Source organism: Pagrus major, chromosome 7 (genome assembly GCF_040436345.1).
Source record: "Pagrus major chromosome 7, Pma_NU_1.0".
NCBI lineage: Eukaryota > Metazoa > Chordata > Actinopteri > Spariformes > Sparidae > Pagrus > Pagrus major.
This window is the reverse complement of record NC_133221.1, coordinates 17,923,306-18,058,442: the sequence shown is the minus strand read 5'-3', so window position 1 is coordinate 18,058,442 and position 135,137 is coordinate 17,923,306. Positions and strand designations below refer to the sequence as shown.

Below are 135,137 nucleotides of genomic sequence, written 5' to 3'. Positions count from 1 at the left end.
ACCACGGACTTTTGCTGCATAGTGACCAAGTTCATTAAAATGAGGAACAAATGCAAAATGAAAAACAGTGACTCACTGTGTGCTGGCCAATGACACACATTTCTTTGGGGATCAACTGCCAAGGCACAGAACTCTCTGCTAGATGATCGGAGAATTGCAAAATCCCTGCCACCACCGAGTGTGGACCCCCGCAGCAGCGCTCTGTTGCTGCAGGACTGGATCATACAGATCCCACTACTAGAACTGTATCAGCAGTCTAAAGGAGGGTCTGTGACACCGCGTTTACCATCGCTATCAACAACAAAAACAATAATCAACCAAGCAAGTTTAGCTAGGAAGGAAACACTAGCGAGGGAGGGGGAAACCCAGAACCGTAGACAAAGATTTTTTTTGTTTGTTTGTGCGGAGTATACTTGCATCTTTACATTATTTGAGCAGCAAAAAAAGATAACATTTAGCCCATGTCACTAGTCTTTTCATCTCCTCTTTGTTATACTGACATTGAAAAAGACATTTTCTACATGGGCTTTCACACTGACCGGTTGGGGTCATTAGTCATTGTTTTGACTTGGGCTGAAGGAGACTTGCTCAGACCGAGTTCCAGATAAATAATAATTATTGTGCTCGTTCAATGCATAGAAATGACTTGCATGAAGGCATGTTTTGATCAGGAATCATGCATGAGTAATCATAGTCCACAAGACACTAATTCTCAGACCACTGCAGTGGCTTGACTATAGTTTGAGGCTGTCCACTGGGGAAATTACGAGAGGAATGATAGTCGTTTGATCCTGCCCTTCACTAGTTTTACTTTTCAACTGACAGATCTTTTAATTAAGCCCTTCATTTAAAAGTTCAGGTGAATGAAGGATGTAAGCACTCAGAGGCAAAGTCTCAGTCGGACGACACAAACTAGAAAATGTTTTTTTTGCTGCTCTGAATGTTAGTAGTATAGAAAGAGTGTGGAGTGTATGAGTATTAGGAAGCAGAATATCCTCACGTTGAGGATGCACAGATTTGAAGGGCCATGCCGGTGTTCCCGAACCAAATCTGGGGCTTACATCTCTTTGTTTACTTACATCCGTCATACAGTCACTTCCCTTACTTACCTGTGGTCCCTGGTACGGCCTGTTACGAGAGCAGGTGATGTTTCACGCCAAGGAATCAATTTCTGGCATCAATAAGGGTCTGGTTTGCTCGAGTGTCAATAGGTATTCCCTCTACTGCTGTAGTTCCTGGAGAAGGGACCAAAATTTGGTTTTGTTTTGTTTTGATATTTTTGTTTTGGGCTAGTGGAAGAACTGACAACAACTTTTAGGTAGATACATTAGACAGTACTCTTACCAATTAATTGATTTCAACGTCCTCTTTTGTACTCTGTCAGAGCCACATCAGAATTTCCCCCTGGTGAGTGATGTCGTAGGTAGTGCTTTTCGGACAATTTGAGTTGCCAGCTTTAGAGAAAAAAAAAGCCTTGAAGTCCTTCTCTGATGTCCTTGTGATGCAATCATTCTCAGAAAAGGCGGCTTTGATCAGTGAGAATGACACTGACCATCTGAAAGAGCAGAGTTAGCAGAGAATTATCACAAGGACATGCCTTGTCGTGCCTAGCATGTATGGAAGGTGGATGGTCATGAAGAGCTTGTGGTTTGGACTGTTAGAATCAAATGGATTTTGTCTGGTATTTCAGGGAGGTGGATGGGTGAGAAATAACTCAGTATAAACGTGGACCAATAAACAGGTAGAGCCCCTACCTTCAGGGTTTTAGACTGACTGCCATGAGAACAAGAGAGAAATGGAAGAGTGGAAGAAGAAGAGAGATTCGTGCTTTGGTCTTGAGTCGGAGTGCTGAAAGTCCCATGTTTGTCAGTGTATCATTGTGCTTTTGTGGGACCTCTTAAAACACTGTGTGGTGTTGGACCCAGGCTCGCACCATCTTTTCACATACTTGCAGGCTTTCAAATACTGTCACCCGCTTCAAAAATAATTAGCCAGAGATGGAGGTAGAAGCACTTGACGAGATAAAACATCAGCAGGCCTCACATTGACGCAGCTATGTTGTATAATAAGCTTTGTGGGTGTTTTTCGTATTCAAAAAAAAAACAAAAAACTTGAGGCTTTGTCAAGTGGTAGACAAGACACATCTGCCTCCTTAGGTGTTCCTGCCATTTTTTATCTACACAGGAGTGATGGTCCTATTTATAAGTGGATGACTGGACATAAATCTGGCATCCATCGTCGCACCACTAATGCCATTTGGTGTGTTTAACACTGCCTGTACCAGAACCCCCTGTCTGTAACAATAACTGAGGTCTGTTTACAATATGAGGTCTCCGAAATCAGTTTGGCTGCTGCACACTGAAACCAAATACATTCCCAATGAGAACCACAGGAGGAGTGAGTAATGTCATCAAATTTACCCATGTTCATCTTGGATGTAATGTTTTAGAATGATACATTCACACATGAAAAAAAAATGAAGAAAAAAAACAAGCAAAAAAACAAAAAAAGAAAACACAAAAACATATATATGTACAGTGCAGGCTATGATGTAAATGGCACAATCGCTGAAAAAGAACGAACTTTTTGAGAGAAACTATAAATATTGTATTATATTCTTTTATTTTATCGGCATGCTTTGTTGTGTTTTTTGTAAATACGGAATTTTAAAAATGTTACTACTAATAATCAAAAAATGAATAATAACAATAATATAGAATGGCTTCCAGCTATGCCCTTTGTCACATTTGTTACCTTTTGGATTTTTTGAGACACTTTTCACTTTGTTGACGGAAATTGAATGAAATATAGATATTATATAATACAAAAGATAAATACATGTATACATATATGTCTATATGTATATACATAAAACAGAAGAACACTGTTTGTCACATTTGATTTATGTGCAACACGTTCAGTGGATGTCTAAAACTGGTTGTTTCCAGCACCCTTCTATGTCGGGGAATAGCTCATGTGCGATGTTACTGGAGCTGCTTGCCATGGATTGTAGCCTGATCATGATGAAAGGATAATGTTACCAGCACATTTCTCACTTACTGTCATATCTCTCACCTTCACTGAGTATACAGGACGCACCCACAGTCACGGACACAAACACACACAGGTGACTCTCCTCACTGCCCTGCCAATGTTACCAGTGATCTCTTCCCCCGAGGACGTCAGCTGGTGTGACTGACTGCCTCTTACAACCCGAGACGGTACCTACCCCTGGACCTTTTTCTCCCCATACATACCCACACATCAGTGCCATTACAGCTCAACATGCATACAATCATGTACTTGCTTCTCATCCTCACATTTCTTTTGTTGAATGGTTTGTTTCTAGTGTTCCACTCAATGGCATGTGCCTTTTTTCTGCTTTTTCTGCGAATTTGGATGTCGATGCCACACTGAAAAAACAACAAAAAAACAAAACAAAAAAAGAAAGAAACAAAAAAAAAAACATGTTTCCAAACTGTGGAGGGTGGGGGTTTGGGGGTGAGCACAACATTAATCAGGGATGTCGAGTCAGAAATACTGCCAGAGGATCATCCAGACACCCCACTTCATCGTAATATTCAACAGTGTGTGATGTTAACAGAAAAACAGCTAACTCAAAAATGTCCTGTTCTTAGTGCTATGTGTGTCACCCACTTGGCTTGTGAAAAAGCAGCTTGCCTTCTATATTTCCGTTTTATTTCTTCAATGTTTCTGTTTTCCATCTGAAATTTATTTTTGTATCAATATTTGATTATAGGACTCATTCTTTTTTAGCATGGTTTGTTATGGGCGTTTTTTCTTTTTCGCTGAAAAATTAAAAAAGTGCTTTTCAAACTGTTGTTATCATTTGACACCGTGATAAAAAGAGGATATACATTACAATATGATGGTGTGTTGCACAACCACTTGGACTCTTGGTAAGAATATATGAAAGATTGTCTTCATTTGAGCACGAACCTTTTTATTACCAATAAAGCAGCCTTCCAGTTACAACGTGTGTGATGTTGTTTTTGTTTGTTTTTTTAAATCAAATGTTTAGTTTTGCCTGTTTGAAAGATTTTAGAGGTGCACGATGTAGTTTTGGGGAAGAATTTTTTAATCAGAAGAGAAAGATTTTCATTGACTGTTGACAAACTCAACAAACTGACCTTAAAGGACAAGACAATTTCATACTGTTGTTTATATTTGGCGTACCCCGCCACCTTTCTAGCTTCAAACAGTGTTATTTTCCTCTGAGATCATCTTGTTTATTCAGTTATGGAAAAAATATATTTCTGAGATTGTATTATTGCCTCATTAACATTGTAAATATTACAATTTTGAGTTTGAATTTCCTCTCCCAAACTACAGAGTGGCCCTATAAAGGGGCTCTGTGGAACTTCTGTGTTGTGGTGGAAGTCGGTCATTAGTTTGTTAACATCTCTATTTCCAGCGTTAGCTGCTGTTGCTCTCTGTTAGCAGGGCGGAGAGGGGCACTGAGACGAGACACTTGAGAACGTGCATAAAATCACATCCTTCGGACTGCAGTGGAAAATCCAGTCAAGCAGCATTAAACACCTTAAACACATCGTCCACATGCTTGTATAAACAAATCGAGAGAGACGGGGACGGGCTAATTTTTCACATCACTTTACAATCCACTCACCTATGGCCAAAAAAAATTAAAAATTGTTATGTAATACATAGATAGAGCCCCTTTAAGTGCAGACTGACATCTAGATTTCCTCCCATACTTTCCTCTAGGCTCATTCCACATTGACCACTTTAAGTATTGGTCACCATTTTGTACCGATTACTTGACTTTTGTGGTGCTGTATGTGGATTACAAAACATCCTGTGAAATGGAGCTGAGTGGTGCTGTGGTAACCGGGTCGTGAAAGGCAGCCTTTCAAATGTAATGGACTTATTGAATTTGTTAAGAGTGGCGCGTTAACGTCCCTCTCACAGGCAGAAGATGGACTATAGCCCCATTATCATGCAGTCCATCTGTACTGTGATGCTCCTGTTTGTGGTGCACCATAAAGTAAATAGCCTGGAGGTATGATATTACAGTCACCAGCCCCATAACCTCGCAACCTCAGGAGCACCGAGCTGAAATAGCAATGTGCGGAGGGGGGCGGGGTGGGGTATTGATCTGTTTGTGCTTCTCTAGGGGGGAGGAGGGTGAGGAAGCCTTTCTGGAGAGTGGGTTGAATTGTATGTAAATGATGCATGGAGTTTTCCTCAGACAGTGAATAGATGAAATTCTCCATGGAGCACCCTCCCTTCCTTTGCTTTTTTTTTGTCACATTACAGGATTCAGTCTCTCTGGCTCCTTCCCCTCCCTCCAGACTCTCTTTTTTTGACTCACCCTCCTCCCCCGCCCTCCCTCCCCCATTTTTGTAGGATATTGTCACATCTCTGCTATCCATCTTCTACACATGTAGGCAATGGGAGCCTGCTCCTTATTGACTATCGACCCTCCTTCTCCCTCCAACTCTGGCTGTGTGAGAGTGCAGTGAGCTTGAGAGGAGAGAGAGAGAGAGAGGGAAAGGGAGGGGGAGGGGGAGGGGGAGGGAGGGAGCTGAGGAAGGGAGAAGGGGAGGGGAGGTGGTGGAGCACTGCAGTGCAGATAAATTAATGCAGCAGTCGAGGCTGAGTCAGCAGCACACTCCCAGTTTGGCCAGGTGCCTCCATCAGCTTGTGCCCATGCACGGCTGCCTAGGAGACCGGCTCCCACGCTCAGCGAAAAAAAACAACACCACCAAAAATAAGAGGACATTTCATCCTAAAATTAGGCTTGTTAACGACATCTGAGAGCGGCAGAAAGCGCCGATGGCAGCCGGTGAGGAGCTGTCCTCGGTGCTGGAGGAGGAGGAGGAGGAGGAGGAGGTGCCGCGGCGGACCGACATCCTCTGCCCGGCTCTGAGGCTCCAATATTGGGGTGGGGTTGCATGGAAAGAGGACAGCGCTGGCTGGTTGTCGTGGGTCTAAAACCGAGCCATAAAAAATGTGTTTAGTGTGCGGAGGAGCGCGACCTAATTCATAGACAGCCACACCTACACACCCCTCCTCCTCCTCCTCCTCCTCTCCCTCCTCTGCTCGCTTTCCTCTCATCCCACCTCCCTTCCTCTGAAGTATGTTGCCCCATAGCATGTGCTTTCTCTGTGGGTGGACCTGAACGTTGCTAAATATAACGATTAGACGTGTCACAGTGTTTCCTTCATCATGATCAGCTTTTTCAGGAGAGGCTTTTGGCTTTTCATACCTGTGACAGTAACACTGAACATTGTCATTTAACTGTGCATCATTTAAAAGGGACTCTTCATACATTGCTATAAAAAGCTTGTATTGTGTTGCTCATCTGTTCCCTCCTTCTGTCCCATTTTGCTGCAGTCCTGCTGCTGAATGTCAGACAGTCAGGCAGTAAGTGCGAATAGCCGGCAGTAAAAGGGGGTATTCCTACTATCTGATCCCATTTCAACCCTTGACTGAGATCAGAGGCTTGTGTTTGTGCTCTGCTGCTGGTGTTCCCTCCCTCCCCCCTTCTCCCCTCCTACCCCTGGTCTCCCCCCCCCCCCCCCCCCCCCCAAGAGTCAGAATGAGGTGGGAGGACCGAGCCCAAAGAGGGAGCTCTCCATCATGGCTATGGCCAGGAGCCAAGAGCCCCCACCACAGCTGCACCCTCATACAACTCACATTTCTCAATGAGAAACGAGGCAGGCACAGCACTACCCCTCCACACCTCCCCTACACCCAACACTTATAGCCTACCTAAAATCCACCAGCCCCTCCTCTCCACTAAATGTTAAATCCATTACTTACTGTAATGTCTGCCTACCTCATTGCATAACCTTATTGTGCAACAATGTAAATGTGTGTGAACAAAGTGCATGCTATATACAGTCTTAACTGCCAAAGGAAACTAAACAGATGCCTTCACACCCACGCATTGCCTTTTTAAAAAGATTTTCCAAATCATCCTGTGCTGAGCTTGAGCTGCTCCTGATTTGCTGAACAACAGCACCAGCCTGTGGTCAGCCCCGTGTATGTCTGAAATGTGTCAACAGCACCCACCATCAATCCCCAACATCATCAGAAACATTGAGATTTTATTCTAAGATCAGAAGTAATTTGAAAATACCTTTGTGTGCACATCAAGCCCTCAGAGGTAAACAGGTCAGTGCACAGCGCATTTGGAATAAAGGCACTAAATTGATAAATTGATCCAATTTATTGATTTTGCATGTTAGTTTATTCATACTGCAGAGGAAATCAACATAGGCACACAAAAATAGATCAAGCCTGCATCCTCTGTAAGGAGTGGGTATCTGAGCGTTACATGATTTCTTCTGAAATAAAAAAATTAACACTTAGAGAAGGAAATTATTCTACTCTACAAAATAACAAGTAAGATGAGATAAGAAGTTGAAGATCTTTATTATTTTCTTCACATTTCTGAACAGCAAAGTGCAAAATGTTAAGAAAGTTTAAGAAAACTTTGGAATAAATAAATAAACTGATCAATGTTTTCTTTTGCACAGGATTCATCTGCTGGATGACATAAAGCGGTCTCACGCATACAGTGCATGCACTCCGGGCGGTCTTAAACATGTGCTGCCATCTGGAGCAGGTCTTGATGACATCTGCAAGTAAAATAATATAATACATAGGAAGAGGCTGAAGTCAAACAAAACCAAGATACATCCAATCTAAAACACAGACACAAGATTCAAACCGTTTTTACTTGAAGAGATCTGTCTACGACACTGTTTTTTTTTTTTTTCATTTATTTTTCATTATACAAACTTTTATTAGGTAAAATATTGTAGGGCAGACCAATCCACATATATGCACATCCCCTGACACATCCACTTATTCTCTATCTTCTCTCTTGCATTTAGAACCAAAATCAATATAAAGCAGATTAAAATATCAATGGTACCTCTAAAGATGCACACACACAGAAAAGTTACAGCATTACAACTCATTTTCCCCTGTGGGATTTACCACTACTTTAATTCCTTAAGTATCCCGTGTCTTCCTACTGGAGAAGCTCTCTTATAGCTCCACTTCTCTAGGTAGGAAGAGTTTATGAGCAAATCTCTCCTAATTCTATTTTTTAAAATGTCTTCTGTTGACAACATGGGCTGACTCATGACACTGACCATAGACTGTCTAAAATGAGGTCAGTCCCCAGCAAACCTTGCACTAATGCCCGAGATTGGTAAACCTTTCCTACAATCGCAAAGCGTCAGTATTTGACGAGTTGGTAATGACACTCAAAAATCAGCTTCTCTTACAAACAGGATCTTTAATGTGGGCTTTGTTTTTTTTTGCAGGTATTGGAATAAAATCTTCCTTGGGATATTACGTATTCAAGAGTTTCTGTAAAAGTCACTAGAGCCTCTTTCTTATACAGGTCAGATATTTTACGTTATCCTGTCTTTGCCCATGGCTGGAATCTGGCATCCTGCTTGCCTGCTTTAAATAAAACATTGCCCTGAATTGGGCTAAATTGTGGAAAAGAGTTGGATACATTCATACATTTCTTTACCCCTCACACCATGTGTTAACCACATTGCAATCTGCAGTGACACACATACTGTAACTTCTGTATTGCCCTCTTACAGCTTTGATATAAATGTTGCTTTTCAGCTCACCCTTCTCGTTTGCTGGCCAGCCACTCCACAAAATCTTTAGCCTTGATCTTATCAAGATAGTGGGTGAAGTCGCTGGTGAATGTCCCATCTGAATGCCTTTTGAGGTTTCGGATGAGGTTTTGTCCGTTTTCCATCTGATTTGAATGCCTTCTAAGAAAAGCAGTGTAGATGAATGAGTTTTAAACTTACAGGCAGGTTCAGCACCAAACATCATGTGCATTTCATTTCATAACAGACTTAACAGTAAAATTGGGTACACTACATTTATAATGAAAACAGAAAAAAGCTGTCACGCTAATACTGAATCTCTCTATTTTGTTCAATCACACAAAATGTAAAAGTGCTGCTGAACATCCAATCAAGCCAGTATCCAATTACACAGACAGAGAACTAATACATACCTCGCCGGTCTGGTTTTATCCACCACAACCATCTCTTTACTGCACGAACAGAGAAAAAGGACCAACATACACCACAGGTGTGGGCTCATCCTGGGGTCACCTAGCCAACACATAACCAAGAACACAAGTGAACTGTTTATCCTAATTTAGATAAGTAAACACTTCATTTCTCAAGACAGGTTTAGATCTGAATGAAAACTCTGAAACTCACCTTGGGGAACTTCGACACGTATCCAGTGAGGTTCTGCTCTTGCTTGTCTGGTGTACATGCAGTGTGATATTGATGAAGTCCCTCTACACCTTGAAGGTACACTGGGAATAAGCTGCAAGAAGCGATCATCTGCGCCCCTTTAAAAAGACAGCAGGTGTTCCATGATGACATAGTTCACCTCTCCCAGATCTTGACCCTCTTCCTCATTACGGTCCTTCGGATCATATCTTATCTGAACTAGACTGGCCTGTGCTCTCCAAACAGCTCAGAGGTCAGAGCCAACTCTCACTAACGCAGACAGTAGCAGGTGGGAAGACACGTTGGTCTGGTGTCTGACGTAAAGAAAACAACTCATGAACTGCGTTGTTCTCTTCCTTAATGTCAGACATAAAGGACATTGAGTATGTTCAGCTGTGACCGAAACCATCTGAGATGGCTGACGCTCCACTCCCATCTTATCTTCTCCCACGGCACCACCTCACCTGTACATATATCCATTCGACAGTCAGGTTTTCTTTTACTCATGAGACAAGAAGGTAGATTTTTTCCCAGACCAGTTGAGTCATCTGTGATGTCTGAGATAATTCAGAAATAATTCAAGAGTGCACAATCTCGACTGAACACAAACAGAAGCCAGGACAGCGAGGTTGTAGGTAAGAGGTGGAGCCCAGTGGCACATGTTTGATGTGTGCAAGCAAATTATTACATTCACGAAGGCAAATTATTTTCTGTTGGAGCTTGTTAGTCGTCCCACAAATATTTTATATCTGACGTATCCATTTTCAGTGATGGAATATAACTAAGTACTTTTACTCAAGTAAAGCGCTTAAGTAGAATTTTCAGGTACTACTTTACTTGAGTTTTCTGCCATTTTCTGCTACTTTATACTTCCACTACACAGTCGCCACTACCCTAACCCTTTTACCTGTATTTTTGATACTTAAGTAAATTCAATATCAGATACTTTAAGACTTTTAGGCCTACTCCAGTACTATTCGTGTCGGTTACTCACCTTTACAAAAGCAACATTTCAACACGATTACTCAATATGACTTTTGAGATTTATTTTATTTTTTAATTTATTTATTTTACAACACTGTCAATTTGAATGAGTGGCAAGACCGCCAACCTCCAGGAAGACACATGTAAACTAACGTTAACTCACATCCTGATTAGCATTTTATGTAATTTCTGATTCCAGTTCACTTTACTTACTTTACTTTCATTACTTTACTTACCTTACGTAAGAGAAAAACGCAACAGTTGATTTAAGGTATGTAAATGTAATATTGTGGCTCTATCTAAATGCAAAACATATATCCTAATATGCAACTAATGCTACAGACAACCAGCTAGCACATGCTATAGCTGGCTAACATTAGTAGCTAACTTTAGCTAGCTTTAATTATGTTTGCTAGCTAACTAAACTAGATGTTTATTAAGCTAGGCTACATGTGTGGCGTCTACTATGTGAGCATTGACACTTACCATCAGACCTTGAGAGCGAGGACATTATGGCAAGCTGCCCGACATTTGACCCTAACTTTTAAACCAACTATAGGTAGCAAAAACGTACAGCGAGCAGATGTTATTATAGGTAACAATGCCTATTCAGTTAACATTGTGAGTATATACTGTTTAGTCTAATGTGGAGATGCAGAGGCAATTGAAATGACCTTATTGACCCTATTAGGCAAGTGATTTGTGGTTGCTCAAGTGGGCAACTTGTTTTTCAAACATTTGTCTCTTTTCAATAAAGTTTTTGTTAGTTTTGATGTTTTCAAATGACCTCTCTGGCTTGTGACTTCTCTCTTCACAACAGACTGAAACTTAAGCAGTAGCCATAATGACAGAAGATGCCACAACAGATTTTTGAGTCACTTCAAGTGGAGTAAAAGATTTTATCTTATTTAATGTTGACAGTGGAACAGGGGTGAGTCTGTGAGGGCAGGAGCTACACCTGCGCCTCATCCTGAAGACCAAACCTTTTCCATATCAAAGTAAGATTTTATTAAGTCCACAACACCTCAAATCTTCAACTTTGTCGAGGCGCATGTTCATTGCTGTCTGGTGAACAACAAGCAACACCAGGAGTTGGTAGAAATAGGTTGCAAGCCATAAATAATGGCCAAGCTGAAGATAATTCCCTTTTTATTTCACTGATGGACATGACTTGATAAATCTTGCTTTAAATGTTTGCCAGTGTCTGTATGTAACGTACTTCTAGACTTTGACCACTGGGTGTCAGACTTGACCACAGCAGTGTGGTGAGGTCTCCTGCGCCCTCATGTTGAGGAGCCCCTCACTGAAACCTCCGCTGTGGAGTCTCTCAACCTTTTCTGGACCAAGACCTTGTTTTTTGGCCACAAATTCTTAAGTTTGGCAATTATAATCTATTTTAAGAGCGTACACGGAGCTGCGGTTGGATTACACCATACACATATAGATTTAATTTATTATAATAAACAAAAGAAAACAAACAAATATCCACTGAGGAGGACATTTGAGACAGGCGCAACCAATTTGGTTTCCAAACTAGACGCATGAGAAACTCTGCTCTTGTATCTGCAACCTAAAAGGTTTAAATTCATGACATAATAAGATAAAGGAAATGATAAAAAAACGAAAACATTTGATTTGCTTGGTCTGTTAGAGCAGCTGCAATAGCATGTTTGTGATGGTGCAGTAATATAGCATTCATAAGGGATGTGCTGGAAAAAATACACATGCACTCACAACTCATACTCACTATTCTCCTCCAGCAATCTCCTTGGGGAGGAGCGGTATAAAGGTTTGAGTCTATATTCGATATATGTTATCACTAAGAGAAGATGGGGAGTTCAGTGTGGGGGATAGTATAGCTGGGGGTCATTCACAGGAGCTGCAGTCCTGTTCTTTCTGCTGTCGCTGCTGCTTGATAACTTGGTGCTGATTGATACATTAATATTGCATTGATCTGCACCTTTTCTCACACACAGGACCACTCTTTTACATTGCATCAGGTAAAAGCTACATGAGGGGGAGATCTTTGTAATGTTTGAGTTTCCCAATGAGATTATTGTTATTTTGATTCTGTACAGAAATGCAGTAATTAAAGACCCTGCATTTCCTCATTGTTTTTTAAACTTAAGGCGACTAACCACATCTGAATGAAAAGACAAAACGGTTCCTAGCAGCAGGGTGGTTGTTACATAAGATGTAAGATTAGTTTACATTGAGGAGAGGCTCCCACACGGTGCTCTTATATTGATCGTGCCTCACTCGGGCAAAGTCTGTGAATCACAGTGAACGCAACACATTAGACAATTTGTCTGCAACAACAAACACCATCTCTGGTGAGGCATAACAGGCCTTTGAAACGTCATGGGAGACAAAACAATGAGGCTATCACCTTTAAACATCACGACTGAGGGCAGCGGTTTAGCCTGAGATTTCTCCTTCAATTTATTTGGGCTGTTAATGACAGGCTATCAGATTCCTATCTGCCTTTTCCTGCTCTCTGCTCCCTGCCGTAGCCTGGAGGACTGTTTTTGGCGAGCATCTGGAGGCAGGCTGTTGAATAGGCTCCATTCTTGCAGGGTCCTGTGCTCCAGCGAGCGCACTCGGGGCATGGAGGCTCAGCCACGGTCCAGAGAAGAGGCAGGGCTGGTTGTGGGGGTGGGGAGTAGAGAGAGGTGAAAGGGAGCCTGCAAGAACACAGCAGCTTATGTTAGTTGTGAATTTTCTCTCAGTGCATTATTTGCATCAATGCACTGCGTCCCTACTGAATGTTGTTGCTACTGCCTCCCATTTTCCTAACCCTCGCCTTCCTCCATCTCTCGTCTTCTGTCCTTCATTTTGCTGCAGATGGAAATGGAAAAGTGTCCTGGTGGTCCTGCGCCATGTGAGACCAGAAAAAAATGATTTAGGGCTATATATCAATATTACATCGTTATCGTGATGTGATATGACACTATATATCTTCTTAGATTTTGGATATCTGTATATCATGATAAGTGTTGTCTTATCCTGTCTTTAAAGGGCTGCATTATAGTAAAGTGAACTTACCAAAAAATCTCTTTTTGTTGATATTTTGTGAAGAACCAGTAGTCCTCCCTACAATATTGTCACAGGTTGAGAATGTACTTGTGGTGGTAATGTGTGCTGTGTGACTGCGTGGCCAGAAATGTTCATGAATCACTTGCCTTTTCTGATTTGTCTGAAAATGTTTATTCTTTCAAAATATATAGAAGCAATGTATCATCATCATGTTTTAAATAACCTTTACAGAAAATGAATTTCTGAATAAAGTGAAACTACATTTCTGTTTTTAACTTAACATTGTACAAGCTTTTAAATTAAACAAAACAGCTGTGGACTCGTACTGTTACACGGGTCCATTCATACTACAATGAGCCCATGTAGAGCCTATTTATGGAAAACACTGGGCATAACTTTGCCTGCTAGCAACAATCACTTTTAAGGTGGACTGTTACTTATTGTATGAGTTGAGAACTTTAATAGACAACTTTGACCATGACCAAGCCAATGTATAGGAAACACTAGAGGTGTTTGGTCAAAAATATAGTGTTTCTCGAGATGTGTATTGTGATATAGCCTAGAAAAATTTTAATATTATTTTAAAGCCATATTTCTATGTCCTAGTTTGATTACTTCCTGTCTACAAGATCTTAAAGGGGAAGTCTGGTATTTAAACCTGGGTCTTACATGTGTTGTTGTGTAAATGTTTCGTAGCATTTGCAGCAAATGGCCACAACTTGATCCTCACCGCCAGTTACGTTCGCTAAAAGTGCTTGTTTTTGCCACTGACAAAGCCGAGGTTTTGTGTCAGGGTCTGATAATTTTATGGAAATAATTCCTATGGAGGTAAAAACCTTTTTGTTATGTAATAAGATCCTTTTCGTAACCTGAAACACAAGTCCTGCTCAAGCATAAGTCTTACTCTAGTAGTAGTTTTGAAAGATGCTTGTGGCCTCAAACCTCAGCCACCTTTCATCGCCTTGTGTCACCTCCTTTAAGGAGTTAAGAGAGAGCAGGAGGGAGTATTTCTTTATAATGCTCACAGTGAATTAAAAAGTATTCATCCATTGATTCAAACTTCATAATCTGAGGATTCTGAAAACATCTCATGACAAGAGTTTGGAGAGATTGAGTTTGAAATAGTTTATTCTGTGTCATTCATTCTCGTATGTCACCACTTATTTCTGTCTGTGTATGGCACTCAATCCTAACTAAAATCCTCTTGATGACAGAATTTGACTTGTCCTTTTTGCTTTGAAGGCGTCCGGCCTTCCCTCTCTATTGATCGTGTGGCTGTGTATCTGCGACTTCTTGTGTCTTGCCCTTGCTGTTTGCTGGTTCAGATATTGAATCAATGTGTTTGTGTCTGCCAAGGGAGGAGGCTCTGGCTCGGGCCGGAGCTGATCTGCAGAAGGTAATGGGATTGTAAGTGTCTGGCAGAGAGGAAGAGCGGTAATGAAATGAGGGGCCAGGGCTGTCAGAGCGAGAGATTTTAACTGACAGCCACCCACATCAGAGGACACACGCCATCCAGCGTGGCGTTTGTGTATGTTTCTTCACACGTGTGGGAATGTGTGCATATGCTTATGCCTCTGTGGACCTGTGCTTTCACAGACTCACTGCTCCTGCTGATAGTCAGACAGGATCACATGAGTTAGTGTTTGCTAACTGTCATTAGCTCTGTGTGTTTGTTGCTCCGTCGCAGCGACAGACTGAAACCTCAGGATGACACTATAACTGCAGCATGTTACAGCAGAGAAGGCGTGACCAGCTCCTGCATTTCCAACTCTGCTGATAGTTCTTATCTCAGACAGCAGAGAAATAGGGTAATGCTCTCCCTGCAGCTGTCAAAACAGTCATTTTCTGTCTGTTTACTTGATGCATGTTCCCCAGAGATAGAGCTCAGCTAAGCTCTAAGAAAGAGGTTATGGATTGCCATAGTACAATTTGTACTGGACTCTTGTATTAGACGGTTAACATTTGGGTTATCCAAACTGAACCAAAAAAAGCATTTCATCTTGTTGTTGTTATATCATTTTCCTGGCAAATCCTTGCAAATACTTCCCTTGCCATTCTGTGAATCTCCCTCCTTCTGTCCATCTTCTGGACTCATCATATCAGTGCATAAGCCCTATATGTATCCCATTGTGATTTGATTTGGAGAGCAAAAATGGCAGATTAGTCTTAAATCCGCCCAAGTAGATTATCCACTCATCTCTAAAGCTCATGCATTGAGGGTTCCTCGTAATTGCCGCTTGTGGTTGAGGGGGCAGGAGTGCCCAGCTTACCCGCGGTCGGGAGAACAGGGCCGATCTGCTTCCACAATGCCATCCTGCTTATTAAAAGTGCAGTTGACCCCGGTTTTCCCCCATGCGCCTCTTCCCATTGTGTTGTATCTGATTGATGTTGACTGGGGTCACCTAAGCTCATGCAGGGGATCACGGCACAGTGCGCAGGGGGCTAAATGTTTACATGCATTCATTTGATTTTACCCAGGGGTCTGCTGGCCCAGTCCAGGGTCGGTCTGTGGACGTGCAGACCAGGCCATATGTCATGCTTTTTTCCACCACTGGATTGAAGGTCAGACCCACTAGGTTACGGAGGCTAGTTAGGAAGAATAAGTACTCTTTGTGGGAGGGTCTTCACCTTGTGTTTTGGCTCTGAGCTTTCACTTTTGGCACCAGGCATGACTCTTGACATGAGGAACATATATGGCACTAATGTTGCTCCTCTGTTGACATCAACCTGACAGACCTGACACTATATTATGTATGGTGTCTCAGTCATGCTCTTGTCTGGAGCCAAATGGGACAGTGAAGCAAGGAGATGAACGTGTGCTAAATAGTTGAGCTTGAAAAGAGAGAACACAAAGAGCTCCAGGGAAATGATTTGCTTGACTTGTTTGACCAAGTCAGAAATTGTGGTTATCATTGTTTACATATGGGGTTTGAAGGCACACTGTTTTAGAGAATTTCTTCTGGCAGCAATGTCGAACTCACAATGGACAATAGACAATGAAAAATATTGAGATATTGTCTTGTACATTTATACGTTCTTCTTCTTTGTCAAAACCTGCCACCTGCATTACACACAATACAACTCAACCACTAACAGTTTGGAGAGGCAGAGATGAAGTGCAGGCTATAGAGTAGGGCTGGGCGATATGGCTTTAAAATAATGCCGGTATATTATTAGGCTGTATTGCAATACACAATATATATCTCTGATATTTTGGAATCTCCTCAAAAGGATTTCATAAATGCTACGAGTGGGCGACAAAATCAAGCAACCAACCGAATAACCTTGCATATAATATATTAACATGATGAGATTTTTGATAACTTATCTTCGGTAATATGGATATAAAGACTAACTGGGTGAAGCTAAGTATTAGATCACTTTACTGTAATGCAGCCTTTAATGGTCCAATTTGTAAGAAAGTTGCTTAAATACTTACGCTGTGGGTTGGTTGCTTGGGCTGGCCACCAACCCAAAGTGTCAGCAGTTGACAGAAATGAGACTCAAACATCAACTTTCCCACAAATTGGACCCTTAAAACCAGGAAAAGATAATACATCTGCCATATCATGATAATGATTATGATATAATATGATTATATTGCCTAGCCCGGAGTCTGGTAAGGTCACTTCTTTAAAATGTTAGGCCAAACTTTACATCTAGAGCCACAAAAGGCATCATACCACTATGTCACAGTAGAGTAGATCAACTCTCCAACACCTGTAAACAGTCCTCATAAAGCAGATGGCAGTGTGTCAAATGTTTTGCCTAAACCTTAAAGTTGCAGTGTTAGTTCATTCAGACAACACTGCAGAGAGTTCCCGGGAGCAGCTCAGCGCTGTTGTAATTCACCAAATGATTTATCAGCCAGCCATTGATCCACCTGGTAAACATTCATTGCTTTCAAACAGATTTTCCACTCTGTTTAAACATCTCTCTCTCTCTCTCTCTGTCACTCTCTCATGCTTGTGCAGTGGAATGCGAGTGTGTGTGTGGTGTGTGTTTTTTAAATGAATGTTAACAGGCGGGCGGGGGTGGGGTAACTGATTGGAGTTGAGTGAGCGAGTGTTGGTCGAATGTGGTTGGAACTATGAGAAGAATGGGACAGAGAACAGACAGTGTGGTAGTAAGGCATAGAAATGAAGGGCTGTCTGCTTTTTCTCTCACCCATTAACCCGACCAGGGCCATTGTTGCGCTCACTTCCCACTGGCACACTGTTGCTGTGACTGACAGCCCGACAAGCCGCCTCTGTAGGTCTGCCACATGGTGAGTTGCTGAATGGAGAATTCAAAACGTCACTGCTTTGTGAAAACAGCTTACCTCAACTCTTTATGTTGCAAAAAGCTTTCACCTGCACTTCACTTAACACTTTAGTAATGGCTTCCGCTTCACAGCCCGGAGGCTAAAATCAAATGTGAGTGCTGTTTTTTTGAAGCTATTCTGATGATTACAAATGCAATTGATCTTATTTTTATTGATTGACTAAGGTGGAGAATGTCAGATTTCATGTAGTGGTCTCGGTACCAGTGATTTTCTTTTTTGTGCATACATACAGCTGCTCTCTGTCTTGTAGTGATTATATGTTTATACACTCACATGCAAACGTCTTGTTAAGTACAGTACCGTGAATGACAGGCCACTGGGAACAGGGAAAACTTCCAGCACATCTCTCGTCCCCCACCTTGAGAGTCTCTGTATACACCCACTACGCATGGCCATGGTGGCGGCTGGGAACGCTAGGCGAGAGACGAGGCACGCTGAACGACTCTCACACACGGAGGCCGTCTCATGGAATTCCAGAGCTGGAGCAGGAGGCAGAGAGGAGGCTTCTGGGGAAACAATGGCCAGGGACATCTGTCATGCATGACTGCACTCCCCTTCGCTTACAATGGGTCCGGGGGACCAGCCAGTGGTGGCTTTCTTTTCTCTCCCCTCCTTTCCGGGGACACTTCTGTCCCTTACAATGGGCCTTTTGTCCCCTCCCCGCTTTTTGCCAACGTTTAACCCTTCGAGTCTGCTCCTTTTTTTGCCTCCTTTTTCTGTCTCCACAAAAAAACAAAACATGGTTGAAACCACGACTATTCATTCGCCTCCCTCTGCTTCTGTTTTTCATTATGACTTTTGGCTCCGTCTCTAGCTGTGCACTGTGCTCTTTGCATGAATGTGTTGAGATGTTCTTTATGCGACAGACAGAGGATGGAAATGATTCCTGCACTCCTCATCCTGGTCTGCAAATGAGAATAAGAAAAAAGCATCACAGTCCAGCGCTCTCTTGCTACGTCCACAGATCTGATTACGCCACACGACTCAAAAACATCTTGGGAGTAGCCTCTGGCACCTGAGACATCATCCCGGTTCAATATATTCCTTAACCTCAATGGTGTCCTCTTCCCACGAGCACCATTGTCTTGCAGTCAGGTAGCCATGTTTCCAGGAAGCCAAGTAACTAAGAGGTTGTCATCACACACTTACTGCCCGTTGATGCGACACAAATCACTTCCCCTGTGTGTTACCTGGCAGTGTGCTGAGCAGTCTGCACACATGAATGACAGAAGTTTAGGTACTGTGACTTCCACTCAGTACCATTGATTATCAAACCCGTGATGATGTTAGGGCCACAGCTCTGCACTGGCTGGGATGTAATTATACTTGGGTCCTTGGAGCTGTCTTTTTCTCAGTGTTTTCAACACTCATCAGCCAGATGTAAATTGCAAATTGATTTTTTCCCCAGCCTCTCATTCTTAAGGACTTAAGGGGTTCAAGCTGGTCTACAATTGATTGGTCAGATTGCAATTTATTATTGCTGTCAGCAACAAGACTTTTCAAGGGGAAACTTGGCAGTCCGCTGGGTAAAGTGAACTCATCACCTCTGCCGTGCCAACTTGACAAAGCTTAAACCAGCTGTGTCTGAAGACTAATATCTTAACCGAGGTACACAAAATCCCTGTAGCATACATTTGGGCTGACTAATCATGTGTGTTGCCCTGCTTAGGATACAAGCCTTGAAAGGTTTTCCAGTTAGGGGTTCACGATCTGGGTGAAGAGATTCCACAGCATCAATCACAGATTTAATTTACAGCCCCCAGGCGCTTGTGATACCACTCCCATGCATCACCCGGCCCTGCACCATAATGGACTGACTGGCAAGCTAGTCTGCTATGTCCTGTCCTGGCAGCTAATTGCTGCCAGCTGCCGGGGGTCGGGGAACAAAGGGCTGTTTGAAAAAAGGTGATCTGTTGATTGGAGAAGCTGTCCACCCTCCCTTAATGGGATGTGCTTCACATGAAATGTGGCATCTGTGTACAGTGCTGCCTCATTCTCGCGCACATGTCCCCCGGGGGGGCCCAGCACAGCACACTGTAACACCAGCCCATCTGTGTTTTGTGAGCGGAGAGTCAAATGAACTCAAAGAGTGAAGAACAGGACAGAGTGTGCATGAATGGGGTGAAGGTGGTGCAGGCCATTTCATGAGGTCGGAGAGCTGAGAGGTTTGTTTTACAATTTTATTAGCATCATGATTCCTGCCTTGACATTTTTGCAGTTATTTTATCACATAGGTGGATTATATGAATACAGCAACACCAGATGAAAGCAGCTGCATATATGTGAGGCCGTCTTATCTGGGCTCTCAATCTTTACACTGGTGCACATACCTTTTTAACTAGTTCTAAGAGAAGGTGGAGGGGGTTTAGGAAGCAAATGTTTCATGTGAGTGGCTGAGTCAGAGCATGTGTTGATATGGAAGCACGCCTTGTTGAAGATAACATTCTTGTCTTTTCCCTGTCAGCATAAATATTTAAGTAAACCTGTCAGTGGTGCTCCCTCCCTCACTCCCACTGCTCTCTAGTAGGACGGAGAAAACCAGAGAGAAAAGAGGGGAAAAGGACGCACAAAGAGAAAGATAAAGGCCCCTGACTGATGTCTGTCTGTCAGCAGGGCCTGAGTCTGTGGCTATAACCAGGACCACTCACATGCAGACAGGTCCTGTGTGTGTGTCTAACACCTCTCAGAGCTGTCTGTCTGATCGAACGACCCTGTAGGCGTCCTGTTATGACAGCTCTCTCCACGCCTTGAGAGACCTCATCTGGGGCGTGTTCTGACAGGGCGGCCACTCGGAATAGCTCTGATGAGAGGCAAGCACAGACCTCTATCATTCTGCTGCTGCTCCCTGTCACTCTTGCTTTCTGTCTTTGTTTCTGTGTGTGCATGCTTTGCTGCTGTCGGTTTGTCTTTGTGTGAATGGGAGACAATCTGGAAAATTGCTTTGGTATCGCTATAACAATAAAAACACTTTTACCTTATAGCAGTAATGTTTACATGCACTGACCGCAGATTTCATAATGTAGTAATTAGAATATAAATCATATGAAACAACTGAGGCAAATCATAGTAGATGTACTGCACTTATGTCGTGTGATTGTATCAGAGAATAGGATGTACCATTATATGAGGGATTATGACTGTGACCTTCACTACATTTCTGCAGTGCCAACTAGAATGCAAAAATGCTATATTAAAACATATTTTTTAAAATATATGTACTCAGGACTCTGAGAGAACTGAGTGGATTATCCTGGTGAGCTAAACTATCACCATTTTCACACACACATTCCTGTGGTATGTAATGTGATTTAAATCACTCAAACAGTTTTCAGTGATGTGTCTCTATATTCTCATTGCTACTCTAATCGATTCAGAGGAAGAATTAGTAGGTTTGTACGAGGGATGCCAACAGTTAACCGGTTGACCACGGAGAACATGTCTGACAGGTCACGCATGTTGGTTCATAGACTATTTGAATACACGCAAACACACTTTGAAATGGCTTTGCAAACTAGCAGTCTGAGCGGGAAAAAGAAGCATGCTAAATGAAGCTCTGTGTGGGAACATATGCCCAAGAAAGGCAACAAAGTAATGCAAATTGGGTGAGACTACTTTTAGTTCAGTAGTAGTACCATCACTATGCTCCACCAATTTAAAAACAAGCAAAGAGCCAAAGATTACATTGCTGCTAGTCAAGGGAACAAAGTGTGATGCGATTACTTCATCAGTGCTGACCGTGAGCAGTCCGGTGTGCTCTTCACTCAGAGCTTCTCCATCCGGCTCGCCTGGTCTGAGCCGGACACACATCAGAAAAACTCACAGAGAGGCTCATCGAGTCAGTAGAATGCTTGTATTACACATAATTTTGTGTTTTTTCCTTAAAAATGTTTTAACCGAAACTGACATCCCTCATTTTTACAAAAAGATGGTGGTGTTTGATTAGAGTTAATTAGAGTATTAAAGATATATCATAAGAGTCAGAAGAATCAGGTGATTGTACACACATGTTTTTTTTGTACAAAAGTGTGGCTGTCCTATAATAATTGTGGTTGAGCAAGATGCTGTTTTCCACTAGAGTTGATAATCAGCCATTTCATAATCCATATATTTATGCTGTTACCATGAGACTGCTCAGCTCCGAAAAAAATACAGAAAAGGGGATGAACTACACATAAAGTCATACATCTGCAGGACTAGTTCTGATTGACATTGCGAGGGTTAGATAAGGAGATCATAGCCGTAAAAATGTCCTTGACAGAGCGCTGGCCTGACCATAGTTAACAGATCAACCAGCACCATCTGTGACAACCCCAGAAGCAATTATTCCCTATCACATCCTCACTGACCATCTATATTGAAACCTGCTCACAACACCTGAGATTAACCCACACTTGCAGCTCTCCTGCCATAATCTTGCCTGTCCACCAAGCCCTCGACGTTGCTGAGCCAATGGAGTGGGGGCTGGTTCAGGGTCAGCCCGCACCTTGTTCTATGGATTCAACCAGGCTGCTGCTGCCACAGGCCTGGTCTGCAATCATAGCTATGGCTGTCATAAAATGTCCTATAGCTGAAAATGACTATAAGCCATGCTATTACAAGCAGAGGTAAAGGGAGGAAGGGGGGTTTGGCTGTAAAAGTAGCATCATGAACTCGTCCCTCAAACGGCACGTGAAGGTCAGTGGCCGGCCATAGTGACCCAGCTGTGCTCCAAACCTCTAAACACAATCCACTGACTGCTTTGCTTTACCCCTTTATGTTTGATTAATCCACATGTTTACATGCTTTGTAATGTCAAACAAATTGTATAAGGCAAATACACTTCTTTCAACCTAATTCTCTACTGCTCTCCGTCTACTTTGAGGGGATTTTCTCAGCTATTTAAATGTATTTTACACATCATAGTGGTTGGACTTTAATTTTCCTCGACCCTGGCACCAGTTGATTCATATTGTATCGTATCACATAGTATCGTATGATGTTGTTTCCAGTTATTCAGTAAAAGTACTTTTATGAAGTACTGCTATGAAGTCAATGGCCAGAGGTCAGCGAAGGTTGAGCTGCTTGCCCTTGCTCTTTGCCTAGCAGGTCTTCTACCCTAGTACCAATCCCCTTTGGAGCAGGTTTCCTTGTTTCTCTTTGGTCCTTTGAGGTCCTGATGACCAAATTATATTAGTCTTACTGAATCGCCATTTGTCAAGCCCCTTTGAAGTTGACCGAGGAGGTTTGGGAAGATGCTACCCAGATGCATCCCATTGAAGGTGTTCAAGGCATGATTGTCTGGCAGGAGGCCCAGGACATGCTGGAAGGACTACATCACCCAGTTATACCTCAAAGAAACGGATGAGCTGCTCTTCACCCCAAGTTGTCTCATGGATAATCATCTAGAATTTCCCAAAGCATTCACTCAGAAAACCAATTGTAAATCTGTCCATTATTAGATGGTAAGATAGAAAACTAGCAGAACTGTGGTGTTTGAGGTCCAGGATTGCGAGCCACTGGTCTAGAAAATAATTGGATGCGTCAGTGGGCAAAGGTAAAGAGCAATACATTTTAGATGTTTTGTTGAAATACATCAATCTATCATTAATTTATCTTTGGAACTTCTCACGTTTTCACTCGTTACAGCTGGAGAGATTTTCATTCCTTTCCAAGGACAGAAAAAATACTTAGTGTTAGATGGAAAGATCAGAATGTACATGGCCGCACTCTGTGTGCTGTGCTTTCAGCCTAGAAAATGAACAGACCTTCAAAGTGCACAGGGCCACAAAGACGGCGCGCACACTTGTGATGATGTCAAAGTGAAAGGTAGTGAAATGGCACTGACAAAGAGCAGAGCAGCTGTGGCTCAGTGAGAATTAGAGGTGAATAGGGAGCTGGAATTGAGTCCAAGCTCATGCGCATGGCTTTATTGTGTGAAATGTTTTTCGCTCTCTTTGCTGGACAATGCTCAGGGCTGCTGTCTCCTTGTGAGCTGTCCTTGTGTTCCTAGCTGCTGCCTGTGAAGGGTACATCCATGCCTGGTGAATGGTATGACTTTTATGGAAAGGGAGTCAACATACGTTCCCTCCACAAACAACATGCTTTTCTACATTGTGTCATTGTGACAAGCAAAGCCCACACAACATCTTGAAGCTTAGCCTGAATGACTTGAATATGGGGGAAGCTCCCTGTCTCTCAGTGCATGTTCTCCTCTTTGCGGGGGCCATTAAGCTATCAAAGATGTGGCCTGTGAAGAAATGAAACATTGTCCAGAGCAGGAGAATTCCTCTGAGCTGGGGGAGGATAGGGAGAGAGAGTGGTGTGTGTACGGGGTGTGGATTAGAGGAGGTTTGGAGGTGGAGGAGAGGGGAGACGATGATGATGGACAGACACGTGGGAGCCCCCCCAGTATCAAAGCAGCAGGAATGTAGAGCGGGCTGGTAGGACCTGGAGCGCTTTCCTAACCCTCTGATCTGATGTGATGTGTGAAGTGGAGGGGTGAGTCAGAGTTTAGCCCTGCACACAGCAGCCGAGATACAGACCAGGGCCACATAAAGCTGGTTAACAGCCTTGAACCAGCATTACGTGAGAAGTCGAAGATGGAGCCGGGTCCAAAAACAAGGGTTTCTGTCACTTGCCCGGCTGGGAATGTGGGTCGAGAATCTACCGGCTTGAACAAAATTTCTACCGGCCCTGATTTACTCAAATACTGTACATAACTACACATTTGAAGTTTTTTGCTTGAGTGTTTCCATGTTGTACAACATTATACTACATCTTAGAGGCAAATCTTGTAGTGATACTTAAAATGGAAAAATAATTGTCACAAAGCTGAGGGGCTGTTTTTCTCTGAGCATATGGACATGGGTCTTAAAGATTATGATACATTGCCGTGGATTAAACTACCCAAATTGAAATAAGCTCAGCCAGAAAGCAGTTAAATGCAACATACAGTAGACATTGATAGAGCAGGGACTGACACGGACCATTTTTCTACATAATGAGCCCTTAAAGTAAATGATGATGATAATACTTACATACTTTTCCTTGAGTATGGTCTTTTTACTGAAACTGTCAATAGACAACTTTTTTGCCTAAACTTATCATTTAGAAGTTGATACTGATTGCACAGTGTAATGAGAAAAATGACACCATCTGCGTATATAAACATTGCTTTCACTGTTCTATTCGGCCTGCCACTGCTCTCGATTTTTCCCACAAAAAACAAAAGATGAATTACTGCACAAAGGACACGCATCTGCCATTGCGCAACCAAAAGAGGAGAAGGCATTGTTTTCCCTGGTCGCTATCCCAAGGTAATGGGAATGAATGTGAAAACAAGAGTCATTCACTCAACAGAGAGCGCGGGTCCTGTGTCAAAGCCTGTTCTGTCGCTGATATCTGTTTCCCTTTACCACTGGGACTCATGTCGGTTCAAAACCAGAATTCTTTCTACTGGATCAGTAAGTAACAAAACCGGCCAACTTATGAATACCACAGACTGCTCTGCTCTGCCTTTTCATCGTACTGAGATTGGGATTTTTAGGTCAAATTGGGATTCTTACTGTTGGTTTTTGCTTTGGACAATGGCCAGGCTGTTAGCAGTAGCCATGTTGCTAATGCTGTCTGTTCAACAGATGCATCAATATAATAATTTCTATATATACTATTGTGTTTACCTACCCAATGTTACTTTTTAATGACCCTGGGCTATTGGGAAACCCTTAAAAAACCCATAAAATCATGGTCTCCTGGAGAGCAATCATTAGTGTTTTTCTCTCCGGATGTGTTTTGTTATATGAGCATTTATTATGTTTTGATGAATGTCCCCTTTCTTGAGTTTTTGCAAAAAAGCACAATACGCCTCAGAACATCAATAAATCTTTTAACCTTGTGATACCTCTTGCAAAATCCAAATCCCATATCTATTTAGCCAGAAGAAAAACCCTGTTGGTCAATGATATTTTCTATTTAACCTGGTGTGATGATCCATAGGCACCACCTTCTGTGTCTCACTGGTGTTTTGTGGTTAATATGTATGGAGGAATCAGAGCTCCTCTGCTTAATTGACCGGGGCAGCTCTCCATCGCATCAGGTCATGGGCTGGCTGGAGACTCAGTGCCTCCACACCATTTTAATTCCCGTTAATAGACAAAGCCCAGCTCTTCCTCCAAGCGTTCAGTCACACTGAGAGACGTATACATGAAGTGTGTGTATCTCTTTGACCTGACTCATATCCCTGTGTGTTCATGGACAGAGACAGACAAAGTGGGGGAGTACAGTGCTGTCTGTGGTTAGCCATTACAGAGATGCCTTGAGCTTTTACAGTATCAGTCCAATTACGGCTATACAGCCGCATCTGCGTAAGTCCATTTGCTTTTACTTAATGTCCCAACTATTCCCTGATGCTTTTTTCTTTACTCTAAATACAAATCTCTCCATCCATCTATTCTCTCTCTCCCCTTCGTCTCCAGGCTTAGTGGCTCCTTGCCCTTTCTGTCCACCTCCCCACTGAACATTTAAGCTGCTTCTCACCATTGGCTGCAGGGTCATTAGCCCACCGGAAATTTTGGCTTTGTGTCTCTTGCTTTTTTTTTTTTTCACCTTAGCCTGGAACAAAAGGGAGAAACATTCAATAGTTATTGATTTGGAGACATACAACTTTTACTGGAGATCCCATTTAATCACAAAAGCTGATTTATTGTAGGCCTTCTGACAATCCCATTAAACTGCTGTCTAGCTAATCAAGTCCATTCTTTCTCCTCGAGGACTAATCTTTTACTGGGCCAGCAGAACAAATCCCAGCAGTAACAGGATTGGCGGGGAAATGGGAGGTTCAGGGCTGCTGCACCTAAACCGTAAATAAAAAAAATCTCACAAAATTACATATGAAGAATTTCTCCCTGAGTTTGGTACTGATTTGGATCTACTGGTAAAACAAACTGATGATCAGTTTTAGTTGAAGGTTCTCTTCAAGTGATTCTGTTGAGAAATTATTATTATTATTATTTAAGCAGTGCAAAGTGTACCACCTATAAACTTTGTCATCCCTTAAACATGTTTATTTAATGCCAATTGGAAGATAAACTTGATGTTTGACAATTTTGTGCACTCTACAGCTACAACAAACAATTATTTTCATTATCGTCTAATCTGCAGAGTATTTTCACGATTATCATTTAGTCTACAAAAGTTCATAAAAATTGTGAAAAATCCAAACACTCTTTATTTTCTATCAAAAATGACAAAGAAAAGCAGAAAAGCTCACATTTAGGAAGCTTAGACCAGCAAATATTTGATATTTTTGCTCTCAAAATGACAAACAATTAATTATCAAGATAGTCCGAAACTAATGTTCTGTTATAGCTCTAATAAGCTCCCACATGGTTGATTTTTGCTGTCTTTATTTTAGACCTTAGGATAATCCCACTGCTGTTCTTCATTGCATTTTTTTTTTGCATCTTTATTTACTGCATTTTGGAAAATTCTGTATTTTATCCACAAGTGTTGTTGTACTCATGTATTTTTATGTACGTATGTCTCATGTGCAGCTTCTCTTCAGATTTGAATGAGGTAATCCAAGACACAGCAGGCCCTGAAGCCTCCCATAATTAGATTGTTCTAGTAAACCTTTATGCTTTCCCCCCTTCATGATGTCTGTGTACATCCTTTCTTTATGAGTCACTCACTCATTGGGCTACAGCCCATCCACTAAATGAAGTGGAAACCCAAAAGAAATGATGATGGAAACCTGGAGACACATGACTGAATTTTATGACGCGCTGATAAAATTTCACTAGCTCTTGTCTTATTGGATAACTCCAGGAAAGATACAACTGAAGGTGTTATTGCTTTATTTTTTTCATTTCATTTTGAGACATCCAACCCCCATTTGTTGTTTTTACATCAATCTTTAAACTTTACGTATTTCACCTTTGCATTTATTCAGCATGACTCTAAGTGCAGTACTTTTCTCTTTGTGTTGCAAACCATATTACTATGTTTTCATTTTCCCGGTGAAGGAAAATGTCAGTTGTAACATTTCCATTAGAACAAAATGATGTTATTTCAAATTATATGTGATAGAAAGCTGTAATTGCTTGCTGTTGCAGTACCTTTAGGAATTCAATACTGTCAATAGAGTGCAATTTTGTGTCATTTCCTATTAGTTCACTGGACATGTTCTTTTGATTGTCATCTGATGTGAAACTCTAACTGGGCTGCAGGGTATCAAACTGCTTTGTGTTTGTAGTTATGCTGCTGTCCCTTCAATATGATGAATATCTGTGTCGCCCCATCCTTGTGTGTAGGAACAAAACAACAGAGACATTTACTCCAGTCTGCTTCCCTCAGCCATTTATCGATACAAAGGTTAGAAGGACAGTGTGGCTCCTTTGCACAAATAATGCTATAGCCGCTCTCCTATTTGAGCCTTTGGATACTGTTACTGTTACTAGGATCAGGTGTTTTCATACATGGGAGCTAATTGTCACAGAAGACCCTTGGTCCTAATAATAAGATACCCCGTGCAGATCTACTCTAGGCATGACACACCTAAGACACACACAGGACAGAGTGCTGCCTCTGCATGCCGCTCCAGAAGTCCAGCTCAGCACCTCTGGACCTCAGTGGAGCGACCATTGATTTGATCTCCTCACTTATTCCTCCATTGACATAGATACACTGTGTCAGACCTCCTTGACAGAATGAATCTAAGTCTGTCTGAACAGGCTTATTGTCAGCAGACATTTTAAGGTTTTTCCTTTGGTGTTTATGGAGATTTTCAGCTCCCAATTCAATAGGAGCACTGCTTAGCTTTAGATGGCGATTGCATTTCTCCCCTTTCATTTGCATACTAAGGGTGGGTTCCCACTGGAAAGATCAAGGCAATCTATGTGTGGCCAATGCTGGGCCGCTGCCAGGAAGACTCTGTCGATTCCATTAAAGGTGGGGCCAGATGTTTGTCATTACCTTTATTGATAACCACAGGGTCAATACTGTGATTTATTCTGCTGGGATAGGACTAAGCTTTAGTCACAAGTTTCACCAGGACCTGATCAATAGTACACAATGGACAAGTACAACATGACCACACATGAACTGAGAGCATCAGCAAAGCTGTAAATCTATCACGAAGTTCCTTGGTCAGGTGCACACGCTAACTGCAGAGGAACTATAAAAACTGTTGGGTGTGTTTCATTTCTATTTCAAAGTCCACAGCCCTGACTTGTAGCACAGTTACATTTCATTGTGAAATGATTATACACAGTGTGCAAGGAGGACTGTTTACATGTGCACCCGCGTTTGTTTTGACATATGGGTCCTCCCAGTGTTTCATATCATCACTGGATACTCTTTCAGTGCTGGCGCTGTTCCACAAAAAGACCTTTAAAATAAAGTAAACACTCAGCCTTCTCACCACTACATCACTGTCTGTCACGAGGTACTGTAGATCTGTTGCACAACTTGTTGCTATTTGTTACAGAGAAGCTGCCCTGAAGGCTTGTGTGGCACTCCCAGCCTGATTGTCAGAAAGTGATACAATGCTGAAACCACTTGACTGGCTGCATTCACGTTGAATTTTGACAGGGAATAGTGATGGATTTACACATACTACAAGTAGTATTGTCTCAATTTAATACTGATGCCTCTCTATGACCTATATGAGCAAATTAAACCATCACTGAGAAGAATTGTCCCTTTCTATGAAGTTTTTCTTAAAGCCTGCTACCAGGTCCAATTCCCTGCAAAATCCTAACATTACAAGGGAATGTTGATAATTTAGCTTTCTCACCTAAATTAATATTACAACCAGTCTGTTAGCTGCAGGCACATGTAGGCTAAGTTAGGTTTATGAATGGCAATAAAAAATTGTTGTCATATTATATTTATGATTATTACATAGCCACAAATAGATACATTACCTCATCACCATGCATGCATGTTGTGTCTTTCATACACTTGCTTCCATAACAAATGCAAGTGCTAGCCAGAGCTAGATCTTTATAACATAGGCGTTGATGCTCATATCGTTTTGTCTACAGGGGCCGCCAGAATCAACAAAAAAATGAAAGTTTCATATGCTCCTTAAAGGGTCCGTATCCACAAAACATTTTTTCTGAGCCCAGCATCTTTATTTCAATTGTTCCCAATGAGGAGAGAGCGTCTACGGCAGCATGCATTCACCTAGAGAACAAGCGCTGCTCCCAGTGTCCATTTTTAGAGCACTCTGCTTTTTTTGTGCAGCTGTCGGAGTGCTTCGAGTTGAAAATCTCTCAACTTTTGTGCTTGTCTGCCAGAAAAACATGCTATGTTGACAAGTCTGGTTGACTGTAATGTAATTGATAGACCTTGGAGGTTATTATTTTCTATATTTCCACCTCCTTAATTACCTGAAGTAACATGTAACATGCACCTGATTTTTAAATTGAAATATAACAGAGTCAGTGTGTTAAAAAAAAAGAAGTTCTGATAAAGGGAAGGTTGCTGATAAATGTTTTTAGTTTAAACATGAAAGTTGACTTCTGTAGCCTGTTAAGTGCAGTGGTGCAGTCAGTGGAGCTGTTTTGTCCACAGCAGTGTGCTCAGAGCTGGACATTCCTCTGGTGGCTGTGGTCTATAGGAGGAGGGCACTGACAGCACCTTCTGAATAGAAGCTGAGTCGCCGGACTGGACCAAAATGTAATTACCTCTCCCTCACAATGTCACACTGCAGGCCTGAGCCTGACAGCAGCCTCAAAATGGAAGGTGCTGGGATTGAATTAACCTCCAGCTGGGAACAGTGTTGTTGTGTGTGTTGGTGTGCGGTGTGAACCACATCTGTGCCTTTTCCGTGCCTACAATCCACAGAATTTTCTTGAACATGCTGTCACACTCTTAAGCAGCACAGAATCACTTTTCTGAAATTGCTTGGGCAAGCAGCGCTGGTTTGTGGCATTTCCTGACTTTTGGCCCAACCAGCCACCCACAGGAATCGGTTCAGACCACTGACTAGTGTAATACACCCTCACACTGACTAACTTGGCTTTTTGGTTGTGAAATCTGATAGCAGTAACATTGAGGATATTCCCCTTCCCTGAGCTTCATAGACTTATTTCAGTGACGAGCCAACAGCTTCAATAGCTCCAGAGCTATTAGAGTCAGTCTATCCCTGTGAGTGACAGTAATTTGCTGCTCTGAGTATAAACCTTTGTCATAGTCTTTAACATCAAACAGATTATGTACAGTCACTTATTGAGATTGATTCATATTTTCATGATGTGATTTATTTGCTGGGGAGTGTACAGTGTGCGCTGGCTGAATGGGCTAATGTAATGTAATGGGGACTTAAATGAGCCATTAATCTGGCAGACCCAAGGGTAAAGGGACAACACAACAGGGATCCTGGGAGCGTGATGTAACTAAGATGTGGGGAGCTGCGGATCATCAGAAATTATTTGTGATTTCATAGTTTAAAGATCATAACCGACATTTAAACTGTATTGAGAAATGTTTTTATTAGACTAAATATTCCTTCAAAGCATTGCATCTGTAAAAAGTCTGATTACACGTATGCGTCACTTCTCGACAGAGGTTTTTTTCTCAAAATGTTCCATCTAAAGCACTTTATTCATAACACAGTGCAAAGGCGTACTGACGCTTTAAGAGGGGGGTACCAGGTGCTCCAAGATCGGAAATTGAAAATGGAGATAACACTGTGGAGGTGGTGATACACAATTATCCATGGGAGGCTTTAGGTATTATAAATGACCCTGTGAGACCAGAGAGGGAGGTGGTAACCAGTGAGCTGTCGGGGGCTTCCTGGCTGTATAATTGAAAATCATTCAGACAGCTGTACAGTTTAACCTTGGAGGACCATGGTCTTAGTCACTAATTGATAGGTTGGCATGCACCGGCAATTGAAAAGTGAGGAGTATGTAGGTAGACTTCGAACCTGTGTGTATCTTTCAAGAAAGCCTTACAAAACACTGTAGGAGAGGCTTCAGTATCTCTCTGATGTCGCTTTTTCCTTGAATCTTTTCTGTCATCTAACCACACAAAACAGTGCGGATGAATCATTGAATTATGATGTTTCGTGGGCTGATTTCTGAATTTGTCCGGAACAACAATGTTTTCAGCTCTGCAAACCACCCACCATCATGATACCGTCTGATATAACACAATAATCCCAATTTTGTAGAAGCTTGTGTTTGTGAGTGATATAAGCCAGAGAGTCTAGTGAATGATCTCCAGGAAGTAATAGATCTCTCTGTCCAGTCGGAGCAGAATCCTGTCTCCTTCCTCCATGCAGAGGGCCGGAGCAGTGGTCGTCTCTTCCCTCATGGAACCAGATGCATTATTGATGGATGGCTGATTGGGAACTCAATTACACAGAGATTACTGGGCTGGCAGACACTGGGACACCGCTACCCTGTCAGAACGATTGAATTAGAGCAAAGGAGAGAAGGGAAAGTGTCCTTCAGAGACGCCTCTCCTCTCTCTGCAGACCTCCTGGGGATGCCAAACGGCCACAGCCTAGTTCAGTCTGTGACAGATGACCTTCCCAATAACTGTAGCTGTAGCTGGGCAGCCAGCTGGCTGGATAGTGCGACACAGACCGGAGGGGAGAAGCTTGTTACGGGCGAACCAGTGTCTGAACAGTGTGGTGTAGTTGTACATTTTGTGGTGGAGGTGGTTTGTGGCGGATTTCCATGTGCATGCACGTGCACCTGTTTGTGTATTCCTCACTATAATTTGATGTTTCAAATGACAGCTGCTCTTTCTTTAGTACCGAAGTAGATGCAATGATGAGAGAGGCTCTGAATGTGAATGTATGTGCATAAATATTGGCATTTCACCAAATCTCATTCATATAACATGGCCCACCTGAATGAGAATCGTGCCTTGCAGGGTCGTATGCTATTACAAGTTTAATGTGAAATCTGGATTGAAGGAGATGAGAGAAGGGGGCCTCGGCATCTGAAATGGAAGCATTCATCTTCCTTTTCTGTTGGTCAGCAAATGCGCTCAAAGGAAAGGAAAAAGCACGGCGAGAAAAGCTGATCTAGAAGAAGAGGAATCATTTTATACCAGACCACACGATGAAGCCTATTTCACCCTTTGGTCTGGTACAAGTGGCAATTCTGGGCTTCTGTTTATTGCAATCATCAGTGAAGATATGGAAGACTGATCTTATGTGCCTGTGGCTTCACATGTCTGCTCCCAGAGCTCTTTCTCTGAGGAAAACTCTATTTATTTTTGACAGTCATTTACAGATGCACTTTTCTTCCTGTGTCATTTGTGAAGAAAGCACATGTGTGATCATGGACAAGGTTTTCCATTGCTTAAGTGTCTTCTTCCATTGTTGCCATGTCAGTGTGTCAGTGAAGAAAATGACTCTTGAAAGAGACCATTGTTCGGATTCGCGTTGTCAATGGAGACGGGGCCATAGCTCGGATTAGGTGGACAACAGGCAGCTTTCACCAGGCTCCTTGCTTTGTCCAGGTCTTCTCCAACAGGCTGGACATTTTAGAAAAGACACCCCGGTGAGCCGTGCCCCGCTCTGTTGCCCCTGTTTCCCTGAACACTGGGCACGAACGAGTTAGACCCTGGAGAAAAGGTTTAATAAGGAGTGGAGAATAGCCATTAGCTCCCTACCAACCTCTGTTGATGGAGGAGAAAATAGAGGGACCAATAGACCAACAAGAGCTATTGGAGTCTGTGACAATCACGTAAGCGGAAACCAATTATTTTTCCTGAGGTGAAGCCTGACTTGTTCATCAGTTCTGAGCATGTTCAGTCATTACAAAGTTCAAGAAACCAGAGTTGAAAGAAAATGTGAGTGGTTACATGATTAACCACCACAGTTCTTCACTTATCCAGAGCTGTGTGTATGCATGTGTTGGCTTCTTGATATTATTCCTTTGCTTATATCTGCCAGGCTCTGAGTGGTCTGGGTTGAGCTCCTTTCTTTTTATTACACTCAAACATACGTACACATGCGTACACGTACGTGTGCACACGAATGGCTGCACGCACGCAAATAACTCATATTTCCTATATTTCCTCCCAGTGAAGTCATGGTGTTACTGGATGCACTTGCTCACACTCTTCTATTTTGCATGTAGATGGCAAGCATTGATTTCTCCCAATGCCTGCCCTACATATATGAATTGTCTTTTCAAAATTAAATCAATGTTCAATCAATTTTCCAGAAATCTTTTCTGCCACAAACACATCTATCAATAGCCGCTGCATCGAGAGGATGGTGATTGAGCCATAATTAAGTGGGATTTTGTTCACACATACCTGTACCACTAGAGATAATTTGATCAATATCCTATGAATTATTTTAAAGGAATCAAGCCAGAGGTTTATCTCAGTTAAGGGTAAGATGTTCTTGTGATAATTGACACAAAACTGCACCAGACTGTGGAGACATTTGTAGGAAGAGCGAGGTGACAAAGTATTCAGTTTTTATTATTAGTGTTAGCTTTCTATTGCATGCCTGCTGTTTGCAACACTTGTGCGACTGTGAAAAGTCCAAGGATAAAGTTTCTTTCAACCAGCTGAATAGGCTGAAAGTGCACAGTGTGCTGTGTGAGTCATTGTTCAGCCTTGTGCCAAATGAGCGAATCCATTGGAAGATATTCGAAATAATGAATACATTCATGCAATTTGCAACTGACCTATTCACAGTGAATAAATGCATGCCATTATTTAAGGAAATCATCTTCATCAAGTAAGCATTTTTGCAAATTAATGTCAGTGACTGAGCATCAAGTTACAACTTGCCACAGTAAGCAAGGTTCTGTTTTGCATCAGTTATCATTTTTGATCAACCTGCCCTCATTTGTAGGACATGAGGAGAAGTCGCCCCTGCAGTAGTACATATCATTAGATGCATCAATGATTTTTTTTCATTTTTTTTATTTGATGAAAAGCATGCCTGGTTGGATTCAAGGGGGAAATGGCAGTTATGCATTACACAAGTGTGTTCAGTGGTTGGAGCTGGAATGAGGCAAGGTTAAATCACTTTTAGTGTCTTACTGACAGTAACTAGTGTTCAGTCCTGCAGCTAGATGATTAGCTAACTGTCTTTAATTACAGCTTAAAGTTGGCACGCTGAAAGGATGCGCACACACACACACACACACACACACACACACACACACACACACACACACACACACACACACACACACACACACACACACACACACATTTAAAGGGCTAATATGAAAGAATTTTAGTTGAAAAAGTTCATGAAATTGACAAAAATTATCAACAGAATGTGAATAAATACCAGTTTTGACGTTATGATGTCTGCTTGTTGTGTTGCAGAGATATCTACTCAAGTTACCATGCTAACCAGCTAGCCCTGGTCTGTTCCGGTCCAAAGCTCATGTGCTAGCGGTAAAAACACCAACACTCAAGCTCTCAGTCCGAACTGCTAGCTGCATGGCTAACTCAGCTAACCAGCTAAGAGCAGCTACAGTTAGCAGCAGTGAGTGGTTACTCTGGTGATATGTGACCCCCTGTTTGTCTTAAATATGAATTTGACAGGTGGCCAAATCTTACATATTTCACCTTTTAAAAGGTTTTAATCTACAATTAACACAAAGGAATATTCTTGCGAGCAGCACACAGTGTCCACCGTCAAAAAAACCCATGAAATGTATTTTTGCTAATTGGATCCAAACTAAATTTGGAGGTGATTTGAAATGCGATTCCAATCAGATTTCTACAGATGACACAGTGCCGATGTGAAGATCTCCACATCTGGAGTCAATGTTCGACTGCATCAGGTTTGAAACCCTCTCTCCTTTATCTCTCCTAGTTTGTCTACATGTTAGCCTCCCTACTTCCTCAGCACAGAAAACAAACCTGAGAAAGTAAAACAACAAAAAAATCCCCACACAGGTTGTAATTTGAAACATCTAGAAGCCCATTTAAAATCTAAATTCAACCCGTCGACCTCCATATGTCCATGGACCTGTTTCCATTGCACTCAGACTGCGTGCCTGCATGGCGTGGAAAGTTCAGGTTTCCCAGTTCCCAGTGTCACATGTCTCTCTCCAGATTAGCAACATGCATGGACGTGACAAGAGACCATCTGACACTACAGGCACATGCCAGCAGTGTATGTAACAGAGAAAGTCCATGATTGCAAAGGGTGTATTGAGAGATGGATAGCTGGATGGATCCAACAACATGTTTCAAGAGATCGTTTGGCTCACAGATCATGATCAGCAGCATAAAGGCAAAGCGAAAAGAGTTTCTCTGTGAATGCTAGTTTTCTTTTGAGCCTTTGCAGAAACATTTTCCCAGCATGAAAGAGTAAACTCAATAGAATTTCGACCAAACCTCAGTCTTTTAGCATCTAACTAACACAGCCTTATGTTTTTCAAACGCTCGGCCGTGTCTGAAGTGTGAAGCTATTCATCGACCTGTGAAGTCCGTGAGTGTCTTATCACTTCAGAGCGGTAAATCTGATGTGTCTGTTAAGTTTTGTGAATGACCTCTGTGGTGTGTGTGTGTGTATGTGCTGCGTCAGTATCTGTGAGCTCTGTCAGTGTGAGGAGCCATGCCACAGGGTTTAACCCCTCTGCATTGATCCCCAGGTTGCTCAGGGCGGCCGCCTAATTCTCCAATTTTCAGCTGTTAGAGATAGAATTGGAATAATAAACAGCTGAACCTCCCACTAATAATCCTGCTGACCCCCTCCTCAGTGCCTCCCTTTCTTACACACACACATACACACTTTGTCCCTTCCTCCACTGCTTGGCCAGCCTTCTTCAGGGCAACTGGGGCTGGGGTAGAGTTTCCTACTCTGCCCTAATCTGGGCCAAAGCCCCGGCACTCGCTCCCCTTCTCTAATGAAATGATATCGGCCAACCTTGGGAGCCTGGAATTGATTATCACCGCCAACACACACACACACACATTTGTGGATTGTTTGTGGCTATGTAAAAGCACATAGGTAGAACACTGGTGTGGTGTGCTTCATTGAGCTCTGAGATGCTGTCACAGAACGGGTAATACAGGAAATGTTTGTTTTGAAAAACAAAATGTACAAAATTTGTCTGGCATCTTTTTCTGGTTTCAGGCCTACGTGTTTGAATTTGGATGTTTAGTTTCCCTTTAAGCAGTGTTTTGGTCTGGCCAGTCCACACAGTCCTGGAAACAGTTAGCCTCCTGAGGTCAGACCTTAAGTCTCATACCAAAGGTCTGTTCCTCTCAGTTCTTATAGCTGCTCACAGATCCCCAAACCTCCAACCTCAATGCTTATCTACAATTTCAGTTACAATGTCCATGGACTTTTAAGTAACATAGGTGCATGTTTGCTAGAAAAAAATTTGCCATTCAGCTCATTCATTATTAATCTTGTTCTGTCTGGACATCTGCTTACATTTTTGAGAATTTTGTATTGGATTTTTGCAGATTTGTCCCTCTGCAACAAGTATTATACATTTCAACATTGACAGGAAACAACCTGCTCTAAAATTCCTTGTATAGTTAGGCTGCTTGATTTTTTACAAAATTAAGAAAAGTGTTTTCATGTAAGATGCTATGAACGCAGCAGCGTCACAGATTATAGCATTCACAAACATTCTTTGGGGCATTTATTTCCCATTTTTCAAGAGAAATGTAATTTGATTGGCTTAAAATATATTAAACACCACCCCCTTCCTATTTGTATGTATAATAGACTTCATTCAACCACACCGTGCACGTGACAGCTGGGGTACATCATAACTGTCCTCACACACATGTAGAGCTGGAATGATTAGTCGATAAGTCAATCAAAAGAAAGTTAATTGCTGACTATTTTGATAATGGATTAATCGTCTGTCATTTTTCAAGCGAAAATGTCAAACATTTGCTTCTTCCAGCTTCTTGGATGTAAGGATTTTGTTCTTTTCTTTGTATTTGGATTTAACATTGTTGATTGGCCAAAGACAAAGTTCTGAGACATCAGTACGGGCTTTGGGAAATTATGATTAGCATTTTTCACAATTTTTGAAATTTGTAGAAGAAACAATTAATCTATCAATCGTGAAAATAATCAGCAGATTAATTGCTGATAAATATAATCGTTACATGCAGCCCTACACACATGAGCCAAGCACTTTGCCATCAGGATTTTGTGGTACCAAGTAGGTTTGAAACGGTATGAAATTTTCATGCTATGATTATCATATAAAAAAAATCACATTTTCTTGGTATCACAGTATACGGTATGACATAATTATCACTATTATCAGTTACAATAACCTTTGATAGGATAAAAATAGAAGGGTTTTCTTTGGTTTAACAAATGCTTTAACTTTCACATATGCCCTGACAGACATGAAACTTGATAATAACTTGAATAATTATTTTCTAAATAATACTAATACAAATTTAATACCATAGATAACCAAATGTACATGGTTTATGTTCAGACATTGTCAATTTTTATACAACCGTATACCTTGAAAACAATATACTGTTGCAACCCTCATACCAAGTAGCTGCCACAGTACCAAGACAGTTTTCTTTTATTTTTCATTATCCTGGCTGAAGATAGACAAGGATTAGTGGAGAGAGGGGATGAAATGCAGCAAAGGGCCATGGGGTGGAATCAAACCCATGGCCACTGCTAAGGACTCAGCCTTAGTACAACTTTGATCTACTCCCCCTCAGATGAGAAATTATGTCCATACAGCCATTAAGCATTATATTTTGCTTAGCTAATCACCCTGTGGGGCTGTGCTGCATGCAGATTTTCATTTAACCCAATTAAACATAAGCCTGATTCATCAGTTTGGCTCAATGAAACCAGCTGACCCTTTAACACAGTTCATCGTTGGGCGAGCAACCTGCTGAACGGAGGTGTTGAGTTGACATGCCCTGGAGTACGAGGTCAAAGACTAGCGTGTTGACTTGCACCCTCTGTCCATTCAGGAGTCATTTTCAGCCTGCAATGGCTCTGTTGTCTGCCTCTCATATCTCTCCATTAACCTCCAACCACCAGGCACCTCCCAACCCTGACAGTAAACCATGTCCCCCCCGTTTCCACTGGACTGAATGTCCTCTGAACGTTTGGGGAGCCTGAGCTGTCACAAGTGTGCAGAAATATCTTAATGCATCAGAGAAGGAGGTGGGATCTTTTTTGACACCTGTCAAAGTCACTCATGTGACACAAGAACCTTTCTGTGCAGGCATACCTGCTCTGTCTCACTGAAACTCTCTTTCAGTCGTATTTTTCTCTGTTTTTGGCTCGTCTCATGTCCTGGGGCCCTGAAGTCTTTGTGCTTCAGTAGTGCTGGGCTCAGCAGGCTGCCTGTGTCCACACACTGCTGCCTCAGCACTAATAAGGCAATAGAGTGATAGAGAGAGCGCCAGAGTTGTCTGCTTTCAACATCCCTACTCAACCGTACCCTCACCTAAACCCCCACAGAGACACCATTAGCAAATCTATTGAGGATCCCATATTAGGGAAAACATTAAGCAGTCTAATTGTGGTTCTGAACTGGGACTCACTGGGTGTGTTAAGTTTTGTAACCACTCTAATGAGTTGCTGCGTTTCCTCCAATGGGTTTATTGCCCTACATTCCAATTTGAGCCATGTCACTGACCACTGGGGCATCTCCTCAAATAGCTCAGCCCACAAGTCCAACAAGAGAGCTTTCAGAGGCCATGTATTAAAAGAATAATTAAGGTTTATTACAACTTGGATTTTAATTTGGCTGTCATCAATTCCAACTGTGATAACATTGTACTCATCAACGTAATCGCTGAGAGTCAGGAATACGCTGACATTGATACATGACAAATCTGAGAGGGCAAGAAAGACGAGCAGTCAGGCGATCAGATACGTTGAAAACAAGCCAACATTGAACAGGAAACTGTACGTCAAGGTACGTAGAACCGTGAAGTCGGTCAGTAAATTGATGGATGTTTAGTAACGGACATTTTGGGTGATAATTTCACAATTTGACGCCCTTTATCTTCCATATGAGTTTATTTAAAAAAGTTTTCCCTACCTGATTTATTTTTTAAATGTGGCCACGTTTCTTAAACTCACCAATTAACTTTGTGAATAAAGATATTAATATTACCAATGGGAATGATAGCCCAAACTATGAAAATACCAAACTAAAACTTAAATTACCAAAATGACAACATGAGCTAGCATGGCTACAGTAGAGGATGATTCATCTCATTTCAACAGGCCTTCAGGCCAGCCTTATACCGTCACATGTTGAAGTGCACAGGATGCTCCGGCCGCTGAACATATGATCACAATGTCCCTCTCTATTTTCAGCTGGTCCGCTCATTCTGTGCTCACTTCTATATGAATGTTATGTGTGTGTGGGTGGTATCCTCTAGCCTGTGCGGCAGCACAACAGGGAAGCTTGACTAGAGTAGCGGCTCCGCGTAACAAGAGGAGATGACTGGGCCCTCGGTGTGGTGCTAAAAACAGCCTGACAGCTGTGTGTGAGGAGTGAGTAAATGAAACTGGAACAGCACCTGATCATGGGATAGATGGAGCTCTGAAACATTTCTGAGCGACATGAGTGTTGCATCATAAACATAATCATTTAACACTATTTAGTATGGTGTTAGTAGAACTGTTGTGTTTGCTCTCTTTGAAACATTTTACTGTGAATGCCAGAAACCTCATCACCTAAAAAGAAGTGTGTGTAAGATATCACAACATGAAATTAACAGTTACTAATCCCAGAAATGCTTTTGTAGAGTTGGCCTGTTTGTTGTTTTTTGAGGGGTTTGCATGATTAGTCTTCTCATTTAACTTGCTAGCCATTGGTAAGTTTTGTATCTGGTCATCTCTGACAGAAGTTTGGAAAATAAACTGATGGAAAGTGTCTGTAACTCCAAACTCAAAGTACTTTTACCTCCAAACTGTACTCAGCTGAAGAACTTTAGTACATGTATTTAATGTAAACTGTTCGCTTCTCTGAACAGAAAGTCTCAGTCCCACTGTGTGTTTAGCTCCACTGTAATTTATTAGCTCTGTTAGCTCCCAAAGACATTACAAGACTCAGCTAATAGCTAACAAGCTCGTCTCCTTACAATTTCAGTAAGGATTTGCAGTGTCATCTTGGTTTAACCAGCACAACATATTTGCAAGTCTCTGAGTTGCAATCCTGTAATGGTAATGATAGTAACAGTACAGCATACTCTGTTCACCTCAAACACACGTTCTGTTGTCCCCGGGCAGGGTACGATGGGTTAGGGTTACCCTGCGGCAATTTAGCTGCACGTAGAGAAACTTGCACGTTTATCTGATTGGCTCTTTTGATCAGCCGTTACAGAGACCGCTGATCATAATATTTAGAATGAGTATTGGCCAATAATGATCCGTGGCAAATTAATACTTATTAGATAAGGGTCTCTTCTATGAAAGTCAATACCAATCATTTAAAATAATTAAATAGTGTATATTACGTCCTTCCTGGCGAACTAGGAACACCCTGGACTGAGATATGTTGTCTGATGATCCTGGATCGGGGTTATGTGACTCACACGTCAGCCCAGTGCATCAGCCATCTTTAAACTAATGACGTGCTCCTCTTGACTCGATGACATTTTAAAGCAGCACCCTCTTTGGTGCTGTGTACTGGTGTCCTGGTTGTTCATGGGCAGCTACTTATCATGATCGATTTTCAGGCTGTTGTTACGATTTTGATTGGCATCTACCTGTTGTTGATGAAAAATGGAGACAGGATGTAGAAATAAATCTGGAAGTGTAAGCTACCACTTTCCCCTGAATGATGACAAAGCCCTCCTGACGTCACTGCTACCCACTTGGAGGGAGGAGGACCCGACTCCTGAGATGGTCGACCTCAGGTGCGTCTTGGCACAACTCGAGGTGTTTAAACTGGTAATGGAAACAACAAAGACTAACGGTGCATGGTTTGACTCAGCATGGGATGTAAATATCAGTAGGCTGGCACTTAGCTCAACCTTATTGTCTTGTTTTCTATTTCTGTACGTGTTACACACAGAAGATGTGACATGTTGGGGCGTCGTTGGAATTTGTTGGAAGGCATCAGTGAAGGAGCTGAGCTATGAAATGAAAAAGTATGTACGTTTTTCTGCCGTTAAGCAATTTGGTTCCTCTTTTATGAGTAATTGATTGAATATTTCTAGCAACTTCTAGAAGAATCAGTAGATTGTTCCACAGCCAAAATCTGTCCACTGTTCCTTCAGCTCTTCCTTGATCCTCCTCGGGCAAACCAAATTTACCCTGATCACTTCCCTCCAACCAAAAACTCTCTCTTACTCCACTGTCTTCTGTGTCCCAGCTCCTGTATGATCGCCCTCTCTCTCCTTCAGAGCTGGATTGGTCAGTCCCCCACCCTCCCTTCTGCCCTCCCCTCATTCTCTCCCTCTCTCTCTCTCTCTCTCTCCCTACTTAAATACTTTTAGCATAAAGAGAGAGAAGGAGGGGAGGGAGCGGGGGATGGGAAATTCATGGGGGAGGGGAGCTGAGTGCTCACTCTGTTGTCACTGGCCAGAGAGAGCGAGAGAGAGAGAGGGAGAGGTAGAGGGAGGGAGGGAGGGAGAGAGAGAGAGAGAGAGAGAGAGAGAGAGAGAGTGGACTGGTGTCCCATATGTGGAAAAAAAGCATAGCAGTGCACACACGAGTCTGGTCTGCTCCAGGGATTATCGTGGCGCTTTCAGATCTGATGGAGGACACGCAGGCATGAATAGGTAAGGCTGTCTGTCTTCTCTGCATCTCCGTGTTGATCTGCTGTCACAGCTCGCTGTTTGACTTGGCACCGCTGGCCGAAGTTGGAGCTGAGCGTGTTGTAGCAGCTCTCCTCTCTGACCATGAGACATTTCTCCTGAGCAAACCAAACCTCCTAACTCTGCCTTCACCTTTCAGCCTCTCTCTCTCTCTGAACTGCACAAGGACAGGGCTGTGTTTGTTTTAAGGGGAAGCTGTGGTTTTGCTGGAGCGTAGTTAGTTATTCTGGGCTGAGTGTTAAAAGTTGACTGTCAGTTTGAGCAGAGGGGGTCATAGTGTTGTATGTGAAGCCTGTTGGTGTCCAGGGACAGCCGTGTGCTCATTGCGTAATTTCCTCTCTGAATGGTACATGAGTGAATGTAAATTGGTTACTGATTGTTTGTTTGTATACATACTGAGACAGAGAGAATGACAACTGCAGTAGTGTGCAAAACCAGTCAGTGTCATAATGATGCATTACTGCTGTAAAGTAGTTATGTTATTTTCTATATTTCCATCATGTTTGTTTTTATACAGTGCCTTGTAAGAGATTGATGTATATTTACGGGCACATTTACACTTTTATTTGTGGAATAAAATGTTTAAAACTCTTTTACGATTTCAGTCACCTCTCTATTGTTTTTGCACTGTATTTTCTGAAGCAGCTGAGCACCAGCGTGGATAGGACTCGGGCTTCAGTGTCCACTGAATTGAGAAAATAACACAAATGGCTGTTGCCTAAAAACAGAAATTCCAACAGTCGTTGTAATCTCGTGGGTTTGCTCAGAGAAGTGCCTCATTTCAAAACAAAACAATAGAAAGTGGAGGATTAAACTGTTTTTAATCTGTGCATGATTAAAAAACGGGACATTGACAACCCAAACCAGCACACAGACAGACTTTATTTAATTTGGCCTTACCTTTGAAAATAGAAAAACATAGTCCGCTGAATTAATAAGTGTATTAAAAGATGTGCTTAAAATTTTTAGCACACTTGAAAGAGAGGTATATTAATTTAGATAACTAGATAAGAAAAGCGAACTTTGTCATTGCAGAACACATTTTTTTCTTCCTGCATTTTGCTCCAAATGTGTTTGGTCTCCTAAGAATGCAGTCTTTATTGCCCCAGTGCACGGAGCAATGGTATGCATGAGTCTTTTTGTGAGGCAGATTTAGAAAGCCCTCTTTAGAGGCCGAATGCTGCTTCACAATCAGCTTAATGCCTGCCTATAATGAATACCCTTGTGTGCGTCAATTTGGCAGACTCTCTCTCTCTCTGTGTGAGTGTGTGTGCAGACTGTGTTTTTGTTACACTGATAGGGTTCTCAGGTTGGTCAGTAATTCTATCGTACTGTGGGTGAATTCTGCTCTGTGTGTTTGTGTGTGTGAGCTTGTGTGAAAGGGTTAGTTGACATGTGAGTGTTTGTCCAGACATTGTGCAGCAGCCTGTAACTGCCTCACCTCTCTTTCTCTCTCCCTCTCTCTCAGGGCTGTTGTGTGGTCAGTGCGAGCTCCTGCTAGTGATGGACTACAGCCGGACGGACGCTAACCTTAGCTGGCATTCACAAAACAGCATTCCTCCTTACTGAGACCAGCTCCACAGAATGCTGAGTCCTATTGTCCCCTATAGTGAGTACACAGCTACACACTTCTTTCTCTCTACTTGACTCATTTGGACTTTGCCTGAATCAATGAGCCCCCGCTCCAAAAATAAGCAAGAGTGGACGCTGTGTTCTTTAGTTTGCAAACAGAAAATGTGCAAGCCTCTCAGTGCAGAAACCTGACTTTTTCCTTGACGTGCACACTGTGGAAATGCTAAACCTTGGCCACTGGCCTTGTCTGAATGTTTCATCACCGGGCGGAAGACACAGTTGGGGGAAGGAAGAGGGACAGAGGGAGGTTGGAGCGCTGATGGTTTAAGCAGCAGAAACCCCTTTGGTTCTGCCAGTGTCATTTTACCAATACAGCTTCCAACCACACACGCTGCCTCCTGCTCTCCCTCCTTTTCCTCCCCCCTCCTCTCTCTCTCTCTCTTTTCTCCCTTCAATGCTGACCTAATAACTGACATGTCCAGTTTTGCCCCCCCCCCCCACGCACCCTCCCACCAGGTTTCATTTGAGTCCAGTGCTCCGGCTCTCCAAAAACAGCATTGTTTGCCGGCCAGCATGGGGCTGCCTCCGTGGCCTCGGCCTCAAGAGCCCCTTTTTCCCAGCTCTTTACCTCCCCTCAAAGGAGCATTATCAGCCTGACAGTTACAAGAAAAGAGGGAGAAATCAAACAGAATGGTTAATTTAAAAAGTATTACTACATAATAGATGGTAAAAAACTTTGGATTTGTTTTCCTAGCCGTCAAAAATGGATTGCAGAGGCTGTGTAACGCAAGTGTGTGGGTGTGAGAATTCGAACTGGGCGAAACAGCCTGATTAAAGCATCATGAGCGGATGTTTGACTGTAACCATGACACTTTATTTGCTTTTTGTAAATTTCACCCTTGAAATAGCCAATGTTATTATCTGACCACTCATCAGATGAATGGAATTTTGAATAGCTGCCAGAAGAATAAGTACTTGACTTGTGTGTTGTTATGAAACTGTCCTCTCAGTGTGGCTCTTGGTTTATTTAATGCTCCCAGAACATGTTTTTTCCTTTCTAGCTAAAAATCCAATTAGCCTGAGTTAAACATGCATGCGTGCTTGCGCTGCTTCCCATCAAGGTCTGTTTAAGTAGTCCTTCCATCCGCTCCCTGCACCCTGTTAGTCCACATTGACTGAACACCGTCTCCATGCTGCTAATGTGGACGGCACGTCCAAGAATGTCACAAACGGCTGGTGGAATAGTTAGCATGCCTTCAGAGCCGGCACACTGCTGCTCCTTCATGAGAATCTTCCAGTACACTGCGTGCTAGCTTTTGTGTGTGATTTCGCTTTTATGATCAGGATGCACAATGCTGGTTTTCATCCGCTCTGCCCAGTAGCTTGATGGTTTTTCATTCACAGAGTGGCTCTGTTCTGCAGAGCTTTTGCGGGTCGTGATCGTTTCAGAACAGTCTACCAGTGTGCACGTATGTAGACATAGGGGACGTATGAGCGCACACAGCAGTGTTAGGTAGTCACGTTGTTTACTCTCAGACCAGTGACACACAAACACACCCCTGTGCTCACTGGTGACACTGCAGCTCACTGTCTTTTAGTTAAAGACTGTAGTCATGATTCTACTGAGTAAAACGCAGGACTTTGCATATGTGCAGGACATGCGAAGACTCTCACCTCCATGTTGGAATCCCCTTTGTGGGAATGTGGAGCATTCCCGCTTCCCAACGCCGAGTCCTGCTGCAGGCATTTCTGCCCCTGCACAAAGATGAGTTCTACTAAATAATTGCACACATGGGCAGGACAGGTACACCCACCAACACACTTAAATCTTTGTTATCAGGGCTGCTCTCTCAAATCAAGTCTCAATGATTTAGTTTGAGCCAGCCAGTATGTGTGTGCGTCTCATTCTTCTCCGGCGTGTCCGGCCTTGGTCCTCGTCTCCGGCCAGTCCAGAGGACTTCAAGCTGGGGCGAGCAGCCACGGCCGGACCTGACAAGAAACCTGAGAGAGATTCCAGGGGCCATGGATACTCCTGGAGGGATTTGGTGCAAAGAATCTGTAATCTGCACTTCAAACACACTCTTAAATCAGTCCCAGGCCGCCAACCCAGGAGTGCCCTAACTCTTGTTGCTGGGGGCCCCCGCTGGTGTAGCGATACCTTTTCTTTTAAAACAGCGCACACATACACACACACACATACACACACAGAGCAACTACACACAGGACTCCAGATCTGGCAGTTTTTATAGCTCTCCTCTGACTGACCCCTCTCCCTCTCCTTTCTCTCTCAAGCTCTGTTTTTATGTTTTGTGCGAGTGTCTTTGTGAATGACTCGGCTAAGTCATGGAGTAGTTTGTATAGAAAAAAGAAGGAGTAGATCTCATCCTGGCCCCTGAAGGAGCAGGTTGGAGGGCCGCGCTGGCGTCTATCTCTATTGTGGGCAGAGTGGTATGAGTGGTGCAGTGGAGGGGCCTGGGAGGCCCTTTAGTAAACACACAGTCTGCTAAAGTGTGTGTGAATAAGAGCTGGGATCATTAGTGTAGGGTGTGAATGGGCTCTAATTAGCCCCCAGTGTGTGTGTGGTTGTGTGTGTATGTGTGTGTATGTTTGCATGCCTCTGTGTCCACAAGAAAAGAAGGTTAGGGACCCAGGGCCCCGTGAGTCCACTGGCCCTGCGCTCTGTCTCTCTGAGGGTTCATCAGCTCATTAAGGAGACCTCAGCTCCCGTTAAGGGCCCAATTAAGAAGCAAGGTGGTGAGGCTCATTTGGATGGCAACACTTCACTCGGATTCCTGAGGCAGCAGGATTCAGAGCCCGACAATGAGACACAACGTCTTTCACAGCAGCACGGCTAATTAGTAAATGACCACCGCTTGAGAAATAACACACTTTAATCGTTATGCCATTAGGTGTTTGATGAGCACTGATCATAAAATGCATCGCCACAGAGGGAAGTGTGGCTGTTGAATATATCGAGCTTCCTCTAATTTGTGTGTGTGTGTACTAACAGAAAACAAATCCCAGAGCTGTCCATGTGATGAGAGAATAAGCTGGGAGCACAGAGGGGCCAGGGGATTTGGACAGAGAGGAGGGAATGCAACATGCTCACTGGGAATGGGAGGGAGAATCAGGGAGGTGGAAAAGCGGAGAAACAGAGAAAGAAGGAGATTGCAAGGAATAGATAGAGCTGAAGAGGGGGAGATAGAGCAGAGATTGGGTGAGTGAGACAGATGGAAGGGGTGATTGGTCATCACAGAGCCTTAGGACAGCTGTTCTTTGATATATTAGTGGACACAATGACCTAAAGCCAGCCTGCAGTCACAGAAAATAGGGACCCTGTTTTTCTTGAAGGGGAGGGAGGCGGGGGGGGCTCTGCCATTTGTGGACATGCGTTAGAAGGCAACGGGGGATGGGGGAGTTGTTTCTAAAATTACGAGCATGAAGTGACGCATCCAGCAATTATTCCGCAGGCTTTCTAGTTTGGGAGAGTGCTGAGGAAAGGGCTGTAAAATGAGCACGCTCTCAGATGGGAGTTTGCTTTTGCTGCACTATCATTAGCAATTCTAAACACGTTTGTCAATTAATCAATGTTTAACAAATGTCATCAAGTAGTTTGGCTACAGCCTCCTCTCTGTCCACTCTGCAAAACAACAACTTTTAATGACAACCTGAATATCCTTTACCGCTTATAAATTGTTGAATCACCACATAGAAGCTTTTGTTGTTTAACAATAATTGTCATTTATCCTAACTATATTTCATTACAGACAAGGGCGCTATGATTTCATTACTCTTTTATCTGCATAAATACTCAATACAAGGCTGTCAGATTGTCCTTCCCCTCTAATAAAACCATATTAGCTGCACATGCTGACAAAAACTATTCTGACAGCTGGCCTGAAACAGCCCCAAAGGGGGATGAAACAAAAAATAGTGCAAGTCAAACTGTCACTCTGATACATGAGTACAGAAAGCTCTGTCCACAGTAAGAGAGACACACACACAGAGGACATCCCTCAATGCCACTGCAGGAGATGGGCTCCTTCCTCCTGGGATCTGACTGGTGAGGCGTGTTTGAAAAGAGCTGCGTCTGCTCGCGCTCTGGGCAGCAGGTGTGAAAACTCCCCACCAGAACTCCCGCACTCTTCTGTTATTACATCTTTTTAGGGCCGTGAAAGAGGGAGCAGATGAGCCAGAGGGAGCAAGAGGCAGAGCGGGAGTGTGGGATTGTGTTTCCTTTGATTGATAGCAGCCCCGTGACTAACGCATAGATTTATAATAATTTTCCTTAGCAATGCCCAATTATGCATGTCTGATAAATTACGATCCCTGTTGTCTGGTGTGCACATTATCCTCGTCTTAAGGCGGTTTGGGAAGGGTCTCAAGGATTGACCTCGCACTTCCTTTAACAGTTTTTTGACAATACCCCACGCAATAACACAGGCCATTCAGCATCTCTGGGGTAATATTGTACGGGATAACTTAGTTAGGGCTGCAACTGAAGATTATTTTCATGATTAATTGATTAATTAATTAGTTTATAAAATGTCAATAACTTAGGAAAAAATAGTGTTTCTTCTGTGCTGAGCCCAAAGTGCTTCTTTTATCCAACCAGCAGTTCAAAACCCTAATAATTTTCATTAGGGCTGCAACTAATGCTTATTTTAATTTGTTGATTAATCTGTCAATTATTTTCCTGATTGATCATTGGTTGTTTTGTCTATAAAATGTCAAAAAAATGTGAAAAATGTCGATCAGTGTCTCTCAAAGCCCAAGATGACGTCATCAATCGTCTTGCTAGGCCTACAGGCCTTAATTTTCAAAATAGTTGCCATTTAATTTAATAGCTTACAGCAAATCAATTAATCGATTAATTATTGCAGCTCTATTCTTCATTTCCATACTAGGATTCATTCCTTCATTTTCATCGTCAATGGCAAAGAAAAGCAGCAGATCCTTACATTTAAGAAGCTTGAACCAGCAAATGTTTGATGTTAATGCTAAAAACAGCTAATCAATAAATTGGGTGATTGTTGCAGCTCTAAACTTGATATAAGCACAGTGATATTGTACAACATACATAATCCACAATATATGTGAGGAATTCATCAAAATGTTTCATGACTTTGATACACAGTGCAGGAGCTGATAAAATGTGTATTTCATTCCAAAGTGAGAGAACATCCCGAGACAATTTTCCTCTGTCTCCACCTGCCACGCTGTGAAATGTGGCCGGCCTCTCAGATTGGTGTTTTTATGACAGACCAGGTAGTACGCAGCGGCAGGACGGCCACAGCCGAGTGAGAATGACCTGCTTGATATTAGTGTCATAAATCACAGTGAACTTGAGAACAGAGGACTTAAAGAGGGCTTCAGGAGTGGACGACAAATCAAGATAACAAACTCTGATAAATAACAGATCCTGAGAGCAAATTCCTCTCCCTTTACACACAAAACACAGTCGTGGATTGTTCCAAACAGTTTATTGGGTATGTTTGTCTCGAATGCAGTGTTTAAAGATTCCTGAAGACAGGCTTAATTTCTTCTACATATTTATGTCCAGCAAGCAGGAGTTTCGTGCAATAACTCATTGATCAGCTTGCGCTTGCTGAATGCATAACAACTGATGCAGTCATCAGAGCATCAAGTTTGTGATTTATCAGCACAAATATGGTGTCTGTCACACTCTACCCTACCCTCTTCACTTTCTCTGTCACTCCCCTCCAGCGTCCTCTGTGTGCCTTTTATTCTAACTGCATTCATGTCAAGCTTTTCTCCTTAAAGTGTCTGAGATGTCGATTAAATTGAATGCCTGACATACTGACACAACAGCCGGAGCAGCATTCTCAAAACAGCCTGCCATCTCTTTAACTTTTTATTTGGAAGTATTGAAAGAATTTTGTTTTTGGTGTGAAGTGAATTCACGCCCCATAATTTCTTACCTCCTTGTAGAACAGACAGACTGACCCTTTCACTTTCACTTGGCTGCACAATTTCTCCACAGAAAGTATAGATGACTTTCAGGATATCTTTTGAACGCGGCATTAAAGCCTTACCCTTTTTTCTTGGTGTAATACCTTTGTAATGGTGAATTTGACCAGCTAAGTAACAATTTGCATGTCTGTTTTTAAGACAGAAGGGATGACAAGATATAAAGATCTAAGTACAAGCACATTGCAATCTCTATTCTGTGCCTCTGTGTGGAGATGCACGATGGAGCGGAGGTGTTTTCTCTGGTCTGTGGGTGGGGGTAGAGCTCAGCCCTGAATACAGCCCTGATTGGATTGATCCACGGCGCTCTTGTTTACAAGCGGCCTCTTCACAATCCGCACAGTTTAATAGCATGCTGTCCCAGAAGGGTTGTTGCATCCGTGTCCGTTTTGTTCCTAGGGGCAGGGAAAACAAAAGTGCCGGGAAGGGAGAAGGGGAAAGCAACCTCAGGGGAGCTGTGAAACAGCACTGGAGCCCTCTACCTCCGGGCTTCCTGCCAAGATAACGTTTCACCTCACCCACTGATACTTCTTTTATAGGAAACCACAACACAGTCTGGAGTACTACTTTGGAGTCTTTATAGGCCGTGAGCTTCTTCGGTTTCACCTAGTCAACATGAGATTCAGTGACTTTATAGATGGCAGTGATTGAGGCCAGAAATAAAAAAAATGAACCTAACACACTTCCCCTGAGCCGTAAGTGGTCTAATTTTAATTTCAGGGCCTCCTCAAAGCAAAGCTGGTTTGTGCTGAAGAGAGCCATGCCACTGTCTTCATCACGCACGCCTACAATAGGATGCAGCTCACACAGGTCCCTCAATAAATCCCAGGCTGACACAAAAGCTGTCAGTGGACTGCTGCTGAATAGATTAATAAGATTTCCATAATTAGACAGGCCCCTGACAATAGGATCCTTCAGGCTTTGTCTCAGAGCCAACTGGATCGTCCGAGCTGCGCACGTCTGCTGGACGGGCCGTCCGCCACAATGGCCGCACAGACAGTAAGGCGGTCAGCAGGAGAACATCTGTCTCTCCTGGGGCCGAGAACACACACACATGCAGTGGGAAGTTTCATGTGCATACACACAAGGTTCTTATCAGTCCTCGCAGCCACATAAGGCCATCAGAGAAGCAGTCTCATCACATATTTATGTGTACTTAACTCAGTCATCACATCCGATTTCTGTTCAATTCAGCGGTGCAACTGATAAATGATAAAATATATTAAACCCCAGAGCAGCTTTACTTATATTGACAGAAGCTTCCAAAATAATTGAATGAGGACAGGATTCCCGTATTCAAACAAATAAATGTGTTTTTGATCCGTAATCCTCTAATATGAGTAAGAGCTGATGGGGTGAGGCAGGAAATAGAAATGTTACAGCAGTGGAGCTGAAAAACGTGTCATGATTCAAGTCAACGTTGCAAAATGACTGCTTGCATCTTGATTATGAAATTTACAAGTTGTGTAAGCAGTGTGTTGTCTTCTTTTCAACATGTAAACGATGAGAATCACAACACATACTGAAGTTAATCTAATGATTGCACAGCTACCCACAGTATGCCCACATTGTCCTGATTTCCTACTTCTAATCTTAGCTTTCTTCCTGCCCCTCCAGTGAATTAATCTACGTGATGGCTCTGATTTAAGCAGAAGTGTAGATTAGAGCGTTTATTGTGGAGCGCTACTGCTCTAAAAACCGCAATCCCGCAGAAGCTCTAATTACATGGAAACTGCTAAACTGCACCTCAACCCTGCTATGTCATCAGGGGGGATGAATGACTGCTTATCACTCATCAAACTCACTGTGTACATACACAAAAAAAGACTTATTGATAGTAATTAAGAGTGAATTGGTTCTTCAGGTATGAGCAGCTGGTCATCACGTTGGTCAAGGGGGTAGCGCGAGTCCATTCTGTATAAGTGCAACTCTAATGATGGAGTGGACAGCAGTTAGCCCGCCTCACTGAGTCCTCTAATGTCCGCTCCAGTCCGCTTAGAGAGGACGAAACGCCTGCTGTCCACTCTTTTCCCTCCCTCCATCCCTCCCTCTTCCATCCCTCCCTCCCTGCTGCAGGTTTTATGAGCTCCCCTGGGCTCTCATCCATCTCTGTCACACACAGGCCCCATTATTGGGGCTGTTCACAAACTGGTTGGGCTGCAGATGGGAAGGGCCTGCAGGACATATATGGTTTCTGAAGCCTGGACAAAGACCTGCGAATCAGACCACAAAAATATGCGGTCATCTGGGTGTGGACAGGACAATGTCTTCAGCATGTTTGTGAAAATACAAGAGTGTGAGAATGTTTCTTCACATCTCGCTGCGGTGGGTGTGTGGGTTGGCGGGAGCTTAGGGAAGTACTTGAACTGGTTTGGCCATTGGGAACTTAAGGCAGTGGATTTGAATATGAAGGACATGATAATCCAATGGCCATCTGGTCTGCTGGTCTCATCTGACTGAATAAATAACGGGCGTAATCTGAAAACACACATGGGGAGGTTTGCAAAGCGGGTAAAGAAAGAGGCCAAAGTTTAGGAGTGAGCGGGAGAGCAGCAGCAGAATTGCAGGTTGTGATATTGAAATTTGATTTAAATGGCAATAAGAAGCCTGGCTCCACACACACAGACAGCCATGAATAATGAATCATCAGGCGTCCACTGAAGGAAAAGGCAGACAGGGCCAGTAATGACAGCTTTTGCCATATTCCTTTTTTACCTGCCTGTTACTGGCTGGAGTAGTCCTCACCTCAGGGTAAATTGTGACAGTTCAATAATGCCAAGCTATGTGTGGAATGTCAAACTAATGCCTCAGCAAGAGTTAGCGCTAGCCTTTCATGAAATAGACGATTCTTTAACTATCATATGGCGATGTATTGGGTAAACACACACATGAAAATACACTCTGCAACACTGAAAATCAGCAGATGCATTTTACATTTGGGTGAAGGAGCCTATGCATGTTCCACACCTTTTTGGATGCAATGCCAGTCAAATATTCTAGTGGAAAATAAGTCCTTTGCATGTGGGAAGCATGGGACAAAATTTCCTTTTCGACTGCCCTCTCCCCTGTTAGCTCTGTGATGTGCTCAGTCCGTAGCAGCCACGATCAATCAGGCCTCCGCCGGTGCTGAAGTCAGCCAGAGGAACAGACATTCCACTTTCCCAATGTTCCATGGGAGACTGTGCTGATGAATAGCACACTATGCTGCAATTCCAGACCCAACCCCCCTCTTTCTTTCTTTTTCTTTCTTTCTCACTCTCTCCACACCACTGTCCACACACACACACACACACACACACACACACACACACACACACACACACACACACACACACACACCCTCCCTCCCTCCCTCCCTCTGTCCAGCCGGCCACTGGGCCTTTGGAGCTCTGATGTACTGTGGGTGGGTGGTAGGTGGGGTGCAGGGCGGAGAGAGCAGGCATTCAGAGCAACATGCACAGGGAGATAACAATAGCTCCTCTGGGAGACCTGCAGATGTTAGCAGTACAGGGAATAGTAGTGGGATCTTATCGCTCATCCAATATAAGGCTGGGAAACTGCAAAACAACACATCCAACCCACCGATCTGCTTTCACTCTCTTTCTTTCTGTAGCTTTCTCTTTCTGCCTCCATCTCCCCTTCACCTTCCTCTCCCCTCTCTGGGAAATTCGAGCCTCCTTCTGCTCACAGGCATGATGGTAACACTGAAAAGGTTGCTTTCCAAACAGAAGAAAAAGGCCTTTTCTTGTCACTGGGGGCGCAGACCATGTGTCACTGTGCACAGGATAGTGAGAAAAAGGAGTTCTTGGTTTTTGTTTAGTCTTTGGTCTTGTCAACTCTTGAGGAGACTGTGTCAAATACCAAAATCAACATTAATATAGTTGCATTGAAAGAGCAATCTCATTTTAACAAAGCATGAGTAACAAGACGATTTTATATATTTGGAACCTGGGATGTTGGTTGCATTGATGTAAATGCAAGTTTGATTTTGAGAATTATTTCACTTATCAAGCACATGGAGGGAGGAAGAAAACAGTTCAATTGCCAAATAGTCAAGTCCAAATTTATTCATATGACCACAAAGATGTACAATTCATTAAACTGGCAATAGACAAGTTTTCTGCTTCAAAGTATCATTATGAAATAAATGTTGATTGCAAGTTGTAATGGATATAGAATAATAAAACCTGTGTTTCTTTTGCCAGGCCTGTTAAAGATGCACTGGAACCCAGAGCATGCCCAGCCTCTCAGCCAGTGGCCTGAGCAGCACCTGGATGTCTCCTCCACCACCTCCTCTCCGGCCCACAAGGCGGAGTTCTACGCTGGCCGCGGCCGCAGCTCCAGCAACTACGCCTGGGCCAATGATGACATCTCAGCTCTCACAGCCTCCAACCTGTTGAAGCGCTATGCTGAGAAGTACTCCGGTGTGCTGGACTCACCGTATGACCGGCCACCTACTGTGGGCGCCTACCCAGAGCCGGGGGCCTTCGGGGGTCTCAACGGCCAGAAGACTGAGCTGGAGCCCTGGCCATTGACACACAGCACTGATGCCTCCTACTCCCTGGTGCCCCCTGGAGGCCATGACAGCCTCTCAGGTGCCAAGGCTGTAGCCACATCTGCGGGCCCTCCAGGGGTTGGCAGCGTGTCAGTGGTGAACAGTAACCTTTCGGACTCTGGCTACAGTGGCAGCAGCTCCTGCAGTGGCTCCAGCGAGTACCCCTCCACCTACAATGGCACCTATCTTTCCTCAGGGTACTGTCCCCAACCCGGTGCAGCACTTCCCCCTGCCTCCCTCCACACTCTTCAATCCACCCCCACTCTGGTGGCCAGCTACAGCCCCACCACACCTGTCTATAACTACCCCCCTAGCACATACCCTCCCCAGAATAGCCTTGCTCCCACCTACAGCCACCCCTCTGCAACTTACCTGCCCTCAGGTCTACCAGCCCCTACTCCCATTCCCTCCAGGCCCACAGTGGTAGGAGGCAGCTACAGTTACCAGAGCACCAACCTTGGGACATCTGAGTCTGGAGGAACATTAAAACGAAAAGCATTCGAGATGAGCGTAGAAGATGATGAGAGCGGGGATGGGTCTCGTTACAGGAAATACAGCTATGACCACTTGAAGACTGGGGGAAACTCACCCTACAGTGTGAATGACAAAACAGAGTGCCGGGGAAACGGCTTCAGCAGTTCAGGCAGCACAGACCCTCAAGCCTTCAAGCCCACTAAGCCCTCCTCCCAGCCCCTAGTGTCTCCTCAGTATGGGGCATCAGGGGAGTACAGCCCTCCAGCGGGCATGACAGGGGAGAATGGCGTGGCAGAGCAGGGCTTTATCCAACAGCAGCAGAACCGCTCCCAAGCCCACAAGCGCCCTTCATTGTGTGCGCCGGCTGTTGAGACTATGAAGAGCCCAGACCCCCGAATGTTGGACCTTGTCAATGGGGAGTTATTGGACTGCAGTCCGGCGCTAGGCTGGGGCGAGCTGGCTGGGCTCACTCACGTCAAGACTGCCCTGGAAGAGGACCTTCTGTGGCCCGTGTTGAGGCCCAGTCCAGTCATGCGGCCACCAAGAACCGTCCTGCTGTTTGGCCCCCGGGGAGGGGGAAAGACCACGTTGTCTCGCTCTTTGGCTTCACAGCTGGGGGCTTCCTTCTACAGGCTGAGCGGAGCCATGCTGGCCTCTAAAGGGAAGGTGGAGGCAGAGCACATTCTTGGGTCTCTTTTGCAAGTGGCCGGGGCACGGCAGCCCTCAGTGGTGCTACTCAGCCAGGTGGAGGCCATGGAGGAGGAGGGGCTGAGGCAGACACTGCTGACCACCCTGGAGAAAGCCCAGGTGGGGACCACAGGCCTGGTGATTCTTGTATGTGCCACTGGCAGGCCAGATCTGCTGCAAGATGCAGTTCATCGGAGCTTTGCCAAGCGGTATCACGTTGGCCTGCCAGATGTGGGTATGCGTAGGCAGGTGCTGCTGCAGGCGCTGTCCCCGCAAGGCTGCAGCCTGAGCGAGAGGGAGCTGAGCGCTGTGCTGCAGCGCACAGAGGGCTTCTCAGTGTTGGAGCTGTTGCAGCTCAGCCAGCAGGCACTCTCCTCAGCATCCTCCCCCACTGGGGCCATGCACGGCCTCTCCACATCCTCCAAACCCCCAGCCTTCACAGACTTTGAGAATGCCTTCTGCAAGGTGCGCCCACACACCACCACAAAAGAACCGGACACTTGTATAGAGTGGAGCAAGATGTATAACCACTGAGAAAGCAGCCAGTCACTGTACTCGGACTGCATTACAACCCTGTCTTTGCTTTGACATGACTTGGGAATGTTTTGTTGTTGTTTTGTAATTACAGATTATGCAGCCAAAAGAGCAAGAGAAGCTCAACGATACGAGAGAGCTGACAAAGTTGTTTTACTGGCAGAAGCATGCCATGGTGTGCTTTTTTGTTTTCTTATGAATATCCGCAATATTTTAATTTTTCCCAAAGAGAAGAAAGATGAATAGGCCTTGTTGACTGGGGTAGTGTATTAGTCTTTTGGCCAATGGGAAAATCAGATTAAAAACTATTTGGATACTATCAGAGATCCTGATTAGCTTTGGTCCAGGACAAAATCAATAATTTGTTGCTAGGTGACGTGGTCCAAGATTATGGATAATCAGGGTTTGGAAAATCCCCCCTTTGACTGCTACTCTCAGGATCCTATTTATTGCCAGTCCACTTCCATGTTATCCTAATGTTGATTTAGCCATTGGATTGTCACTAATTATCCAGTAAGAAGGGCTCGGGATCAGCAACATCTCAGCTAACAGTTTTTGACCAAAAACACGTCAAACCAAATGCATAATCAGCAGCGTTGTCCTCAAAAATCACAATAAATGAATCCTTCTCGACAGCTTCTCACCAAATCAAAACAGTTGGTCCTTACTATTCCAAAAAGAGAAAATCAGAAGACTTCTATTAAATCCAAACATGCTGCTGTCCTTCCCAGGAGTCCTGTCGATCAAGTCAAACCTTGCAGTTACACTCGACATGTTTGGTTGTAGAAGTTGTAGTTAACTCATCAACAGTATTATACTCACTGTTAAAATGCTACAATTCATGGACAACTTATTTTATATTTCCTGGGTTGTTGTCCTTTACTTCCACATACATTTGTTCTCACATTCCTCATCATCGTCCGCAGTTTTCCTGAGAATCCCACTTCCAGAACAAAACCCACCTGCACACCCAGCGTCTCTGTTTTCTATTTCACTTACTCCTTTTGTTTCTTAGTATGTAGTCTTGTTTGAAATGCTCAGGAAAAAATTTCTTTACCTCAGAAATATGAAATTAAAGAATGTATGTAATCTTAGGGTCTTAGTAGAGAGTGGCGCGGAGCGAGATAGAGGAGCGAGGAGAAACCTGACAGTCTTGTAACACCCACTACAGCTGGGCTTTTACCTCGGGAGAGAAACTTGAATATGCTACAAAGAGTAACATTGAATGTAATTCAGGTATTTCAAAGGATATTTGATGCCATAAATCCATGTATTATTATATATGAATATATAAATACGTTTTTCTTTTCTGTTCCTTTACCCTTTATTTTTATTGTAGTTTATGGTGGAGTGATGATTGTCAAGAAATGCTATGTAGAATACAGAAAATATTCCTTCTTTTGTTGGACAAACTGCTTGCAAACATTCGTGTTATTTAGTGTTTACATATCCTGCATAAGCATGTCTGCGAAATATCATTTGAAAATGTAAATATAATGCACACAATCACACACGTGCACTCACAGTGAACATCTGAGCACAAAATAACTTCCAAAAAGACAACAAACAGATGCAAAAAAAGTTTAAAGTTGTTAAATGTAGCTTTCAGCAGATCCCAAAGTCTAAAGATTCACAGTTAATGTGTACATATTGTGGATGAACCCAACATGTAGACAATCCAGACCAGCCTCTCCTTTTCCACCAGTCCTACAGTTGTTTGGCTGGAAAAACCCCGTCACTGGACTGCAGGTACAGAGGTCGTTCATATTAGTCTGTTGCCATGGTCCTAAGGAGGTACACACAGAATGATGTAATATTTCCTACCGCTGCCTCCTCCCTCCCGCCGTCCCTTCATCATTATTTTTCCCTCTTTCTCTCTCCCCAGTGCAATCTCATTAGATTGGATTGCCCCCTGGCCACGCGCCCCAGTGGCCATGTGGCGTTGTATCCTCTCCCCAGCCCCCCCACCCTTCCCCTTCCCCTTACACCGATTCCTCCGGAGTGGAGGTGGTCTGATTGATGTCCAGCAACCCTATATCACAGTGCAGCCGTCCCTCTCCAGCTGGTGGCTTCAGTCATGCCATACAGCCAGATCAATCAGAGTGACCCCCGCTGTGCATACTGATCACTGTCTCCAGAACCTGAAAACACATTTACAAATTACAGAGAGGCTCCTGCCTCCAGCGGCACAGTCTAGATAATGCTAGCGATTATTCACAGGTAATTACAGAAATGAGATAATACAGATGACTTAGAGGTACAATATTTTGATTTGTTGTTCCCGTTACTCCCGACAGTTTGTCCAACAAAACAAGCTTTTATCTTTTACATGTTTTGATCTGTTATCGCGGTAACTTTGTTCTTGGTTATTGTACATTTTCTGTAACCATTTCTACCTCATTTTTGCGGCATATTGTACATGAAAGTATTTATTTCATGTCTTTTTTGATGTCTGTTTTGAAAATGATAATGTTCTTGAACTGTAATGGTCTACCTCAGAAAAGACTGTATTTTAAGAGAAGAGTATCACACAATATTAAACAGAATTTGTCAATATTGCAATGTGGTTAGTTCTTTCTTTTTTTCACTGATTTAAGCACTCCAAGGGACGGCAATTGACCAGAGTGCAGAAATTACACCATGGTGGTGCTTTGGATCCGTGGCCTGGATTGACCCCAATGTTAAGGTCAACAGTGTCACTTAAACTGATTGCTAATTTGTTTAACGTAGAAATGCACAAGACTAAATCAGGAGGTTTTGGATTTTTTTCCCCCACATTAGCTTGAATTGCCTGTATCGTCAGCAGGTTGATGAGAGAAAGAAACACAGCAGGTTTACCTGAAAGTGCACAGAGAAGATGGAGACAGCCATCATTAATAAATGCTAAATTTATAGTTAATTAAACTTTAGTTAATAGTTATTTCTCAGTTAACAAACAACAAAATGTTTTGTAAACCATTTATTAAGCAAATGTCTATTGTTCAGTTGCACCTGATGCTTATATGACTTTCTAAATGGTTAATAAATACTGTGTAGTTCATCTATAAACATCACTTGGATGGCCATTATAAAGCTACAGCTGATGCTTATAAATATTGCAATGCTTATATTGCTTAACCCTCTGAACTCCCAGCTGTTTCCTGGCGATTTTTTGCTCCTGACACGTTTTTACTCACTGTGGATGCGTTTTTCACCAAAATATATAAGTCCTGCGTCTCGATGGAAACAGCACAATCATGGCTAGAAGGAAAAAAAACCTCAAAACTGTCTTGTTGTGCAGTATAACACAGCTTTGATGGCATAAATCGTTGCAAATAGAAGAAACCATGAATTGAAATTCTGTGATAATGTATTTTAAAATGGTTTATAAACCATTTCATAGTTTATTAACAGTGAAATAACTAAGAAATAAAGTTTAATTAACTATAGATTTACCATTTTTTAAAGCCACTACAATGAACTTTGATCATTTGTTGATTTTGGAGGCCCTTGTGGACAAAAGTGGTAGTGTTTCCACTGTCAAAATCACAAAATATGTCAAAAATAAAATTAGGTAACACAATAATTCCATAAAATTTAATAAAAATAACAATTAGTAATAAAATTAAATAAAATTAAAATGATTTAATAAAAGCACATAATAATAATATAAAGTGCTAAAACTAAATAAAATCAAAATAACATTAAGTAATAAAATGTAATACAATAAAATTAAATGATACATTTGTACAGAAATTCTCCTGCTTCTTTGTAACGTACTATTCACTGTATCTTTGTCTGGGAAAATGTAAACACAGTTTCTTCCAGTCTGCACGGCAGGCGTTGAGAAAAACTATACAGAAATAGTTGATCTTCTCACTGATGGTCCTGTTTGCTTACGTGGATCTTATAGAGGCATCAGTAATAAATTGAGACTGTTTAATAACCAGTTAGAAACTCCTTGTAGTAGTTTTAAAAATGGTTGTTATAAAGTGTTTTGTGTGTCTGTGTGCACATCAGTTTGCCAGCCTGCATGTGTGTGTGTTTCCATGTGTGTGTTGCAGCGTCCAGAGCAGCAACAGAAGCAGCACTAGCACACCCCCGAGGGTTCAGGCCCAGCACCAGAGCACAGAGGTCCTTCATATCTGTCACTGTCTGTAAACAACAGCTCGTCCCAGCGGCTTGCCCTGTGCTATTTCTGGACCTTTCCTGACATCTTTCAAAGCCTCAAAACTAACTGAGAGAAGAAGTAAATCTGAGCAACTCTGTGCGAACAAGTGAAAGTTTTTAGTCGGAGCCTAAATCTGAATCTATCGCTCTGCAGTTATGGATAGTCGTGTCAAAACTGAGTTCGAAACATCTGTGACTGAATCCCAGCAGAACAGTGGTGCTGGTGGTGTTGATGACAGAGTAATTAATTGTATAATAATGATGCATAGCTCTGTTATAAGCACAACCTTGTGCAGCGGCTGCCCTTCATCCTCTGATGAAGGATAATCGTTTCTGCAGCTGTTTAGAAATTATTTCCTATCTTTTCTTGTCACAAACTCAATAACATAATGCAAATTTCAACCTTGCAAAGGTAAAATAGACCATGTGGAAATGTGACATTGGTATAGGAGGAGAGGCTTACGTATATTTTATTAATTTCACACTACTTCTTCATGTTTTTGTAAATAGTAAGGGATTTACCTCCACAGTCCAACTACATATATTTCCACACTCTGACTTCCCATGAGTCACTTTCCATCCAGCAGGCGACTGAAAACCAGTTCGTCCTTCTTGTCCTGAGTGACTCCTGTCCTCCAGGAAGTCAATCATTTTCTTCTCCCTGCTGATTGGAGGTAATTAGGCGAGCAGCATTTGTAATTGGATAATAAAAGATGCTAATGAGCTGCTGTCCTATTTACTCATGCTTAGGCAGTGAATAGCAGGACACAGCCGCACTGTCCTTACTGCAATACAGCTCTAATAAAAAGTTATATTGAGATTCAATTTCACAATAATTAAAAGGCATACATGTTAATTATCAGAATAATTAGTAATATATAGTTGGGTTTATAAATAGTTAGGGTTAGGGTATAGAAATAATGAGCCTTTTATATAATTTGAGGATGTGGGTAATTATAATCGAAACAAAGCCTTTTTATTGCACCGATGAAGGCATTCAAGACTTTTTTGTCCTGTTGTGCACTCATGTCTCTTGTAAGAGGTGATTCAAGACCATTTTTTTTAGCTTACACTCAACTGAAATATCAGATTTTTACTGATAATAGTACATTCTTCATTCAGAGGTGCCTAGACAAAAACTTGAAAGTTATTTATGGTTACAACCTTCATTAAAAAAAAGAGGTCATTCTCTGAATTTCATTTCACTCGGACACTGTCGTCCTCTCCACCTTCCACTGTCCGGGCCTTGATACTGACAAGGTTGACATCAGAGGAGAGCTCTGACACTGGGTGAGTTAGGACTGCCAGCTGTTAGCAATCAAGTCTATTTTGAAGTCAGGGACACATGGACCCCCAGGGCCAAAGCAGCAACTAGCCCAACCCTTCACAGCCCCCACCCAACCCAGCCTACAACCTCCAAGCCCCCTGGTACCACAGATACCCAGCACAGCTGTATTGGTTCCAGATGTTGCAAAGCTGCAGTATAAAGGCCCTTTACCTAAGAGGACCCCGAAAATGATGCCCAACCTGCACAGAGAGCAGTAATGCAGAAAGGGTGCCTACAGGTCCTCAAAAAGTCTTAAATTTGAATTTGTGAGGTTTTAATGGTCACAAACATTTTATCTAATTTACTTTATTCAGCTTTTACTTTATTTTTGTCCAAATGAGTCAAGCTCTTCTGTGTGAAAGTCCACATTTCAGATGTTACTAATCTTTAAACCTTCTTTTTATGACTTCTTTTTGTTACTTACCTTGTGGCAAAATATAGATTAACCTTACTTACCCTATTAACCATATTCCTAGATAAAACCTACCTCTGCGACGCCACAAACACTTATAATACTTACTTTTATACTTACCAGCAATGCTTGTATAAGAAAAAGATGATTTGTCCAAAAGTAAGCCTTAAAATTGGTTTAAAATACTCTGTAAAAGGTCCTAAAAAGCATTAAATTTAAGTGTCTGATACTTGGAGACACACTGAACACAACAATAACAAACACTGAACTGAAGGATGTGTTTCAACAACAAACTTGCAACCAACAGACAGCTAGAAAGCTTAAAGAAGTTGCTTCTTAATAGTCATTATGTTTCTTACATTGAAAGGTTCGATGTAATATTCTCAAATGTGTGTCCTTGACAGAGGAGAAGACAGATAAAGCACTAAGAGTGCACCGGATCAATGTCGTTTAACATTAGATATCGCATCTTTCCTGGATGGCGAAGCTGTCACCACAACTATGTCCTGAATACTAAAGAGTCTAATCTTTATGGTAACTGGCACTCAGTGTCAGCTCTGCAATATCTGGTAGTTTTGAACAGAGTGGTGAGACCTAAAGAGAGAACACAGGAGAAATGAATCAAGATGAAGCCTGCAGCTTCAAGCCAAATAAATAAGATAATCTGAAGTGAGGAAACAAAGGCACAATGGAAACTCTTCAGGTCCTTTGAAAGGAAATGATCAAATCTTTGCAGCTGCATTGTTTCTGTGTTGGACAGGTCAATCAAAACTCTCAGGAAATTGGCTTTGACAAGGGGAATGTCCTGGTAAAATGTCTTCCCCTGCCCCCTCTCACATGACTCAGATGTGATCACTGAATAAATAAACATGAAATAAGTTTATAAGTGAAAAACAGATCGCTGTTTAAGAAGAATTTAACAGAAGTGTCACAGGCAGCAGAATCTGGTACTGAGAGATACAGTTTAAGGAGTTAATGTGCAACTATTTGATTCTTAGCTTAACTTCATGTTGGGTAGTCTGCAGATGATCATGTGAGGTCTTGCTATGATGGCACCTAATTTCAAACAGACCAGTGAACACACAGAAGCCCGACGAGTCTTGTACAGGTTCATACCTCCCCCCTGTGGCCAGTTCAAGAAATTGCAAACCCAGATGGATGACCAGATTGTGCCAGCAATCCATTCAGATTAGACAGATAAGGATACAATCAACTCACATTTCTGAGGTATTTATTGTGGTAAAACCCATAATCTGAACTCAGCCTGGAGGCACTGCTCACAAAGAGGAAACAGCATTAAATCCAGATGAGAGGACTTTAAAATGACCAAGTGCAATATGTAACTGATGTATATATCAAGCAGACACAGCAACTATATATCAAACATATATACAGACATTTACAAAATCATACAATACATAACGCTTCACAAATAGGTCAATATTACAACCTCCAAACCTCAGACAGCAAAGCAGTACCAGAACTAAAACATATAAACACAGTAGCGACCCCTGGTGGCTCCACATGGTAACGTTTTATTCACCTCTGTTCCAGAAGTAATAATACAAATGATAAAATATTAAATTTTCACCAAAGTATGTGAACATAAGGAACAAACCTACAGCACGTGATCATTAGTATGTTAACATATGACATATATAAGTATTTTTGTGTTTTGTACATATCTGGAATAAAAGCAGTTATTCTTACACAGTATACCATGGGCAAACTAATCCAATATATTATAAATGATTAAATATATGACCATTTATTTATACACAAGCAATAGCATATAGTTGATTGTGAATGTTTCTATGAATACTATGTCCATATACAGTACTTCCATATACTCTTATTTCATCCTAAATTTCAACATATTGTAACATATTAAATCTATTGTATGTTCAAATAGTAAAAGGTGTCACAGCTGATGTGCCAACATAATGTATGCAAACATATATGTTCTCATTAATTATTTGGTACGAGGGATTAAAAACCATAAAAGATAAAGATCTTGTTTTTCAGTCAAGGGGTGGGGTTACCAAAAGGTTAACATTTCAGGCACATTTAAAAAATGCAAAATTAGCTGGGGGGCTCGCCCACAGGCCACAGTTGGATTCAATTTGGCCCTCAAAATTTTTCTAGCAAAAAACGTTTAGATTTAATGAATATTAGAATTTAAATCGTTGTTTATGTTGTTGTTTTTTGTGAGGTGAAAATTCTATTTAAATATAAACAGTCCCTTATTATTTAATGATCGTGCATGGTGAGCAGGGTTGCTCAGGGTTGCATGAAGTCAGTCAGTTGAGGGATCCTGTTACCATTTTTCATTTTAACAAAACAATACAACAGGTGTTGGTTATTGGCCAGTGCCTCACCATTATTTTTCACCCTGGCCCTCCCGGGGAAAAAGTTAAGGAATCATGGAAAAAGAGTAAAATAAAGTGGATGAGGTTGTTTTAACTACTTGATATTGTGCAGGGTGATATAATCTTCAGCAATACATCAGTTTATAGTAGTATTTTATTAGGTAAACATAAAAAGTAATCTGAATACAGTATCAATATGCTGCTCATATATTGCATCATCCAGTCATAGCCTCTGAATATTTTATCTGCATTATATAATTTGTAATGCAGCAAACCTACAGGGACATACAGCAGTAATGACTGCATGAGCACATATTATATTATATCATTAATAATGCATGTGCATAAATGTTTTGTGAGTTCATGGACAATGGTGCATCATAGCTAAACAAAGCTGCCTACAAGCACATGAACACGTGTCACTACTAACAGCTGTAGAAGCAAAACACGTAAGCAGCAATACAACGTCATGTAATTGCTCCATTACAAGTTAATGTCCTGCAATCAAAGTGTCGATAAACAACAGAATATTATTAACAAAATGGACTTCATGTCAAGAGTGAAATTGTGCATCAGAGAATCTCCTGTCAGTGTCATCATATACTGTGTTACTGGCTATGATAATATGATGCAATGTAAGAGCAGTATTTCGATATTGTAGCTGGGCAAGGTGGAGTCAATTTTAAGCACTTAAAGGATAAGTTCAGCCAAAAATTAAAATTCAGTTAGTATCTACTCAGCCTGATGCTGATGGGAAGTCAGGTGAAGTCTCGTAGTCCACAAAACATTTCTAGAGCTTCACAGCAAAACACCATTCTCCCCAACAATGTAAGTAGACGGGGACTTGTTTTAAAACGCACAAAAACAACTGAAAGAAAAACATAAAATGGCTCTATACAGCTCGACCAGTGTAATCCAAGTCTGCCGGTATGGGGTTCCACTTGTGCCAAAAATATGTCGCCATGCGCACTGTCTATGTCTACTGAACATGTGAGAAGACATTTGTCTATGTCTATTAAACGTTGAACTGTCCTTGTGTCATTTGACTTTGTCATTACATCGTGTCGTCATGATGTGTCATTTGACAAAGTGTTGTTATGATGTGTGTTATGGTGTGTTGTCTCGTAGTTTGGCAATGTCGTTTTAACGTGTTGTTTGACAGTGTCTTTACGTCGTTACTATGTGTCGTTACTATGTATCGTTACTATGTGTCGTTACTATGTGTCGTTACTATGTGTCATTACTTCGTGTCGTCTTGATGCGTCGTCTGACAACGTCGTTATGCCTGGCTACTCAGTAAACTTTGAAGTTCAGTGGACACTCCTTAATGCAACAAGCCACAAACTGTGTTTATTGCCAGAATTGGGACTTTTCTTGGATGGCATTGTTGCAATGGACATTGGTGACAGTTGGCCCTGTGTTTCCAGTGTAATTTTGTGTGAAACTTCTATATTTTTTTATTCAGATTGTTCTTGTTAGTAGGCTATGATGCATGAAAAATAAATTAGTGTTAGGGGACAATACTGAAGTGGTACAGCTCTGCTGGGAGGTTCCCTCCGCCGACCACGAAGGGTAAGCTGGGAAAGGGGCGCCCGGTGCCACCGCGGTAGCCAGGCATAACGAGGTTGTCAGACGAAGCATAGCAACGATGTTGTCAAACGACACATCGAGACGACACGTAGTAACGACATATAGTAACGACGCATAGCAACGACACATCAAGACAACATGCCATAACACACATCATAATGACACTGTCAAACAACACATCACAACACACATCATAACAACACTTTGTCAAATGACACATCATGACGACACGATGTAATGACAAAGTCAAATGACACAAGGACAGTTCAACGTTTAATAGACATAGACAAATGTCTTCTCACATGTTCAGTAGACATAGACAGTGCGCATGGCGACATATTTTTGGCACAAATGGAACCCCATAGCCGGAGCCCAGAGTTCCCAAACTGATTTAACATGACGTTATTTACACCCTCAACATGCGATTGAGCTTGTGCATCCAACTCAGACGGGGTGATTGCTAACGCTTTTAGCTAAGAAGCTACGGTGAAGATTTCAGCTTCAAGAATCCACAGAGACTTGGATTAAGTCTCCCACCTGTGTAGAGCCATTTGATTTCCCTCCCCATCTACTTCAACGCTCCAGAAATGTTTTGTGGACTGCGAAACCTCATCCGACTTTCCATTGACATGAGTGTGAGGTTTTGTGAACTTATCCTTTAATATTTTGTGGGAAAGTTCACCCTCTGAATTGTAGGCTGTTCTGAGGTCATCATAGGTTTTTGTAGGCAAAGTAAAACCCCAATTTGCATCTGTTAAAGTCTCCGTAGCTGCAAAATGTTTTGACATTACACGTATTGTAAGTTTGTATTGTGTATCGCATGTCTGTATATTGTTATTTGTGATGTTATTGTGTCTGTTACCTGCCTGGGGACTTTCCATGTAGATTATCATTCTTGCTAAATCTGACATGTTTACATCTTTTGCAGTATTTTATACTGATGTTCATTAACTTGAAAAGTAAACACATGTAGTGGAAGTAAAAAGTTCAAAATTAGTCTGAAATTAAGTCGAGTAGAAGAATAAAGAACTCAAACACTGAATTTAGTACCTCAAGATTATTCTTAAGAACTTGAATAGAAGTTCTCATTTGCCTTTCACAACTGGATCAAGATGAACTGTGGAGTCACACTGTGATCATCATGAGGTGCTGGAGGCTTTTTGGGGAAAAACAAAACACTTCTATTTTTGTAATGAGCCTCAATTTAGAGGGCAAATACAGGCCAGTAAAACCCAAAACAAAGAGGATTTTCTTCGTAGTCACACAGAGAGGTGATTTCCTGTCAGTGGGTGCCGTTGGGAAGAAGTCCGACTTGAAGGCACTGCCATCTGCAGATATGGTATCATGTGTCTCAGCAGAGACTTACTGGAAGTTACAGCATCTGGTGAAATGACTCAACACGACTCCGCCTACAGCTCGTTCATTGGAAGTGTACCAAGCCCCACTAGGCTTGGTTGTAGTTTCTGTTTGAAAGGCGGTCATTAAACCCCACAATCTTTGTCCCAATTACGCTTATAGATCAAGTCACGAGACGTTGAAGGAAGCAGAGCGCGTGCTTTAACCCTACGTAACCCTTAATCACAAGTACAGTCTGGAAAACGTCAACATCTGGTGCACATGTGGATGAAAACAGACAGCAGCTCGCCTTGCTGTGCAGAGAGGAACACGGTCTCTGTACCCAGTCATATTACTGAACAGCAGTCTTGAAGCCTCGCACGTCTCGCTCATGTGTGAACTTGAACGTGAGGGCAGGAAATACAGCGCGCTCCTCCGGTACTGGCACATCGTGCGTAACAGGGAAGTGAGCCTAACCTACTTTCTGCGTTGTTACAAGTTGTCTGCGTTCTGCTCGGCACTCAAAGTGACTTTTTCTGCTCGGTTCAAACCACAGGACTCATCCAGCTTTCCCCAGGGGCAACGTTGGCGTTTAATTGACTGATGGATGCAGGAAGAGTTGAGTAGGATATTCAGACTGGCGGAGGACTTATGAGACAGAGGAGGAGGAAGAGGCGACGGACCACAGCGTCTTTTCAATGCTTTGAAATATATATTTGATTGAAGGTAAGAGTTTTATTTATGTTTTTTTTTACTGTTTGGGTATCACTGTGTTGAAGCCTGGGCCCTGCAGCAGGGGAGGCCTCGGCAAAACACTGCGTAATAAATGAGGTCGTCTGTGTCTCTGTCATGTTTTTGGTCATGAAAAAAAAAAAAAGAGAACAGTTTGTTGCAGGATGTATGTCGGCCTGGCACACAGCCACATGTCCTTCTACAGTCATTTGACTAAATGTGTCACGTTGTTTTAAAAAGAAGCTCCATCTGGGCTTTTAATCATGTTCTTGTGTTTCACATAATGTGGAGGGGAATTATGCAATAATCGTAAGTCAGCAAGAATATTTTTCTTTATCAGCCATGTAGTCCCTCCCTCCTCTGTCTGTGCCCCAATAGGCACGTCAGTCGCTGCTCTGTTCCTAGAAACCCTGTTCAGCTCACTGCTGTTTATGTGGCATTAACCCGCCATATTGATTGTTGATCAGATTTGAACATTGCATGTATCAGCTCCACAACTTTATTTATGTGGGTAACATTCATCCTGGTGAGCCTGGTGTTTGTACCAGTAACACAAGGGCAAGTTAAAGGATTAAAGTTCCCCCTCAAAATGAAAATTCAGTCACTATCTTCTCTCACTCCTGCTGCTGGAGAGTCAGGTGAAGTTTTTATACTTCTCAAAACATTTCTGGAGCGTCACTGCCAAGCAGCGTTCTCCAAAACAACTGAAGTAGATGCCATCTAATTCAGTATTGAATATGAGCGTATGAACACATGCCACTGTGTGCTGTCACCACAAGCAGCAATACAACATTATACAATTACTCCATTACAAGTAAATGTCCCACAACAGTAAGAGAGCAGAATATCAGCACAATGGACTTCAATGTCAACAGTAAACATTATGTATCCTGTGTTACAGGCTGTAATTGTATGATGCATTTGATGTCGGAGCAGGGCGAGGTGGAGTTCATTTTGACCACTTTAAGGATAAGTTCGCCCAAAAATGAAATCCAGTCACTATGTTTTCGCCCCTGTGCCGATGGAAGGTCGGGGGAAGTCTACGAAACATTTCTGGAGACAGAAAACAGAATTGCAGCATTCTCCTAAACAACTCAAGTGGATGAGGACAAACAAACAACCGAATCAAATTATTTATTGGTTACATACAGCTCACCTGCGAAATCCAAGTCTACGGAAGTCCTGAGATCCCAAATTGATTTGAAAAAAGACGTTATTTACACCCTTGATGCAGGGTCAAGCTTGTGTCAGGCAGGTGCACGCTAATGCTTTTAGCTTAGTAGCTTCAGTAAAGATTTCTGGCTTTAAAAAGGGTTTAAATATTGTCTGTTTAATTCAGTTTGGGAGCTCTGGGCTCCTGAAGACATGGATTACAAGCTGTATGGAGCCACCTCCCTCCTCTCTACGTCACCACACTGGCACCACTCCTTACTTTGTTTCAAGGCAGCGCTCTTTGCCACTTAATTTTCTTTGCGCGTTTTTCATCACTTGGTCTGTTTGTAGTATAAGCCGTCAACGCGAGCGCTGGAATTGGTAGCTTTTCCTGTTCAACTCCTGCTGGTAAACAGGAGGTTGTTGCTACCGGCATGTTAACGAGCAGACAGGACCGCCTCTTTATGGAGTTCTCTGTCCTGATTGGATAAAGTGGTCAGGGATACCAGAATATTTATTTTCTCCCTTTTACTGCATGAGCAGGAGGAGGAGAGACATGGGTTACTGACCAGACACTCTATAACACTGATTATTAGCAGCTTTAAAGCAAAACCTCATCCACTTCACTTGTTAGTGAACTTTTCCCTAAGTTCAGCTGTGATGTCTCCTGTGTGTGTCATTTTAATTCTACTGAATCTGACTTATGAAATCCAGATGTCACAGAGCCAACATCAGGGAGACAACAGGCACATGTTTCCTGGCAGTGGATAGCTATTACTATCACCAAGGTGAGGAGAAGCGTGACCCACCTCAGTGAGAGCAGCTGCTGCTTCTGCAGCATGACGTGACAAAACCTAAAAACATAAAGAAAAATATGATCGCTACGAAATCAGTAGGACCACAGAGAGAACTCTGGAGGCAGATGACCAGACTCTGACATGAAATGGCCCAAAAGCTTGTACTTGGCAGAGTGCTTCCTGATCACGTAGCTCATGTTGAGGAGCCACAGCTGTTTTCCCAGGCGGCTCATAGTTCTTAGAGAGAGCCATTATCTGTCCTCTCCATTACAGGCCTGTAGCTCCCACACATGATTTTAAAGAGAGTGCAAAGTCTCTCACTTTCACTTCCAAAAGTCAGCTTGTGATGTTGAGCCTAAAAAAAGACAGATGATTGAATTTGATGAAGAAAGACAGAGAGATAAGGTATACATTATTTAGACAGAAAACAAGGAAACATTCATCTTGATAATTTTGTCCTCAGAAGTTTTCCCATTTATTTCCCTCCTCTCCCTCTCAGTGTTCCCATGTTAGAGGCAAATCAGAGGTTACAGTAGGTAAATCCCTGTGTGGCACATTTTTGACTTTGCCTCGGCGTGTGACACGTTCACACATTTTAACTGCCAATGGAGCAGTTTTGGTGATCTCATGCAGCATTTAGGGAAGTTTAGTTTCACATATCTGATAAAGGAGGTTTGGGCATTCCACTTTTAAAACTTTGGTCTGCTATCGGTCTGTAAACTGGTGCTGAAGAAAAGTAAGAGCACAGTCTCTCGTCCGTTGGTAACCAGCTTTCAAAGGTCTGGTTGTGTTCACTTTCAAGGTATTGGATCTCAATGTGAGCTGTAGAGGTAAGAGAATATGCTAAATCCAGAAAACAACTGTGTTTGTGTTGTGTGTCGGTGCTCCTTGATGCTCTCAATAACCTTAGAGGGTTGTAAATGTCTGTTTCTGAGTGGTGATTATGAGGAACTGACTTGGCAGCGTGTGTTTTCCTGTGTTCCCTTGAAGCAGTTTTACAAAGTAGGAATTCAGGACTTTAACTCAGTGTTTTTCTCATTTAAAAATCTGTATTGTATAAACAGATGAGTTACCACTCCTCACAGGCTTATGTTTCAGTACCCGCTCACCTGAATAATAATGATGCCAACAGCTCAAAATCAGCACTAACTGACCTTAGCGCTGAAACTAACAACTATTTACATTATCGAGTTATCTGAGCTTTGTTTTAACTATTATTTTCTATTTAATTTATTATTAATCAAAACACATAGTGGCAACAACTAGTAACTGCTAACTGTTGCCACCTAGCTGCCGTTAGCTAGTTAGCTCAGTTAGCCATGCAGCTTTAGATCGTGACGGGCCGGGACTAGCAGCTTAGCATGCTAACTCCAGTATATGTCTTTGCAACACAATACATAGACGTCATAATGTCAGAACTGTTATTCACATTCTGTTGATGATTTATATTTTTTAATGTTTTCAACTAAGATTCTTACATTTTGCACCTTTGATTTATTAATCTTGAAGTCTATAAAATGTCTGGTATACAGAAAGTTTTTTCATTTACTGTCATAAGACAAAGAAAAGCAGCACATGCTCACATTTAATAATCGATTAGAAGTATTGTTGCCAACACAACTTGTTTGATAGTTGAGTAATCAACTGATTGTTTGAGTAATTTATCACTTTGTCTAACGATTTTTATTTGAAGACGTCACATTTTGCTCTGGGATACTGTGACGAGCGTATATCTCTATTTTCTGATATTTTATAGAATAAACGATTGAATGAAGAAAAATAATTGGCAGATTAATCAATAATTACAATAATGGTCAGTTTCAGCCACATTTCTGATGATTGTCAGTGAAGAAAGTTTATACTGTGACAGGTAATCTAAGAGTGAATATACTCGAAGAGACTTGCAGGAAATTAATTCTCTTCAATGCAACACAATCAGATTTATTGTTTATCCCTTATTGGTGTGGTCATATAATAAAGCTTTCTAACCTCCAAAACAAGCCAATTTAGTTTTTTAGTTGAGAATTCAATCATCAAATTCCCCTGTATTGATTTCTGAGAATGCCAGTGGAAACTGACCAGTAACTGATTTGACGCCCCACTGTGCAGTGACATTAGCTGAAATGTGATTTTCCATACCTTAACAGATGCTATCATATGCAGTGATATAAACAGAGTGTCTTCTGAACATGAGGGGTTTCCATATCACTCGTATCTTCAATCAGAAATTTAGCCACAGCTGTGAGTACGTCTGTTTATTTCCACTTTATTCTGAGTATTTAGAGTCTGATGAAGATGTGAGTTTTTTTTTTAAAATATAACCTTCAGATAGATATTTTTGAGTTTGGGGCTTCACAAATAAAACTGACTTGACACTGTACCACATCTGGATACAAACAACTAGATGCAAGAAATTGAGTTTTTCACTCACCAGTTGCTGAACGGTCCTACCTGTGTTGTAGCTGCATAAAATATCTCTCTCTGTAAGAAAGTCCACGTCAAAACTTTCACAACCTCTACATCGATTATGTGGTTTAACTTTGTTCCATACTGACAGACAGATGTGTAGATTTCTCAAATCAAAACCCTGATCTTATTTCTTCAAACGGAAACTGTCCTGATCTGCCTCTAAATCCTAAAAACATTTCACTTCACATTTTAGACATTGTAAAAACAGATGGGACAGATGAGGAAGGACTTGATTTAATCCTCAGCCTAGCAACATATTTATACACAAAGACAACCGACTGGGGTCCCTGGGAACACCAAGAACAAACATCTGGAAGAAACAACCGTCATAGCAAAATGTTAACTACTTTTTTTCCCAAAACGTTATTAGTTATGTAACTAATGTCATCAGTTAAAAGGCCAAAAATATATATACCTGTTTGTAAAAATACTAATCTTTAATACAAATTGTGGCTTTTATCCCAAGTAAAATCTGCATTGCTTTAAAGCTTCTTCTTTTTTAACCATCCTTTGATTCTATTTGTGTTATATTAAGATGGTGAAACGAACCAACATTACTTTTAACCCTACTATAATATAACTGAAATAAACTCACAGTCACTCAAACTTTGTCACTTCCGTGTCTGCTGCATCTATCTACTTCAAAATGACTGACAACGTGCCCCTACTCTCATGATAGTGTATGACACTTTCAATTAGGACCCAGGGCAAACATGAACTCAATAAATAGTCCCATCTTTTAAAACTTCACAGGCGGAATTGGGTGCTTTTGGAAAACACTAATAAAAACAGAAATGGGAAACGGTGATTTAATGTCATTAGCAAGTGGAGATAGAGGAAACTGACGGGACTTGTGATGTCCGGCAAAAGCAAAAAGCATTTAAGGCTTTTTTGTACCACAGGGAGATGAGAATATGTCCTTGAATTGTAATATATGATAAGCAGAACAATAGGCTTTCAGGAGCGGTGAGTTTCCTGCCAGCGGGAAATTCCTTCAGATCCAATCAGAGACTGTGCGTCCAGACTTGCTGTTAATATGCCTCTCAGTCTGATGCTTATAAGCAATCTTGTGAAGTCTAAGTGGGACTCCTGACACAATGTTCAGGTGCTGCTGTTGATGGGATGCTGCAAAGTTTATTTAAATTTCTAATGCCTTCCTAATTACCTGTCCTCATCGCCACCCATAGAATTGTCAAGGAAAGAGCTGATGTGATGCTGTGAAACAAAAGACAACTGCCTGATGGAGAGAGTCCATGTTAGGGTATTACACACAATACACAATTGCGGTTGCAGTCAGCTCCTCCCAACCAAGACTTCAGTGAACTTCCCCCAGAAAACAGCATCCCTCCCCTCGAGTGAGAAAATCAGACAGCGTCCTGTTGACTGATGGTGATTATGTAATTATGTAATTTAGAGCGAAAAACGTAACTTTGTCACTTTCCAGGATGCATGGTGGATCAGGATTTCAATCACAACACATTATAACTGCATCCATATGATTATAAACAGTCAGCGGTACATGTTTAGATTAACAGGTGGACACTGGAGGACACGCATTGAAAAAAACACACAGACGTCAACATCATGACGTGTACATGCCTCTTTTGGAGCCGCAGTGCCGGCATCCTGTATGAATTGACACACTGGTGTGGCTTTACGCCGGAGCTGCTTGGTTCTGTGTGAACAAACAAAGGCGGAGAATTGGCGAACCTCTGCTGCGGAGATGATACGGCGTCTCTGTGTGAAAAGGGCTACTGTGAGACACTAGCAGCTCTGGTTAGCTTATTTTTTGGGCAGCTTTTGTGTTGCCAACTAACCTATCGATGTATCCTGCAGAGTATCTTGCTCAGGCAGTGGTGCAGTTTCCCTGACGAGAGAAGCAAACAGCTCTGCAGCTTAATGTCACCAAATGTTTGCCTCTAAGAGATGAGGGATTGAACACAAATAAACAACCGGAGCAAGAGGAGAAATTCCACAGCCTGGAATGTAGACATGTTGAATGTCTACAAATTAAGATGAACCTCTTCCTGTTGTTTTGTTAGGACTAGCTTCAGAACAACAAGTAACAGCATGTGGATACACTGCTGATAAGAATAAACTAGATGATCGGTCCTCCTTTTTCCAAACTGCTGGATAGCTACAGTTGGACAGTCACACAGGGGTGTTTGGGGAGCTGCGCCAAATTTATATTCATCAGTTTATAACCATGAGTAGCGCTCTTGATCTCTCTGCTCTCGCTCCTGTTTGGATTTCCATCCTTGCTCCTTTAGTTGCTAGGTCACATTATAGTGAATATTCCTGGACTGTTGGCTGACTACCTTGTCTTTCTGCATGACTGACTCCTCACTACCAGCTTGTGCTGAGTGGTAAGTTGTCAAGATTTGTAATGTTGGATACCGTCAATAAAGTTTAAACTCAGAGGGACTAAACTGCAATAAAACCAAGACATCAAATCACAGTAGGATGTTAGATTCTTCAGTCACCTCTGTGGACAAAGTTGAACTAAGTAGAAGAGAAATGTGATATCAGCAATGGGATGTTTGCCTGGATGTTTATACTGTTTAATAACCAGGTTAACTTTGTACATTTTGTGCAGATTAAACAAACGTGGGCCAGATGTTTATGCCAAGCTAAGCTAACCTTTTCCTGGCTCTGGCTTCATATTTGGTATAAAGACAGACTCAGAGTGGTTTTGAAATTCTCATCCAAACCTCTGCAAGAAAACAAGTAATATAAGTGTAAAAGCAACATTTTGAGTTATTATTGAGAGCTCCCTCAAAGAGCAAAGTCTTTTTCCCCCAAAGTTTTTCCTTTGTTTCGCCATTGTCATATTAATCTTACAATGCAAAAAATAGATATGTTACCTCATAGACGTGCTCAAAAAAGAAAAAGAGCATTAAGAATATTTTGTGTCTTTCTTTTACTCACTCTCAAGACAAATGCATGTGCAAGCCAGATCAAGATCCTTACAAAAGGTGGTGGTGCTCGTACTGGTTTGTCCACAGGGACTGCCAGAATCAACAAAAAAATGAAAGTTCCTTCTAGCTGCTTTAAAGGTGCAGCATGTTGTTTGAAGAAGAGATTTTAATAGAAGAGAAAGATCTTTGATTAATTGTTTCTCATGCCTAAACAAACTAAATAAACAAACTCTTTGTTTTCATGACTGAATAAACTGAATAAATAAACGCAATTTCATGCTGTTTTACTTTGTTTATATGTGGCGGACCCTGCCACCTTTCCAGCTTCAAACAGTGTTCTGAGAACAGCTTCTTTCTTCAGTTATGCAAAAGATCGATATTATTACCACATTACTATAAGTGAATTTCCTCTCCAAAATCTCAATAGTGCCCCTTTAACTGTGTAACCATAAATGGTCAACTCTTGAAGTGTCTCAGACTGACTCTGTTGTTGAAAGTATGGTCATTCCACATTCTAAGCTGGTAGCTCATCTCATATGATGGATGACCAGTGTTTATAATTTATTTTGGGAATGTTTATGGTATCTAAGTACCCGTTGCTAAATTGGATGACCAGCATTGTTGATGTTCAGTCCACAAAGTATTACACATTTTCCCGCTCTGTCAGTGTGACACAACAGTGAGGAAAAAAATGCTCAATCTTTCATTCTAGATATTATGACTTACTTGAAGGATTTTCTAGATTATTGAATTATATGATACTTATATATATACTATAAGATACTATATACTATAATGTATCAATCAACATGAACCCTATCAGAAATGAAACAGGAAACCACTTTGACAATAACAAAATGACAAACAGACTGCAGTGAGATATCCAATGAAGGTCAAAGGGATATTCAACATAAGTGTTAAAAAGGTATATTTAATACGAATGATTATAAGTTAAAAAGGATCACTCGGTTTATGTTAAACATGTTGCATCCCAATGTTTTTGTTGGAATGTATTGCACATTCAGAAGTAGATGAATCAATGGTTTGACCTTCACATTACCACAAAATAGTGGTGATGTTACTAAGCTGCTTAAGTGATTCTCTCCACATGTAAGCAACAGATTTAAGACATATTTCTCTGTATCGCCACAGCTGTGGTGAACATGTTTTCCAGATGGTTGTGTGACCTACATGCAGTAGATTTGCACTCTATTTTAGTTTTCTTGTGGTCAAGAAATCATGTGAAAAGACAAAAACCAACAATAAGTTGATCGCACTCAAGTGTTTGTGTATCTAAAGCCTGCTTTGACTTGTTACTCTGTCAAAACATGTAAATGAATCACAGTTTCAGTTGGTGACATGTTTCGTCATTATGATGAGACACAGATGCTGTAGTAGATTTTCAGTAAATCCAACATACGCAAAACTGGTGCCTTAAAATCTCCCTTGCACACAAAATGTATTTTGATCCAATGCTGAAAATAGTCCTTGATAGCTGCGACATTTTCTCTTTTTTTTAAACTCATTGACTTCCAGTTTTTTCCTTTTTAAGTTTTAAGTAGCTTGAAAGTTTGGTATGTACACACTGTAGTGTCCCTCAGTAATGATTCTGTTAGCCCGTTTCACTGCTCCTTATTACTGCAATCGAACACAGGCTACTGTGGGGCGTAGCCAACACCAGAACAATAAACCTGCCTGTGTTGCTACACTGTGCCCTCTGTGCTGGCAATAATTTTCCTCTAGTTAAACCAACACATGCTCGTTTCCAAGTGGAAACAACAACAACCAACCTCTCTATCTCCGATCACAGGCAGGCTATCTTCATATCTATCTACAGAGGTAGAAAAAATCTTTTTTCCTTGGAGGGCTGAAAATGGAACTTTATGGTGGGTCATGCACTAAAAGCAACAACTATTATATTTTATTGTATTGTTAAGATGTAAAAAGGTACGAGGACTCAGGTTTCCTGATTGTCTGACTGACTTGTGTCACTGCCCCAGTCATGCTTAGTTGATGAAAAATCATTAATAATGAGGGATCCTACATTTCTGCATCCTACAATTTAAAAAGCATAAACATTATTAAAATCTAAAGTAATTTTTAAAATTTTCACTAGAAACGTCTGGCAGGCCAAATTGAACCTGATGGTGGGCCAGCTGTGGCCCTCATGCCCCACTTTGGGCAGCCCTGATCAAACACATTCACTGACATTCAGGAAACTCAGCAACTGCATTCAACAGTCCGTTCCTTTTAAGGAGAACTATAATGCTCGTTTGTTTTTTTCCCTCTCCTTCAGTGTGTGTTTATAGAGTTAATGTTCTTGTGCATGTAAAAGGTCTTGAACGTTAAAAAGTCCAAAGTCCATGCCAATAGAAACTCCTATCTCCCACAGAAAACACTGCTCCTAAAAACGCTTGTCAGTAGTCGTAAATTCTGTGACTTCTTGACATCATACTACATCATCGTGTCACACATTTGAATAATTTATGCTTATAATCACAGTAGAAGAGCTGACCGGAGACACAGTGAACGGTGCTGGCAGGCTTGTGTGAGCTGACCAATCAGAGGAGACCAGGTTTTCAGGAAGGGGGGCCTTAAAGAGACAGGAACTAAATCAGAGCGTCTCAGACAGAGGGGCAATACAGTGCTGCAGCAGTATGAGAAAACTGACGTGCTTTTAAGCATTAATGAAAAAAATGTAAACCTATTCTAGTAGTAACCCAAAATAACTTAATTATGAACCTGAAAATAAAAGCATAATATGAAAAGCATAACATTTATCCTTTATCTGAACCTAAAAGTCTTGGCTCAGTGAAACTATGGCAGTTAACATCAGCGTGTCCCCCAGTCTGTTACAATACTTTGGGTCCTCCACTAAAATGTATAACAAAGTTATGTAAGTCTGAACATTGTTTTGCTGCACAGGATGAGTTGGACTGATTGTCCTGTCCGCAGTTGATGTCTAAAATAAAACAATATTCTGTATTTGTGAGCCATTTAAAAAAAGAATCATATCTTCAGGAATGCCACAAACAGGGCAGGAAAGCAGGAAAGTCTAGATTGATCATTAGTAAAATATAGAACAACAAATACATTTTTGTATAATGTCATTGTGGTGTTTGATCAAAAGATGTCAAATTTGATTCCTTTATAGGTTAAATATGTGGTGAAACTGAATAATCATACATAATGTCCTTTTCCTCTGACTTGTGCAGCCCTGCTTGATCATGGCCCAGTGGGTACACATGTCCCAGATGATACAGTGCCTGCCTGATGACACCATCAACAGCCTCTACCCCCCATCCGCCTTCCCCATTGAAGTCCGACACTTTTTAGCTGAATGGATTGAGAGCCAAAGATGGTAGGACACAAGCACATGAACACAAGTACAGCATTGTTTCACAGACGTGCTTGCAAATACGCAACGTTTTTGCATATTTTGTTTATTGCAGATTGTGTGTGCTTGTTCATTCGTGGCCTGGTGTATGTGTGTGTTTGTGTGTACACAGGGACGATTTTGCACTGGAGAAGGTGGAGCAGGAGAGCCAGGCTCAGGCTCTCTTGGATCAGACCATCAGCATGCTGCAGTCGATTGCTCAGCAGAACGCCAACGTGGTGGACAGGATGAAGCTGATGCAGATCAGCAGGAACATGGTAGGTTTCAATAAGACAGTGCCACTCTGCCTAATGTTTGAGTTGAGGTCGTATGCCGCTGAATTCAGTTGCTTCAAGCCATTACTATTATAGTGGTATAAATCCAAACAGCTGACAGGAGTCACAGAAGATGTGAGTGACAGACTATGAAGGAATTTTCCTTCTTTATGTTAAAGGTAAAATGTCACAGTCTATTTCGGAGTCATCCTCAGGATGACTGGTTAGGACGGCTGTCGAGGCCAATAGATATGAAGTACGTGGCTTCAGACTCTTACAGACAAACAGAATCATCCTATTAGAGTGTGTTACATGTGACCTGAGGATCACACAACATGACTAATGGTGCTTTCCATTGCACTCGAAATTTGGAAAAAAACACCTCCGACATGGAAAAGGTCAATGGAACAGTCATCCAAGTCGGAATTCCAAGTCAGAAACTCGGGCAAGATCTGCATAGCCCAAGTTCACTGACATGAACACTGGTGACATCACAGCAGTATGGCGGTGCACATAGTGAACAATTACTGTTTACATCTTTATCAATTTTGACTTCATATAGTGTTTGTGTGTGAAACATGCAGTTAATACAACTTTGTCATTTTTACTGTTATTCAGTTGATCTGTGGTCAGTAGAAGTTTGACAGTACGGGTTAGGAGCCGACTCATCCTGTGAGTGCCCTCAACTGTTAAATCAGCCGCTATAGTTGCTTGTGAAGTTGCCATTCAAACACCCGTTTGCAGACTTCTGACCTGCACTGGAATACACCATTAGGATAACTTAGGAAAGTTTAGCTTCTTAGTTAGATTCTGATACCCAATATAATCCTAACATGAATGAAGAGTAACCGTATTTGGACACTTAGAAAGTCTTGTGGGTCTGGAAACGGTTGAAGGCTAACTGTCACATTGAGAGCAGAGAGGGTGGACCCAAATGCACAAGACGGCAGACAGGAATATCAATTGATGAAGTTTATCTAGGATCAATGGCTAGATCAGGGAAACAACAACAGCAGAATCACAGAAACTAACAACAGCAGAATCACAGAAACTCAACAAATGAAATGGGAACAGGGCTGGGCTCATTAAACAGATACAAGGCAGGTGTGGAGGGGAAGTTAGGCTGGTGAGGAGCACAAGAGCACAGGAGGGAAAACAGCACACTGGAAAAAAGGCAAAGGACACCACAAAAACCTAGAAAACACACAAAACACACATACAATGAAGAAAATGACAGGACCATGACAGAAACTCCGACAATTGTACACATTAAAGTGAGTTTACAGAGTACTGCTGCATATGTGATGAGTATAAAGCCCTTTTGTGGCTCCAGAGGAAGCTGCATGTAATCTGATAAAATCCTCCAGTAATGTCACTCAGTGGCTAAGTTGCATTGTGGGTAATGTAGGCACAGGTTTTAAAAAGCAGTTTGATGGTCTAACGTTGCACTTCTACAACATTGGTGGACAGCTTAAAAACAAATTAACAAAATTGGTGGAGTTTACTTTTAAATACTCACCTTTCAGGAAGTGACCCTCAGAATTGTTCACTACACAGTGTTCTCACTTGTAATACTTACGCCTATTCTCTTTTATCACGCTTCAATAATTGTTTCATTGTTAGACATCCAAGTTTCCTGAAGCGTCTCCAGAATTCCTTCACAGAGACTTCTTATGAAAATAAAGAAAATGCGGTGTTTTCATATGTTGGGAAAGATTTTGTTTCTCATGGCTGATGGAAAGTGTTCCCGGCGGTTTTAAGAGGGTGAGAAACTCTCTTTAAGTGCTGACAGAAATGAAGCCCTACATACAATCTGATGACCAAAAGAAAACAGTGAATGTCTCGTAAAACAAGGCTTCTTTACTGTAAACATGTTTGTGTCAACCTGCAACAACAGGCAGCAGCCACTAGATATGTATAATTATCAGAGGCATCAACTCAATACACAACAGCATGCTAGTAGCTCCAGTGTGATGTTTTTAAGATCTGATAAAACATGTGCTTGCTTTACAGACCATGTTTCAGCAGCAGCCTCTCCAGTTTGGAGTGATGGTCAGAGATATCCTCAGGAAGGAGAGGGTTCTGCTCAGCGCGGTAAGATCCTCTGTCACATATGCTGTGTCTTTAATTTAACTGCACCATAATGAGCTGTGTGATCATTTTGTAGAAATTAGTGAGGCTTGATGTCAGACTGTACTTAATAGGTGACAAAGGATTCGGTTAAGTAGATGTCATTACAAATACATAAGTACACAGGGGTAACTACTTTGCAACCAAAATCTTATTCCAAGTACACCAAGAAGTGGTGTACTTCCTGTTTACATCCCCCAAATTAAGAGGTACAAAATTGGTTGGGGGACAAACTAGTCTCAATTTTTTCTTCAATATCATTGATCAGTGCTTGTGTTACATAATTCTCTTTCTTTCTATTTTTTTAAAAAGACAATGTGTTACTTAAAGGGGCACTGTGTCGTTTTGGAAAAGAAATTCAAACTCAGAATTTTGGTATTTACAGTATCAATGAGGTAATAATACAAACTTACAAATAAAATATTTTTCCATAGCTGAATAAACAAGCTGTTCTCAGAGGAAAATAAGGTCCCCAGAACACTGTTTGAAGCTAGAAAGGTGGCAGGGTCCGCCAAATATAAACAAAATAAAACAGTAGGAAATTGAATGAAGATCTTTCTCTTCTGATTAAATGTCCTACATTGTCCTGGTCTGATTTCACAGGGAGGATTACTAAAGTGAATCTATTTTCCAGATAATGTCTACTGTTGATTTACTTTCAATAGTGAAAATGAGTAATGTTCAAAACAGTCCTGACCCGAGCACCACCGTACTATAGGCGTATTAAGTACTGTTACATGTCTGCAGCCTGCACAGATGCCCAACCCTCCACAATACCCACAGTACCCGAATATACAGTCCTCGCACACCAACATGCAGGACGTAGACCACCTGGTTCTGAAGGTGCTGGACGTCCAGGAAATCCGACAAAAGATGCACCACCTGCAAGAAGAGCTCAACTGGGAGAGGGAGAACTATGAGGGTGAGAGACGCACACTGAGCACAGAGTTTCTATTCAGTAACAAGCTCCCTCATGTTCACCTACCTCAGCCAGATACTCGTGCCAAGTGGCAAAAATGCTGTAGTTGTGAAACTGCAACTTACGCAAGTACTTTTGAAAAGGTTGTTATAGTTCCTCTTTCAAGATCATTTCATTTCATGGTTCTTTTTTTTATTTATTTCTTTCACACAGTCCACATTCACAACTATTTGAGTTTAAGATTTAGCCTCCTCAACGGCTTCCAAAATTTGTGTTTTCAGGGCTCCAGGGTGCGACTGTTTTGGTCGTGCGACAAACATTTGTCATTGGTCACACCATTTTATCTGATTGTTATATTTATTATTATTACATATATTTTTTACTTTTAACTTGTGTTTTTCATTGTAAAACAGCTTCATGGTGAATGGCAAAGGAAGAATTTCATTGTACAGGGAAACTTGTTTTTTTTCACTGTGCGTATGACAATAACCACCTTGGCTTTGACTTTGACAGTGTACCTGATATTCAGCAGGCCAGGTTCCACAAATGCTTCCACAAGTACTACACATATAGCCACTATTCAAGTAAGACTGGAGAAAACCCTAAGTTTAAACTATATTTTTATCAATCACATGTTTTTTATGGTATCCCAGTAAGAGTTATTTGACTTTATCATTTACATTATGTGCTTAGAAATTAAATTTTACAATATAGACTATTTTGGGTGCACCTAAATTATGTGCTGGTGCCCCTCAATGAAAAGGTTAGGTGCACCAGTGCAGCCAGTGTAAAAGTGTGGAGCCCTGGCTTTGCAGTTAGTATTTTCAAGTGTGAATAAATTCACACGTGTATTTTTAAGACAGAATGTGAGATGCCACGTTATTTGATGACAGCTACCAGAGCCTTTTTTTTCATTCTCCTTTCTACTCACTCTGACACTTCTAACACTTAAATGTGAGTTACTTTCCTTTCTGTTTAATATCGCTCTGTTGGAAATCCCCTCATTCTCACAGGACAGTGTCCTCCCATTTGCAACAATGACATGAACTCTTTTCTTCCGTTTTATCTTTCCTTTTAAAAACTTTGTCAAAGCACAGTCCAAGTATCCATAACTGCTGTACCTGAAATGTCTGGCCAAGCTCACTGTATTTTACATGTCAGTGTTCTTTGTCTGTCTGTCAGCCTGGCCCTTGTGGCTTGGCGTGCATTTAACTGTTGTCCAGTCAAACCTGTTTTATCAGGGCTTAGAGATTTTTTTAATTCCTGTCACTGTCAGTGTTCACTAATGTAAAACAACCCCCATCCTGTCAAAGATTACGTAGCTGGGCACAATTTCCTTGTCAAGAGTTGGAAAAGTTGACTGAACTTGTTTGTCTGAAATGCAGAAGTATCCTGTAGGGCAGAAATGACTGCATGTGATGTTATTTATTGTTTGCACAGGGCCGATCCAACAGAACGGACTGGATCCCGCAAAGTCAGAAATCCAGAAACTCCAGAACCGCATCCAGCAGCTGGAGTACAATGTGAAAGCAATGGCCACGGTGAGCTTGGCAGTGGTTTATGCTGCGACTGCAACGTTTCTGGCACCTCAGAGCGGAATTGTTTCTTGCTTTATATAAACTGTGATATCAAATCTCTGTATACAAAGAGTAGATGAAACTGCAGAGTAGACAGCTGCTCTGCTTTGTCATTATGTGTCTCTCGACCATTTTATGGATGAACAATGATTTTAATCAGATCAGCCTAAACTAGTCTTCAAACAATTGGTTAGTTAATCAGTCAGTCGACAGAAAACAGTTTAAATTGTTAATTGTTTTCAGTGAATAGTCAAATGGAAAAGGAAAACGTGTGGATTCCAGCTTTTTTAAAATCTACTGTCATTACTCACTGAGTCTTTTGAGTTAGGGTTAGGGTTTAAATGGCAAAATGATGATCGGTTGACAACACCGTCATTTCTGGGGTTGTCGGAAGGACATTTTATACACTTTATAGACTACAAAAAACAGTTGATAGAAAAATCATGTGGTTTAATGTGACTTTGACACAGTTTTTATTTCCATGACAGTTATGTGAAGTTCTCTGTGGCTTAACATGCTTTGGTGTGTGTGAATCTATGTGATATTTCTGTGTTGTAGAAGCGTTTCCAGTTGTTGAAGGAGTCTGTGGACTTTCTGGACCAGTGTCAAACCCGACTGATCAGCAGGCTGAAGGCATGGAGGTGGGAGCAGCACAAGGCCGCCATCGGACATCCCTTTGACGATAACCTAAACCCCCTGCAGACCTGGTGAGGTGCCCCCCCCCATTTTACACCTTTTGGTGTGACTGCATCTTTGTTGTATTACTTTTATCCAATCCCAGTAAAGCACATGAACAAGATAACAACTGACACTCACATACTTATCTTTACGTTACTGTTTGTTTTGGGTCCTAACCATGCTGGCTCTAGGGATGTCAACGTCAGACTGTCCGTCATTCAGTTGTTCCACCAATTTGATCCAGACAGAAAAACCTCAACAACTTTTGGATGGATTGACGTGAAATATTGCTCAGATTTTCATGGTCTGCAGTGTATGAATCCTACTGACTTCAGTGACGCCCTGTCAACTGTTGCACAAGTGTAATCACTTTTACTATCCCTCAACACTAAGGGATTGGCCAATGTGGCAGCTGATGGTGAGCGTCTGTGGCTCTAGGCTTTTTGGCTGAGTTACCGTGTAGAATCTGTCAGTGAGAGAAATCACTCTGATTCATTTTTGTGTGATTATTTGACTAATCATTTCACAGGACAACTGGCATTGTACTAGCTCCTCTCTAAATATTGTATCTTAACATTGTATGTAAGTATCAGCCATGTTTTGCAGGTGATTAGCTTGTTTTTTATGTTTTACTAGTTTCAGGTATTTGTGCTTTCACTTTAATTCTTGCTTCCTTGTGGTGTTCATGTGTTTTTGTTCTTAGGTGTGAGCAGCTGCTCGGGGTGAACGGGAAGCTGAGACAGGAATTGATGCTGATAGGAGAACCGATCCCAGAGCTCCAGGAAAGGCTGGGGCAACTTCTGCAGGTTCTGATTCAAAGGTATCACAGTCACATTGTTGTATTATCTAAAAATGTAATATAGAACTGTTAAAGAAAGTAAACTTCTTAAACTCACAAACTCACTCACAAAGTGCAACATAAATCAATTATTTTCATCTATCTTTTACAGCAGAGAGCATGTTTCCTCACTCGTGTTATCTGTTGTCTCCTGCAGCTCTCTTGTGGTGGAAAAGCAGCCCCCTCAGGTCATTAAGACCCAGTCAAAGTTCTCCACCACTGTGCGATATCTGCTGGGGGAGAAAGTAGCTCCCGGAAAGCCTGTGGTGCTGAAGGCACAGATCATTAATGAACTGCAGGCCAGGAACCTGGGCAGTGTTCCTGGGTGAGTCATACTGTTTCCACAGCACAACATGGAGGAGTGCACATTGTCAGGAAGGATTAATTAATTGGTTTCATGGTATTCAGCACTTTTATCCCACTTGAAGTATCCCTTGAGGGAGAAGGGCAATTATTTTTGAATTTGTTCTGTTAATGATTTATTTTGGTGTCTTATAACCCCAAAATGTCAAATACAACTGGTACAAACTGGTACTAACTTCTCTTCCTCTACAGTGATAATGTCGGCGAACTGATCAACAACACAGCCATCCTAGAGCACAACACGTCCAGCAAGAGCACATGTGCCACCTTCAGGAATATGGTATGTACTTCTCTAGATTTCTCAGCCTACATGAGATAATTGTTTAGTTTCATTAACAAATATTTTTTTTCCCACAGTCCATCAAGAAGATCAAGAGAGCAGACAGGAAGGGATCAGAGTCAGTGACGGAGGAGAAATTTGCCCTCTTGTTCTCGACAGAAATCTCCATCACAGGCTGTGACACTCCCTACAGGATACAGGTTTGATCCGATCTGTTGTTCTGCCTGCTGTATGAAAATGTATCAATCATCAAATTCGTCAGCACACAAGTTTTGTAAAATGGCCACAGCATAGCTGAACACTATGTGGTCACACACATATAATTTCATTATGGAACTATTAAAATAATGTAACTTTTATTTACAGTAACTATGCTTAGTGGGATCATCAAACTTAAAATGATGTCATTGATTACAGATGATCTCACTGCCGGTGGTCGTCATTGTCCATGGCAGTCAGGACAACAACGCTCTGGCCACCATCATATGGGACTGTGCTTTTTCTGAGGCAGTAAGTGTCAAATTATTGTATTCTTTTGCTTTCTAAAAGCCCATTAGTTAGATTTCTTCAAATGTTTAAATTGAAATAAACTATATAATATTAACAGGTTCATTCAGCCAACTAACAGAATGGTACTGCCCCTTGCATACTCTATGATCGTGTCTCAATTCGGGGGCTGCATCCTTCAAAGGCTGCATTTGCAGACTGAATGCAAGACAAGGCCGTCTCATTTTGAAGTCTCCTTCACATTTGGCAGAGGAATGTGGACTTATTTTGCCGTGCTTTGAAGGATCCAACCGTTACATCTTTTTCATTGCACGCTGGTGACGGCTGGATTTGTTTTTCCAAAAGACAACTAGCGAAAAAGCAGCTGAATACACTTTTAAATGCAAATATGGGGTTTCAAGTCACTCGAAAAGCCAACGATACAAAATATTAACAAAATCAAGGGACCCCTATACTGTCAAGGTTGCCAGGCGAGAGATGCAGCGCTTTGTGACGCAAGGGTAAGGTCACGGGAAGCTGGTGACGTATATAGGAAATTCCTCAGTCTCATTTAACAATGCTCAGTTTGACCTTCATAGACCCTGCACTTCGATGCGGCCCCCGAATTGAGACGCAGCTGATGTGAATGTGAACTGAGTTGACATTTGGCTTCTACAGGTTCTGACCTCATCACTTGAAGCATACACTAATCTCAGCACTGCAGACACAAGGGGCCGACCATAATAAACTCCTGCCAAACAAACAGTAGACGCAGAGACTGGTGTCAGCTACCCACTCTGTGTGGTCATTCACAAACAAAGTACCGTGAACTACTGCAGGAATATACTACGTGGTGAACTGAGGGAGATAAATCTAAACCAAGATATTCCCCTGATATGCGGCCACAGCAAGCGTTGACACATCAGATATGCGGCAGATATTTATGGTATACACTTACATGGATCAAAGACATAATAATTCATGGCGTAGAGCAGACAAACTATAAATCAACCCATTAACATATACAGGGAAGTAGAGGGATTACATTACGACAGAAAAAGAAAGTGGAGAAAGAAAGGAAGTCTATTACAATATTTATTTTGGCAACTACACAACAATGTGGAGCATCGGCCCGCGTGAAAGTGAGAGATGGGACAGGTTCTTCCAGTTATGCGCTAGACCTTTCATTGACTCTGAGCATGAAATCAAGTTGTCAGAAAAAGGCCTAGAGCTTTTTCACAACAGACATTTTGTAGAAGTATGAGAGCAGACATTGTACGAGAAGCACAGGAGAAAATTGACGGTTAGTCAGTGCGCAGGAACTTACTCACCTGTATAAAATGCAGCCGTTTTTAATGTTGTTTTAATGAGTTATACCTTTGCCTACACCTTTCACTGCTTTGATGAGTCAGAATATCTGCTGTGAAAAGGGCCTATTGATTTTTTTTACAAAAAGGCAATATTACACAGGATAATCATGGTGCAAATAGCATATGTACAAGATGACATTTATATCCCTACAACCCATATAAGATATTATCCTCTCCTGGAGATCTGAGTCTTATAATACTCAAACATCAGTATTCACAAACGTCTCGTGGTTGATTTCGTGAGACAGTATGCCATACAGTTTCCTATATAGAGTTGGAGGTGAGCCAGAGACTTACAGTAATGTGCACACACGCTCTGTGGACGGCTTCCTGTTTGTTGCTCTTTCTGCTTCGTCAGTCAAACCAGGTCCAAGTGATGACTGGAAACAGTCTGACGTGATCTGTAAGAAATACATTGATTTTTCTGAAGTGCTTAACCACTGAAACAAATGAACCACGTCTATAATAAACATTTGTGATGCTAATGTATTCGTATGTATGTTCAGGTTTCTTTCACTTTTTCCCTGCCATTATTGTAAATGCATGCCAGTGTTCTCGCCACATCAGCCTCTTTGTCGTTGTCATCAGGACAGAGTGCCGTTCGTGGTGCCTGAGCGTGTGCCCTGGAGGATGATGTACAGCACTCTCAACAGTAAATTCACCTCTGAGGTTGGCACAAAACACAATCTGGACCAGTACAACCAGCACTTCCTGGCCCAGAAGATATTCGACAAGCCCGACTTTGCTGACGACTACAGCAACACAATGGTTTCCTGGGCCCAGTTTAATAAGGTAAACACAGATGTACTGTACGAGCTCTCCCACAGACATACGCAGCCTGACATACACTCAAATCTCACAGTGCCTTTCAATCTCACAGGAGGTTCTCCCGGGACGACCGTTCACCTTCTGGCAGTGGTTTGAGGGCGTGATGGAGCTGACCAAGAAGCACCTGAAGACCTACTGGAGCGAAGGGTGAGGAGACTCCTCTGCTGTTTAAATAGTAAATATCAGACATCTGCTACAGTCTGTTATTAATGACAAGCGTTTGCAATGTTTTGCTCCACCAGGCTGATATTTGGTTTCATTGGGAAGCAGCATCTACACCTGATTCTCAAAGACAGGCCCAACGGGACGTTCCTGCTTCGCTTCAGTGACTCTGAGATCGGAGGCATCACCATCGCATATGTGTCTGCCTCTGAGAGTAAGTTTGAGTTTGATTGACATGAGATTATTTTATTATAAGTTTCAGTTCTGGACATAAACTTTAAACCGTTTATTACACTGTTGAACTGACATCAGTGGAGCCCCAGAAAGGTCATGGTGGGATTTTGTTTTTACCTAATTTGCATTTCTTCAAATTCAGTTTATTGGTGAAATTCTAGCTGATAAGTAGAACCAATAATATGAAGCCAGATTGCTTTTATTGACTTAAATAAAGTAGGTGGCTGTTGGCACCTTGTGATCCATCAATTACCACAGAGAAGAATAAGACAAAGATGAAGAAGAAGCCACGCAGACTAGAGAGCCAAACGTGTTGTTGCTTGTGTGGAGATTTCAGAGGAAGACAACATGATTGCAATTTTCAATTAATGTTCTCTGAAGGTTCACAAAGGAGGGAAAAAATCTACAAAGTCTTGCTATTGAATATTAAGTCATCCATCTTTGCCTACTTTACTCTTACTGACACATCAAACATTTTTCTCCTAGATGGTGGACAGAAAATCCAGAACATCCAGCCCTTCACCAAGAGAGATCTCGACATCCGTAGCCTTGGTGACCGCATCCGGGACATCGGCCACATAACACACCTGTATCCTGAATTTCCTAAACATGAGGTTTTCAAAAAGTTCTACACAGGTATTAATCTCAATGCACAGACTCAGCTTTATGCTCTTAAGGTCAGTTGAAAACACAACTAACAGAATTTGTTCTTGTTGTTTCTGCTATCGTTTGAAACAGAGCCTCAACCGTCAGCCAACGGAGGTTACATCCCTGTGTCTCTCCAAACTAAAGTCGGAGCGTAAGGAACTATTTTTACAAACAAACCATGTTATGTAATGCATTTAAAGTTATTTTAAGAAAAAAAAAAAAAATTGGCAACATGTCATGTTTGTGTGTGTTTTGTGTGCAGGGAAGCTGGCTCAGCCACACACCCGCCTCCTGGTATGGCAGGTGTTGCTGAAAGCCCTCACAGTGGCTTTCCTGTGTAAGTGTTACTTCTACACATTTCCTTCTTTCACCTTTTATGCATACCACCCAACTCACTTCCTGTCTTTCATATTCCTCGGTGCTGTCCTGCTAGTGACTAACCTTTTATTTCCAGTTACTACTTTTCAAGGAACTGAAAGGTTCCCTCAGGACGTTGCGGTTTTTGTTTCTACCATAGTTTAAAGACTCCCAGTGATTAGGGAAATTAGTCTGATGACTTAACAAATGGCAGCTATTTTTAGGACGTTAGTTTTGCGTGTGACAATTCAACAATGACACTGGACATAATACAGACAGGTTTGCAGCTGCATTTTATAAAATGGTGGCTGAAATAAAATTTTGTGAGGACTTGAGCAATCAGAAATGTTCAGCCCCACTCCTAAATTCACTGTAAATAATGTCCCTGGAACTTGGTTTATTCCTTGGCCCCTGCGGTCGAAACGCAAGGAGTCTGGAAGGAGTCTGTCTAATGCGTGACAGATAAAAGTTTGCTGCTCTGGTTCAGACAACAGAGATTCCATGCTGTTATTTTGCATTCATAGCCCTCAACTACTATGTTTAACTTTCCCAGAAAAAAACCTGTGCAACAGACTTATTTAACAACACAACTTGTCGTCAACTTGGGTAACGTCCAAGTCTCTGCTCTAGTCACCAGTCATTTGCGGTCATGCCTAGTAGTGGCTGATTCCAGTCCCTGGCTGGATGATCGGTGCTTTTCTAGTATCAAGCCTATTGTGGCTCCAGAGGAAGTTGTGTGTAATCTGATAAAATTCCTCCAGTGTAAAGTCACATCAGTGTTTGAAATTGGTGTTGTTTCCCTTTAAAGGTAGATTACACATTCCTCTGTTATCTTTGATGCCTTCATGTATTTTGTGTGTTTGTTCCAGTGGTGGTGTTGGTGGTACACTTTACACAACATCATGATTTTACGTTCCACATTCTTCATAAAGTTTCATAAAAATAGAAAATAACTCAAATTTCTTCCGAATAGAAACAAAGCAAATTTAACAGCTAGTCAAATGTGCTTGAGTGCTCTCAACTCCTGGCTGCTTAAAAGCAACAACGGAAAGTCAGTTATGCATATTTGTGTCACTTCCTGCTGTTTCTTTCAGGCATCCATTTCAGCCGTCATTCAGCCAGCAAGAGTCCATCCATCAAGACATAATGGAAACAGCACCAAGTCCTGGTGTGGACTTCAGTCCAAACCCTCCTGTCGTCTACAATGACCACATGTAGGTTTTTTATCTTCGTGTCTGTGCATGAAATCCATCACCATGTTTAGTTGTTCCAAATATACTTGGTCGCAGTGCTGAAATGCCATTCTGTGTGTGTCTTTTCTCTAGGCCCCCAACCAACAACATGGAGCTGGATTTAGACACTTTCCTCCAGACTCTGGATCCTGATAATTAGGAGGATTCCCCATAAGTGTTGTTTTTGGAGCACCAAACAAACATCAAATAGAGACCAGAGCCAAGCTTGTCTGTATGACCTTCGAGGAAAGTGACGCTGTTTGTGCACACTTTCCTTCACTTTCATCATCCGTCTACAGCTTCATCTGCTTCTGAATAAAAATCTTGTTGGAGACAAATTTGATTTCTCTGGGACTCAACACGTCGAAGGCAGGAAATCATCATTTTAAGGACAAAAGCGCTGTCATGGCTCTCCGTCACCCTGCCCTGGTGGTTGGTTTATTGATGTTGATTTCTTTGCTTGTCCATTTATACACACTCCATGTGTTTTGGAATATAAGTGATTTCCTGTACAGATTACAGTGATTTTTCAGAGAGACAACCAAACATGCATGAAAGCAGATGAGAGCTGGGACGATTAGTTTAATATTAGATTGATTAGAAAATAAGTTGCGAACTATTTTGAGAATCGATTAATGGTTTAAGTAATTTTTCAAGCACAAAGGTCAAACTTTGGTTGCTTCCACCCTCTTAAATCTGAGGATTTATTGCATCTCTCTGTCATTTATGATAGTAAATAAAGAGTCTTTGGGTTTTGGACTGTGGGTTGGAAAAAAGAAGCAATTTAAAGACGACACATTTGGCTCTGCAAAATTGCAATCGGCATTTCTCGCAATTGTTTTTGAATTAAGGATAAATTAATAAATCATGGAAATAATCGATAATGGAAATAATCATTAGTCGCAGCCCTATAGCAGACAGTGTGATGCTCATTGCCATGTAGTAGATCATCAGCTACTGGAGTTTATTCTTGAGTTTGTGCTTGTTGCATGTTTTTTACTCACGATGAGGCAAACATATAATAGTATTTCCCTGTTGTATAAAACCCTTCGATGTGATCTATAAGCCTGCCTAAGCCTCAGCTATAGTTAAAGTAATGTTATACACACTCTATCTTGCAGTAACGCACAGTGTGCATGGTAAATACTTAAAAATGTTTGTGAGCCTGAGCTGTCCTGTGGTATAGTGAGGATTAGGAACATGAATAAGCTTTTCTATGACTGTTGACTGTGATACTATACCACACTGATGGACAGATGGCAGTGGTGGTGATGATAGTGGTGGTGGGAAATGCTTATATTATATCTGTCGACTTAAAGAATTAGTCGTGTGCGTTCTCTATTATATGTATATATTTTTAGAGCTTTTGTTAGTTAATCTCAGCCAATAATTGTTGGCCTTTTTGTAAGAATGTATCGAGTCCTACTAAGCAAGAGTCCATGTTACTGGTTGCATTGTTTAGATTCTGTATTTCTCTATTTAGATGTCCTCATTCGTTGGGGTGATAAAACTGATAATGTAGTGGTAAGTGAGTATATTTACAAACAGTTTTTCCTTCATTCTTAGATGCAAATTCTCAAATCTTAAGTAACTAAATTAAAGCTGTAGTAGGATCAATTCATAAAAGAATGTGTGTTGTCTGTGAGCTCCTCCCTCTTTGCATTTAGTGTTTTGAAAAACTTGTCAGGTCTGACTCAAATAACCAATCAGCTTGTTAGCCAGCATCTAACTGGCCAATCACAGAGGTGGAAGGGTTTGTAATGGAATGTTCTTGTTGCCCACTGCCACTTTAATGGAGTCTCACAGGTTGATGTGCCATTTAAATAATTTTTGTTGTTAGACTTGTGTAATCTTAAATCTGAAAGGAGACATATTATTCTTTTTCATTTTTTCCCCTTTCTTACAGTGTGTTATATGTTCTTGTGCATGTAAAAGATCTTGAAAGTTAAAAAGGTCACAACCGAATACACTGCTCCTGAAACGCCTCGTCAGTAGTCCCGCCTTTAATCCTGTGACTTTGTGACATCACACTACGTCACCATGTCACACGTTTGCGTAATTTATGCCTAGCGGCTAGTTTGACATGTAAGAACCGATTTAGCACAGCTGCTCTGTTGTTGTTAGCAGTGCTGGCTCAGGCATGTGTGAACTAAAAGAGAGGTTGAGACAGAGGGACAGTACAGTGCTGCTCAGGACTGTATGAGAAAACCGATGTGTTTTTTGAGCGTCAAAACATGTAAACCTATTCTAGTAGTACCCGCAAAAAGAAATTGTGAACCTGAAAATTGCATTATATGTCTCCTTTTAAAGCTCTTAGGGCTATAGTGCAAAATAAATTAGGCCAATCTAAATGAAAAGTAGAGATCAGTGTTGTAGTTAATTGGAAACATAATAAAAATATTATTCTGACGGGAGATGCAGAATCAGCTTTAAATCTAACTTTTCTCTGATTATAGCAGCTTTTATCACACCTGAATGTATATAATAAACCAATTTAAAAGCTAATCTCTGGTTTTATGAGAAGCTGAACCTTCCATCACAGTCAATGTTGTTCCTGTAACAATACGGTGGTGTGTTGGAAGTACCATGTTGCATGTATGTTTGCCGGATAATAACCTTTAATATCTTGTGGATTGACTTTTGGATAAAATCATTCCGAGGATACTACTACAATCCATGTAATCTTTTAACCATAATGACAAATAAAAAATTTTTTGCAAAATATGAAAAATATTTTTGTGAATGTATTTACATGAAATTAGCTATGTCCCTTAAGTCAACCTTGACTGATATCATTTTGGCAAATTTTCCAACACTGCACAATGAGGATGGATTGAGACATTCACTGCCCCTGTTGTATCTAAGAAATATCCTCATCTGATAAAATATTTATGTTATTGGTTTAGTTCTTGTGATGATAATTGATTTGTTGCTCTGTGCGCAGATCTGGAACCATCTATTTAAATCTCATGTTTTTCTAAAGTCAATCTAAAAGAAAACACACAAAAAAGGGATTGGAAACATAAGAATTTTCTGATTTTTTTGACATATAAAAATAATAAATCAGTGGCATTGTGATTGGGAAGGTATGCCTGGTACCAAAAAGGCTGTCCATTGAATGAGAGCATATTGGTGTGTAACATAATTGGCATCACTTCCATAATCCATCAGCCAAAAGAGGAGACATTGCATAACTAGCATATTATATTTCCTATTCATCCAGTTTCAACAATCATGAAATGTTTTTTTAAAAAAGAAAACTTTACACTGTACATCACAAAGCTTTTCCATTAGAACACAAATTCTAATTTCAACATGTCACTAAAATGTAAAATCTACTCAACCACTGCCAGGGAAATCACACTGAAAAAAAAAAAAGATTATGTAGAGGAAGCAGAAAGAGAATCAGCTTACATGCCTGGTTCAATAACTGCTCTGGTGAAATTTGTCAAAAATGCTAACTTATCTCAGTGCCCCGTCCCCTTCCCTCCATCCCAGCAGCTTTGGATGTCCCCTCATTAGAGCAGAACAAGATGGCTGCCTCATAAACAAAGGGAGGAGGTAGGGTGAATGAAGGAGGGATGGAAGAGAGAGGGGACACCGGGCTGATGCAGAGCTTCAACTTCAAAGTTCATTCTCTCTTGTGTAGATTGTATGAAAATAAAGGTTTACATTTATCACCCTGTACAAACACACTAAAGATTTCAGTCGCCTCGCGGTGACCTTCTCTCTTCTCCCAAATTATCAGAGAGGGGCTTGTCCAATAAAAACTATCTCACTCCTAAAGAGCCACCCAGCTCAGCGTAGAAAAGAGAAGGCACCAGGTGTTTGCCAACACCAGCAACAAGCCACCACACCTCATGCACTCTTTCATTTCTAACCTCGAGTTGATGTAACAAAGACCCTTCAGTCGTGTCTGTCAAACAACACAATTCAACTAGAAAAAAAAACGCTTGTTCCTCATGACAGTTCGTCGGGTTTGCTTTCTTTGTTTTTCCATGGCAGACACGCAAAGGTAAAAAGCAAACCAACTATCACACACCTGTACATGAATCTGTGATAAGCGCTGCTCTAAAAGCAAAGCTCATGTCAGAAAGTCATTTAAAATGTAACCCAACACAAATACTGTTTGTAAGTTATCTAAATGTGTTGATTCTCCCAACAGATTTCGTGGCAATTAAACCATGTTCAAGTGTAACTTTGTTGAAGACTGAGCTCAGAAAAGACCAGATGGTTTTGTGTTTTGTGTTTATTTTGATATAAATATGAATGTGTGTGTGTGTGCTTCACTAGATGAGACACAAACTCTCAACTGACTGAATTTGGCTTTGACTCAAGGTTAAGTTGTTGGATATAAATAGGGGATTGCTCTAAACATGGAACCTGTTGAACTTTTGCAGTATCAGTGAGGGCGTGGAAAAGGCCACATCTTTCCCTAAAATATGATTGTATGAAAATAATCATAATACAGACAAAAGGATTGTGGCAATGAAAAGTGAAAAATAAAAATGATCAGTTAAAACAAGCACACACGCATACACATGCACAGAGACATGCATGCACACTCACTCTCTGTCTCACACACACACTCACACGTACAACTGGGGGGGAAAAAAGAATGTGAGCCAAATAAATACTGGTAAAGTACAATACGTACATGTAATTTACCCAAAGTTCATGAAAACGGAACAAAACGAAGGGCGAGATCACACTGGATCAAAATGGAAAAGCATGCAGAAGTCCACTGCTCTACTGTAGCTTCACTCCTAGCAGACTACAAAATAGGGAGAAAAACAGAAAGAGAGAGAAAAGGGATAGAAAGAGAGAGAGAGGCCCCTGTCCTGAGCAGTTATAGCCACCTGGTCAGCCAGGAGTGACTGACTCCCCACACCACAGGGCACAGGGTGCTTCCTTCAGTGGCAAGTCTTCTTCTAACCCTCCATCTTTGTCCTGCAGTCCAAGGGGGAGGAGGAGGAGGAGGGCGAGGAGGAAGGATGGGTAGAGGTGAAATTAGGGCTGTGGCTGCCCCTTCGCTGTGATTCAGTAGGTCCAGTTCTGGGATAACAAAGGTGTTTTGGGGGGATCTGTGTTAGCGTGTGTGGAGGCGGGGGGAGGGAGGAGGTATGTGTGCAGAGATGCTGAGTGGGCTGAGGATGGAACTGAGGGTGCAGATTGAAGGGGGTTGAGGGGGGTGAGGGATGGGGGTCAGAAAGCCAATCTTCTTCGCCAGGCTTATAGGGCCTGTGTCTTGAGCTCGATGGGCTCTCCCCTGGTCTCCTGCTGGCCCTCGGCCTCTGGGGGCCTGGTGCCCTTCAGTGTGGCGAGCCTCTCGGAGAGGCCGCGCATACGGGGGAACAGCATGAAGTCGTACAGGAGAGCACCCATGGCACCACCGATCATGGGTCCCACCCAGTACACCTGAGAAGGCAGAGAGCCGAATGTGTTAGTGAGCTCGAAAGATGTCTCATTATTATGGCTTGCAAGAGTTGTAGTAGTGTAAAACAATTTACAGATCATCTTACCCAGTGGTTCACAAAATTCCTGACCAGGACAGCAGGGGCGAAGGACCTAGCTGGGTTCATTCCTGCTCCAGTGTAGTACATCTAAGTCAAAGACAGAGAGGGTAGATCAGGGTTAGGACTGTTAAAGTGAATACGTGAGCCCATTGAGCCGTTTCAAATGTCTAGATTCCCCTCGTTGGTTCTTACCCCAAGAAGATGCCCCATGAGCACAGAGAAGCCAATGGCCAGGGCAGCAGAGCCCAGGCGTCCGTTGCGCCTCTCATCAGTCACAGCGAAGATGCAGACGACGAGCTGCAGGGTGAGGAAGACCTCCATGGTCGTGGCCATGCCCAGGCTGATGCCCGGCTGCAGCTGAAAGACGGAAGGAGCGTAGAAAGAGTAATGAAATTAATGTTGTTTTTACATCATACATCCATACACCTTATGTTTTATTTTTCCTTTAATTGACAGATCTATATTGCTTTTCAAGACAGGCTTGGCAATTCTGTATTATGTACATGCAATACTTCTACATGTAATGTTTAAGTATCTCAATATTTAACAGTCAGTGTACGAGAAAAATGCAACGTAACATTTGTAATACAGTATTCAGAGCCAGTCTGCTTGTACTTGCAGTAATGGATGTAGTGCTCCAATGTCTTACCGTGTTGAGTGCAAGGTTTCCCCTCATGTTGCTGGGTGTGACTCCGTAGAGCACGGCGGCACCAGCCATGGCTCCGAGACACTGGGCCATGATGTAGAAGAAAGCGCGGAACAGGGACATCTGGGAGCCAATCAGGTAAGCAAAGGTAACAGCTGGGTTGATGTGTCCTCCGCTGATGTGGCCGATGGACTGGATGAGGGTGGCAGCCGCCAGCCCAAAGCAAAAGGCAACATGGAGGACATTATGGGGCCCAGTGGTCCAGCGGAGGGCTGCCCCCAGCCCAAAGAATACAAAGAACATGGTGCCGTAGAACTCGGCGAACACCGCCCGCCAGAAGGACATGGACCTGAACTCCCACATGGTGGCAAAAAAGGTCAAAAAGCAACCTTTAAGCAATGGAGGGATGAAAAGTCAACAGAAAAACTAACTAATTCACTAAAGGGAGAGGCTGTCTCTCCACAATAAACAAAGAGCAAATAACAAAAAGTTTGCCCTCAAACAGAAACTGCCTCTCTAAAGCTAAATGCAACAAAACGTAAACTGCTCAACATGTAACTCTCATGCAACTGTGAACAATCTGCTGCTCTGCTGTCTGGACTCTGGTTTCTGTCATAGAGAGCTCCTGAGTGGAGCAATACGCCAGTCTCTGTGCATCTATGTGCCAACCCCGCTGGTTGTTAGTAGAAGAACATGGATAGACAAACGTTAAGCATGTCCTGCAGACATTCAGCCTCTTTACCAGAGCAGGGGGAGCTCGGAGGCCTTTTTATAACACCCCAGGGCCACAGCATCCCCCCGGAGCCCATGGGAGGGGCCAGCGCACAATGACACAAATCAAAACAAAACCATTTAACCCTTCTCCTGCCTGGACCGCCCTCTGTCTGCTCATTGTAGAGATTACTCTCAATCTGGACTAATAGGTTGCAAGATGAATTGGCACAGACCTTGACAATTAATAATCTCAAAACACTGCAGTTTAAATTTTAAGTTTAGTTTTTGTGTTTTTGTTTCTTGCAGCTCAGAAGTAAACAAAACATAAAATGCTTTTGGGCATCATATATTTTCCCACCTGGGTACCACCAAGAGCCAGGGTGAAGCACTATGCATTAATTCAAAGAAATTCCCATCAAAGCACCAGTGACTGAAAAGCCCCTATGAGAAACTGCACTGACCTCAAGCCTGAAAATAGAAAAGCAGTGGGCATGTGGTGGGAAGAACCTGTGAGCTGCTACAAGTGGACTGCAGTGGGAGTTTTGCTCAGTTTCCATCACTTTGGATATTTTTACAAGCATAGAATTAATGTCATTGCAAAGTCCATCTTTCACTCTTTCCCCATGATTTTGCTTTCATTGTCTCCTCTGTTATGTACAATCAACAGTTCACATTCACTCCAATCAAGGCCTGTGATCACCAAAGCACGAGCAATTTCTCAATTTCTGGTACAAATTAGGTTTGTGGCAGCAGAACTGATTAGGCACAGTGTTACATTGTGTGTGTGTTGCTGGGCGGGTTTGCAGGCTCAGGTCGGATAAAGCGGTGGAAAATCCACGGTTGGAGAGGAAGAGGGGAGAGCAGGCCTGGCATTGAGCTTCTGCACTGGAGCATCATGCTGACCAGGGCAGCCAGAGGGACGGCCGCAGCCCTCTGAAAGGATTATGCTGAGCTTGATGCTTTTCTCCTTTTCATGCATGGAAACAAAACGCTGGCAGTAACAGTTTCTGCTGGTTTCTATGATGTGTTTGTCTTGCCGTCACTGATGAATCTGTGAGTTCCCTTTTCCATGGGCCAGAGTAGCAACATATAAAAATGTATATATTTTTGGCTTCTGCGCTCATACTCCAGAGATGCTGGAATAACATCAGAAGTGTATACCAGTCATCAGCAGACATTTTTATGTCTCAAATGATGTGCGTCACTTTGGAAGTTGTCTGTGTTTTATGAATATTCAGTGATTTCTCATATCAGTCTCACAGCAGGCTGCAGTTAGAGTGCCTTAAAAAAACATGAGGAACAAAAACTTGATGAACAACTTGTTGCTAGGTAAAAAAAAACTTTTTTGCTAAAAATAGTGTTGATCCTGTTGATTCTGACAGTTTATTAGTTTGCCGGTTGGCGCACCTCTATTGTGATGAGTATTATGTCCTTCTCATGACTCCCTCCATCAGTGGTAAGCCACCTTTTGTGGGTTTAAGCCCACAGTTTAGTTTTACAGGGGAGGGGGGGTTGAAAAGGTGCTTGCATTGTATTTTCCTGTTCCCTGGGTCCAGACTGCTGACACATACATAATCACATGCAGCCCCTAAACATCTCACACTGGAGTGGAAGCTCGGGCCTGCACTCGCCACACAGTGGTGAACACAGGTATGGCAGGACACATGACACATTTAAGGATATCCCCACAAATGATCCATCTTTGTCATTTACCTGCATGCTTCCTGTGCCTGTGAATCATCTGTGCACTTTACGTCTGAGATGAGATCTTTGCCAACCACTTCTGTGATTGTGAGGGAAGCGTGTGCTGTTTTGAGAACTGTCAAATCATTTACACTGGAAACAGCATGAAGGAATTTCAGGCTTCCAGTTCCCTTTATGCACTCAGTATGAAAGTACAGAGGTGATGGGAAGCCCCCGAACTGCCCTGTGATGCTAGAGAGAAGTGAGAGACACATTAGCACTACACAGTGGTTACATGAGACATCTCACATTTTCATAGGAGTTGGTAATTAAAGGATAGGTTCACAGGTTTTTCAATTATCACATGCACATATGTGAAACTGAAAGGGCGATTAGTTTCTGTAACTGTTTCTCCTTCCCGGAGGTGAGAGTTGAGAAACAAAATTCAGTCTTCGTTCTGTGAAAAGATACTTTACCATCTTAAATTTTCCCAATGATAATATGAGGGCTTAGCAGACCGAGTTAAACAAATCAAGTTGGTATGTTTTAAGTCAGTATGTGTGGAACAAGGAAATGGTTCTAAAATGATTTTTACTTTGGAAGATAACCGCTTGATTTGAATAATGTGGTCTGTTGAAGCCTCATGTCTTCAGCAGAGTTGGGAGTGTATTCTGAGACAGTTACTCATTACCTGTCATAACATGTAGTCAGTAACATAATCCAAGTATAAAAATATTAAAGTAATGTATCTTGATTACTTTGTTACTTTTGGATTACCTCTATGCCAAACATACACTCTTGTGTATTCAGTTTCACTCAAGACCATAGTGATGTTGTGTGAGATTAAATATAATCTTACGGCAATCCCCCTTTTTCCCAGACTGTATCTGTAATCTAATTACATCTTTTTTCTGTAACTTTAATGAAATACAGTTACGTTTATTTTTATTTTATCCTAGTTGCATGTATTCTGTTACTCTCCCAGCCTGGTCCTCAGATTACACTTTTGCATAAACAACTGACTCATTCACTGACATGAATTGTGTTGGGATGGGGTCTCAACAAATATTTCAATATACTGTACGTATTGGCATGTCAGTACTTCTGAAGTCAGACTTGGAAAAATGTGAACCTATTTTCTGAACCTTGTTTGATAGGGAGACACGAGTAGTATATACATTTACTGAAGTACTGCACTCAGTGTACATTTTTAAGCTACTTGAGTATTTCTATTTTCTGCCACTCCATACTTCAACTGCACTACATGTCAGAGAGAAAAATTAGACTTTTTACTCCACATTTATTTGATAAATTCGGTTTGTTACTTTGCAGATTCAAATACAAAATATAATCAACACAAATTATGATGGATTGAGGTTAAGTAATAAAAAAGTTGGTCATATCTTTACCAGATGAACATTAAAGTGATGTGAACATTAATGTATCTTTAATTATAATCCAATAAAAAAACATTATTTGGAAATGGGACATTCTGCACAAACACTTCTACTTCTGGCAGTTTTATATTTTAGTTAGTAGTTTTGTGATACAAGAAGTATTTGTACTTTTACCTTACTGTACTGAGTACTTTGTCCACTACTGCGGAGACCACATTCCCACTACAATACTCAATAATCCCTTCCTAAGTGTGTTGTATCTCTACACTGCAATGATGAGTTCAACTTTGTTTTTGAAAAAGTGACGCTTCAATACTAGGCCTTATATTCAGTGGTGTGAAAGAGTTTATTAGAAACGTATACCCAAACTCCCACAGCATAAGACAAACGCAAAGGTGTTCAACATATGTTGAATCAAACACACAAGCTTCCAAAACATATTCTATCTGATTGACAAACATTTATAACCTGTATTGTTTAAACTATCTGGGGAACTCTTGGTACACTACATAGGATCTCTGCATTTGCCTCTGGAAGAAAATTAATATATGTACTGGCTACAATGTGCAATATTTTGTACACTGGCATAGAGAAACAAACTCTTCATAAAGACACAATGACTTCATGAAGAGTTCTCACTGCTTCAATACCATAATCTCAACACAAGCTGTAAGTTGCACAAGCATCATCTGTTTATTTTTAAATGCTGAAATGTTTTTTAAAAAAAGGAAATTTGTGTTAAATAGTTGCAGATGTTGGCATACATTGGAAAACCCATTTTAAAGCAGGACTCCTGCTTTTTAAATTAACAAACAAAATAAGTGCAATTTACAATACAAACATTAAAGGGGAAAAATCTGTCATTAAAAAAATCTACTTTTTTGGAAAATAGGCAATTTGAGTTATTTTTTCACTTCATTAGAAATCACAATGTTCAATACATAACCTGACATCGCAAAGAAAAAAAACAGAGAGAGGGTGTAAGACATCAGCACATCCCATTACAGTCATTTGAGTCAATGAACAATAACATTTTCATTTGAACAGAATTGTCCATGCAGAACAGAACAGCAAAGCACAGCACTGTATGTCGCAATGGATCTCTGTGCATGTCTGTAACCAACAGTCACTCCCTGTCACCCCCTTGAGGGGTTCCCGCTTTGGAAACTGCGTAGAGAGATGAGGTTTCTTCTCCAGCATGGCTGCCAACTCATGTCTAGTCTCTCTTCAACTGACTCATAACTTGCTTTGTTTACTACTGAGGTGGCATCCATATTCATCTACTCAAGGTCGGGCATTTCTGGAAGAGAAAAGAATAAGTGTGAGCATGTGGTTAGATTTGAATCTAATCATTCACCTATTAGTACTGATATAAAAAGAAATGCAAAGACAAAATAAGGCAATTAAAGGTAGTTCATAAGAAATTAAATGAAAGTGATTAGACTACTACAAAATAAGGTCCCACAGGCTTTCGGATAGAGTGCAACCACATCCAAACTAAACATACTCATTTGTGATTTTATGAAAAATGTTAACTATGTCTTATTTAAAAGGTGTTAGTGATAACATTCAGCCACTAAATGTTTCCACTTTCCCGCACCATTGCAATGACGTTACAAAACCGCTGTTAGAATCACCTGCCCCCTCAACTTGCCAGTTTGTTGCACCAGAAGACGATGCTAACGCTAGTGAACGGCTCAGTCGTTTTACTTTTTTTTTTTCTCTTTCCTTCACGAAACAAAGATACCATCTGATCCCAACGGTGCTATAATATTGTCTGACAAACATTGCTTGAAGCTGGAAACGACTCTCAGAGTTCTTACATAGAGATAAACAAAACAATCTTTTTTAAATTATCGATTCACAACAAAATGTTTTTTATATTCTGTGCCTTTCCCTAAGCTCTTATGTATGTCTACATAAATTTGTTATAATTTAACTCTAACTCTTAATTATAGCCAGATTTGAAGAATAACACTGAATTTAATTTAAGGACAGAAATACAAAATTTTGCCTTTCCTTAAATTGTAATCACCATACTCTCATATGTCATGTGATGCTATTTAACAGATCCTACAAAGCAATATGATTGTACAGCACTGTCTCCAACTCCATATGATCTAATGACTATCCATTTAAATCAATAGTACTTACTTTCATCGTCACTGTCTGCAGAATCACGCTGCAAAACACGACAAACACTTCATTAACACAACACTATCATCAAGTAAACTTCACTTGATTGAAAACCCTGTCTCCGTGATAAAGAGTCACATCCTTTAAGTACTACATGTATTAAAAACTTACCTCTTCTTCTGGAGCATCTAAATCAGGTAGATCATCTCCTCCCATGCTGTTCATCATCTGTACAAATCACAGGAGGCAACAATCAACACTACAGCATATCTGGATATATACACTCGCATGTTAGGCACTGCGTTCAGCATGCTGCTTACCTCTGAGAATTTGTCAAAACTTGACAAGTCCTCATCTGAGTCATCTTCCCAGTCTTTCCAATTAATGAAATCCACACTCAGCCAGTTGTTCTAAGAGAAGATAGATTCAAGCATATAAATGAGGCAATATTCAACACGTCATCGGCTTCCTTCAGCCGTTTATCAATAATGATATTTGGTTTACCATTTTTGATATGTGGTATTTAGGATGGAACAGTCAGAAGTTGTTTTTTTTATATCTAGTTTAAAAAATGAGCCACCAGCTTTGCAAGATTTATTTTCACATTAAAGGCAATTAAAATGGCAATATCTGGTTTGCAAGTTTGTACTCGAGCTGCCAAGTGAATAACATCTGTGGACTGAAAAGGTTTTCCCCCCCCTTTTCTTTAGAGAATGAAAGTTACCTTTGTCTTGTCTTTGGTAAGTCGTGGCCATGCTTTTCCAGCCTCTGCTTTTCGTAAACAACACAACACAGACCTATCAGTGCGTTTGTGTTTGGATTCCTGCATGGAACAGAGGGTTTGATGAAGCCTTTGAAGGAATTTTAGCACATAGTAAAACTGCAACTATGTCTACAGGTGACACATACTTTGGGGTCAATCTCCCCAAACAGCTCCACTGTATTCTGGTGTTTGATTTTATCTGCTCCACTGACACAGCTATAAGATGGAAAGAAAAGAAGCCATGATATTTCCTTTACAAATACCAACAGTGAGTGAAAACAAAGAGCTTATTTGTGTTTTTATAATTCTTTTAATATACTATAACGCAGATCCCATTTTGCCCAAAAGCATCTTAAGGATCATCCTTTCTTTAAGATGAGTCTGGGAAATGGGGCCATGGTCATGGTTTGCCTTGAGTATAAGAAAATTCTAATTGTATAACTATTTAACCTGTTATAAATGCAACTCACCTGAAAATAACTTTGGCGGTGTCAAAACGAACTTGCACATCTTTACTGTCCTCCACGCAGAAATCTACAAAAACAGTGTCTCGTCTGTCATACCACTTAGCTGTTGCAGGATGCCTAATGACAAAAGAATAGAAAGAAGGAATAAATGACAATCCAACAACACCCATGCTTCGTTTTAATCTGACATGGTAATTATTCAGGCTTGATAATATGAGTGGGGTACATTATGTTCACAGCCAGGGGTGGTTGCTCTGCTCTGGTGGCCCACGTGTATGTGGTGCAGTAAATTTGAGGTCACGTTTAACTCATGTTGACGGCAGCTTCATTCATTCACAGACACTCTAAAATATCCTTCACCTATATACCCAATTAAAACCAATAACTGTCCCCTCAGAAAAGCTTTCATCACAATGGTGCACCTGCTAACATTTTACTATAGAAAATACACATATCTGAACATTAATTTGATTGTCATACTTAAGAGATAACGCTAATGCACCATTCTTAGTAAATTGAATGATTACTTGGTTGTCAAACACAGAAAGGTGAACATTTTTTTGAGTGGATTAGGGCATCTTGTATAAATCATCATCAGCTAACGCTAGCTTAAGTGAACTCTTCCAAGCTAATCATGACACCATGCTTTTTCCAGTGCTAACCATAAACGTTACCCTTGCCGTGTTGGTTGACATTAGCCTGCTAGCTAGCGATAACTGAGCTCATGCAAGGCGCGTTGACAAGACTAGCAAGGTGTTTATCAGCTTATGTGACACAGTGGTGCCAAATTAAATTACACTTAAGGAAAGCTGTCGGTGGATTTCACGATGTGCTGTGCCTTTTAGTCTTGACTGTCGTGCAAGTATGAGTGCAACACTGAAGCTAACTCGTGTGCTTAGCTCAGTAAGCTAATCTTAGCTGGTTGATCCGCAGAATACTACATTGCCACGACTTTTAGCTTGTTCGCCACGGCCGTTAACGACTACATAGTAACCCAGGACTTACATCTTTTAGCAATTAAACTCCCTCGTCGGACCACGATATAGGTAATAGTGCTACCTAGCTGCAGTACCCGGCAAAAACGAACTGAAACCTAAACAGTTAACTCAAGCGTTTGCAACAGATGCACTGGTGTGTCTCTCCAAACATCGCGTGTTTTTGCCAGTTCTCTCGTGACGTCGGGAGCGTGGGCACGGGATCTCAGCAGAGTGAAGCCGTCGGAGAGTTCTAGAACGAGCGCGCTCAGTGAGCAGCACGAGGGCTCCACCAGCAGACCTGTCAGACACACTACCTGGTGATGACGACGGCGAGGACGAGACACAGCCATGAAAACTGCACTGACTGTTTTAGTAATGACACAAGTGTGGGGGGAATATTCAGATTCACGAGCTCCTTCAGTCGTGAATTTAATAGGCGTTCGTGGCATGACATTTGACACGTGTTGCCAAAGCACCATTTCAATAAAGACAAGGAAGAACATTTACAAAGAAGTCATGCGAATTACAATATTAGCTTATGTTGTTCTATTAATAATTAATAGAATACAATAGATAATGGCATTGATACATATAAAGTAGGCTACGTACTTAAACATAAAAAATAATAGTAAATAATAAATAAGTATGTGCTTCAATATCAATACCACACTGCAAAATACACTACGGTCTTGAATTGAAACAATGCACTTAAAGTAAGTACTTACCAAATTACAATGTTTGTAAACAATAACTTCCGGGTAGAGAACCCCTAAGCTAATATTAGCTTACATACAATGTGGCTGTCTTTATTCATGATGTTGATGATGTGATTATGATGTATACATCGAATTCATCTAAGATGCCTGTTTGATGCTTTCATATCTCACTAATAACGACACTTTTATGCCCTCTGCGATCGGTCTTTTAAATTCTCTGTAGATGTTTTTTATTTTATTTTACTGCTTTTTGTTTTTTATTCTATTAATTGATGATCAAACTGTTTACTAACATCTTCTATTTACTATAGATTTCTTTACTCCACTGAACTATTTGGCATATCTTATTTTATTCTTCTTTTTATACTCATCTATCCTTGTGTCCACATCTCACTGTATGTTTTAGAACACTCTTATCCCGGATTAGTTGACTTTACTAGACAGTGTGGAAACCTGTTGCCTTAAACCACTTAAGTTTTTACACAAGGTGAAAGTAAACAGGTCTAGTTGTACAAACTTAGACACATAATTAAATGTAGTAGACATATTTAGTTTACATTAATAGGCTTTACTCAAAATCTACAGAAGCCCTAAAGGGCCATGCATTCATACATTTTATTTCCTCCGTTTTCCCGTGATAACGAGTTCATTTCATTTGTTTTCTCGAGATCTTGAGTTATTATCTCGAAATAACAACTGCCGTTTTCCCGAGATAACGAGATAATTTTCTCGAGATCTCGAGATAACGAAACTTTGTTTTCCCGAGATAACAAGTTAATTAATTCGAGATCTTGGGAAAACAAAACGATAGTGTAGTATATTAAATCATTGCAGGAAACATCATTCAGTGTAGCAATGTCAGGGGAGCAGGAGCAGCTATATCGGCGGCGCAATCTAAGTGAGCCTGATGTCGTCGTTAACTACATAGCTGACCAGCTACGAGGTCCCGGGCGTCTCCACAATCTCAGGCCTATCGTATCACAGTCATTATCTCGAGATCTCGAATTAATTATATCGTTATCTCGGGAAAACAAAGTTTCGTTATCTCGAGATCTCGAGAAAATTATCCCGTTATCTCGGGAAAACGGCAGTTGTTATTTTGAGATAATAACTCGAGATCTCGAGAAAACAAATGAAATTAACTCGTTATCACAGGAAAACAGCAGTTGTTATTTCGAGATAATAACTCGAGATCTCGAGAAAACAAATGAAATTAACTCGTTATCACGGGAAAACGGAGGAAATAAAATGTATGAATGCATGGCCCTTTAGGGCTTCCGTAAAAATCATTAGTTCACATAAATTACTTCTTTCAGGAGTCTAAGTTTTACAAAATAACTATCTTAAATAAAATAAGATTGATCTATAAAGACGTATCCTGTAATTTACACATCTTAACCATCAAGTTCCTAGGAAAGGCTCTTGAAGAGTCGATACAATCCTTCAACTTACTGATAGTTACTTTATTCCAGTATTTGTGCACAAATAAAACCAATTTCATCATATTTTCACCTAATTGTAAAAATGTGATTGGGTCGAGACTGAATTCAATAATCACCTTTACCATGATTAGCGATGTCTTAATAATGTTAATGTCTTCATTATTGTACAAAACAAAACAAAACAAAACAAAACAAAACAAAACAAAACAACCCATGACTTATATTGAAATGTATTAAAGACACACATCAAGTTTCAATCATATATGTTTCCTTCAAACTATAAAAAAGAAAGGTCTTGGGAGAGTTTTCACTTTCATTTAACAATGCATGCTGGCAAGTCAGATCAGGCCCCTCCCTTTAGATAAACTTGACATACAAAGTAATATGTGCTTAATATATGATCATTGTACTGCATAGTTCATCTGATTAGTGCAAACAACCAATTTAATTCCGCAATGCAGAGAGGTTTCACAAAAACATAAAAGAATAATTAACAAGCGCTCAAAAGTTTGATTTAAACTAAATCTGGGTTTTTCAGTGTATGTGTGCAAGGCAAGCTGTTCAAACAAATAGATAGATAGATAACTTTATTAATCCCCAAGGGGAAATTAGGTTATCATAGCAGCATGTACATTCAAGTACAAATACAATCAAATATAAGGGCAAATATAGAAACAATAAAGTACTATATACAATATGCAAAAAACAATAAAGTACTATATACAATAAAATGCTTAAGCAGTTACAAAATGAGATAAAATACTGAGGTAAATAAAATAAAATGCTGAGCTAAGTGGCACTTAAGGTGCAAGAGAAATAAGCTGCAGTTCCATTTACAGGGATAATAATTTAAAGCGCAATAAATTATTTGTGTGTTCTTGAGTGAGCGTTGTACAGTCTGATGGCACCAGGTAGGAATGATTTCCTGTGCCGTTCCTTAAGGCAGCAGGGTTGGATTAGTCTGTTGCTGAAGCTGCTCTTAAGCTTGTCCAGAGTTTTGTGGAGGGGGTGAGAGACATTTCCCATGATTGCCAGCAGTTTTGCCAGCAGTTTTGCCAGCATCCTGTCCTCCGCCACCTCCTCCAGGGTGACAAGCTTAGAGCCAACAACAGACGCTGCCATCTTGATGAGTTTATTTAGTCTGTTTGCGTCCTTTGCTTTGATGCCAGCACCCCAGGACACCACAGCGAAGAAGATGGTGCTCGCAACAACAGAGTGGTAGAACATCTGGAGCATCCGGTTGCAGACATTAAAGGACCTGAGCCTCCTCAGGAAGTAAAGCCAGCTCAGGCCCTTCTTGTAGACTGCCTCCGTGTTTGTAGTCCACTCCAGTTTATTGTCCAAATTGCCCCTGCAGGGATTAATAAAGTTGTCTGAATCTGAATCTGACAACTTTCCATAATGTTTTCATAGTTTGAAGACCTAATTTACCTGTTTGGCCACAGACTAAAGAAATTGACAGCTTCAGTTGACCTCAAACTAGCAGTTAGCCTAAGATGTTGTTGTGGGGTAGACATCAAAGACGCTAGCAAAACGATAAGCACTAAAAATAAGCACAGCAGAAACATCAGATAGATCAGACCATCGTGTTTCATGGTTTTATCTTCACGTTTTATCTTTATGGCTGAAAATGACAACAGAAATCAACAAGTTTGACAATTTCACATACCCCCACAATGCACATCAACTGGCAGTTTTCTACCCTGAAGTGACTGTTGCTCACAGGACGTCACGGTTTTTCTGTCTGTAAGTAGGCCTACTCAATGCAGAACAATGGTCCTTGTGTGCACTACAATATTTGCCTCTGAATTTAGTGGAGTAGAAGTATAAAGTGTAATGGAAGCATAGCCTGAAACACAGCCTAAAGTACACATGCTTCAAATTAAACTTTCACACTCGCACAAATTCATTTCCAGGTTCCTTTAAAGGTGTATTATATAAGAATTGGCCACCTGTTAAATTCATACTCCAAAAAAATAGAGGTTAGCATATTACCATTAGCTAATTAGCTCATTTAGCGGTTTAGCTTGCGGTCTGGGACCTCAGAGCACCAGGGGAGTGTTGGCAGGAAGCGGTGCCATAACACAATGTCAAACCTGTTGATAATTTTAGTCAGTCATGTGTTGTACTAAAATTCTTACATATTACACATTTGATAGCAGGTGAGACATAATCAACATCAAGAGACCGAATTTAAGAAAGTGTCTCATATCATAAGTGGCTTTTGGCAAGTTGAGTGGATCCAGATACACAGTCTACAGTTGCTGATTCCAGTCTTGGAGCCATCACATTGGTTCATTTTTCAATTTGTCGCCATCCTTAATGTCAGAAGCAAATGTTTCTCTTGGTTAAGTCAGTGTTGAGAATTTGAGCATTACAAGTGATTAATGATGTGTGCTCCATTTATTGCCATGCAAAACAGGCAAAGAGTGTAAGGTACCTATTTTATTGCTTCTAATCCCTGCCTCAATCAAGAAATCATAATCTGGAGAAGCATTAATGAGAAAAAATAGAAGAAGAAAAAATAGGTAATGATGACTCCCTTGTGAGATCTCCATTACAATATGAGTAAGACTACAGAGGAACATAAATGAGACTACAGGTTCATTCATGAGCTGCAGGTCAGCAATAGAATAACTGTTGCTGTTTATAAAAAAATACTTTGACAGCATCATGGGTGCAGCAGAAGATTGAGGGTATTTTTCTGCATTTGGAGATGATGATGAAATAGACACAAGGCTCCAGTTTGTGGTTATTTTCTCTAAAGAGACAAGCACAGATGCAGTGGTGGAAGCCAAAGTATCTCCCTTCACAACTTGTTTATTAACAGATGCCTCCTTAGCATTGCTCTCAGTCATAATATCAGAGTGAAGTTCGGCTTTATCAGTTTTGGCCCTCATAGGAATGGATGCTGTCAAATGCACCTGCCAGACAGAAGACTTTAAAAGCAAACGTGGGAAGCTCTAGCTGCTGTCACTTTGGGAGCAGCTTCAAGCAGTTGGACTTGGACAAGAGGGAGAAAGTCTAAGACGTGGTGTCACCAATATGAGGCTTGGCAGCTGTCGATAGAGCATGTGGAACAATAGAGGGAATGCAGGAAAAGAGAGCAGCACCATCAAATGAGTGGGAAATGTTCTCTGTGAATTGAGCTGCTGATGACAGGGGATATGACAACAATGCCAGGCTGCTTCTGAGTGTGTGGGACTTGACTGGAGATGTCAGGGAGGATGGGGAGGGGGATGAATCAGATAGTGGCACACTTTACATGCTTGGTGCAGAGGAGGGTTTAGTAGATTTGTAGAGGTGACATATAATTCTTCTTTCTTTCCAACTTTGACCACCTTGTACCAGACATGTACCTTTCAAGAAACAGAAGTGGAGCCAAAACAGTGGCAGCAGGCCTTATGGTGGACAGTGGACACAAGGAGGGAGGGAAGACAGAGTATATCCATTTTCTGCTACCTATACTTCCACTCCATGCACTGCATTTTGGATGCAAATATTGTACTCTTTACTCAATTACATGTATTTGATAATTTAAGATACTAGTTACTTTGTAGATTTGCAGAGCCAAAGTAGCAAAAAAACAAACAAACACTGGTTCAGAAAAATGTTTAATATCAGATCTGATAATTAGTCAACCCATAGTACACGCTATATACATAAATGCAAATATATGTATAACCTACTTTTAGTTCTACTTTTGATACTTAAGTACATTTATTGCTGTAAAATTATTTTGTTGTTTAAACTGGCAATACAGTTTTCTGTTTCAACGTATCATTATAAAGTTAATGTTGATTGCACAATGTAATGACTAAAGAATAATGAAACTATCAGTGTTTACATCGGTTCCCCATAAACCTCGCTATCAGTACATAATTTTGCTTCCAACCGGTCAGGCGTTCACCCCGGTAAAGGAAGGCTAACAGGCGATCGATTTCTATTATAGACTAAATGATTGAATAAACTCACCTTTTGTCCTGAGTTGTTATTTGTGACTCCGAGGTAAACTGAAACAATCTAGTTGTCTTTGCAGCAGGCAACAGTAACACTGCTTGGAACCGCTGTGGGGGAAACATTGTCTGCTGCCACCTCAAGTACCTTTACTATCAAATACTTTAAGACCTTTACCCAAGTACTTTTTGTTTGGGTGACTTTCATTTTTACCAAAGTAATATTTTAATAAGATACCTTTACTTTCACTCAAGAATGACATTTGGGTTCTTTTTTACAACACTGGTTAGAGTACACAGGATAACTGCTCAGTTTCATAGCCCATTTTTAAGAAGGAAGCGACGTGAAGCACAGACCAGAGCGAAAGACAGGCCTGAGCATTACTTGTAGGATAATCTTATAAGAGTTGGTCCACAGCAAGGAAGCCAATGTGGATTTATTAAATTCCTTTATTTAGTGTCAGCTGTGGATATTATAGAACTTCTGTAAGGCAAACCAGACTAGCAGCATCAGTCTCTATACTTATTTGATTTCTTTCACTTCATGAAAATCCACACTATCTGCCTTATAATGCTACATTTTACCAGATAGGTGTACAGTGTTACAAGTGTGTTATTGTCCTTGAATGATGTTGCTTGTACCTCAAAGACACTGAAGGCCGTAGCAGCTTTACAATGATTTAGTTTAATAATTTACTTATCATTAATGAAAAGAAAGACATAAGTAAATGTAAATGACTTCTAGGAGCTTTCTGCAGCTGAAACGTGATGTAAATGAGGGATTAATTAACATCAGCTTGCTGTTTTTGCTACTAGTCACTCTGACAGATAATAAGCCATAATCTGGATGCATCATTGTGAACTTAAAACCTAATTTCCTTCTTCAGTGTGGTCTATCTGGTAACAGTTTGCCGACTGGCCTGATTGTAATGCTGTCAAACATACTGTTGAGACTTTGGCTGTAGTATAGAAACTATTTCTGCAGCTTCAAATGGTATTACTGTAAAGAAAACAAGAAAAAAGATTGGATTGAAATGATTTTATGTGGGTTTTAATGGTTTTGTTCACATGCTCATATTAGTACTTTTACAGAAAACACACTCCATTTCCAAGGTGTTGCAATCCTTGACTTTCCAAGGTTTCTTTGGAGACATATTTGCTTTAAATAGAAAAGAGACTTGACCGTGATGATGTCATTCAGAGACAAATACAGCTGCTCTACATACAGTGACTAATCAAACAACCATTTGGACACTATAACGGTAGCCATAAGGGGCTTTTCAGGGCTATGACTTCATTTTCTGAGTCATTGCTGAATGACCAACACTCATGTTACACTTGATGTAAATGTAACAACAATCAATGGGCATAGAGAGTCCCTAATTTGGTACTGTTTGGTTCTGTCATTTGACAGAAATCCCCCTTGTAAGCGTTGATTTATAGCTTAAAGAGGTAGTTTCCAGAGTTATTGACTTTATTGTCCAACACAAATAGAAGAGACCTGTGTGACAGTTTTTACTGTGGATTTTCCCTCTGTGTATGGCTACAGTAAAATGGTTGAGTATTAGACGTCTTGAATAAGTAGTGCTTTCAGAAAAAATAGGTGACATATATACCTACCTTAAATTAACTCAGATAAAAATAAACTGTGACCTTTATGGTCTGACTGACTTTGGTGTCCCCTGACTTTTATACTGAGGTAATATTGATTTGGGCCAACTAACTTACATAACATAAATGGGCTGTGCTTTCCTGCTGTAACTGGAGAATGACTGTAACACCTTAGCGGTTTTAATCTAACTTTTTTACAATAATGAGTAGGACCAACAGATGTTGTACATCTCCAGGTTAGCTGAGGAAGTTTAGCTAAATTCAAGGTTTTTGATTATATTTAAATGAAGAGACAATATAATCACAGAATGAAATGTATTTCGGGAAATTATCTGAAATGCACTGTGTGATGTTTGCTGGTCTAAGCTCCTCAGGCAGAGTGATCCAAAGTCTGTGGACCCTGACAGCCAGGGCCAACTGTCACATCAGCAAATCCTTAATCTAACCAAAAACCCAAATAGATGTGGAAACAGATTATACTGTGGTTTCAGTGAAAGCCTTCACGGTACATGCTGCACTGGCTGCAGACTGGAGGGGGATTTCTAACTTTTCTGATGCCCTTGTGTCAGTGTGTTTTAATTGGAAGAAGAAAAACTGAACAATCCTTTTCTTTTTCTATTGAAACCAATAAGAATCATTAGGGATCACTGATTTCACCTTGCTTTATACTGTAAAGGTTGATCCATTACAGAGATTGCTATGAATCAGTAATTCCTTATCATGACTTTGTAGGTGTTTAAGGTTTTGAGACATATTGTCAGTTTCCTCTCAAATGAGGTCACTTTAATGCAGCAACTATCTCTGAGTCAAACTCAGCTTTACAGCGCTGCATTAAGTTAAAAGCAGCAGGATGGAGACTGTGCTGGTGTCGGGCCCATCGCTGTGATTCCTATATTTTATTCAAACAGCCAACCCAAATGACTTCGCTCCCATACACATTTTTTACTCTTATCTAAATTATTTGTTCCTTTCAAGGGTCTGTGCAGAAATAGAGTAGACTGACATGACTGACTGAAGGATCTCTTGAACGCTGCAGTCTTAGTGAAGAAATTATTTTCTAAATCAGAAGTACCCTCTCATTCATTACATATCGAGACTTAGAGCACAAAGCAAATAACCTTGAAGGCAAAACACTATAATTAATCGAGAGAAAAATACTAATATGTTGGTTACAGCAGCGCAAATGTGCTAATATTCTGCTTGTCTCAGTTTCATTTGTAAACTGAGTACTTTACTGTTTGCTGTTGGTCAAACAAAATAGGCAATTTAAGACACAAGTCTTATAAGATGTGATTGGGATTGACTCAATGATCAGTTAACTGATGTATCAATGATGAAAATAATCTTTTCACTCAGCTTCAGTTAAGTGATAAATAAATATCAATAAGATGTCTTTTATTTAATCTTTATATCTTAATATTGTGAATTAAATAAATAAAAATGAATGTTGAGAATAGTAATCAACAAAAAACTATAAAGGCTATATGTAACATATACACATACATAGATACCTTTACGTCCACAGAAAACTAACCGTTATGATAAACCTTTCTTGACAGTGTCAATCAAAATGTAACATATTTATTATTATTATTATTATTATTATTATTATTATTATTATTATTATTATTATTATTATTATTATTATTATTACCCTTCTGCAGGAAGCATAGCTAAAACTTTATTGTGATCAAATGTTTCTTTATTTTTCCAATACCGGAGGTTTGGATGAGTCTGACAGCAAATCATCAGCCTTCACATACATTTCTTATACTTGACATTGATCATTTTAATCTAACTATACAAGCACAGTCTTCTAGTTTATCCACATATAATGTAAAAATGATCAACTTCCTGGCAAAAAAAAACTGTTTTCCCTCCTTCCTTCCTTCCTTCCCCCACCCTAAATGGCACATGGGTTGTCTGAGAACAAATCAAATCAAATCAATTTTATTTACATAGCCCAAAATCACAATCACATTGCCTCAGTGGGCTTTACAATCTGTACACGGGCGACATCCTCTGTCCCCTCTATTCGAGTGAGGAAAAACTTGCAATGAATCCGCCCCAAAATGAATAAGTAATTGAATAAGTAAGTGATATATACATATAGGAAACATCAGTTATAAATGAAGTCTGAACATTGAACATTCAATATCATGTGCAATATTACCTTTTAATGCTTCTCAATATAATTGTATAAACTACCTCTTGTATTTTAGTTTTTCTTGTCGTTTACTTATTTTCCTAAAGGTGTCTTATTTTACTTTTAGTGTTCTGCTTGGCAGTGATGTTACCATTTACTCACTTTTACACTTTTTTTATTACAAGTCTTTGTATTTTGTTTTGTATATTACTGTAATTTTGAGACACTCGGGCACAAGGATTTCCTTCGGGATTAATAAAGTTATATTTATTCCAGCCAACAGTTATTTTATTTTTTATTTTTTTTAAAAAAGCTGGAGTTTAGATCCAAACAATGTGTCCTGTCTGTCAGAGATGTCAGTGTTGACATCACAGCTGTCAGTAAGTCAGAGCACCGTGAAAGACTTGATTTGCATGTGAACTGAATGAGTGGGTATTCCCTGGATGACGCGTGGGCTGCACACTTGTGTACATTGAACTCGGCGTTATCATTAAAGCTGTTAATCACGTCAGAAGCATGATTCACTCACAGCATTAAAAAACAAAAAAAAAACACACAAAAAAAAGCAGCCACCATTTGTTGGCCAATCGTGTCTGCTCAGTGACGAACTTCCTGGTCACATTTCCTCGTAGGTCCCCACTAGTCCCCCCTCATTATTAATGTGTATGTTTGCTCCTGCAACAGGGGAGGAGGACGCGGAAAACGAAAGGCTGAAAACGAGGAGAAAGAGCAAATAACCTGCGTGGAGGGAGATATCACATAAAGCTAAACGTGGTGGGAGCCAGATAAGAAGAGGGACTGCTGTTTACTCGGTGTGTTAACGCCGAGCCCAAGGACGGACGAGGAAGGCAAACACAGGCGAGACTGGGGGACGAAGTGCAGGGTTTTGGATGGCATTTGCCGGGGCCAGGGAGGGGCTGCTGTGGACCTAAAGGAGATATGAGCCGGGGGTACGTCTGGATATCATGTCTTGACTACAAAAGGCGTATTATCCGCGGATAAACTGCAGCAGCACGTCAGAAATAAAGGCCTCCTCTGATGGAGAGCTGGGCTCTTTAATCCAGCGACTGACGGGCAGCGACGAGCTACGGCAAAGGGTGAGGTACGGAAGTAATCAGGGCTGAAAACCACTTAGCTAAATGTTGAAGCCAAGTCTATCAAATGCGAAGGTAATGTTGCGAAATTGCCCAATTTCCCCTTGTTGCTGCTGCTGCTGCTGCTGCGGAGGATGTCTCAGTGTGAACACCTCCTCGCAGCTGTGGTAACGTTTGTTTCAGCCCTTCAGTTTCTCTTCTTTCTCTCTCTTTCTGTTCAACAGGACGCTTCATTCGCAAATTGAAGGGATTTATGGGATCACAAGGTAACCTTTCGACCCAAACAAGTGTCTTTCTTGTGTTTGCTTGCGGCTGTCACTTGGTTTTAACGTGGTCCGCGTGCGAAGGGGCTTTTTAGCTTCCTTTGTTTACAGTCTGAATCTGTGAACAGCTGATACGTCCTCAGCAATGCCGCGATACTGCCTGCTGTGTGTGTCTTTGACGCGCTGCAGCAACCGCGAATAGCTTCCCCCATGCACAGGTGTTAGATTTACTTTGCAACTGGAATAGATGGCATGTTGCTTTTCACATGCAGGCCACTGTAGAACAAGAGTAAACAAACACTGTCATCATTCCCCATGATGCATTTAAAAATGGCAACATGGGTCTCAGCTGCAACTTCTTCTACCAGATGTGTGTTAGTTTGGTGCTGACTTCTTGTGCTTCTCTTTTGCAGTTTCTTCTGATGAGATGAGTGTGCGTGCTGGCCAGGGCAGTGATGAGGTACTGGTTTCACAGGCGGTGTGGGATTACCTGGCTGCAGCTGGGCGGCCCTGGCTCATTGACTTCCAGCAAAAGCAGGGGATGAGCGCTGGTATCATTAGGCGAGGAGAAAGGGGGGGCTGCTGCGCCGTGAGGCTGCAGCCGGTGGAAGGCTCCAGGAGCTCTGGAGCTGGTGTGATGGATGGACCCATCTCCAGCGAGACACGAAAAGCCTTCATTGACTTATGCCGCTGTGCCCGCAAAGAAATGAGCAAACAGGAGGGGGGACCCAAGAGGAAGAGGGCTCTGCTTCCCTGTGTGGGAGTCCTGGAGCCAAACGGAGAGGGGAGCCTGCTTCAGCCTCCACCTCCCCAGCCTCGGCGCTCCCAGAGACAGCAGCAGAGGTTCAGGAAGCCTGCTGATGAGGAGGCCTGCGCCATGCTCCACGAGGCAGCCCAGAGGAAGGACATGGACTCCAGCTTGGCTTCTCATAGTGAGGCAGAGGACAACAAAACTTGTTCAATCTGCATGGGGGACATAGTGGAGAAGACAACCCTGGAGAGGTGTGGCCATTCATTCTGTCGCTCTTGCCTGGATCAAGCCTTTAAGGTGAAGAAAGCGTGTCCTGTGTGTCGGCTGGTGTACGGCCAGTTGATTGGGAACCAGCCCGCTAATGGTACAATGATCGTAGAGCGAGATCCTGATCTGGAGCTTCCTGGCCATGAAGGCTACGGGTGTGTCTGCATCATCTACAGCTTCCCTCCTGGCCTACAGGCGGTGAGTAGACCAACATGAATGCCACTCAGTGTTGCTGGAATAACTTTGATTATCATTTATGAGTGTAAAGAAACTGATAGTTGTTCTGGATAAACTGTAAAGATTATTGAACATAGTCAAATACAAGAATTGTATTAAAATATTATGAAAAATGTATACATTTAGACATTACATTTAAAATACATTTTCCTCTATTGTTTAATCATGTATGAAGGTGACACCACATGAAATCATGAGGTCTTTGAAAACAATACAATCCTCTGCTTCACAGTGCAAGTCTTCCTTTCTGTCCCCGACTGATCTGTAGTTGGTTGACACTCATATAATCTTTACCTTCCCCTCAGATCTGAGTCACCCAACCAGCAAAACTTAAAACAAAGGATCTGAACTAGCTGCTGATGATTTGTATAACAGCAATAAAAAAAAAGCCTGTATTTGTGGTTGATAGCTGGCAAAGACAAAAGACATCTCACTTTTTTATCACTGTAACAGACTCTTATTTTGTGAATTGATTCCAAATTTAAAAGGCCAAGAATGTGGTCTTTTTAAGGGAGTGCATTGCTATCAAAGTCTTGCTTCATATGGACTTTTAAACCTAAAGGGGTACTCCAGTGATTCAAAGGATTTGAATGAATTGATTTTCTTGTTAAAAAAAAAAAAAAAAAAAGCGAAACAAAACAAAAGTTATGTTTACATTAAGTGTTGCTCACTGAAACACCTACCGATACAGATTTTTGGGGGCTGAGATTTGTTGGCTGATATACGCTCTTTTTTTTGTAATGATCCCTCAAATGTGTGACAAAGATATGTAATGGAGGAAGGATGTTTTACAGTTAAACAATAAACTTTATTGTCTCTAGTACACTGAAACTGTGAACTTCACTGAGAATGTCATAATAAAGGAGACTTTATTAGACTGTTTTTGCAATCAAGTACTTCCCCTGACATTATTGTAAACTGAACTTTATGAGAAAAGTCAGGGATCTTCCCCTTTAACCAGGACATTGATAGCTTGCATGTGTAAACGCCCAGTCGACATCAGAAGTAGCCTTTATCTGTTAATATAAAGGCTCAAGATCCACAGTTGCCTTTATTGTCTGTGGGAGGAGAAAATAGTTTTAGATTGAAGGAACAGCGGCAATTAAAATGAAACCAGACAGGACTGTTAGTGAGAGAGTGACCCGGACCCGAACATACAGACATGATAGTTTTAAATCATTAATGCCCCATTAAACTGAACTTATTTGACTCCTTTGTTGCCAACAGCCAGAACACCCCAACCCAGGAGTTCGGTACCCAGGAACAGACCGTGTGGCCTACCTCCCTGACAGCCCTGAGGGGAACCGTGTGCTGGGCCTGCTGCGCCGGGCCTTTGAGCAGCGCCTTATCTTCACCATCGGTACCTCCATGACTACGGGCATGCAAAATGTCATCACCTGGAATGACATTCACCACAAGACCTCAATATGGGGCGGGCCCCGCTGGTATGTATGGTCTTTGGTGGTTTGATTCAGTAATAACCTCAATAACCTCCTTTAGAGGTGTGGTAGCAGATAAAATGGCTCAGTAAAGACTGACAGATCTAATTCAAGTTCCTGGCATGAAATTCTACCAGTTGGTGTGCTTTGCTAGGGGGCACTATTGCTGCCTCAGCTCATACAGATGCAGTGATGGCTGTTTTATTTCTCCTGACAGTTTTGGCTACCCAGACCCCACTTACCTGGTGCGAGTGACAGAGGAGCTCAGAGAGAAAGGCATCACAGCTGACTGACAGCATAAAAATCTCTTCCAAGACTTTGTAGGACTTTCTGAGCGTCCTTGCGGCGGACCTGACTCGGCTCCAGGTTGTGCTCTGAGACTGCCCTTCCCTTAAAGGACGGCTGAAGACGAGGCCCTTAGCAGACAGGCGTCTGATGCTGCAGCAGAGCCCATTCACTCCACTAGTTGTTTCTCTGTTTGTTCATTTTTCCTCCAGAGTTCGGCTTAATCCAGTGCTACATGTGGAAGAAAATACTCGAGTGCAGTGCATTCTTGTATTACACAGTCCTCTACCTGTCACTGTTGGCAATAGGACAGATATCTGATGCACTTATTTAAGGCGTGTTGGAATTCATGGTACTTATATATTATTTAGGAAATCTAAGTTTAATGTTATAGAGACAGTTTATGTTATATTAATGTTTATTTTTACTCTGGGGGTTATTTTATTTCGTACAAGCACACATTCTTTGTTTTTATCTTCCCCAGATTTGTTTGTTGAGTAAGTTAATAATTACATGTTGTAAGGATCGTACTTTGGTTTTATGGCAGAATAGCACTGCTTCACTTGAGAGAATTCATTTTATGAAGTTATTGCAATCTAAAGCACTCACAGGCACTTTGGTAAGGGAGGTTGTTTTTCAGTGAAGTCGCCGTCATGGTCCGTTATTTTCATTGTGAAAGAGTGCTCGGGGCAAACAGGTTCGTGCAGCCGTCAGTTATTAGCTCGGTGGCTACAAGTTGATGTCAATTGCTTGGAACTCTTCATTTGCGTGTAATTATTATGTTTCCCCCTCATTTGTATTGAAAAAGGAAGAATGTCAAACTATGTCAGCACTTTTCATTACAAGCATTCGGACTTTCCCCAGGGTTTTTTCTTTTTTTTCCATCGGTCACTTCCGTTATTTCGAGGTACCTCCCAGGTGTCGAGCCCATTACCTCAGTTGTTAGTAATGTGCTCATCTAATTACCAGATTTATGACGATGTCAAATAAAAAGGGCATACAGACCACTTAAACCAAATGAAAGGCACAAAAGCTCTTTAAATATCTATGCCTCCGTCCCTGTCAGACTGGCAGATTTGCCTGCTAACGTTCTCATTTCAAATGAGGGAGCTGCTGTAAATCTGTTTATCTACATAGATGAAAAGAAAAAATGTTGCGGGAACAATTGATTAGATTTAGGGTGGGGTATTGATTTTGTTGTGCCTTTCTTATATTTACTTTTGATAAAAAAAAAAAAAAAAAATCAAGCATGATGTTCCTCATGAATAAGCAGTTCGGGCGTATTTGATGTTATTTGATAGATAAACAGCATTTTGTTTGTAGCTATACTATCTGGCTTTAAATACAAACTACACAGTTCATGGAAATATGTATACTAATGTATATTAAATTAGCTTCTCCTTCATAAACATTCTTGTAGTCCAAATGCTGAAAACCCCTCAGAACTGATAAAGCTGTTTGTGTGAAAGTGCTTTGCTGAGTGCAGTAACCTGCTTGGCTAGTAAATTTTTCATTAATTTGATTGGTCAGATCCATCCATCAAATACCCTTTCATTATGTTTCCATCCCCTTTGTATTTTAGTTAAAGGGACCAACTGAATTTTTGGGACACAGGATTGTAGTTTACTAAAGCTACTGTGCAAACATTTCTATGCATTACATGACGGAGGAGGAGCCAGGAGAACGGATCGTCGGAGAGATTACACACATTACAAATTGATTGTTAAGGAAAAGTTGGAGTTTTTGCTTTTCTAATTGTGTTGATTCGTACTTTGTTGATATTCAGAATAATGTGCTTTACATTTTAATACTTGAATAAAAAGTTATGTTTGGGTTTGTGTTGGATATTCAATGTAGTCCTCAAATAAACCCGGTGCGTCACAAGCAACTGGAACCTGTGTCCATTTGGAAAGTGTCCATTTGGAATGAGTTGGATTTGTTGACCTGAACTGTTCCCCTGAAGAATCAAAGGTTGTTGCAACATTAAGATACTGAACTCTGCTAAAGCACTTTGTGCCATCTAGTGGACAACACCATGACTGTAGTGTGAACAGAGCTTGAAAACACCTCATACTATTTACTTAATTTTACCCTATTTTGTACAATAACTTCCCTGACAAATGGGTAATGACGTGAGCTGTATTTGATTGTTTTTTAAGTACAATCATGAATAGTAATGTTAGAACTTTCTCGTATATAAGGAGCGTCATTGTTAATCACTGTGAAGAACTGTTTGGTATGAGGCGTCACAATGGCTAAGATGCATATCAGATAAATCACAACTCCCTGATGTGAATCCATCTGGGGATTCTGTTATTATCTGTTATTATCTCCAACATTCTCTGTCTGCCTCTCTACTGTCAATTAAAGGCATACTAGTATTTTATTAATAATAATAAAAAAAAATGTTAGGTACCCTTCACAGCCACAAACAACTCACAGTTTTTGGGTGTGCCATATTGAACATGAACGATGAATGAATTACACAGAAACACCAATGCATCACAACTGGGAGCTCAAGTCAGCTTTATGTAGACATATAAGTTGTAGCCCAATACTCACACTGTCAGTGCCGGGCTGATTGCAGAATAAGACTCTACCACTGACTTGTTTGGGTGCATTCTGAAATCAGTATTTCTTTCACTTAATTTGATTGTTGGCAAAGAATAAGTTATGGAAAAGAGGATAGTTACAATGTGTCTCAGGAAAACTAATTTTAGTTTGCTTTCAATCGATTTTCTTCATAAGGAAATCTTTTAGAAGACCAAAGAAAAGATTTCAGAAGCATCACATGATGAAAGATGAATTATTGGTAAGGACCCCTTTGTTTGCACTTTCAAGCACTATGACCTTGTAAGTACCTGTTGTCTTAAAGTACTACTTAGGCTGGTGCAGTAATGTTTCGACTCAACATCCTGAATTCTTTTTTGTCTTGCTCACAGTTTTAAACAGTAAATTACAGGCTGATTATCACAAATTGTTAAAGCAATAAATAATAGTGTCATTATTCACCTGTTTTACATTTACAGTAACTTATCACTCATTCAGTTTCTTAAGGACCAGTCAGTATTTTAGGTACAGTCACTTCTAATCAAAGAGTTTGACTTTTGGATTTAAACATTTTTTGAATTTTGTGTGTTTCTAATCTGATAATAATCCAGACATGGTACTTCCTGATACTCACTAATGCACACAACACAAGCAGTTTCTGTAAATATTAGGTCAACATGTCTTGTGTGAGTCTGCGAGTGGAAGCGATGGCAGATTTCAAATCTCATGTTTTTATAATTTGGTGGAAGAAGTATTTAGAATCCTTTTATAAAGGAGTAGTACAACATTCAATTACAAGTCAAAGTCTTGCGTTCCCAAATTTTGTGTTTGCTACATAAAAAATAAATAAGGTAAGTATAAGTAATAATCCAGTGGGTGTTGTAAAAACTACCCAAAAGTCATAAAGTAAAAATATTGTGTTAAAATATTACTTTCGTAAAACTGAGAGTCACTCAAACAAATAGTACTCAATAAAAGTCTTAAAGTATCTGATATTAAATGTACTCAATAGTAATCAATAGTAATTTTCTGACAATAAATATATTTACATATCTAGTTAAAAAAACTAGTTACCAAAGTTATCAAATAAATGTAGTGGAGTAAATGTACTTCCATCACTGAGTACCAGTACAACAATGTAAAAAATACTTAATTACAAGTAAAAGTAATACTAAAGGAATTCAAAATCATATCTAGAAAGTACTATCAACAAAAGGCACTTGTACTTCACATTAGTACTTTTACTGCAGTACAATGTCCTGTGTTTGTCATATATTATTATATATAACAATATGAAGTTTACATGTATAATGTATATGGGTGAACAAATTATTGACAGAATCAGAATTGTACCTCAAAATTGTACAGTAATAAAAACAAACGTTTTAGGGTAATATGTAATGTAAAAGTAATAATAATACAGTAATTGTACAGTACTTGAGTAAATGTACTTAGTTACATTCCATCATAAAATGTATTTAAGGTCGCTCATCATGCAGATTTGACAGTGTTGTTAAAGTTACACTATTGGATTATTACTAATGCATGAACATGTCAGCAGTATTTTTATGTTATAGGTGGCTGAGATGGAGGTTTTTCTACTCCTGTATGTTATATACACATAATAGTTTTAAACATCTTTATCTTCAAAGTAGGCTCACTATAATCTAGCTGTCAGATAAGCATTGAGGTAAAAAGTACAGTACTTCCTTCTTGAATGTTGGCTAATGGAGTAGCAGTACAAAGAAGGACATAATAAAACTTTCATTATATCTCTGGGGGAACTTTTTGTGTACATTTAGTTCTTGAAATGTGCCAATGACAGAAAGTCTTGACAGATATATATATATATCCACAACTTAATATATATATATATATGAAAGGCAGCTACATTTTCTTGCCAGTCACTAAAAACAAATCCCATCCAATCAGAGGTCAGTATTCGCTCCACTTCCTCACACATGGAGGAGCATCACCCAGTGGAAATGAAGTGGTACTTTCCCTTATTTGACGTCACACATCTCCGGACACATAGCAACTCGTACGCATCCAAACACGGAAAAGAAAGATTCTTGTCGTCACATACCGGAAAATAATGGAAAACAGCCCAAACTATCACCCCGGTGTTGTCAACAGCACCGAGGAAAACTGCGCCATTTGCTTGGACAAAGTTCAGGAGAAGAAAACGTTGAAGTGCCTCCACTCTTTCTGCTCCGAGTGTATCAACTCGGTCTTCAAGTCGAAGCCCGCTTGCCCGATATGCAACACCTACCACGGAGAGTATACCGGGAACCAGCCGCAGGGCACGATGACGGTGACGCGCAGCTTGATGGACCTGCCTGGCTTTGACCACTGCGGATCTATTGTGATACAGTACAGTTTCCCAGCAGGGATACAAGGGGTGAGGCTGACAGCCACAGGCCACATGAGTAGGCTACATACTGGCAAGAGTGTCGGTGTACTTTGACTACTACACCTTTCAGCTGCTTTTCACATCACGTTTCAGAATCAGCTTTATTGGCCAAGAATGTGAAACACATACAAGGAATTTGACTTCGGTTCTTTCTTAGCACCCGATGTACATAGACGTAAACATGAACATAAACATAACATAACAAACATTCAACTAGAAAGAACAAGAACAACAAAGAACAGTAAGTTAAAAAGTGTTCAGAGGTCCGGTCTATTATAAATATATATTTAAGTATATATATATTGTATTATTTACAGTGAGGATTTATGTACATATAAAGTACAATTTAGTCTGTAAATGTAAAGACTGTGAGTGGATGATTTTGGAGTCAGGGGGTTACTGACACTGGGTGACTGATCAAGTGTTCATCAGTGTGACGGCCTGCCTGCCGGAGGAGAGAGTCCAGGGTGTGATGGGTCTGTAGAGATGTTTCTGGGCAGGTTGAACTTCCTGAGCTGACGCAGGAAGTACATCCTCTGCTGGGCCTTTTTGATTATGGAGTCTACGTTGGGAGTCCACTTTAGGTCCTTGGAGATGGAAGATCCCAGAAACCTGAAGGTTTCCACAACAGACACAGAGTTATTGAAAATGGTGATGGGGGGCAGTGTAGGGGGGCTACTCCTGAAGTCCAATGTCATCTCCACAGTTTTGAGCGTGTTCAGCTCCAAATTGTTCTGACCACACTAGAGGGCCAGCTGTTCCACTTCCCGTCTGTAAGCAGACTCGTCACTGTCCCGGATGAGGCTGATGACCGTTGTGTCGTCTGCAAACTTCAGGAGTTTGACAGATGGGTCTCTCGAGGTGCAGTCGTTGGTGTATAGGGAGAAGAGCAGTGGGGAGAGCACACATCCCTGGGGGGCGCCTGTGCTGATTGACCGGGTGCTGGATGTGATTTTCCCCAGCCTCACCTGCTGCCTCCTGTCTGTCAGGAAGTTTGTGATCCACTGACAGGTGGAGGCTGGGACGGTGAGCTGGGTGAGCTTGGAGTGGAGGATGTCTGGGATGATGGTGTTGAACGCCGAGCTGAAGTCCACAAACAGGATCCTAGCATATGTCCCAGGGGAGTCGAGGTGTTGCAGGATGTAGTGCAGTCCCATGTTGATTGCATCATCCACATTTTGTCCACATTTGTCCACCAGAGGCCGCTGTTTGTGTTCGTTTTACTCATCAAAGCATCTGGATTAGGGGGCACAAAATGGCGTCACCAAACTATTAAACACCTTTTTTTACTCAAGTCCAGTCCATTGTTGTAAAGCAGCATCCACTTTTAAATATCTAGATGTGCTCGATGTCATGATTATTTGCTGTGTACTGTTAATGACTGGACACTTTTGTGTGACATAATTAGAGCCGCATGATAGGTTACTCCAATTTTGAGGCAGATACCAATACCGATATGTTGGCCGATATACACACATTTTTTTAAAAGATCTCTCAAATGTGGTTATTGAACACTTGTGACAAAGACATGTGACGGAGGCAGGACATTCTGACAGTTTATTTGTTAGAAAAGCAGATTTTTGATGCTCATACCCAACTGCTAGGGGATGGCGGCCGACCTGACCTACAATTAGGGCTGTGCAATATAAAGATATTATATCGTTCTCAAGATATGGGACTATATATCATCTTAGATTTGGATAGGCATAAATGGTGTTTTTTCCTGGTTTTTAAGGCTGCATTACAGTAAAGTGAAATAATTTTCTGAACTTACAGTCTTTTCTTCTTGTTCTAATACTTTACCCACTTAGCCATTATATCCACATTATTGCCGATTATTTATCAACAATCTCACTGTGTTAATATATTGTGAAAGAACTAATAGTCATCCCTACAATATTTCACATCAGAGAGGGTATTTGGTCAAAAATATTGTAATGTAATTGTAATAACCAGAATTATATATCGTGAATCGAGATATAGCCTAAAAATTTTGTGATATAATTTTCAGGCTGTTGTGTTTTGTCTGATTAATGATTCACAACTCAAAAGAGCTTCACTTTAAAATGTTATAAAACAGAAAAAAGCAGCAAATTGTGATGTCAGAGACACTTGAAGCAGACAGTTTGGTGTTTTGATTACTCAAATGATTGATTATAAAATCAAAAACAAGCTTAAAAGTGATGAAAGGTTTTTTTCCAATCCATTTTATGTACAAGAAACAAGCAATTTTCAGCAGGAAGTGTGACACGAAACTGACACTGACACTATAGAAAGAAAGCAAATTGTTAGAAAAATTAACAGATTTAACAGATTTAATCTTGGATCCACAAAAAAAAAAGAAAACTAAAAAAAAAAGAAAAACTTACTAACAATCCAGTTTTCAAATATTTCTACAGGTCAGGATATAAAAGGAGGAGCTGTGTGTGTGCGTGGGAGAGAGACAGTGAGAGAGGCGATTTATATTTTTGGATGTTGTGCAACACAGAGCATCTTAAAGTTTCTAAAAGTTTCTGTCTGCTCTATGTGGGAATGCTTTCTGATTTTAGGGGTATTTCAGATGCAGTGCCAACATCAGATATGCAAGAGACTGACTCCCAGAGGCAGTACAAGTGTGACTCTAGAAACAACCCCAAAAATCTGCCACTGTTCGTTCTTTATAGGGAGATATGAGAATGAGCTCTACCTACTGATACAAATATACAAATATATTACAAAATACATCAGTGTCTTGGTCATAAAAACCTGTATTTCCACCATTTCTAATGGCTGGATTTTCATCTGGATTTAAGCCTCATCACAAACGTTCCACAGTTGTTGATCAGTGTTCGTATATATGTTTTGATGTTTCTCATATTGCAGCCCGAGCACCCAAACCCTGGGGTGAGGTACAGCAGCACCTCTCGTACTGCCTTCCTGCCAGACTGCGAGGAAGGCAAGAAAGTCCTGAAGCTGCTGAGGATAGCCTTCGACAGGAAGCTCATCTTCACCGTCGGACGATCGGTTACCACAGGCCTCAACAATGTCATCACCTGGAACGACATTCATCACAAAACCAATATAGACGGTGGCCCACAAAGGTAATTCTCATGCTGAAAAAAAATGTATTTCAGTTTTATGTGTCTTATATTTGTCTTACATCACAACTTAATCTGATACAGTTTTAATAAATGCTCACCTGTAGTTATTTTCTATGAAGGGCACTATTAGTATATTAGTATATTTGTTGTTTCAGAGGCGTACTTATGGCATTTTCTTGCTTGTTTGTCTCCAGTTTCGGGTATCCAGATCCAGAGTATTTGTCCAGAGTTCAGGAGGAGCTTCGTCTTAAAGGAGTGACAGAGGATAACTGATGGATGAAGACAATCAGAAGACAAATTGATTTTAATACTGTGTATTGTTGCAAAGTTTCTGATTTCAAGTCTGCACTTCTTGCAGTCCTCAGGCAGGGATCTTCATCACTGACATGTTAAGATGTTTTTTTTTGTCTGTTAAATCTTTTTATTTGTAAATGTTAATGTGATAAGCAAAAAAAACCCACCAAGACAGTGAGCATGTACTGTACTTAGACAGTATTTACACTTTTTACATACGCCTATGCACGTAAACAATGAATAACCTGCTTAATAATGTGCAAATCTAAGATATTTTTTGTTTCTATCAATCGAAAATAATTTTTATATTGAGGTATGAATGTCAGTGGCTTTTACCAAAGATTTTGCAACTAACTATGCAAAATTACTTAAAACAGTATGAGCAGTATATAATCCAACAAGTCAAAGATTACACTAGTGTAGGTTAGTAAAGGGGTCATACTACTAATCATCACATTTCAGTAATGTGAATGTCTCATCTTTTGTCACACTGGATCACAGGTCTGGTACAGCAGACACAGGAGACAGAACAGGTGATCAGGCAAACTAATCCTGAGGGCTAAAGTGAGCAGAACAGGTTAAAGGCTGGGCGATGTAGAAACAACAACACTATCTAACAAAGAGTGATTAATAGCTGTATTTTATATAGACATTGGTGACATACCCTGACGATAATGTAGCCACAACTGTCCACAACTCTGCAATTTTGAAACGTTGACTGTAGCTGTTGCACATTTCTGAATGTACCTGATATGGGTCTGCTGATATATCATTACTGTTGTATGTTTCAAGCTCAAACTGCTACAAACCTGCTTTGACATTGTTCCATATAATAAATCCAGATTCTGTCCATACAACAAACCAGGGCGTGCAGCGAAAGTGCCCTCTCAGATGCTCCTATGGTAGATAAAACATGATAAAAAAGCCCTTCCAGTGTACAAAACGTGGTGAAGTGACCTCTACACTTTATGCATGTGCCCTTTTTTTTTTTGCCCCTGCCTTTCAAACATCCCGAGTGCACCACTGACTGCACACATAATAATGTGATTTACTTGTGTGTGAAGTTGATAGATAAAGTTTCCTCGGGAAATGAGAGATTTTAATGTTCTGTATGTCGCACTGTCACAGGTGCCTTATTAATTTTGGTTATATTCCATTTATCTCTTATTGTTATCAAATACCAACGGAAAGACCAAAACCAACAAGGAATCCAGCTAGCAAGTATTGCCTTTCGGCAAAGCTGGGTATGAAACAGAGAGTTTATAGCTTTTACTATTTTCAAATCTTGTCCCGAGTTGGGCTTTAACATATACAGTGTGATTAAAATATCCAGCTTACAGTGTTCAGTATCATAAAACCACAATACACAATATGGAAATACAACAAAATACATATACCGCGACGCACATATCACAATACATCAACAGGCATACAACTTACAGCAAAAGTAGAATTAGCTAAAAATGGGTACAGCTGTGTTTGCAATGTAGTGCTATTTAAAGGGTAACGCCACCAATTTTACATGTTTAACACCACTTATGGCTCTAGAGGAAGATGTATATAATCTGGTAAATTGCCTTCAGTGATGTCACTCAGTGCGCCAGGTTTTAACAAAGAAAAAGAAAGTAGGGAACAAAAAAGGCAATATCTCTGGTTCTTTATCGATTTAGATTTTTAGTTTTTAAACTGTCCTTAATGAGTCCAACAGTGTAAAAAGAGTGCAATGCTTGACCAGTGAACTGCTTTCCACAACCTGGTGCCTACATTACCCATGATGCAACTTAGCCACATCACTGACGGCAATTTGTTAGATTACATGCAGCTTCCTCTGGAGCCACAAAAGGCTTTTTACTACTTTTTTCACATATGCAGTAGTGTGTCCCAAGGCCTGTAAACACACTTTAATGTGTAAAATTGATTAAGTTACCCTTGAGGTTGATCCTACACAGTCATGCTGCTGTAAATATTCACTAATGCACCAAATCTGTAGCTAAATATAGTCCTCAACAAATGAACTATTTACACCTGTGTGAGTACGGGAAAGAAGCTGTTTTAATGAACTAAAGATATATTTTGGTGACATATTTTTGAAGATTTATAAGTACGAATTGAAGAGGTCAGGGATGAGTACCACAGACAAAGTATTCTTCTTATATAACTTGTGCGTTGTCGATAATATGAAATATAATCAGTCTCATCCTACATCATGTTTAATACCATATTAATACATTGTGTGCTATTGTCTGACACCAATCAAAGAAGTGTCAAACAAAAAGAGCATCAAAGTCCCCAAAATATTGATATTTTCCTCAGCTCTGCCTTTCACCTGTCTGCTCCACCAGAGGGCGATGCTCTCCTCAAGGAAGACTGAGTGATGGCGTCTGCTTGGTATGCAGCTGTACCATCACCACAAACCCACAGTCCCACACCACCTCCCAAAGCTCATCGCCCAAAGTCAGTGAGAAGAGCAGAGCATCAGCTATAGATGATGAGTCATGTGTTTCTATGGTGCTCTGGGCATATTTAACAGCAGCGGCTCACGCTGTACTGTATGTAGAGTGGAGAGAGCAGGTTTCACCTTGTGTTGGACCACACTGAACTGATCATCTCTGTTTCTTATGGCAGTGCAGGTGATGTTACAGCTGAGTTGTGGTAATAGTGTGCATGCACAGACAGAGGCAGATTCAATTTAAAGGTCGAAAAAGAAAAGAATTCAAAGCTCATCTGTAGTTGAGTGAATGTTGAATGTGTAACAAGTGTCCTAGCTATCATTAGCACAAATAAAGATGAAAATAGGGAAGACTTTTGCCTTAGATCTCTTTTCATGCAGCAAAGAAGGAGACATTAGCTCTGTTTTTGCTTTTCACTGCGTACACCGATAGGCACACATTTACCAAGTTACTACTCGATATCCAGCTGATCTTCTTCTCGGGGCCGACAGCACACGCTTATAGAATGATGAAAAACCTTTAACCTATATTTCTCCATCAGAAAGAGTGCACATGTGATAAGGCGGAGTTACTGAACTCGGCCTCTTTAGTGCTGTGGTGTTTAGTGGCTGGGGGCATTTCTGTGGCCTAAGATCTCAGGGCATCTGCTGCTCTCACAAAGCAGACCAGGACCCATCTGGTCAAATGGATCACTACCCCACCACCACCTCCCTCTTCGCCCTTTTTCTCCCATAATTCATCACTCCACCCCATCCATTTCCTCTCTTGTCCCTTTAACAGTTTTCTATTAAGTGTAAATTATGGCCTCTTTTCTCTGCCAATTCTGCCCCTTTCTTGCTGTATTGTGTTAATGAAAAGCACCTACAGCATGACCTGATACAACTTCATGAACAATTCATTACATCTGTGCATATTTTGTTGTGATTTATTTCTATCTTTTAGATGTGTCATTAACAAAAAAAAAGTGGCTCACAGCGACAGACTGGAAAAATGCCTTAATTGTCTTGTATGTAGAGGAGCAGATTTTGAGAAAAGGACGAATGGAGCACTGAACATACCTACGATACAGAGAGGTGCTGTGAAAATACAACACGTCTACTACATAATTCACTTACAGTTCAGTGAATGTAACCTACATTTGAATGTGAAATGTTCAATGTGAGAGGCTGTTTCCTCCTATCTGGCTGTATGTCTTCAGGTATTTTTAAAAAAAAAAATCCAAATGATATTTTTGATAAATAAAAACAGGCTGCCACAGGCAGAGGGTTTACTTTGTCATCAAAGAGAGGTTGAGACAAAATCTCACTCCTTTTTTACCTCAAAATCATTGTGATGTTACAGTGTCTTGTGAATGGTGTCTGTCTCAGCCACTCCACCCCCCAATCAGTAAGAGGATCACAGCGTTACATACATGTTTACTTCAACATACAAGTTTTCAACACATGACATTGTTATGATGTAATGAGTTTTGTTTGTAGTTAGCACCTAAAAGAGTTACAGACCTGGGATTTGTATTTACAACAGTGGTTTTGCCCTCAGAAACTGTGGGGGATGCCAAATAGCACAAAATGGCAATTTCTACATTATGTTGCCTCTTTGAAAAAATGAATAATATATATCCTGGATTTATTCTTCTCTCGGATCTTCAGAAACTGTCTTATCTACAGAATGTGGGGTCAAAAGTCAGTGTGCAGTATTAGTGTCTAAATATGTTAAATATAGTGATAAAAAAGAGAAACAAGCTCGACACCAAATGTTTCTAAGTGATTAAGAGTGTGTATGTTTAAAATGTATGTCTTATTTTGTGATTATTTAGTTTTCTTGTTTAAAATGTAATGATTCAATAATATGTCATTTAGCTTTGGCAATAATGTCATTTAAAGGTGCAATATGTAAGAATTGGCCAGCTGTTGGAGTCGTACACAAAACAAAAAGGGGTCAGCAATTAACTGTTAATCTGGTGATTAACAGTTAATTGCTGCTGTAGCTGCCATTAGCTGGTTAGCTTGGTTAGCCATGCATCTAGTGGTCTGGACTGGGAGCTAGGAGCAATGGAGGAGTGTTAGTGTTCACACCGTTAGCACATGAGCTTTGGACTGGGATGGGCCAGGGCTAGCTCGTCAACATGCTAACTTTAATAGATATCTCTGCAACACAATACACAGACATCATAATGAAAAAACTGACATTTCTTCACATTTTGTTGATAATTGTAAATTTTTTGAACATTTTCAACTAAAATTCTTACATATTGCGCCTTTAAGCATTCATGCCAATAAAGCTTATTTTAATTTGAATATAAAATATTTGATTTTGACTCTCTGTATCTTGTCTTGGTTTCGAAGTAGAGCCTTGAGTCCAGAATTTACATTAAAATGTAATGACTCTTTGCCCCTCTCTGTGGGTATTTCCCTTCCCTGTCATTGTCCATCTGGACATGTGGGTTAAAGTAATGTAACCCAAGATATAAATATGTATCAGTGATTATGCAGAGCAATATTGTGGGCGGATTAAACATGCATCTATGTAAATGTCCGGTGACAAGCCTCCCCTACAGAATGGATAAATGACAGGGTGAAAATAAGCTCTCAGTGTGTGGATTAAGACGGATGCATCTGTAGCCGATTTCCATCACCATCAAACGTCGCTCTGCTCTGTTGTGGCAGGATGCCTTGAATATTCTCTCCTGGCAGGCGCTGAAAATAGCACCAAGACTTTCTGGGTGTGACTAGACGGCCGCTCAGGAGAGGCTCCCGAGTAGCACATAGACGTGCGCACCCATCAGATGAGAGATGTGCAGTGTTTCCTGTACAATAGATGATAAGAAAATCATTATGTGACAATGCAGAGCTGTTGTTCTCGCCCCCTCTCCCCACTGTGCTCCTTAATTAGAGTGTCTCTGGCTGTGGGGAGAACCCTGGCACCTCGCCTGCCTGCCTGCCTGCCTGCCTGCCTCCTCATCCTCTCATCCTCTGGTGCTAAAGCCACCCAATCGCAGATATATCTGTCTATCTGGGGGCAGGGCACGCTTCTCTTCGTCTACCCTTTCACTGTAATGAGGAACTCCACCAAACGTAGCCTACTTTTGCATACGTTTGAAGGTTTTTTTTAAATATCTTCACCCAGTTTCCTCTTTTAATGCCAGCGTTGACAAAGATAAAGACTCTCCGCTTTCCTGAATTAAAAATCTCAACTCATAGACGACAAACAGGGCTATTTCAGACTGTGTTTGTATGTTAGATAAATGGACAGGAGGAGGCTGAGGAGGCATCTGTCTCCGTACACACTCTTTGTGTGACAGAATGTCAGCCCACACCGCTGACATGCTCATTCACTGAGCCTCAGGCTGTTTGCTTAAGAACAGTAAAGTGAAGGTGGGTGTGTGGGTGCTTGTGCTTCTGTGGCTTTTGTCTGTGTGCCCTTGACTGCATCTGTGCATACAGTATGTAAGGATATGCACTGGTGAATACTCGAGCATGTGTATGTATGTGTGTGTGTGTGTGTGTGTGTGTGTGTGTGTGTCGAGGCGGTTTCTCACATTCTGCTCTCTGATTCATAGCCGGGGCTACATGGCTTTTTGTCTGCCTGATTTAGCAGAACAGACCCTCTGCTTTTCTTAGTAATGCCGACAGATTTACTGACTTACTTCACCGACAGGACACAACAGCAGAGCTGGCAACTCTTGGGGTCTTTGGCTTGGTTGTCAGCGTCACAGATTGAAGGCTCTGCTCAAGCTGTTCTTCATTAGCGACAGGCGAGCTTCTCCTCGATATGAGAATAGCAGCTCCATCATCTGTCCTCTGTGAGAGAAGATTAAAGCAATGTCCAGTAATTACCTTTCCATAAATCAGGAACAGTGTTGTTATCAGTTGTTTATCATGCTTATATCAGTGATATTGTTCAATATATCAAAATGTAATAACAGGCTGTGCAGCGACATGAAAATATTCAACAAGAGCTGAACGGAAACTCCTGCAGATAGAGTCTAGTAGATATTTTCTCGGTGTATTAAGGAATGCCAAACTCCTTTGTTGTCCTTCCTGTCTGCATCCTCAGCCTTGGCCATCCACTCTCAGACTGCCTCATGTAAGTGCAATTAGCTGTGGCTGTCATGGCAACTAGCATGACCTTTCTGTCATTTTACAAACGAGAATCTCAACCAAGGTCTGTCTTTCTTCTCAACAGCTGCAACAGCTGTCTAGAGCTTTTTTCACATTAGTTGAAAAAATGTTTCTACTGAGGCCGGCAGCGTCGTCATGTCTCCACAGGTAGTGAAAGAATCTGTTAAGTGATATTGGGGGGTTTTAATGCAGCTTGGTATATTATACTTGAGAGGGCTGTAATGTATCCAGTGGCACCTCCACTGTTCATGAGCCTCATTGAGACTTTGAGAGCACCAGTTATTGTCCTGCTTGAAATGAATTTAGAATCAGGAGTCAAATTTACACATCAAACACATTTAATGGTGTAATTTGTGAGAAATGGCCTGAATTTGAAGGTAGCTCCGAAACTGTGGACGGCAGCAGATCCGCTTACTGCTGCTCACTAGTCGTGGAGCTAAGCGGCCCTATTAGCTGACGGGAGACTGTCTGCACAGCAACCTTGGATCACGGGGGAAGTCACCGCTGTCAGCATCTCCCAGTGAACACTGCTGGACACCAGACTGGGAAGGAACACAGCCTTCCACAC

At 41.2% G+C, this 135,137-nt stretch overlaps 6 protein-coding genes across 11 annotated transcripts; 4 read left to right on the top strand and 2 right to left on the bottom strand.

The window, feature by feature from the left end:
- The first annotated feature begins 17,423 nt into the window (after positions 1-17,423).
- On the top strand, positions 17,424-58,714 carry fignl2 (fidgetin like 2). Of its 4 annotated transcripts, none has more exons than XM_073470162.1 (3): positions 17,424-17,562; positions 43,808-43,948; positions 54,108-58,714. In XM_073470162.1, exons 2-3 carry the CDS (start codon positions 43,924-43,926, stop codon positions 56,150-56,152), a joined length of 2,070 nt encoding a protein of 689 aa, XP_073326263.1. In that variant the 5' UTR covers positions 17,424-17,562; positions 43,808-43,923; the 3' UTR covers positions 56,153-58,714. The 4 variants fall into 4 exon arrangements, with proteins under 4 accessions (XP_073326263.1, XP_073326262.1, XP_073326261.1 ...); XM_073470161.1 differs by lacking the exon at positions 17,424-17,562 and adding an exon at positions 41,304-41,670; XM_073470160.1 differs by lacking the exon at positions 17,424-17,562 and adding an exon at positions 42,205-42,303.
- Positions 58,715-67,507: 8,793 nt separating this feature from the next.
- On the top strand, positions 67,508-93,886 carry stat6 (signal transducer and activator of transcription 6, interleukin-4 induced). The gene is made up of 20 exons (XM_073469827.1): positions 67,508-68,060; positions 78,618-78,763; positions 78,912-79,056; positions 81,067-81,147; positions 81,931-82,105; positions 83,543-83,643; positions 84,238-84,386; positions 85,061-85,177; positions 85,353-85,520; positions 85,751-85,838; positions 85,916-86,038; positions 86,256-86,348; positions 88,283-88,486; positions 88,575-88,669; positions 88,765-88,898; positions 89,405-89,554; positions 89,657-89,717; positions 89,829-89,903; positions 91,018-91,137; positions 91,249-93,886. The coding sequence occupies exons 2-20, from the start codon at positions 78,630-78,632 to the stop codon at positions 91,313-91,315; spliced, it is 2,280 nt and encodes a 759-aa protein (XP_073325928.1). The 5' UTR covers positions 67,508-68,060; positions 78,618-78,629; the 3' UTR covers positions 91,316-93,886.
- Positions 93,887-96,387: 2,501 nt separating this feature from the next.
- On the bottom strand, positions 96,388-97,680 carry mipa (major intrinsic protein of lens fiber a). Its single transcript, XM_073470374.1, has 4 exons — positions 97,321-97,680; positions 96,864-97,028; positions 96,678-96,758; positions 96,388-96,573 (listed from the first exon to the last, which is right to left on the bottom strand). Exons 1-4 carry the CDS (start codon positions 97,678-97,680, stop codon positions 96,388-96,390), a joined length of 792 nt encoding a protein of 263 aa, XP_073326475.1.
- A 4,101-nt stretch (positions 97,681-101,781) lies between these two features.
- Positions 101,782-105,607, bottom strand: ptges3a (prostaglandin E synthase 3a (cytosolic)). The gene is made up of 8 exons (XM_073471079.1): positions 105,483-105,607; positions 104,481-104,594; positions 104,157-104,226; positions 103,972-104,070; positions 103,568-103,657; positions 103,419-103,475; positions 103,266-103,293; positions 101,782-102,411 (listed from the first exon to the last, which is right to left on the bottom strand). Coding segments are annotated over exons 1-8 (480 nt in total). The 5' UTR covers positions 105,485-105,607; the 3' UTR covers positions 101,782-102,391.
- Positions 105,608-115,982: 10,375 nt separating this feature from the next.
- Positions 115,983-121,494, top strand: dtx3 (deltex E3 ubiquitin ligase 3). Of its 3 annotated transcripts, none has more exons than XM_073470063.1 (5): positions 115,983-116,427; positions 116,644-116,685; positions 117,096-117,898; positions 119,165-119,382; positions 119,594-121,494. In XM_073470063.1, exons 2-5 carry the CDS (start codon positions 116,673-116,675, stop codon positions 119,667-119,669), a joined length of 1,110 nt encoding a protein of 369 aa, XP_073326164.1. In that variant the 5' UTR covers positions 115,983-116,427; positions 116,644-116,672; the 3' UTR covers positions 119,670-121,494. The 3 variants fall into 3 exon arrangements, with proteins under 3 accessions (XP_073326164.1, XP_073326166.1, XP_073326165.1); XM_073470065.1 differs by having other exon boundaries at positions 115,985-116,422; XM_073470064.1 differs by having other exon boundaries at positions 115,985-116,494.
- Positions 121,495-124,247: 2,753 nt separating this feature from the next.
- Positions 124,248-128,859, top strand: LOC141000404 (probable E3 ubiquitin-protein ligase DTX3). The gene is made up of 3 exons (XM_073471132.1): positions 124,248-124,612; positions 127,487-127,704; positions 127,899-128,859. Exons 1-3 carry the CDS (start codon positions 124,307-124,309, stop codon positions 127,975-127,977), a joined length of 603 nt encoding a protein of 200 aa, XP_073327233.1. The 5' UTR covers positions 124,248-124,306; the 3' UTR covers positions 127,978-128,859.
- Positions 128,860-135,137: the final 6,278 nt, after the last annotated feature.

Excerpts from the sequence above, each read along its gene's own strand:
- stat6 (XM_073469827.1), top strand. The coding sequence starts at position 78,630 with ATGGCCCAGTGGGTACACATGTCCCAGATGATACAGTGCCTGCCTGAT. Across the intron at positions 79,057-81,066 it reads TGCAGATCAGCAGGAACATG|ACCATGTTTCAGCAGCAGCC; the intron begins GTAGGTTTCAAT and ends CTTGCTTTACAG. Across the intron at positions 82,106-83,542 it reads GGAGAGGGAGAACTATGAGG|GGCCGATCCAACAGAACGGA; the intron begins GTGAGAGACGCA and ends TTGTTTGCACAG.
- LOC141000404 (XM_073471132.1), top strand. The coding sequence starts at position 124,307 with ATGGAAAACAGCCCAAACTATCACCCCGGTGTTGTCAACAGCACCGAG. Across the intron at positions 124,613-127,486 it reads TCCCAGCAGGGATACAAGGG|CCCGAGCACCCAAACCCTGG; the intron begins GTGAGGCTGACA and ends CTCATATTGCAG. Across the intron at positions 127,705-127,898 it reads ATAGACGGTGGCCCACAAAG|TTTCGGGTATCCAGATCCAG; the intron begins GTAATTCTCATG and ends GTTTGTCTCCAG.
- mipa (XM_073470374.1), bottom strand. The coding sequence starts at position 97,680 with ATGTGGGAGTTCAGGTCCATGTCCTTCTGGCGGGCGGTGTTCGCCGAG. Across the intron at positions 97,029-97,320 it reads GAAACCTTGCACTCAACACG|CTGCAGCCGGGCATCAGCCT; the intron begins GTAAGACATTGG and ends TCCGTCTTTCAG. Across the intron at positions 96,759-96,863 it reads TCATGGGGCATCTTCTTGGG|ATGTACTACACTGGAGCAGG; the intron begins GTAAGAACCAAC and ends TCTTTGACTTAG.
- dtx3 (XM_073470063.1), top strand. Across the intron at positions 117,899-119,164 it reads TCCCTCCTGGCCTACAGGCG|CCAGAACACCCCAACCCAGG; the intron begins GTGAGTAGACCA and ends TGTTGCCAACAG. Across the intron at positions 119,383-119,593 it reads ATATGGGGCGGGCCCCGCTG|TTTTGGCTACCCAGACCCCA; the intron begins GTATGTATGGTC and ends TTCTCCTGACAG.
- ptges3a (XM_073471079.1), bottom strand. Across the intron at positions 104,227-104,480 it reads ACCGCCAAAGTTATTTTCAG|CTGTGTCAGTGGAGCAGATA; the intron begins GTGAGTTGCATT and ends TCCATCTTATAG. Across the intron at positions 103,476-103,567 it reads GTTTTGACAAATTCTCAGAG|ATGATGAACAGCATGGGAGG; the intron begins GTAAGCAGCATG and ends TGATTTGTACAG.
- fignl2 (XM_073470163.1), top strand. The coding sequence starts at position 52,588 with ATGACAGCTTTTGCCATATTCCTTTTTTACCTGCCTGTTACTGGCTGG.